The following is a 144,179-nucleotide window of genomic DNA, read 5'->3' as shown; positions in this document are numbered from 1 at the left end:
CTGTTGTAAGCATCTTGCCTGAAATATTTACTAAAGAATTAGTGTAGCACATTATGAGTCAAAAGTAGAAATTCAGAATTACCAAATGACTTGTTAAAAAATTAGACTAGTTTAGCTGGAGTCTGTTACTGCAGTTAATGTATTATATTTGTTTTAATACATAAAACTGTCATATAAAGAAGCAAAAATATATTTGTATGGGTAATCTAAAAGTTTGACATTCTTTGATGAAATTTTCAGAAATTTTATTCTGCTAAATAAAAAATCCAGACCTTTCCAAACCACCTATATGTTAAGATCGCGGCGATCGTGCAGGCGGGAAGCGGCGAGGGACGAGGCCAGCAAGCAGGATTGCAGGAAACGAGGGTTTATTCGGGGAAACAGGGCAGACAGCGAAGCACAGAACATCAATGACGGACACCCAACTAAGGAAGACGTGGACTAATATACATGAAACAAGCCGAAATAACGGAACAGGTGATCACCATAGGGAATTAACACGAGGTAACGAGGGGGGCGTGGCACACAGGAGGAGCGAACGAGCAGGTCATGACACTATAGAATATGGTCTTGACACAGACATTTTTAGAGAAATGGCTCCTCAGAAATTATGATTTTTAATGTCACTTCATGGTGCATATGCCTACTATACGTGTGTTGCTTCACAAGCAGAAAAATATATACTTTAAGTTTGTATGCATATACATGACAAGGCAATACTAATATAAAGCATTTACATTAAGTGAATAATGTTGCTTAGCTGCAACTATACTAATGAAATATTAAAAAATGATGTATGATGGGTTGGTGCCCCATCCAGGGTTGTTCCCCGTCTTGGCCTGTAGCCTCTGGGACAGGCTCCCAACCCCCTGTGTAGGACAGATGAGTACAGAAAATGGATGGATGAAAAATTTTAAAATTATATAGGGCATTATTCTTGACAGTTATTCCTGACATCCACTCATACATTATTGCTTATGTAAGTATGTATACTGCGACCTTTCTGCCTCTTCTTTATTCACATTTTATATTGCCACACAAACAGGTTGGTATTTTTCACATTCAGCCCAGTGCAAATGCAGAAATAAGTGCAGAAAGTGGTGGCCACTTCACACCTGTATGGTATGATCAACTTTTGTCTCCTCTTCAAGGCCGGAGGAGTTCTGCACTCAGAGAAGCCCTTCTGCTCCACCACTGAGCTGTTATTTTAGCACTCTGGCCTTCCAATTACCTGTAATGTGTCTGCTCATTCTTCTCTGACCTTCCTCATTAGCAAGGTGTTCTCAGCAACTAAACTGCCAGTGACTGGATGTTTTTTTGTTTTGCGCGCCGCCCCCCGTAAATCGAGACCCTGTAGCATGTGGACGCCCCAGGAGGACGCCCGTTTCTGAGATGCCCGAGCCTCTCATACCATGTTTAAAATCACTTAGATCGTTTATCTTTGCCACTCGCTAGGCCGCTGCAAAGGCAAAAGACACCAGAAGTATTTCCTGATTCTTGGAAGCACAAGTCAAGGTACACCTTAAACAGAACGGCCATATATTGCGTTTGACATATTTTAAGCAAACCCTATCAGGTTTTTAATTCAGTTGTTTATTGATATGAAAGTATAAAATGAACCACTTTTTAAATGTAAATCCATCTGCAATAAAAAGCATTAAAATATATAATGCAAAACAGTAAACACCATAAAACAGACTGCTGTCCATTCTTCTAATGTGACACTGATACACAACCTCTTGTTGGTTAGAAAAATCAAACATATTTTCATTTTGGCAGATGTGTATCCTTTTCCACATATATTATTTGAATAATCTCCTAAGTATTTCCTGGCTTGAACACCATAGGCAAACTCTTATATGCAGTAGGCAAGTTGGAAAATTAGTTTCCATTATGTGGGTGTTTAAAAGAAGATGATCTTTCTGACATATGATTCTTCATGGACCCCAAGACCCCATGCTGGATAAGCAGTTGGAACATGGTTGGATAGATGGATTTGTAATAGATGGGAAATGATCACTGTTTAAGGGTTTTCAATTGTAGTTTTTGGAGACTATATTTTGTTGTAGGTTTTGTTTTCAGAAATCAGAGGTGTTTTTTCCCGATGACAATAACCAGCTCGTGGTTCCAGGGGGCCAGCGGAATATTCCAGGATTCTTAGGGAGCAAGGCAGGGGTACAGCCTGTACAGGTTGCCCATCCATCAGAAGTCTCATATATGCACTACAGGGAATTTTGAGGCACCAATCAGTTTAACTGCATGTCTTTGGACTGTGGGGGGAAACTGGAATAACTGGAGGAAACCGAAAGGGAGAACATGCAGACTCCTCACACACAGACACACGCACACACACACACACACACACACAGACACACAGGTTTGCAGTTATATCTTTGTGGGGACTCTCCATTCATTTATATGAGGAAAACTCTAATCACAACATGTCAAGCGTAACCTCTACCCAGCCCTAACCTTAACCATGAGTAACCAAACAAAATACGAGACCTTTTTCAATCCCTGTCACAGAGTTTTATAAAATTGAGTTTGCCCTTGTGGGGACCAGTAAATGGTCCCCACAGCATCAAAAAAATGCATATTGTGGGAATGCATGATCCTCACAATGTCATGTAAACATAACCCACACACAGGCCAGATTCGAACTCCCACCCTTACATGTGCAAAGCAACAACACGATCCACTGAGCCACCCGAACTGCATGTGGAATGCTTACATTTTTGGGAGCAGTGGATTCCCATGCATACTTAAGTCCATTCCTGTGCTGGGGGACATTGTGCCAGCCAGTGCTGATGAGGCACCCCCTCTACAGAACCTCCATATGGCTGAAGGATGCATTCAGCGTATATCTGGTGCCTTTCATGGGTGTAGATTTGGGTGGAGGTTAAAGACTTCCCTTCTGAAGTTCAGTTAAAGTGCTGTGTACATTTCTAAAGCAAATAACAAAAAATACTGTATTAGTATTGGGGTGTTTCTCTGCCAAGAGTGCTGTGATCTTCAGGCACCCCACCACTGTATAAGTGCTTATGGAAAGGAGACAGTTTGGGTGAATTTCTCTGTATAACATGAAAAGCAATGCAAAAGTGCTCATTTCTGGAATATAAAGCAGTACAGAATTAGATATTTAATACAATTTTATGATAAAAATGAATGATATTTAGTTAGCAAAATTTAAATGTAATGACCATAAATTTGATCAGATGTATTTTTAACACATGCTGTTCTTTTCGGAACCTCTGCTATTTTTACATCATGATAATGGCGGAGGGTCAGTCATCTTTCCAGCAGCCCTGGAGCAGTTTTGGGGTTAAGGGCCTTGCTGAAGGGCCTGAGAGTGATACGATTACTCTGCTGGCCACAGGAGTCATTCCGGACATGGGTACTGACTGCTAACCCACAGAACCACACGCTGCCCGCTTTGAAATACAGCAAGATTTATTCTCTGTTGATTTTAGAAATCAAAATAATGGCTACAGCTAAATAATTCTTAACCTACAATATAGCCATACAGTGGCATGGACATGCAAGATGGGTGAAACTTCATCTGCACTTCTGTCATTCTGTGCTTCGATGGGCTGTAGGTTGCAAACTTCATTTTTCCTGCTGTGAAAAAAAAAGAGAAAACAAGGAAAATCCACCAGGCATTACTGTCGAACAGTCTGACAGTCAGATAATGTGTTTCTGTTTTACTGTTATTCATTTAATGCATTCCACATGTGACTCATGCAACATTGAACTTAGTCTGACTAAATAAATCAGTGCACTGTTACACAGTGTTAGTGTGCTGCCCATTAGGGGCAGAGCGAATGGCAAACAGCCCCCAGCAACTTGCTCATCTGCTGGCTGCAGACAGACACACCTGCTCTGACACAGATCTAAGGGGGGGCTACATGGTTTTAGTGAAAAGGAATGTTTCAGCTGGCTTTCATGCACTCAAAGAAGGTTTGTTACTCCTCAGTACATGTGATTTATTTATCCTTTATGAAGTGTTTCTTCCCATTCTTGACATGAAATGTGGACACAAACAGCCTTGAGCTCATGAAATAGACGAGCCAGTCATTGTTCACTAACACCAGCCAGTTGATAAATTATTTGATTCACTTCTATAGCTTTAAAACAGCTGCTAATATGGAGGGGAGCCCTAGGCAAGGTACACAAGGACAGAGCAAAAGCAAGTGGGCCAAGAAGCTCATAGCCTTGGCCCACATTCTCTGCGGCATCTTACTCTCGCCGCATGCAGGTAAGGCTGCTGTGATTTGATTAGTACTCTGACCTCAGGGTTGTTCTTTTGTGTGCATGAGTAGTTTTCATGTTCTCCCCGTGTCCAAGTAATTAATTCAGTAACTTTTACATGTTATTGTTTGAAGTTTAGCCTAGTTAGCCTAAGAACTGAGGATATGCCCGCAGGGGATATGCCACTTTCAATCCGAAGAAATACAGGACGGCACCCTCCCTCCTGGGTCCCCCACAGTAAAATTTACTTGGTGGGAGGGTGGGGCGGGACAAATTGCGTCCTGTATTGGTTCAAAACAGGACACAGCATTTTATTTCTCAAAACAGAACAATGCTGCAAAATGTGGGATGAGTGGCAACTCTATATGCCAGTTAGAAATGGGGTATAATCTCTCACGTGTACCATAGTGAATGTACCGAAGCAAATCAAATCAAAAAAAGGTGAACAACTTTTTAGGGGAAATGAAAAAGGGCAGGGTCAGCCATCGATTTTACTTGGCTTTCTAAACCTGGCTTCAGCTATTCGGAAACATATTTGGAAATTATAGGAATGGACAGCAGAAGTCAGTAAAAGTATAGATTTTGAGATAAGATTCCAAATTACAAAAACTGATTCAATCCTGGTCTCTTCAGACCGCTTGTTTAGCATAGCATTTTCTTTGGCGCCTGGGTACAAACCGCTGTGTAACAGTACTCATGGGCTCTCTGCACTGTGACGGGATTTGGATCCAGAGCAAAGGACGGAAAAGAATCCGCAACGATAAGGTTGGCGGCTGTCCTGCGAATCGGTGTGCCAATCAAAAGCAGCAGACGTTTCCCAAGTATAACGACAATTCCCAAAAGGCATCTGAGTCGGAAAGAGTGACGGGAAGTGCTGGGGCAACCTCACCTCCAGGAGGAGCTCCGGTGCAAGGCTTGCTGTGCCGGGGACGGTCTTCATCCACTGGCCTGACTGGCTGCACATATGAGGCGCCAGCCTCTGCTCTCAGATATCTGCTGCAATTCTTCCCTGACTGACACTTGGAGGCCAATCGGAGTCCAGGGACGGTTGTTAGTTGCCTGTGTAAAGAGGCACGGAAAAGTGAGGGAAATCACAAACCTTCCCTGCAAGGAGAAGTAGGTCTGGAGCAAGGTGGCCATCAAGCCACATTACAACCTTCCTAGATTTATGGTCCATTAATAGGAAATGATACCGTGAGGTGGCATGGTCAGTCTGCTTTTCAATTCATGAGCTCTTTAACAAGGTCTCCCAGGTGCTGCAAATCAGCTGGAATTATTAGACTATAGGTGTTGAGTTATTAATGGAGAGTAATAATAGGCTCACACAATGGGACTAGCAGGGGAGCTGTGGAATGACGTTGAAAATAACCAGCACACAATGCTCACCTTCCCCTACCACCAGTCACAAAGCACTCATATCGGACACGTTTTGACCCTGTGGAGAACGATCATGGTGATTCACCTTCAAGTGCATGGAGATGAGTTGCAGCGCACAGGACCTAAGAATGAGCGCAGCAAAATCTGACAGCAGATGACAGAATTCTAGAATGTGTTCTGCATATATTGGTATAACATAAATAAATCCTTTGAATTACAGTATATATAAATATTTATGTTTGTTGCAGTAGAATTTCACGAGAACTTTCCACACAAAACTGAATCCCCCCCACTTTTACCTTTAAAAAAAGGATCTTCCTGTTGTGTTTTGTGGTACTTAAGTATGAAAACACTGGATCTAGTTGTTTAGAATACTTTGCTTTCTCTAACTGATAGAACAGTTTTTCCCCCAGTATTCTGACTTTAAATTACTTTTTAATGACCATCAGCCATTTGCTGAGCATTCTCATTTTGAATGCAGACTTTGCAAAAAAACTGCAGGAAAAAAAGTGAGAGCAACTATAGAAGCTATATATAGAGTTTCTATAGGGATTAGGTATGGGGCATCGATGGTGGAAACATCTTTAGGACCCAATGGGTGCATCACACACAGCTGTTAGAGCAAAGTGGTTAATCCCCACTGGTAAAAGTGGTATAGACAGAACATTCTGATTACAGTCAGGGGTCTTTAAACAGGTACAGATAAACTGGTTTCTGCTACATTTATTTGATTGCTTATGGATGTTATAAAAACAAAAAAATATATATATTTTAATTAATTCTATCAGGCAGTGCTATATCATATAAATCCTTTGCCTTTACTGAAGATCTTTAATGTTCAGGGAGAGTAAATATAAATAAAATATCAATTTATTTAGAAAATACATTTTCTCACTCTATAAAGCCAAACAGACAGGAAAAGATGAGGGAACAGCTTGCACTACTCACACGCAGCTATTACAGATTGTAAGAAAGGTGCAAGCATTTTGGTCAAGAAGACTAGGCATGTGATTGATACTGTGTAATATTTTTAACAATAAAACAACAGGCTGCTGAACATCACAGATTCAGTCATTCATCTTTATGAAAATGTCTATGGTGAGGACAGAGAACAGATGAACATGATATGGGCACTTGACAGTGATCAACAGGTTCATGGATTGATGGACACGAGGTTGGGGCAGGGAATCAAATAAACAGTGGCAGTGATGGGTCTTACAACTCGCTCCAACACTGGCGTCCCAATTACTGAAAATATAGACATTTGCTGAGAACTTGGAACAAGTCGAACAAACCGCTACATGTGATCCTGAATCTTAGGCTGCCTCCCTGGAGATGCCTGGTGAACACCCCCCCCCCCCCCCCAGACTTCTTAACAAGTGGGTTCAGATATGGATCTATAGGGGCATTAGTCCTGGTAGCCTTCAGCCTTTCATGACATTCTGCATGGCACAATATCTACAAATCTTCTTCTTCCAACTGAGCTGTCTGATCTGTGCAGCTGGGGCCTGCAGTTGAATCCGAGGCTCTGAACTCCCTTGGGTGTCTCTGTATCATAGGATTAATCCTTCAGTAATGGGTCATTGGCACGTCATTGCTTCTGTCCCCTTGAAGACTATCAGGAATGGATCCCGCATTATTCCAGCACTGCAGTCACACTAATCTATAGAGTGTGTGATGTGAACAGGAATATCAATAGAATGACATTGCATCCTTCACTGTAATTCTAGAAGGCTATGTCTGTCTGGTTCTGGGGTTACTCAATATCTTCTCCATCACTATAATTTTGCCTCTTTTAGATATTGACAGGTTACTTTGATACACAACAAAGACAGGAATACTACTGAGACTCAACAGAGACAGGAATACTTCAGAGACTCAACAAAGACAGGAATACTTGACATCTAAAAACATATTTTAGGTTGACTATTGATTGCCCATGGTGGATTTTTAAATAAATGTGTAATACCGATGTTAATGGAGTGAAGCTGTTGAGGATGACATACTAGTGAGCTCCATCTAATTGTATTTCAAGCAAGGTTTAGAAAGTCATTGCATTGTTATCTTCTCATGTGGGACACGTGTTACAGGGAAGGGCAGATGCTGTTTACAGAACCTACAGAACAACACCATGTCCTGACAGTTTACTTATAGTATAAAGTGTATTATAGTTATGAAACCAGCACAAAGTTTGCATGTTGATAAATTCTGTCAGTAATTCTTATTCCGCGGTTTTTAACTGCACTCACTGGGAGAATGAAAAGCCAGCTCAGCTCTGCTGAAGGCTGTGTGTGTCACAGATGGGATCCTCACAGGGAAGGCATATGCGGATAGCCGCCTGTGTTTGTGGACATCTTGCCAGCCGCCTCCCCCCCCCACCCCCCACCCCGAAAGCCTGCTAATTAATGGACCCATTACCTTTCAATCTAACTTTGTTCCCCCACTTGGAGCGGCTGAAAGAGACTTGCCTGCCTGAAGAATTCGGCCCCCTGGACGTGTCGCGCTGCTTCGCTGGTGCTGTAGAATTGATATTGCTGTTAGCAGGGCTACAAACAAAGGGGGGTTGGATGTTCGGGGGGGGGGGGCACTGGAGATGGTTCATATTTAATGTGTCCTCCTGGTCCCTGGCTGGCCCAGGAAGGCACTGAGAGGCCATTATCTCTCCATGCCTAATGCCTGCGTGGTGTCTGGCCATGCTGATGAGATGCAAGCCGATATGTAAGCTAGACACTGGGGAAATTACACTGCACTAATGACTCCTGCGGACAAGGTGCCCAGGACGATGCCTGTGTGTTTTTTGCAACTTATTTTTCATCCTGATGATACTTTGGGCCCTTTTCTTTCATTAGATAGACAAAGCCATTTTATTTTGGATTGTTTGTTCTCTTCAGTTTATCATTTTGTAACCTTTTAAATTTGGTCACTTAGCTACAGGGTGGTGCTGATTTAATCAATGCCTGTTCACCTCGAACTTGCATGTGGGCATATATGGGATACAAGCTGAAAAATAAAAACAGACCTGTATTTTAGAGGTAAGTTGGCATAATAGGGAGGATGGATTAACAAAGAAAAAATGAAAAAATAAATCCACAACCTGCACTAAATGTACGTAACAGTAAGCCTGCAGATCTTTCAGGTCAGACAGTCATTTTCTTTGATGCTAAAAATCCTTCCCCCATGTGATCTAGTTCTCCATTTACTAAACAGACATTTGATCGGAAGGTTGTTTCAGTTTATATGCTTAAATATATATAATATATATTTAAATCTCCCTGTAGAATTACTCAATGAGTTATTAAAATGCATATACATACATCTAACAATGCTTGAGATGGACATTAGAATTTCTAAAAACATATTAACAAGAATATTACTCAATCATGCATAGTGAATTTGACTGTGAACAATATAATACCTTAATTACTCTTATGTAATTATATAATCACACTAAATGTTTCGTGTTGATCACCACTTCTCTACTGCCGTGAATGGCAATGTCTTAAAAGCACATAATAAACCAAAAACCTGAATTAAACAAACAGATGTCACATGCAATGACACGGACACCCTCCACAAGGAGATGGGGCTCGATGGTGTTGCGATCTTGACTGTTTAAGGATATGCTTGGGTGGTCACACCTCCATACAGTATCTCATTGAATCTAATTTGAATTTTAATGCAATCCTGAATCTAACCTCCTCTAATCCAACATTTTTAATTAAACAAAAGGATCCTTTCAGAAACTCAGAGTGAAAGGCCTAATGAACGAGGTGACTCATTTTCATCAGACTGAAGTATGATTTATCGGTGATATTTCTCACATGGGTTTGTAACGAGAGAGACTGGCTGTGTTATCGGGGTCTGCTTTTGAATGTGACTTGGTAAACAACTTCAGAGTGATAAATATCGCTGAACCTGGCTCTCCAGGATGGAGTGTGGGATGTCTGAATATTTGTCTCGAAGGACACATCAGGTTATGCATAGGTGCTGAATAATAGCTTTGCCCTTGTGAAGATTTCTGCTTGCCTGCAGGAACTTATTTCCTTCTAGCTCCTCTATGTCAACCTAAACCAGCAATAAATGAAGTAGATCTGAATTAACAGTTGATTCTTAGACTTCCATTAATTGACTGATAGCTGCTTCTAGTGCAGGGTGATGGCAAGCCTGGAGACTATTTCAAGGTGTACAGGACACAGGGTAGGGAATGTCCTGGATGGGATAACACTGTCAGTACAGGACACAGGGTAGGGAATGTCCTGGATGGGATAACACTGGGATTACAGGACACAGGGTTGGGAATGTCCTGGATGGGATAACACTGGGATTACAGGACACAGGGTAGGGAATGTCCTGGATGGGATAACATTGGAATTACAAGACACAGGGTAGGGAATGTCCCGGATTGGATAACACTGCGAGTACAGGACACAGGGTAGGGAATGTCCTGGATGGGATAACACTGTGAGTACAGGACACAGGGTAGGGAATGTCCTGGATGGGATAACATTGGGATTACAGGACACAGGGTAGGGAATGTCCCGGATGGGATAACACTGGGATTACAGGACACAGGGTAGGGAATGTCCCGGATGGGATAACACTGGGATTACAGGACACAGGGTTGGGAATGTCCCGGATGGGATAACACTGGGATTACAGGACACAGGGTAGGGAATGTCCCAGATGGGATAACACTGGGATTACAGGACACAGGGTTGGGAATGTCCCGGATGGGATAACACTGGGATTACAGGACACAGGGTAGGGAATGTCCCGGATGGGATAACACTGGGATTGCAGGAGACAGGGTAGGGAATGTCCCGGATGGGATAACACTGGGATTACAGGACACAGGGTAGTGAATGTCCCGGATGAGATAACACTGCGAGTACAGGACACAGGGTAGGGAATGTCCCGGATGGGATAACACTGGGATTACAGGACACAGGGTAGGGAATGTCCCGGATGGGATAACACTGGGATTACAGGACACAGGGTAGGGAATGTCCCGGATGGGATAACACTGGGATTACAGGACACAGGGTAGGGAATGTCCCGGATGGGATAACACTGGGATTACAGGACACAGGGTAGGTAATGTCCCGGATGGGATAACACTGGGATTACAGGACACAGGGTTGGGAATGTCCCGGATGGGATAACACTGTGAGTACAGGACACAGGGTAGGGAATGTCCTGGATGGGATAACACTGGGATTACATGACACAGGGTAGGGAATGTCCCGGATGGGATAACACTGGGATTACAGGACACAGGGTTGGGAATGTCCCGGATGGGATAACACTGGGATTACAGGACACAGGGTAGGGAATGTCCCGGATGGGATAACACTGGGATTACAGGACACAGGGTAGGGAATGTCCCGGATGGGATAACACTGCGAGTACAGGACACAGGGTAGGGAATGTCCCGGATGGGATAACACTGTGAGTACAGGACACAGGGTAGGGAATGTCCCGGATGGGATAGCACTGGGATTACAGGACACAGGGTAGGGAATGTCCCGGATGGGATAACACTGGGATTACAGGACACAGGGTAGGGAATGTCCCGGATGGGATAACACTGCGAGTACAGGACACAGTGTAGGGAATGTCCCGGATGGGATAACACTGGGATTACAGGACACAGGGTAGGGAATGTCCCGGATGGGATAACACTGGGATTACAGGACACAGGGTTGGGAATGTCCCGGATGGGATAACACTGCGAGTACAGGACACAGGGTAGGGAATGTCCTGGATGGGATAACACTGGGATTACAGGACACACACTGCGCAACAGTTCAGAGATGCTAAAGGACCTTTGAACAATTGATGGAATGATGGTGCAATCTGAGGGAAAGATCCACACACATAGAATGAGGGAAGGACTGATATCTGCTACCTTGAGATTAGAAGATCATCACACTATCCATCATGCAAGAGCAGGAAAAAGCCAGCTGGGATTCCAGTGGAGTTTATGATCTTTCACTGAAACGTCAGGTACCGACAGAAAAAAAAATGCTTCCAAATTTTCTTTATCAATGACATAAAAAAATACATAGATGGTTTAATATGAATCTATTATTTAAATAAATTAGCATTTCCTCTCTTAGATTAGTGCAGAGCAAAGGCCCTCGTCTGGTATCTTAATTTGTAGCATCTGGTAAAAAAAAATAAACATTTCCACATTTTCCCTTTTACAGCAGAGCTCCAAAATGCTTCGTAGCAAAAAAAAAATGTTTGTGTTTTGGAAGACATGTTTATGTCGTTATTGGAGGGTGGGGGCCGGAGCAAATTGCAGAGCTGCCTTCGAATTTTTCCTTTTGAATAAACCAATTCTGTATAAATTCCATAGGAGCTACTATATAAATTCCATTACATCTTTAAAAACAGGAAAGGGGGGTACAGTGGGAGTTGAGAAGGTGACTCACTAGCGCGTTTCGTCGCTAACGCGGCATGTGTGCCACCAGCCTTGGCATCAGCAGGCACGGCACATCGGACCCCCGCAGACTCGCACAGCGGCACATGTGGCAGTGCCATCTCCATCCAGGACTATCATCACAGAAGGTTCATGTTTGGGCCAAGATGTTCTTGGGGAAATGATCTGCATACACCTGCCTGTTTGGGCTCTGTGAGCAGCCTATCCCCTGCTTGCCTGTCTTCCTTGCCGTCTCAATCCTAATAAATCTATACTTGACTATCTGCTGCCCAGGGGGGCTTTCGGGAAGGGTTTGTACCCACAGCCTCCTCTAGAGGGCGACACACAGAGTTTCAGCATTCCACTCCCAATATCGAAGCACACTGTTTGCCAAGAAACTAGTGGAACATTGAACAGAACACACAAATAGCTGAAAAATAAAAGAGCCTAATTTTTTCAGCTCTTCAAAACTAAACAAATCTGAAAAGTAGATAAATAGTCTCAGTGCCGTACTCCAACTGGAAATAATGCTAAATTATTTAGGTGTTTACCAAATGGGTACACATGGTTAGAAATTAAATTACTTTGTGCACACTGTCAAAATAGCCCTTAAGCCAAGAAAAATACGAAGCATGTAATCCTGTTTTTGTAAATACAACTACATTTTGTATGTAAATGAAACTACAGACAGAATGATGGCAACATTAGCCTTGATTCTAACCGTAAAAAGAGAGGATCTGATATCCGCTATCCACAGATACATCAGAAGTTCTCTTCTGTCAGTTGAAAAAATGGGTAGAACCAAGTAGGGCAGCCTGTCACCTCCAGAGAGATGAGGGCGTGTGGAATGGTGCCTCAGAACTTATGTCTCATGCATCTTTAACAGGTGTAGGGCGGTTTGTTTGAGGACCTGAACGAGGCATTATCATACGCACAGGTGCATCAATCAGGCCTGGTTACATAACGTGATCTTCATGCAGAACTGAGCCTAGCCATCTGAGTGAAGCAACTGTCTTCCCTTTGTCAGCGTTAAGGCTCGCAATCTGCACGTCAGCGGGATGTTCATTTGGGACGGCAGTAGGTGAGGTGTGTGCGTGTGTGTGTGCGACATGTGTGTGCGTGCGAGTGGGTTTACCTATCCTTATAGGGACATAATGTCCCCATAGCGTGATAATTATCCGTTTTTTTCCCTTATGGGGATCAGGAAACCTATTTTATAAAAATCAGTAACTGCTATGAAAAAACTAAAAATGCAAAAACTCTTGTATTTTGTTAGGTTACTTATGGTTATGGTTAGGGCAGGGTAGGGGTTAAGGTTGTCATAGTTAGCGTTAGCATTTTTCCCATTGAAATGAATGAGCGGTCCCCATAAGGATATGTTTACCATATGTGTGTGTGCGTGTGTGTGTCTGTGTGTGTGTGTGTGCAGGGAGCGGTTGCTGTTCAGTGTGTTGGCGACTCGGCAGACAAACACAATGCAAATAGGATTTTACACCATGTTGTCAGTCGGGGATGAGGGCTCCAAGCTGGCGAGGGTGCAGTGAGAACCGGAGGCTCACAATAACAGACAGTGTTTAGCCTATAAAGACCGTCACAGCATATTCAGCCAAGAGCCGACTGCTGGGTTCATGGAGTTGCTCTGAACTTGCCGAAGGGGATGAAGTTTTCAGTGCAATTCATTACTTTACATTGTAAATGAACTAAACAAGTCCATTCTATCATAAATCTATTCATCACAAATTTTACGACTGTGAAACTGCACAAAATCCACTGTGCAAATATTATGACATGGTTATGTGGGAGAATGCCTGTTTGTTGTAAGTTATTCACAGTGATGACTATGGGTCAACAATTTGCATAATCATCTTTCTGGGATGGCAGTGCCTGTGCCATGGAAACATTCAAGTGGCCAAGTGGATGGATCACATGTTTGCTCCAAGACTTTGGACCCAGAAGGACGCCGGCGGAGAGTATTTAACATACTGCGAAATATAACGATGTGGGTGAATTAGGCTGAGAGGGGGGTGTTCGTGTGACGGATCTATGAGGGCGGCTTCAGCATGCTTAAGTAACACATTCTTGCAGCCAGTTTCATCATAACACGGCTGATCTCCCCCAGACAAGACCTTGTACTTGGTTTACCATGCGTCAGTCTGGCCCGCGCCGCAGGGTCTCTGCCGTGTGGCTAGCCGTCGCCTCGGCCCTGGGATGGCTTTTCCGGGCTAGCCAGGAATTCCTTCGCCCGCCAGTGTGTCATTTTCAAGCTGCTAAACCCAAGCACAGGTTTCCCAGGATTTAATTATCAGCAGCCTAAGGAGAGTCTCACAATTCACAATTCATGTAAATTACCTTTGGGTTTTTATTAACCACATGGGATATTTTGGAAATTTTGCTGTGTTTAAGCTTGAAATAAAATATGGAAATTCTGCCCAAAAATGAAGTGCACTGTATGATGTTATTAGTGGATTCTATTAGATGTACCTGTATATGAGAACTACTTCTTTTTCCTGAAAAAAAGCAAAAAAGTATAATGTAGATAGACCATTTATAGCAATCTGTCATTTGGAAGAACATTTGAGCCTTGCCATTAGCTATTTTTTAATACCAACCCCTCTATTGTTCTTAGAAACATAGTAAATCACTGACTAAGGCAGTATTTTCCTCTGCCAGCCTCGCTGACTAGCGTGACGTCCCCGCTTTTTGGCTGGGATCAGTCCTCAGCACTTGTCAATGAACTTGTGAACTTTGTAAAGTAACTGATGAAAATATCACTGATGGCAGATTCACCATGAACGACAAGCCTTAAGGGTCTGGTGAGGCTGTGCCATCTGCAGCTTAACTAATGCAGAACTCCAGACCAAAGACCACCGAAGTCCCAGTGTGCATATGGAGCAACTTAAACTTAAAGACTTCAGTGTGTTGTCAAAGATGGGAGATCTTTTTTAATGGGATATAACTTTATAAATGCCAACTTTCAATTTAGTATAAAGGAACTTTGCATATATGAATATATGAATCATATATGCGTATTTGCATGTATGGATGTATTAATTAAAAAAATACTTTTAAAAATCTAATGCTCATTTTAGATAATTTTCCACATTATCTTCATGTGCTGTTTGATAATAAAATGTACTCAATAAGTCCATCCATCCATCCATCCATCCATTTCCTGTAACCGCTTGTCCTATTCAGGGTCGTAGGGGGTCTGGAGCCCATCCCAGAGGCTTTGGGCGCAAGGCAGAGAACAACCCAGCATACCTTAATAAGTACAATTATATATTTAGACTGATGAATTTTCCTCCGAATAATGCATCATCAGTAAGCATCTCTACTGAGTATGAATACTTCAGGGAATGTTTAGAAATGATATACTGGGATGTAGACCAGTTGAAATCTTTAAATTCACTCCATGAGGATCTACACAATTAAGACCTTTGTTGAGAGCTCTTAATGCAGACTTTTCAGGAGGGGGGAGTGTGTGAATATGCTCTGGTCCGCTGAATTGCGATGCAGGACCACAGACACACGGCGAAGCGCTGACAGACTCACCTTCTCACTTTGTGGGCACTTCTGTGGGTTATTTCAATGTGTATGGCAGGAAATATTTGGCTATAATTAGGCATTAAATTAGGGTTAAACATCTGAATAGGAGCCGTCTAAATAAAATGGTCTTTGGCAATACCTCTGCGGTCTAAGATATGCGCTATTGAGAAGTAACGGAGCGGTTGAACATGGAATCTAAGTGCGGCCCGACCGGTGCTGAATTCACTCTCAGCGTAGCCAATCGGCTGTTGTTCAAGCAGGGAGACAAACCCAGATTCAAAGCAGCTGACTGGAAAGCTGTGAGGCTTACTGGAACCAGGGCATCGACAGCAAATTCTCCTCTGGGGCCTGCTGGAGAAGCCGTGTGTTACCGTGTTTCAGAGCAGTGCAGCAACCACGTCTTGTTTTCACGAGGAAGGTGGGAGATGTCTGCAGAAGAATGGCAGAGATGCAGTCACAGGCCCACCACTGGATATGTCCCAAATAACGTCTCGTTACAAAGAAGCTGCCAAACAGAGTCCCAGAATTTATGTAAATCCTCCTCCTACTTAAGGCGCTGGATCTGCACCGTTACAAATATGGAGAAAAACAGAGATGCTGCCCATTTGGGTGACTAAGCACGACGGCCAGCAGAGCCCAGGAAATACTCTCCAGGGACAGGAGCAGTTTTAATCTAAAAACAACACTGCTTTCCTGGGAGCACAAACAGGGCCCTCGAGATCCTCGCACCAGTTTGCTTGGGACAATTAGATATAGAATAGACGGGACTTGTGAAATGAGGAGAGATTAGATCATGCAGGATGGCGAGAGGCAAGCAGAGGACTGAGGAAGGGCTGTAATGAAGCGACTCATAAACAGGCTTCATTGTCATATAACTGACAGGCCGCTGGGGGACGTGCAGCCAGGTATTCGTGATAATGATCTGCTTGATGAAGGACCAGTTGCCACTTCTTCACCCGCATGCTGCGCCAGAAGCGGGCTCGCTTTAAATGAAATCGCACTTCCCTACTGTCATCGCCCGCTCGTCGAGCCTCTCTGCCAACCTCGATACCCGCAAACATTTCAGCCGGGAAGGTCCTCAACAATTCAGCAGGTGCCTCCTGTAGCTGATTAAATATCACGCGAGCATCCAGTCAACAATGGCTTAGTGACGGAAAATATTTCACCACCTTTGTCTTAAGCGATGACATTTGCGGAAAAACGATTTTCAGTAGAAAATGTGAAAAATGAACGCTTCTGAAATGAACTGAACAGGAGGCGTCCAATTTCAGTGTGAACATATCATTGCAGACATACAAAAGTTACTAATGAACTGACTGAATCTGCCACTTTCCTGACACTTTCCTGTCACTTTCCTGACACTTTCCTGACTCCTTCCCAGTTATTGTTTACAAATAAATTCCAACCATCCGTCTTCCATAAGTGCTTTTCCATAACAGGCTCATAATAAAGAATTATACCCAAGTTATATGTTTGTTTTTTATGTTCAAAATATTCTTACCTTAGTTTCCTCATGGTGGCGAAAAGAGAGAACATGAATTCCTTTCGGTCTGTGGCTTTGTGGTGGACCTGCTGAGCGAGGTCATCACAGGGCTGCGAGTCATGGCAGGAGGGAGGAAGAAGGAATGGCCTGTGTGCTTTAGGCATCGCAGCCTCCTGGGCACGGCACATAGCTCTCTCTGGGCTGATGGAGCAGCTTCTGGTGAAAAGGTAAAAGAAAGAATGTTGACCCAGTAGGGAGACTTAGCACTGGAGCTGCAAGGGTGTCCTACCTGCAGGCAGAGGCCCAGAGAGGAGAACAAGCCTGCAGTGTGCATGAGATGCAGTTTTATTTATGATAAGAAGCTTAGAAGTTCACCCGCTTGATTTTCTCCTTTTATGCATGTGTGCGTGTGGGAGAAAGAGACAGAGTGTCTATCATGATCCCCACATGGGGTCTGAGAAAGAAAGAGAGACCCCAGCACTAGTGGGCGAGACGTGTGCCATGGATAATTAATGGACATTGGCTGGGGCCTGGGTAACCTGCCGTAAAACATGCATTCTCATATGTCATACATGATACCTGAGAATGGGCCGACTTGGTGGTTATAAATGCTTATGTGTGTCAAAAGCCTTGTCTAGTATTTACGGCACTCTCAGCCAGAAGGATCCACAGGATGAGGAGGCTTTCAGGAAGGGTAGAGAGCAAGAAGGAGAATAACACTGAGGATAATAAAATATAATGATGCTGCTGTAGGTATTTCGGTCCAGAGCAGAGAGGCTGGGCAGGGGGTCGTGTGGAGAGCCAGGGGATCACTGCCTGGAACTTAAAATGTACATAACATTGAAGGCCTCGTAAGTTTTACTGAGCCACACCCCTGATGGAGAAGGGCCATCATGATACCATAAAGTCCAGCCCAAGATCTACACGGCTTATGTGCCCCCCTTAGAGCCCTTGGGTGTGGGAGAAGAGACTTCATGGTTTTTGCTGACTGGCAGGTTATGAAGACATAGGTTATAGGAGGAAATTCAGACAGACGTCTTTTGTAATCAAGTTACTTGCACACTTTATGCATAGAAGAAAAGGGGAAATTTGCCTGCATCAATATCATATTTATATCTATGTGAAGAGGCTTGCCATCGGTCTTTCGTTACAGCATACGCGTCTTCTTACAGCTTGGTCTCATGCCATGACCTGTATGGTTTTCCTTCCCTTTGAAAGGTACAGCTGTATAGACAGCTTAAGATCAGAAGACAGCACCTCTGACAATATCAGCTCAATAAGCTTCCCAGTCAGATACTTCACTTTTTTGCTTTGTGACCTTTCACAAACCACTAATTTAATGTTCTCCGTAGTTACACTGACCACAAAAAATGTTAACTCTTTCATATTGACAAAAGATATCTTTGGTTAAATCGAAAAGAAATATGGGTTTTTGTTCATTTATAAAAAAAATTTCTGGAACAGAGAGCAACAGCAGCAAGTTGCAATGTTTGTAAGTTAATTTTCTTTGAGTTAGAAATACTCTAAATATGCTTATTTCATTAATACAGATGCTCCTCTACTTACGATCTTTCAGACATATGAACGACGAGGACCGTAAGTCCAAATTGTGTTCATTGGACTCCCGTTTCCTGTCCACAACATCAACTTTTTTTTTCTGCGCGCCAATTCCGCCTAGTACGACTTCTGCCCGCTACTCCCGCCGCGCAGCAGCGTAGCGTGTGAACTCCCAGCATCCTAGTTCTTTGTATTTGCGTAAACCCTTAAAATGATGTTGAATAACGACTTACGAACATTTCAAGTTACGAACGGCCGTTCGAAACGTAGCTCATTCATAAGTAGCGGAGCATCTGTAATTTAAGAAACTCTTATTTTACTCATAATCTTCATGTGGTTCTTTGTGATTCGTAGGCACGTATAATATATGTCGTCTTTGTCATCATATCGGTATTTACTTTACAGTAAACAATAAATGCTGCTTCCTGTTGCAACAATAGTTTGGAAATTTTATTTTTGCTGAAGGTTGTAAATGAATAACAACAAACATTCAATGTGCATACAAAGCTGGTAAGCTCCTTAGATGGCAGACATTATAGGTAAACTATACTAGCACTAGTATAACTACTTTGCTGAATAGTAAAATTCTTACTGCAACTATTATTGTAGGGGAACTGAATGAAATAAATCTGTTTACCAAAGAAAATGAACAAGATATTTTATATCAGCTTTTCAATACTATTAAAGCTTTGCTGTTAGCCATCTGGTAATATTTTACAAAATTCTTTTTTGAGCATATGTGAAACTTTACTGGATTATTAGACAGGCCTTATAATTATGTATGATTTACATATTTTGGACTCACTCATAAGACTTTTGGCAATCTTTTGAAAGACATGTAATAATTTATATTGCATAATCATGGCCATATTGCTTGAATATAGTCTATTTTACTAAAGAAAGCTAATCTTTAAGGAACAGGGGTGTTCGATGGATACTTAATTAAGGGATTACCCACTTAATTTGGAAACCCACAGTGAGGGTAAAAATTCCAATATTGTATTGTGCTCTTATCACACTAGCAGTCTCCGCAGTATACTGCTCTGAGATTGTTATGAGAAGAGTTATTATATTGCAGGATGAGACTGCTTACAATATTAATTTTCCGGTGTTAAAAGAATAAGCCCTAGTAAATTGTGCTTCGCTGGGTTACTGAGGGCTAAGTGTCAATACAGATTTAATGACTTGTGAGACATCTCGCTTTCTTTTGGTAATAAATTTTAAAAGCTCTTTGGTCAATTCAAAAGAACAAACGGTCATCTGCCCCATCAATGGTCAAAGGCAAAAAGAGATAATATGCAGAATTTTTACTATGCGATTAGAACCACAGCAATCTCTGTATATCATTAACAGGCACATTGAACTCCGGGTCACTGGCTCATAACACTTTGACTGTGGAAAATACTTATCTCTCCTGACCACTGTTTTGTAGGTCATCGAGTGGAGCCAAATTTGCATGCTAAACATACTTAGGAGACACGCCCCCAACTGAGGGTTCAAGATCTGGCCAAAATTCCTCACCTTTCAATAAAATGAACCAGAAGCATCTGGTAGATTAAGCTGTCACTGTGAATCTAAATCTGTTCCTAGACTGTCATGTGGCCTTCTTTCGAGCACTTTTGTACTATTGAAGTATTCAGCAAAATGAGATGTAAATCCTCCAGTTCATTCGGAAATCTGTGCCACAGGTTGGAATTCTCGGACCAGGCCTAACCTGAAACAACTTAGTTCTAATATATGGGACAACCAAAGTAACAAAGTTGTTGGTACAAGGGCATTGTGGGGCTGTGGCAGGAAGGGAAATCAAGAAAGGCGCGCGGACAATGGGAGTCGTTTAAACAGGCTGCTAAAATGTCCAGAGATGCACACAAAAGAACCTATGATCCGAAAAGGGGGGGGGGGGGGGTGGCAATGATTTGAGATGGGAAGGAAACTGCTCCTATGGCTCCATTATACCACTGAAACAATTCCCACTAAGAGGCTGGATTTGCATCAGTAATAGAGTTCACGCTCTTGTTTGTGAGAGGCTTTCGTTTGGCCTGACCCTGAGCGGACACCCCTCTTTGCTGCAGTGTCCCACCTCGCCCCCAGGCCTGCCACAGCCCATAATGGCATCATGGGAAAATTCACCAACTTAAAAGAGCTTTTAGGAGCAAGTGAACTCGAGGAAGCCACAATTGTATTTAGAAGGGTATATTACTTAGGAGGATAATGGAACCGCTGCTGTTAATTACTGCTAACAAGGCTCTCAAGAAAGCACCGCGTAACACATAGGCTGGTGGGAAAAAAGCCCATAATGCGAGGACAGAATAGGGAACATGGTCCCCTGGATTCACAGCTGCCTATTTTTAATTTACTGTCAACTGTTTGTCAAACATGGTGTGTACAGGGACGCTTTGAGGTGACTGCCAATGAACACAAACACTTTGTGTTGGCAGGCTGCTCACTTAACCCTTCTAGGAAATGCAATGCGTGTTATAATCACAAGGCTTCATTGTCATTCTGCTCATTAGAAAAGTGAGAATTATCCCAATTATGAATATTGCTGGAATCTGACATGTTGCCATCTAGGCTTGCAATGCAGTCATATGCTCTTCTGGTCTTCTTCATGTCGCTGAAGAATGTCCTACGTTTTGTGCTGCAGAGACTAGCTAGAATGGCTGATCTGCGAACCATTTTTATGCGTATAATTTATGCATTCCTAATCTTTAGGTTTAAATGTTTTATGCATTCAGCTCTGGACTTGTTGGTGAACAGAACCACATGTCGATGGGGTTAGACATGCGCGCGGTTGTTTCATTGTTACATTTACAGGGACAAGTTTAACTGGAATTTCTAAAAGCACCGATTCGTCGAGAAAGGAAAGTAGGAAATGAAATTTGGCTTTATGGTGCAAGTTCAATAATGCGACGCAAGAGGACTCGGGTCAGACGTCTGGATCTGGACAGATTTACTAGGGCTGAGAAGAAACAGAAAAGATTAATTTATATATGTGGACATTAATGGGGGACAGGTGGAGTGGAACAGCCTCCTTGAGAGCCACACCTCCTGTTCTCACAGTGATACAATATATGACATAGTACTAGTAGTGCATTTGAAGCATGTATGAGTACTGCTTCATACTGTGACATTTTAGAACCATATTTATTGCATAGGGGAGTGAGCAAGCGATCCAGTTCAGTTGTGATTTATTTATGTAGGTAAATCACATACAGTGCCACATGAATGCATCAATGCACAGATATGACTGAGGAACTTTTCCTTTCACTTACACCCAACAAGCAGACGTGATGCTGTGGCGTATCTTTTAGTTTCTTTTTTAATAATCAGTTTCTATGCTCAGTAAAGAAGGTCACACTATATTGCTTATATTGGTTTCATGGATGCAGAATTTGGCCGTGGGAACATACGGTCTGCACGTGGGGGGAATTCGGCGTTACACATTTAGCTTTCATCACACTCATTATGGAGGTGTCAGGAGGTGACAGTGAAAATGAGCAGACACAGGGGGCTGGGGGGGGAGTGCAAACTTTGCCAACATTCAAACCAAGCTAAAAATGTGCAGTTAAAAACACAGAAAGATATATCTTCATTTCTGATAATGTCACCTCAGCTCACTTCAATCGCTGTGGTTTGTAGCTGTGTCTCTTTGTTCTCTTGAGAGCTGTACTTTTGCAGGACAGCTCCAGGTGCAGATTGTTTAGGGCGTTGGTGCTGTACAGGGCTTGTGTGATAGTCACATGTGTTGGTTTTCTTTGAGAAAATACTGGAAAGAAACACATCCTACATTATTTGATGAAATATATCATGATTATTGTTCATAAATTACGGTTAAAGGACACTGCAAGGGAATTGTTTTCTGGGGAAAGAAACTTTGTCTCCTACTTCTTCTGGGATAGTCTGTGAATCACCACAACCTTGATAATCAGCTATTTAAAATGGATGGACATGTGAGCATGTGCTGCACTAATAATGTGATAAATATCTGGTCACTGGACAGATGGCCCTGGCCACAGCACACAAGCACGTGGATGCCACCTGTCCTCTGGGACAGGAGTGAGAAAACTAGGCCCTCCTACAAGGAGAAAGAAGCATTTCCATCGACACAGGAGCTAGCACTGTAGCAGGAGCCCTGCAGGAGCACTTGCACCCCACATCCCTTTGGGAGGGGCCACTGACTCAAGGGCATGATCTATAGTAGCTGGCCCCAAGGCCCTGGTGGTGGGGTGTCTGGTAAAGAAAAAGACCAAGATGACCCAGGTTGCAGGGACACTATACCTGGGCATCGCTGGACTCTGGGGGCACTATCGCTCTTGCCTGCCCCAGTTGCTCCATCTGAGGACCGCTTTACCCATAGGCAATAGCGCCTCATATGCATGCACGAAGACATCCTCGAGGTACCCTGCACCACCATCTGACTGGCAGGTCCCAAAGAAATCTTGGAGCAGGGCGATGCCTGAACTTCTCATGCCCCCCCAGGGAGGAATGCCCAGGATTTGACTCCCTCTGGCTTGCCAATGCCATCAATGTAAGCAGGCATGAAGACAGAGAAAGGACCACCCTGTGCCTCAGACCCCACAGTCGGTGTTCCTGGGAGAGGGGGGACACAGAGGAAGCAGGCCAGGGTGGTCTGCAATAACCTACTCTATTTTGTGAATTCCAAACAGGAAGAGACGGTCATGGTACCAAGGTCTAAAATAGATACCAAAAGGCACCTTGAGCATATCCACACCCCGGGAGGCTATCTGTGGGAAAGGAACACGCCAGGACAGGGGACCCAAATATGTCCTGTTGCTGGTGTGGTGCATTAACTCAAAGCTACCCCACTGCAGAAACCCACCTTGAAAGCTACTGTCCAGCAGCTCTTCCTTCTAACCACCGAGGAACTTTATCACTAAAGACATTATAACCCACTCGGGAACCCCACTTTTCTCCAGGCATATGACTGACCTTTACCGTCTACTCTGGGTAACCCAACTGGGGCTTTATGGTCCCATATGTCCCTTTTGCACTAAAAGTGGATAGAGCTATTCCCCCGGGCTTCCAGTCATAGATGAGGTTCTGTGGCTACACAGGGTTTATGCTGCCAATTACCCAAACAATCCTAGGCATCTACTTGGAAGACTGTGTACCACAGGGTTTCTCAAACTGGTCATCTGGGACTCCCAGACAGTCCTCGTTTTCGTGGACTATCTGGCAGGGAACTGGGAGGGAGCAAACATGTGGACTGTCAGGGATCTCCGACGTCCGTGTTGAGAAACCCTGGTGTAGAACACCTCTGACAGCTCTGGAGGGTACTAGATGACCAGTCTCACCCCCAACCCTAAAATGTCACCTGGGGTTTCCCAAAGACTCATGCCTTAGCTTCCAGACAGGAAACAGATACCTGTTCCCAAGTCCCAAAACAAGAACGTGGCCAATATCTAGTTTGCCCCATGACCGACAATTAAGACACAACTGTGAGCCTTCCTGTTGTTGGTGGTTTGTTATAGACTTGGGTTGGGCAATCTTATCCAGAAAGGGCTATTCTGTATGTGGGTTTTCGCTGCAACTCCCTAATTAGATTCCTAATGAGAGGACTGATTGGCTGAAGAGTCCTCACACCTGGGTTTGAATAGCTGACCTAAAGGTTATCCCAAAAACTTGCATACACACTAGCCCTTTGCGGATTCGATTGCCCACCCCTGTGAAAGGCATTTTATTCCCAGATTTCTCACCCTTGCTCCCCCTCAGACCTCATGAAAAAGGGTGATCCTGACAAGATTTGATGGACTCCAGCAGCTGAGGGCACCTTTGAGCCAGTTCTTCACATCCTCAACTTTGACTGGTGATTTATTGTACAGACCAACGAGTCCTAAACTGGCCTTGGTGCTGTGGTGGATATCAATGAGAAGGAACACTGTCAGAGACTCAATATTCTACAATGGAAAAGGACTTCCTGACTATCAAATGGGCAATCAATCAGCCTGGGTGACCATCACCCATCCGGATAGCACTTCACTCTTATCATGGAGTGCTTGGACCAAATGATAGGTGGCCACCAACCTCGGTCAGCACCATGGACAGTAGCTACTGGTCAAAATTTCAGCATCTGTTTTGGACCAGCTGTCACCCATAGAAGTGCTGTTGGAGCTGCTCTCAAATCACCTGTCATTCATTGTCCTAAAAAAATAAGGATTATCAAATCTCAGGAAAAGATGTGTACATTTTCCGTGTAGAGCAGAACTTCTTTTGAAACTGACTGAAGGCTGGAACCACTTGTTTTTTACTCAAATGCCAGGTGAAAAAGAGGCTGCAATGTTGGCTGTTTAGTTCAAGAGGTACATTATGACTGACATCCTTTAACAAGATTAAAAATATATGATCTTGATAATGTCATGTCTTGTAATGTCTTTACAAAACCTTTTAGCTATTCCCGCCAAACTGTCGTATTTTGTTTCTTTTTGGAATTCTGGGATCATATGACGATTATAGTCCATTGTAAGTAATATTACACCTTGGACTACATTAATGTCTGTGTGCAAGATTCCAGGCTCCAGAATACGTGACTAGTTAAAAGTCAGGAGGATTGATTTTTGTAAAGTGTGCCAGTGGTATGAATGGTATGTGCTTTGATAAGTACAGCGTCAAAAGTGTAAAGATGCCTAGCATTAAAATGTATATATGACCAACAATTACCAGTTTTAGGATGTATTAACAAAAGTTGGTTTTACATAACTGAAGGTAGTTATATAGCCAAAAACCAAACAGTCAGATTCCTTGGCTTTGCAATTCAAGAAAACAAAATGACAGATTTTAATGTTTTTTCTTGTGTTTTATGTTTTATGATCGCCTGGAGAAAATCTGGCGTGCATGGAGTTTGGGTAAGCTGTTTGTAACTGCGCTGTAATAACATTTCACTTCACACTTTTCCTGTTCTGCTTACCTTCATGTACTAGAGAAATGTAGATTAATCCCTGAGCAGTTTGCAGACAGCTTCCTGGAGAGAGTCTCCCCGACACCGGTCACACCTCCGGTGAGTCTGCTCAACTTATGTTAATTGTTCCTAAGTGCTTATGCAGCAGACTTGGAATGAACGAGCACGGCCAAGGTTAAAGGGGTTCCTCCGCTTCCCGTAGCCCGGAGCAAACCGTGCAGGCCCACCGACTGTTGTTTTAAAAACTGGTTCCACTGGTGCGTTCGTAGGGAGCTGGTGCCTGGCAAATGAATGAGCGATTGGGCCTGTGTGACATGTGTTTCCCATTCAGCCTGATGTTTAGCCAGTCAATGTCCAGACTGACACGGAGGGGCAAGAAGGACTGTTTTCACTTTACGGCCAGGGCCTTGAAGCTCAGGAGAACATGTAGCTTTTGGATCACATAGTGTATTATTATTATATAAGTACTATTTGCTTTCTTAAGCGTGAATGAGAATGAGGTATTTCTCAGGAACTGAGGTGTCCCCGATAATTACACTTGTGGTCATGTAAACCTGCAGTCTTTCCCTAGATCAGTCCATGCACAGCGGGTTTCCTACAGACAACGGCTCGTTCAGCAAGATGTCAAGTGTCTCTCAGCCCTCCCTCTAGCTCCAATTAGGTGCAATCTGGCTGTATCCGTAGAGAAACGTACCAGCAAGCTCCACCCCCTGTTGCTGAGTCTGACAATAAACCTCTTGTTTTCAGGATGATTATGATCACAGTGCCACGTTCTTTGTAAGGAACCCAGAGATGATTTTAAATAGGGTCTCTATGCCGAGGACTGTTAACCAGGGCCCCCGAAATTCTGAAAATTTTCATAAAGGCATTCAAAACATTTACCACAGGATTTAAGCACCCATTTTGAATCTATCTCTGGGGGTGTGAGGGAACAGTGCAACCCACTGAGTCACCAAACCGCAGACTTCCTGACCATTATAGATTGGATTGAAGTTTGCCCTTACAAATCCTTTACTTCTAGTCGTTTAAGTTAGCACTAGCTAAAACTGTTTGTGAGATAATTTGCATCAATGACTGTGGTGAATATACCAAAGCAAAAAAATTTTAAAAATGAAAACTCTTGTTTTATTGAAGTTGGTATAATTGCACAGTGCCAGAATGCTATTAGACATTTTTAAAGTGAAACTGCTTCATTTCTAAACTTCAAAACTTTCATTTTCAATGCTGTAATCATGCTATAACATTTATAAGACAAATTGATTGCCAGAGAGCTCTTGAAGTACAGGCCCAGCACATATGAACTACAGAGGGCGGTGAGCCAGTGAAGTCTTTGTCTCAGCACAGTTTTGGATTTGTCATTAAATGATGTCACAGGCGAGGGTAGCTGTGCTCCACAGGCGCGTACATCGAACTTCACGCTCTGCTAACCACGGGCCCTGCTCGCCTCTGTGTCCTGTCTCCTTTGATTGGCAGAGGGCGAAATGCTGCTTCTGTGATGTAGTCTCCTATAATTCCTTAATTCTTTTAAAAAAAATCAACAGTCAAGATACATTTCACCAGGTGAAACTTTCAGGCTGATAAAAACATAATCATATACCTATAATTACACAAATTTTCACTCTAACCCTCACCCTCCCCTATATCTGACAACATTCCTTTTATAAGGTAACCCAAATATAGATAGGCATTCCTTCTCGTATTACTATGTTCTCACATGATTGCCTTTAACCTGGAAGATGACATTTGTTCCCAATCTGTAGTGCATCTGTATTGTTTTTTAATCACTTTATCCCGCATGCCCCTTTAAGTTTTACTGCAGTCATAATGAAACATTGTTTAGTAACACTTTATGATTAAATGCTTCATATGGACTAACACTCACTATGGGCATATACCAAATCCCAATTATGACAACCCGTACCCAGCCATAGCCTTAACCATAAGCAACCAAACAAAATATAATTTTTTGGCAGTCAAAAAATATCCTCACAGGGTAAAAAATTACAGGTTTCTATCACATTGTGGTGAAATCTGGTCCCCACAATGTAATAATTACAAAACACAACAGAAACAGAAGTGCAATGAAGTACCACACATACATGGACACACACACACACACACCACTATGATTCAGCAAGACTGCAATCTATGTTTTAATTCACTTAAAATTGATTATCTCTTCCATTAATGTGCATATTGTGATATATATCTGACTGACACGCGAGGCTTTATCCTCATTAGCTTGAAATGCAGGATCTCATCTGAAACACAAGCTCAGATTTAACATGATAGGGTCACATCCCCGGGCACTTTAAGGGGGGCTGAGCACAGAAGGCGGCCGTCTCCTGGTGGCCATTTGTGGAGTTAAAGACATAAGAGTTAAAATTCAAAAAAGAAACAGTAAAGTAAAATCTGACCTCACTTGTCACTTGTGACTCCTGTGTTTCTCCAGTTTCCCCGCATGTACGTGGGTTATGGCCACTGGTAACCATGGGTACCTTTGATTCCGGACACTCCAGATACTTATGTTTTTTTTCCAACCTCGTTTCATGATGCATAATTAGGACACTATATGTGATGCGGTGAGCTTAGGTTTATGCCACTGCTAACATTCATTAAAAAATACTTGATAAAAATTCCAGAACATCAAGTTAATAATGGCCGTCCTGTTCTTCTGCTAAACAAATTGTACCCCAGTTTTAGAGAAAAACTTTTGTAATTACTACCACTTCTAATAATAATTCATAAAGTAAGATTTTTTAATAAAGAGAGCTAAACAAAAAAATATCTTTTTTTATTGGCCTCGAGTCAGAGATGAAGATGTAGAACAATTACAGAACTATACTTTTGCACATTTGATTAAACAGCAGTGTGTTTTCTAAGAAATCTACCTGTATGTTCCATTATTTAATTGAAATTACCAGCTAAAAACAGCTTCTACATGACATAGCATACATTCAGGATGCTGCCAGTGACATTATGCAGCTGGTTCCATTATGTAAATGTCAGGCGTATTTTTAACTTATGTAAAAATCACATCTGTACTGTTTTCTTTTTCCCCCGTTTGCTGTTTCATCAAAAAAAAAAAAGCTAGAATATCAAAACTAATAAAAAAAAAAAAAAAATTAAATGACTAGTTTCATAATAAGATAATGCATTATTGCATGCATTTTTGGAAATAGAACATTACATTTTAAATCAGCTGCCTGCTTATTAGTAAAATATTATACTGAGAGCTTGTTAAAAATATGCTCTTTTAATGTTTGTCAAAATGCCGTTCCTTATAATACTATCACTTACAAATTATAAAAGTAAATTTAAATATCTTCAAAACTAAGGGAATTACGTTATTGTCAGACCAGGGTAGATGAATTACACAGTACAAGGAACTTTTTTGTGAAAGTAAGAGAGCAGTTTCAGATTCTTTGATAACATCAATTATTATTATTATTATTATATATTTGCTGGAACAGATTAATAGATATTTGCAGGTAAACTGGATGAGGAATTTACTATAAACTGCACAGAACAATGAAAGTAAAAGCAAAAAGGACAGCAGGATCAAATATGAGGAGAGGAGAGAAGCAAGTACAAAAAAAACTTTGCAATAGGCCTGTTACTGTCAGATTTGCTGGTCTTCAGCATGGGTTTTAGCATCATTTAGTTTCTGCAGCCGCGACTCGATGCGGTATGAGTGGGAAAGTCTCGCAGCGCGCAGCGAAAGCCGCACCTCGCGTGGATCCCTTAAGTGCAGCCCTGCCTCTGCAGCCCTCGCCATATTTACAGTGCCCTCACGTCTGACGCTATCACATACCAAGAGACACGGAGGCCCGCGACACTGGAAGCCCCCCGGGCCGCCACAGCTGTTACCTTGGCAACGATGCAGGTGCTACCCTGCTGGGGGGGGTGGGGGTCTGCACCCACCAATGCACAGCCACTCCCCTCTGAAATCAAAGGTGTGTTTGTCTCAGGTACAGCAGCAGACCTGGCCTCCAGCTTTAAAGCACAGAGCGTGGAAAATATATTTCATACATCTGGAAATCGCTGTTATCGCTGTTGTTATGAAGCCAGTTGACTTGAAGGGACTTTTTCATCAAATTCATTAAAGCCGGTAGTTGCTCTTACACTCCCACTGCGTGATGTTGTGGAGCCGATTGTTTGCATGGTGCGTTTGCCTTTCATGTACTTTATGTTTTCTGCCTCCTTATTAGCTTTATCAGGCACAAGTTACACACCGGGGGGGGGGACACTTCCACCTGTTTGGGACACAGTATATTACCATTACAGGCATAAACCATTTGTTATGGTTTTAAGATTTTTTTCATATATGCTGTATGAAAAGTTTTGCAAAAAATACAAACAAACCCCCCCCCCCCCAAAAAAACACAAATAAATAGCCTCTAAATTATGGGAGCTGGTTTGGGCAGCAGGCTGAGCCTCTCTTAATCAGACCCCCCAGGGAGAGGGGGCTCTGTCTGTCGCTTTGTGAACCTGCACTCATTATTACATGCTCATGTGAATAAGGAATAAATAAATATGTCTAAGGGCATGATTAGTGTTTAGCACAGAATAATGCAAAATCTCCTTTAGAGAGTAACCCATATTTCTGTGCAACAGTGAGGAAAAATTGTTATCTGCTGGCAGTGAAGTGTATAAGTGAACATTAGAAAACGAATTTTGGTCTAGCATGAATCTTTCTTAAGATTTTGAGTCTAATAGCAATGCATTTTTTATATGTTACCATGGAAATACAAAATTTTACGTAACTAAAAGGAAGTAAGAAGGGCAGTATTTGCCAGTTAAGGACATAAGTTTCATATTCAAGCTCCCAGGGGGAGTAGTGGTGTTATGGCAAGGTGCTTAACCTGAATTTGTCCACTGGAACATGCAGCTTTAAGGGCGGCTGGCGTTGGGTGGCCCTGTACAGCGCCGGGTTCAAGGTTCTTCTCCGATATAAATATCAGAGGTGACAGCGGGGCTTTCGGGCACGGCTGACCTTCATTAAAGGAGCTGCAGACCCGCTCTGTTTCACACGCGGCTAAATTAACTCCGGGGTCCCCCCCACCCCATCCCCAGTGCCCTCCCTGTTGTGCTTCTGTCCCGGCTGCCCCCGCAGGAGCCCATAGGATCCTCCTGGGTGCTTCGCTATCTCGGCCAGACGGGCTCTGGGGTCACGGAGGCTGTGATAACGCCAAAGACGCTCATCTGCAGGCTAGCGGCCGCCCACAGGTGCAGATCACGCCGGCGGGGGGAGCAGAGACATCTGTCGATGCTTATAATCCCGGCTTATTTACTCTGCTTCCCAGCTGGGCAGAAGCACTCAGTGATCAGATGTGTCTTCATTCTGGACCAAATGGCCTTTTCATTTATATTATATGAAAAAAAGAAAAAAAAACCTATTTGAAGTTTTTTTATGGTCTGCTGGAGTTTGTACAGATACAAAACCAAACCGTGTACAGATACAGGTCATGTGATGCGTGGGGGGTACCAGAATGAGTGTATGGGGGGGTGGGCGGCTTGGCGACAGCGTGAACATCGGACAGCTACTGGGATCTCGGAGGCTGGGAGCTGCTGTTTACCTCCCGAAGCCTTTACTTACTATCACAGCTTCTAATTAATCATGCCTGTTAATGTATTCCCCCTAATCCGAAACAAGATCATTGATATTAGCTTTGTACATTTATTATGAAACCTTTACGTCTACACAAGCATATCCATATAAACATATAAATGCCTCAAACAAGCCATCTGTCTCATTTCTGTGACCTTTACATCCTGTGGTTAAATTCTGAGGAAATCACAGTTGTCTGGAATGAACGCATTATGTATTTAATTTTATCTCTAGACGTTGCAGCCTTAAAATAAACGTTTCGTTTTAGTTTAGGAACTCATTAGAAACATGTTCTTTACTGGCACACAGATACTGGAAACAAACAATGCTGCTTTGCCAGGAATAAAAAGGACGAGAGAGAAAGAAAGGAAGCGAGGGAATCGATGTGGTGTTTTAGAGGGAAGGCGTTCGGGGAAAAAGGAAAGAAAAAAGACAAAGAGAGCAGGCAGGTAAAACTGAGGGCACTTTGAAACAACCTCCTTTCAGTTTGCATTTAGAGAATGCCACACCTCACTGTGCTATATATGGTAATGTGTGTGTGTGTGTGTATATGGAGAGAAAGTGTGTGTGTGTATATATATATACATATATATATATATGAGTGTGTGTGTATATGGAGAGAAAGTGTGTGTGTATATATATACATATATATATGTGTGTGTGTGTGTATATATGGAGAGAAAGTGTGTGTGTGTATATACAGTATATATATATATGTGTGTGTGTGTGTGTATAGAAAGAACGAGTCTGTCTGTGTGTGAACTTTATATACATATATACATATGAACACAGACACACACACACACACTCGTTGGTTTATACTGTGTTATAGGATAGCAGCTAATGGCAAATTGCTGTCTACATTTATTGTGCAATTTTGCCAATTGACAAATGCAAACGATTGTCACTACTGGCAAGGCAACACTCAAACGTCCAGGAGTGCCCTGCCAGTGCCCAGGCAGTGCCCACCTAGAATTCAGATAGGCGGACTCAGGCCATCTTTGTCCCGTGCAGACCGCTCGTCTCCCTTGGGCAGACTGTCCCACTGCGCTAGCACACAGCAGGGCTTAGATTACAGAAAGATCCTGGGATTCTCGTATCTTCTGTACATCGTGGTGCCTTTGGTCTGTTGAAGAGGTCCACAGTTTAGGGTAACCACACCAGATCGAATCTGACCGGCCGCTGCTTTTCCTTTAAGGGACCGTCCATTCTGTACACATATTGAGCTAATTGCAAAATTGATACCCTTATTGTTCGAGCGTTTTTCAGAACGACGTCAATCGTCCGGATTGGGAGGACAGGCTACACTCTCCCCGCCCTACAATTTCCCAGCACCGGTCGGTAATTTACCAAGCGATTGACCTCCTGCAGTTTGTTGAAGGAAAACACGCAGGCTAGCAAGCCGCTGACTGCAGATAATGACGCAGCTAATGACCCCCACTGGAAAGGCCTCCCCCCTCCTGCGGACGCACCCCCCCTTATTTCCTCCAACTGCAATTTACCACTTGACTGCTTCAATATGACTGACGGTTTCAATTAAATTAGTCTGCTCCTTAAGTGTGCTCCTAAAGATATAAACTCCTAATCTACTAACAATTGTTAAAACTTTTTTATTCAAATCTATTTATTTAGCTGCTGAAATAGAGGGTGCAAAAATGTATATCAAACATTATACAGTTCCAAAACAATTCACATTAAATATGACTAGCTAAAAAGAAGTTACAGTAAACCTATGGACCAGTTGATTTTACTGTAAAAAAGGATGAATAATGTGGAAAATAATCCATTCAATAATTCAATAACATTTACTTGAAAAGTTTGGAATAATTTCATACAAACTTGATATTAAGCACTGAGGTAAATAAACAGGTTTGAGCTGCATAAAAACAGGAGCGGGCTGTGTGATCTCTGCTGTTTGTGTGAAATCCAAGCAAATCAAATATAATGAACACAAATGAGGAACGAAACAGAAGTGCAACAAAGTACCACAGACACACACACACACAGTTTTGTAATTATATCTTTGTGGGGACTCTCCATTCATCTCTATGGGGAAAACTCTAATCCCAACATGACGACCTTAACCCGTACCCAGCCCTAACCTTAACCATAAGTAACCAAACAAAATATGAGACTTTTGGTGTTTTTAGTTTTTTGATTGTATTCACAGATCTTTGTGGGGACCTGAAAAATTATCTGCACAATGTAAAAAAAACAGGTTTTTATTACATTTTGGGGGACATTTGGTTGAAATAGATAGAAGAGAAATCTAATCCACACAGACACAGACACAGACACAGACACACACACACACACACAGTCGTGCATGGAAAACAGTTGTAGCTCAAAGCGTATGAACGGCTGGTTCTCTGTGAGCCTGTGGTATTAATCCCGGGATGTGGAGGTGCAGTTGTGCCGTGGTCCTGTTTAGCTTCTGGAGCATCGTAGAATAACCAGGATCAACCCCAGAAATGTAAGATTAGGAAAACCCGCAAAGGAAATAAAATTAAATGTCAGTTTGTTTTATTTAAAAATAAGTACCACACGTTTCCTCCTTTGTGAATCATTTCAAAATCAACTATAAATTAGTGAGCACTGAAATGTAATCCATCCCATAATTAGGCTTCACTGGAGGTAGCCTGTGCGGAGACACATGCCTCAGCATCTCAGCCCTGTGTGGCTGACTTTGACCGATGTCTGGCTTCATGTAATGCACATTTACAGTGTCCTGGCAGTGCTTGCAGCAGCTCACGGGCTGCGAGCTTTGGCTCGCTGCCACCCCCCTTACTGGGATTTAACTGGGCAGCATAGTTTGCTGCATACTGGGCTGGTGAAGCTCAAGGCGCCCTGAGTTTCTCACCTCACCCATTCCGGGCTGGATCACAGGAGCGAGGCTGTCCATCGCATCGCGTCCTCTCCAGTAGCCAGAGAATGGGGAGATCTTACTGTGAGCTCGCTGTGATCTGGAGGGTGTGGCATGCCGGTGAACAGAGGTGCTTCTCTTGTTTTCACTGGTTACCTGCTGCTCTGTTTCACCAGGGGGTGGGGAGGAATCACTCAACTCCTGCAGCTTCAAACATCTTCAGCAGCTGCTTCAGCATAGTAAATACACCCACTTACCCCAAATACATGATGCCAACATAAAGAGAAATACTGCATGCATGGCTGATAATTAAAAATTGGAGTAGATGTTGTATGTATTATTTGCCAAGCAATCGTGAAACTTTTTGCACTTCCCCTTTAAAATTTTACTAATTAAGGGGATGTGTGTTGTGCAGGCTAATCCCTGGGCTGAGACTTTAATTAGACCGTCTTCTTTTAGACGAGTGGAGTTACTGACCTAAACGAGGCACAGGAAGCAGTCACACTGTCTATTCTGCATTTCTGCTGTGGTGCTGGGGTGCGGCTTTTTGTTTGGTTGAACAGCAGTTTTAGACACAAAAAATATTGTTGTCAATTGCTTGGATAATATGCTTCAGTAATAATAATTTTTATCTAAGCAAAATTTACTAATAAATGCAAAATAAATATTCTATTTATTTCATGATACCATGGTATTTTATTATGATATGATTTTTAATATTTAAATGGTATCTAATTTTTTTTACTCCATATTGAAAATGAGGTAAATTAATGTAGTGCAGTAGCCAAAATGTAATAATTTTTCAGTATGTATACTGTACATGTGTATTCTGTTCAATATGGTGTGTGTATATGTGCATGTGTGCGCATACTGCATGTGTAGAATAAATGTTCTAAATTAGATGTACAAATGTACATTTATTATGAATGCCATAATTTCCCCCGGCATCAAAAAAAGTTAATCTAATCTAATCTAATCTAATCTAGAGCACAATAATTATTTAGGTGTAAATTCTGATAATCATTTCAAAAAAGTGCACCCTGATTGGGGAAATTTGTTACAATGAATCACATAATAAAAAAAAAGCCTTTTCTCTCCAGCTCTCTGACCATGGTCTTCTGAGGCAAGAGTGTAAGTCAAATGAAAGTGCTAGAACCATCTAGAGTCTTCCTCAGCTTTTCTCTTGTATATTTGGGCCGCTCAGGAGTACCCCTGGCTCCCCAGTGCTGTGATGAAAGGTCACTGAAGTCACAGGGTGATAAAGATAAAGGGGATCTTCTCCCAGTCAAAAGGCACGAGTCTGCAGTGGGCATAGAATGAGGAAATGTGGGGCCAGCAATGGATCTGTCGTCAGCTGTGGGATGCATTCACACACACACACACACACACACACACACGCACACACACACACACACACACACCTCTAAATGCCACTTTCCCAAGGTAAATGCATCTGATATGATTTTCCAAGATTTAATTTCTTTTTTTATTGTTGTTGCTGAAATGTATATTTGGCATCTTTGAAACTAACATATTTTTCAGGGTAATTTATCCTTTTAATTAAATACTAGTCAGATCTGGTCACCTTTTTATGACACTTTGAATCCAGCATACTATGACAAAATAAACAAAACTTTCTGAAACTTCCCGAAACCATAATGATCTATGGAACATATAGTAATTTTACTGAAACTCAGTTAAAGGCACATTTGCATTTAGTTGTGTAGCCTGGCTAACTGATGAGAGTAAGGATAGGGGAATGATTTTCCTGAGCTGAAAGCACCCTACCTATGGATTGCCATAACATTCAGAATGGGAAAAAATAAAAATAAAATAATAATTAAAAAAAATAATATATATATATATATATATATATATATATATATATATATATATATATATATATATATATATATATATATATATATGCGCACACACACACACACACACAATAAATATATACAAGGGTGCACATAACTGGCACGCAAGTACGCATTCACCTTTAAGAACGATACGTGCGACTATCGATTGTTTGTAAAACCGCAAAAGCGTACTTGTTTTTTGTGCGTTTGCGCTGCTATGGAAACAAAATATTATGCATTTTAATCTTTATATGCTAACTCGACTTCATTTGCGGTATACGGTTTAAAATGCAAGGTATTTCCTTGTCATAGCAGCGCAAATGCACATAAAATATAAGTACGGTTTTGCGCTTTTACAAGCAATCGATTGTCGCACGTATCGTTTTTAAAGGTGAATGCGTACTGTACTTGCGTACCAGTTATGGTCTGAAGCCTATGGGCGCAAGCTTGGGAACAACCCACGATGGAGCACTAAAGTCTCCGTTCATTTTTAAATAACTAACTAAAGGGTATCATATTTCATGATAACCTGTGTTTTCTACGCATAATTTTAAAAATAGTATTTCACAATAATAACATGATTTTCATTAGACAGTCATTATTATAAAGTATTATTTCACATAATGCAAATGTAATTACTAAAATAATTCAAAACTATATTCCACGATAAAGTTCAACAACTTCTCATATTGATGTATTTCTGAATGACAGTATTCCAGGACAAATTCAATTAATTATTAGAATACTTTCTTTTTCCATATATATATATATATATATACAGTAGTATGCAAAAGTTTGGACACCCCTCGATGAATAACATATTTTGGTCATTTTTGTTATGGAAAAGATGTAAACACAGTCTCTGTAGGAAATGGAAAAAATGCACAATATTTACACCAAACATTGATGCATAGTTACTTTTTATGTCATAAATTGAACAAAGATAAAAAATAAAAACATTACTGTGGCACTCTGCAAAAGTTTGGGCACCCTACATAATCAGTACTTAGTAACACCTCCTCTGGCAGATATCCCAGCTTGCAAATGCTTTTTATAGCCAGCTAAAAGTCTTTCACTTCTTGTACTTGGGATTTTCTCCCTTTCTTCCTTGCAAAAGGCTTCTAGTTCAGTAATATTCTTTGGTCGTCTTGCATGCACAGCTCTTTAAAGATCTACCCACAAATTTTCAATGATGTTTAAATCAGGGGACTGTGATGGCCATTCCAAACCCTTCAGCTTGTGTATCTTGAAGTAGTCCATGGTGGATTTCGAGGTATATTTAGGGTCATTGTCCTGTTGTAGAAGCCATCCTCTTTTCAGCTTCAGCTTTTTTACAGATGGTGTGATGTTTGCTTCCAGAATTTGCTGGTATTTAGTGGAATCCATTCTTCCCTCCACCCGTGCAATGTTTCCTGTGCCACTGGCTGCAACACAACCCCAAAGCATGATAGATCCACCCCCATGCTTAATAGTTAGCAAGGTGTTCTTTTCATGAAATGCTGCTCGTTTTTTTCTCCAAACATGCCTTTGCTGATTGTGGCCAAAGAGTTCTATTTTAACTTAATCAGTCCGCAGCACTTGTTTCCGAAATGCATCAGGCTTCTGTAGATGTTCTGTTGCATACTTCTGACGTTGGATTTTATGATGGGGACGCAGATAAGGTTCTCTTCTGCTGACTCTTTCATGAAGGTCTTGTGGAACGGTGCACCACCACTCCTGAGTCTGCTAAATGTTCCTGCAGTTCTTTTGAAGTCAAATGGAGGTTTTGATTTGTCTTTCTGACCAGCATATGAGCAGTTCTCTCCAAGAGTTGTCTTGGTCTTCCAGATCTCATCTTGACCTCCACAGTTTCCCTAAACTGCCATCTCTTAATTACACTTCTCACTGTGGAAACTGCAAGCTGACAATGCTTTGCTATCTTCTTGTAACCTTCTCCTCCATTGTGGGCATCAATAACTTTCATTTTCAGAGTCTTACACAGCTGCTTAGCGGAACCCATGGTTGTTGAGTGTCCACAAGTGTGTGCACAAGGTTTGAATAGTCAGTGTATTTGTAAAGCTTTGAAATTGGCACCAGCTGACATTTACTAATGACAGCTGTTGCCATGCATCAGATCTAATGAGCTGATTAAGGTCTGAAACCTTGTAAAAAGAATTTGAGACTTTGGAACTCTTAGGGTGCCCAAACTTTTGCAGAGTGCCATAATAATGTTTTTATTTTCTATCTTTGTTCAATTTATGACATAAAAAGTAACTATGCATCAATGTTTGGTGAAAATATTGTGCATTTCTCCCATTTCCTACAGAGACTGTGTTTACATCTTTTCCATAAAAAATTACCAAAATATGTTATTTATCGAGGGGTGCCCAAACTTTTGCATACTACTGTATATATATATATATGTATATATATATATATATATATATATATGTATATATATATATATATATATATATATATATATATAACAATCCTTCATAACAAATAATAACGTATTCATCTGCTCTCAGAAGTCTTAATTGTTTTTTTATAAGCTTGCCTGTAAGGCTGGTATGTCTTGCCTGTAAGGGAAACATCAATCGCTTGTTCTCGTACGATCTGGAACTCCTGGTCCTTGTAGACCTCCTTTTGTAGAGACCTCCCTGGCTTTCGAACTCCAGGCCCCCGAGGTTCTGGAACCAGCCTTAGCCATGTGGTACTGTAGCTGCGAAAGGGTCACTGAGTGAATTGGTGGAGTTCCTTGGCTGACCTCATGAAGGCAGACAGGAAACCCACTGAAACACTTGCACAATACATGCTCAGTCCTTTCTAGAGTACGGGAGGCTACCACACCTAGAGGGTTAGGCAAGCAGGTGGCCTGGACATTCCAAGGTTTATCCTCTATTTACTTCTGACTGTCTTTTGGTGTTTGCCATACTAAATTATGCATGTATATACATTAACTTTAAGTTTTGAGGATTAAGTGCCACATGACGATTAAGGGGATGGTTAGCAAACCCCATACACGCTGTTGTAACAGTTCTGATGAAAAATGATTCTCTTATGGATATATAACCTAGTTTATTTAGTTGTCTGCTGCCTCTTAACAAAGCATATACAGCACTGTGCAAAAGTTATTTATTTATAGCTATTTATCTAGGTAGTAAGTGTATTTTTAAAAAAATAAGGTTTAACATTAGAATATATAATCTTCCTGAGACCCAAGGAAAAAAGTGTCCTTCAATTATAGGTTATTTGTCTTTGGAGGAAATAAGACATCTTACAATTTAGATTTTTTCAAATTTATTTTTATTTTTAATTTCACAGCATGTCCTCCTTAGTGTACAACAGGAATAAATATGTTTCCTTACATCAGTGAAAAGATAGATGCAAAAACAACACGTCCACTACAATGGACATAAATGAATGGGTGAGGTCTCAGGAGGTTACACCAATAAACAGTAAAACAATAAAAAGGAACAACATCTTGTCGGATGGTTAGATGAAGACCACTTTGGTCCCCAAATCTATCATCACGGGCACCTCAGCCATTCCAAGTGTTACATTTCACCACCAGCTCACTTCATTAATTAACTCAATTGATCAATAAACTTCCTGAGATATTGATTGGAACAACAAGGCGAGCTCATGGTCAGCTTCAACAAATACCTGAGTATACTAGAGTATACTGATTGCTAACAGCAAATGTTCTGTTGACCTGAGGAAAGTTTTGAAAATGGTGAAGCTGGCACACTTTGACAAACACAAAATCATAGTTTTACACCAACATAAACATGATCTAAGCTTTATTTTGTATGGCAGCCTATGACTTTTGCAGAACACTGCATATATTTTACAGGTTTTGGAAACAATTAAGTACTATAAAGCATATAAATGCACGGTACAGCAATAACACTGCTGATGACAAATTATTTTCTTGTGGTTGTATAACTCTTTATTTTATCTTTTCTTGGAAATACTGCTTCTTAATAAAATATATAGGCTTACTTATATATTTGACTTAAAAATTTTGTCTTTGTTACTACCTGTTACTGCCTGGCAAATAACTGAAATTGTAAACTGTTTTTTTCTGAATTTGCAAAATATGCCCTGTAGGAACCGACACTCAGGCTCTGTTCTGAGACCAGTTTCTCCATAATCCCCCATTTACTGTTTATCTGGATCATAACGTTACAGCAGTGAATTATTGCTCTTGGCTCTCTGCGTAGAGAGGAAACAGTTAATCTAACACGGCAGGTTTCTGATTTCCTTATAATTTGTTTCCTGAATGGACTAACCTGTTCAATTTGAAATAAAAGCTCAAACGCCACGACCACCACGGTGCCACTACGGTTCAGAAAATCACCTTTTTTCACAAAATTCCGAATTTTTCTTTCCGCTCCAGCCTCTTAAACAAACCACAATTTGCTTAAGAGAAAAACCATACTGACTGAACAGAAAATGGAACTTTTCTACATATTTACCACCCCAGAATATATTACATTACACCTGAATTATTTCATGACTTTGTTTTCTTAGAAGAGATTCATGTCTTGCATATGAAAGTCCTTCTGCTTGGCTCATTCATAGGTTCAGTTGATCTGCTTGATAATACTGCATTTAAACAAGGGTCTCATTGCCGCAAAACTTAAAAAAGCAGACATAATTGGTAATAATCCTTTTCATTACAGTAATAACAGTGCTATCATGAAGAGGATCTTTTTCTGCATCACTTAAGACTGGTGGATTTGAAAGTCGGATCACGTGCATTCCTGTGGGTTCTGTTCCAGCGGTTTGCCAGTCGTTGAGTCAGTCAGAAGAAAGGAAAATCGGTGATTTATGAAGTGACAAGGGCTAATTTTCAATGTTTGGCCTTTTGGGCGGGTTTCTATATGTGAAGTAGACTGTAACAGTACCGGAGTAGCTTCAAGCAGCATCGGAGAGAGGCCTGTATTAGTGCTTTTGTGGCTGGAAAAGACCGCCCACCTATGAAGTTGGTACAGGATGGTTAAATGGCATTAAAAGGCACTGTGGCCCAATCAGAACAGGTGATGTAAGATAGAGGAATTAATCAGCACACATCTGGGTCACACAGGGTTACACAGACGGCGAACAGCTTCGCTGTGGAGCTTTACTGAGTTTCCCTTATTATGCTATCATACGATTTGTTTCCTTTTGTCTTGTAGTTGTAAAATGGCTGTGCTAGCATACAAAAGACAGATATTCTGAAACAATCTATAATAAATTTGACCTACCAGCTGTTTGTGAATGGAGCGGCCTGGTAAGGGAATGGTTTACACAGGAAATAATTTACATTTATGTTAGCAATTTTTCATAATCTGTATAAATTGTTAAAATCCACTGTGATCTCATGTTTGGCTAAGGATGAAGCTTATCTTATTTCCAGCTGCGCTCATGTCATTCCAAGAGGTGCTGTTCTATGTTTCAGGGGCATATTTAACTCGAGGTACAGAGAGGTGAATAGTAAGAATGCTATCCAATGAACGTTTGATTGTGAGAAAGTTTGGGACCCAGGAATACAAGATACAAGTCTAACGGACTTCATTAGGGATATTTTGTAAGAAGGGAATTTCTTTTTTCCTTAACACTGCTGACAAACACAATAAAATCTGAAAGTAAATTAAAATATTGGTATGGGGGAGAAGTTGACATAAGTCAATAAGTTCTTCAGCAAGGATAGATGGACACTAAGGAGGATAGTTGCTAAACTCCAGAGAGAGTCCTCCGAAATAACAATAAAAGACAGCGAGTCTCATGGGCACTGCTGGCACCCAAGGCAGATACAGAGAGAAGCATAACCTGGGGCAGGGAGCATGATACCCGGACACCTGAGCAAGAGACAGAACCAATGCGACCCGACGAGTTTTTCACCCCCTTTCTGACACAGATTTATATTTGGATAAAGCCAAAGGATGCCTTCAACCTTATGGGCAGGCACTAAGCACTTCTCCCTCAGGATGTTCCCATACTGCAAGGTGATAATTCCCCATAAAAACTACAAAATTAATTGAAGAGTAATTTCATGCACACCATGATGAAGTTAAAATCTGCCCATGGTCTACTGAGTTCCTCCAGCTAAATGTGGCATATTCTGGAGTTGCAGAATGTGAAGTTTATTTCTACCTCTTTCTTCCCTCTGAGAAATGGAGGTTTTTCTTCTTGGTCCAAAATCCCACTGCACACACTTCAGCACTTACATGAAACTGTTTCAAAAAGGACTGAAGCTGTTCTGAGATAAAAGATAGTGCCTTCTCCATAGGAGTTACACGAGAGTTGCATACACTATCAAGGATAGCTGTGTTACTTCACACCTCTATGGTTCAGGGTTCAAGTCTCACCTCTGTGCAGTTTGTGTGGATTTTGCAAGTGTTCTCTGTTTTACGTCGGTTTCAACCTGGTAGTTTTTTTTCCTCTGGAAAAACATGCAGTTACTTTAGCTGGCGTGCTCACAGTATATGAGGTAGCCTATATGAGTGTTTGCGTGTTTGCATGTCCATGACTAGTGATGGGCTGGTGCCCCATCCAGTGTGTACTGCAGGTTTCTGTCCTGTTCCTTTGAATATTACCCCCCTCTCCCAAGTGATTGGAAGACGGATGAATATATGTTTTGAGAAATGTCTCACAGAATCTTTAACTGACATTCATCCCAACATTCCATTGAATTTCAAGCATACTCATAAAAAAATGAAACTTTATAAAATAAGTCACAATAGAATATATATTTAAAAACAATTTCAATTTAAAAACATAGGGAAGAAGTTATGGATTTTGCTAAAATGAAATGACTAAATGCTAAATGAAAAATGTTTTATTTGTTTGGTCATTTTTAATCAATTGAAACATTTTGCAAGGTAAATTACTGTCTTTTTAAAATATAATTAAACAAAAAGAATAAATATACAATAAAAAGACGATATTACTTACTGCTGCATTCACTTTTTAATTACAATTTTCATACTTAAACTGTACGCTCAGTTATTGCTGATGTTTGCCTTCAGAAAACCTGTTCAGTTCCTACAAAGATACCAAATGTAATAAAAGGCTTCTGATGCCAGTAACTGATGTGAAATGATCCCAGAATGGATTAGGGTTTTCTGCATGGTTCCTTGTTTGATAAACAGATTTCTGTGTCATTCTTATGAGGAGCAAGACCCCCACCAGTAATGCAGCCCCTATGAAACTTTACCAGAACCAGTACCACTACTAAGTGCCAACTTTCATAACTCCACCGAAGGCTCACATGCTATTAAATATCTTCTGACTGCTGACTGCATAAAATCTTGTTAAAGCAAATTATATTTGCAAACAGTTTTGTATAGTTTTGAGGACACAATTTCTGTTATAATAAATTCAGTGATAGAATGGTTAATCTATGTTTCTTTAGTACTTACATACTTTAGTATATACTCATCTGAAGTCATATGTAATGCTGGAATGCTTGTGTCTAATCACTGTCCCTGTCACTGTCCCTGTCCCTGTCACTGTCCCTGTCACTGTCAGTATGATGGAAGGCAAATATACGCTGGAATAACTGAAATGTAGTCATGAGTAATTTTATCTCTCAAATTCTTTTCCTGCATCTAAAAGGAAATTACTTACACATGAAAGCTTCTTAATGGCAGAAGATAGCAGACATAAAACGCAAATTCACAATTTTAGTGTCTAAGATGTTTGTTTGTATATAATTTTCTCAATCTCATGTCTAATGAAAACTTAAAAATGGTTTAAAGGACTGTAAATGTTGCATTTTAAACATGGATATAACATTTCTTATTTTATAAATCTGAAATTGTGAATATATATAATTCCTCTAGTTCCAATGAATGTAGACAGTTTAGAGCAGGTGACAGTTACAGTGAGGCTGAATGGATCATTTTCCATGACACCTGTGTTGTACAGCTTATGGTTGACTGTGACAGGACAGAGAATGTTGACCTGCGAAAATGTCTGCAAAGTGTTTGACGATTCCAGCCTGTTTTGTGGGTGGAAACAGTGTCTGAAGGGGGACTGACGGCTGACGTGAGACAGCCCACACTCTGTGCGGGGGACTGGCAAAGCCTCACTTTGCACATGGCCCCGGGCACAGCCATCACTCAGTCTCAGTCTCAGTCTCAGTCTCCATTCAAGAAGCCCACCTTCTCTCCCTCCACAATTCTTCTCTTTCTGTTGCATTTAAAGGTGCAACTTCTGTAAAGGATAAATAAATATATAGGCTATTTTTTACTGAGTAAAAATGAGCTCTGGTTTCCTCTTTACCTGTTAGCTACCAGTTACCAAGTTCGTACAACAATTACCAATTCATTTTGGTAAACGAGATCCATCTGTAACATGGAACTATATGTATACTTATTATTGTTATTGTATTTTTAATTCACAATAGTGTAGTAAATACCACAAAGAGCAAGGAGCCATGAATTACCCTATGCTAAATTAAGCAGGACACCTTTAAAAAGAAAAACAACTAATAATATCAGCATTAATCATAGCCTTTCTGTAATGCAGTTACAAATTACAGAGCAAAGGACCAGGGGCTGAGGAGTCTTGCAGCTAAAAAGAATTAACCATCGTTCATAAAACTCTGCATCCCAATAGAAGTGGTTTGGAAATATACTATTAAATATACCGAACGACTGGGCAATATCACATGAGCATAAAGGAGAAGAAAGCATATGAAATATAAAAATAATAGCTGTGATTATATGAAAAATTTATATTGTAAATATAAATATTCAACATTCTAGAGCACTATCATTTTCCATTGAATTGCGATGTATTTCTGGTCTCTTCATATTATTGCCATACAAGCTTTCAACAATTCTCTACAGTTAAATTTCAGTTGTGTATTAAAATGAACAACATACACCCGTTGGTATTTTTAGGAATACACCTGTACTCATTACAAAGTCAGCTTAGCTTCATAATTTTAAATGTCTAACTTTATAACCTTTATAACTTTATCCTAATTACGCGAATAAATTCACTCTGTCGTTTTATTCCATTTTGAATTGCCATTACAATAAGTGATATGTCCGGTAAAAAAAAAATTATAAAAAAATTGGCCCTTACTTTATCTTTCCTGGAAGAATAACCTGACTCCCCTGTGAACCCGTGCGGCCCTGGCAGGTAGGACCCAGCGGAAAACAGGAGCGCTTCGCAAGAGCCATTCTGGGTGAAGGAGCGCTGAAGACAGAGAAAGCGAGCAGACTCCTCCTCATCTCCGGTGTCAAACTTGACATCAGCCTCTGAGCCCAGAATGGTAACTCGTGTCGCAGCCGGAGCCCTCACACCAGTGGCATGCTTTGTGGAGTTATGCGCCTCGCACTGCCCTCTGAACCGCGGCCATGGATTGCAGACTCGGCGTGCTTTTTCTCGCAATCTTCACATGTAGTTGCGGAGGACAGCTTAGCAGTTATCCATCTAATGAAGGTAAGTTGGCATTACAAATCAACGCAAGTGAGACGGGAATCGTGCTCCACTTCTCTGAGCCGGCTACCAATGTTGTCCGCTACACTTAGTTATAATTATATAGCTATTTAGATAATGAGGTCCCGAACGAGCTGCGTAAACCCATTATAAATGTTCAAAAGTGGGTTATTGGGATCACTAATCTGTGCTGCCCGGTACGGAGCGCTGGACGGCTTCATGTGAACTGGGGTCTGCGTAACGCATGGAAGGTTTTAAGGTTCCCCTCCGTAAAGCTTGCAAAACGTAAATGGTATAAACCCTTACCGTCGAAATCAGTATGAGGATATTAGTATATATGAGTGAAGAACCGTTTTAATACTTAGGCGTCCAATAAACCTCTACTTTAGACTGCAGTTGCATTATGCCTTACGTTGTGTTTTATCGTTGCCAGTTATTATGATGCCTGTTAATTATTTGCCGGTAGCGATTATATATTAGCCGCTTTAATAACCACCCAGGGTCTTCACCTTGAGTAACAACGATCTGTAAATTAACATATAACTTTTCCATCGTGATTTGAATCTACTCATTTTTATTTTGTTTTACTCGTAATATTGACAGAGAAAAGTATTGTAGTGTTTATGGGCTACTTTGTGTACAATTTATAATGTAGGCTAATATGTTTTATGGGTAGTTTTATAAGGTGTAATAATGTACGTTGGCCTACAGAAAATAATGTTTCCACATCTTCAAATTAATGTCAAGAATTACAACAGAATAAGTTCACCTTTAGACAAATAGAATGGCGTTAAAGTTAACTAGGCTATATTATCACCTTCAAATTAGTCTGTCACCCGGCCTATCTTGAATGTTGGGATGTATTAATAACGACTAGTTTGTGCAGTTTCATACAGATAAAACCCTGTTTTAACCCATGGGAAGCATGGGACGAACAGAGTAATTGTAGTGCCTTAAACTGAAGCTGCCAGTTTTATGACTGTTTTTGCAGTTTTATACAGATAAAACTCATTTCAAACTCCAGCAAGCGCGGGGCGAACTGAGTAATTGTAGCGCCTGAAAGCTGGCAGCTTTAGACGTTAATATTTCTTTTTTGTATTTATACGAAAAGCAGTTGGAAGCACGTATTTAGAATTACCATGGTAAAAAATAAGATCAGATTACTAAAAGTCGATATAAATTCGGAGTATACATATTTCAATATCTAGAGAGTCTTATTTATTATGTATTAGTCGTTACTGCAGACATGATATGTATATGACAAATTTCATGCACCACATATTGAATAGTAAATGCATTTGAAAATAAATCTCACGCTGTTCAAAGTGTAATTGGTTAATAAATATTTTAACCATCATGATAAATTAGTCATTTAAAATGAAATATATAAAGCACATCTGAAGGGAAAAATGCACATTTGGAGTATGATGGCTTTTGTCTCTTACCCTGTCGTCTCTTACCGTGTTTAAATCACAGATGGTAACACACGGTGGATGCGCACGAACTGCGTGTGTAGTAACTTGTAAAGCAAACTGAAATTAACTTGATTTGTATGGATAATACAAATACATTTAAGAGTTAATAAGTTTCGCTTAATTATATTGGCCTTATAATTTGTAGCTTTTTTAAAAATCAGTTTCTGTTTCATAACTGCTGGAACTGTAAACTACAATTCAGTGTAGGTACAGAGTTGGATCTAAGAACTATGGGAGTTGTCCTGTTGAGGGAGTACCCCTACCCTATGCCCTGTGCTGTCTGGTACACGGTCTAGGCCTCCCCTTGCAGCCTTCTCTAGGGTAAGCGTTTGGAAAGTGGGTGGATGGATGGGGCTGTAGGATGTTTATGTTTTAATGCCTGTTGGGGTCAGTTTTCTATTAATCTGCCAAGAAATGTGTTATAGCCTAATATTGAGTCGTTAACTTACTTCCCTGCGTTTTGTGAATGCTTTGCTCAGCGTAGTACTTTACGTTTAATTGAGTTTAATTGCGTTAATGCCACCAATGTATACGTAGTCTGACTTGAATGTGAGTGTATGTACAGCATTTTTAATTACCTGAACTTTTCTACGGCTTAAAAAATAGCTGGACTAACAAGTGTGTATAAAAAAGCCACAACCTGTCTGTCTTTTGTCTGAAAAAAAGAGAAAAATGACATATCAAATACAATATAGGCTACGTACAATAACTGCATATACTGTTTATGACAATAGCATTTTTTTTCCCCGCTGAACGTAATTCTTAGAAAAATGAACTAAAAATGAGTCGCTGTAATTCGTTTTGGTTTGAAGTTGCCGAAAACCATGTTATTTATTTTCCTGAACATTTCAACACCCGAAAGAAGTTACCGTTGACTGTTATTAGAAAATAAAGTATACAAATTGCATAATCATGAGTGTATTTCCACATCCTACACAATATGCACTTAATATAATGTACGACTCTTTAATAAGTTGAAGAGTGGAGTTTACACGGACTATTCATTTTAACGCTATTGGTATCATGTTAGCTACCAGATACAATCCATCCGTCTTCCATGCAGCTTATCCAGCACAGTGTCGTATATTACTCCAACGAACAGTATTTTTTATGGTATAACAACCTGGCAGCGGCTGTTCAACCGGCAAGGGTCAGTATTGAGCTACAGGTCCTCCCGAGAGCGTCAAAAGCCACCCCAGTACTCACAAAATAAATCTAAATTTAACAATAAAATAAAGTCGATGAAAGGAAACGAACGAGACAAAGCTAACACGCTCCACGACTTCCAGTCATACTACAACTAAAACAGCCATCGCGAATTAAAAATGCTTTATGTTAAATATTTGAAATGTAACCCTAGGCTTGATTTTGGCAGATGAAACTGCAGCATTTCATTTAATGAGCTTTCTCTTAGAGATGTAGTAACATGAACTTGAATTAAAATAAGTCCTTACTTTTGTCCTGTATGCCTTTGTCTTGAATGTGCTATCATAGATTTATACAGTAACTTGCTCTTAACACGTGTAGTTGTGATTTCTATATATTTTAGTTCATTTTGTAAGTGTAAATAAACTAATAGACAACTATTAATGCTTTTGATGGTTCTAATTGTTTCATCTTTTTCCCCAGATGAACAAATAAATGATTGTAACTTGAGTGGGATAGTTGAGTTTTGATGAAATGTTCTTCTGTCTACCACTTTCTGGATATTCTGGATATTCTGAATGTAGTGCTATGAATTTATCAATTTTTTCTGATTCAGTATTTTTCTATACATCACATGTTCCACTTATTAAATTTCAGGATTCAAGCAATATTATAATTTTGTTTTCAGCAACTTTATTGATATTTTACAACTTCTAATATTTTAGTTATTACTTATTGCTCACATTAATATTAAACACGTTTCTCATCTGAAATGTGTGGTAACACAGTATGCAGCCCTTTTTATCAAAAACACAAAAGGCTCATTTTTGGCTAAACTTTTATCCCTCATGCCAGCATTTAATTCCAACTTGCTGACTGTTACGTGTCTTGATTACGATAAAATATTCATTATGTGTTGGCCTGGTTGCTCACTACATCTTGTTAAAAAGGTCTTCTGAGCAGATGTAATGCTTCAAGGTTATTGCTGTTCAATTTGTTTGTTGACTACAGTCACTTATACGATTGTTGCCCTCTAAATATAATTTAGCTATAACCCATAGATTTATGATACTTGTTGGTATCTGGTTTATTTTCATTAACCTTTTCTATTTTTTAAATATTAGATGAAGGTTATATTAGTGAATGTGTGTTTTCCCTCATATTTCAATACAGCATGACTTAGGAAACTGTTGGTTCAGATGGGTTCTTGCACAAATAAATTGCTCCTAAAAACATTACTCTGCAGTTAGGAATGCTCTGCTCTCTGACATTCTACTGAATATAACTATAATCAAATAAACAAATAATCTAGCTATCATCTATGACTGTAACAAGCGGATCTTTCATTTCATGGGATGGTTTCTCATGGTGGGCAGCTCAGTGACTCAGTGTTGTTTTCTGACAGCCCAAGGGGTGCAGGTCCAAATCTAGCGTCCGAGTTCTGCTGGTTCTTGTGTGGGTGCTCTGGCTGCGTCCCGCAGTCTGAAAACATCGATGACTTTAAACTGCCCTTTGTAAAGCTCTAGCATCCATCCTCTGTGGTACCAGGATGAGCACAGCCCACGTTGCGTAAGTAGCGATTGACTGTGGATGGGGGTAGGGGTGTCTGAGGGGCACAGATACCCTGGCAGACCCAGTGGGCCCAGCTCTTCACAGGGGCAAGCTGACATTTTCTCAGAGGGCTCAGAATTTCTATCCATGCCCCTGTATGGGAGAATCTTTTAGCCTTCATTTGGTAGCAGTGAACATTAGCTCTATGGATTAGGCATCTAATTCTCCTCCTGTACAAAAATGCAGGATCCTACCCCAGAGAGTGAGTCAGTGTGCAAAACGCAGGCCTTCCCAGCACTACAGTCGCATAATGAAAGAGAAATGGCAACTGAAGACAATTAATTATCCTGGATTTAATTAGCTTACATTTTATTTTTCTGATTGCATTTTTGGATGTGATTTATATCCTTAATTAAGAGGTAACCACATAAAAGTTTTATAGTACTAAAACAGTTATAATTTGTGGGTCGTACAGTGATTTCCTGTCAAATGACTCTCCGCTGATTCTTCCAAATAGTATTGGTGCTTTTCTGCAGGAATCACTTACAGATTTATGCTTCCTCTCAAAGTGACCTGAATACGTTTAGCCAACCTATAATGTGCAATATAGTTACTATATAGTCTTGTTAACATAATAGTAATATTTCTCAATATAAGTAACAAATTATGTCAAAAGTTTTAACAAAGGTAAACATCTGGGAAATTGCCGCAATCAATAATCAGTTACAATTATATTAGGATGGCTTAAACTGAAATGGATGCAGACAGATTATCTGAAAGTAACATTTATCTAAAATGAAGACAGAGATCAGTATATTAAGAAGCTTAAAACATAGAGTGCTATTTGAGTCTGCACAAGGTGCTGTTTTTACTACATGCCTATTTACTATTTTATGTCTTTCTGTTGTGTATCCTGCCTTGTATTTAATATCTGTCTGTTATGCCCTAATTGTTAGTTGCTTGTTGTCATGGTGTCTCCCCACAGTAACAAGCTGTACCAGCAAAAGTATCCACCTACCTATGTTGGTTGTGTGGCAATAAACACTTATTCAGATTTTTTAATTTTTATTTTATTGAGTTTAAATTTAAAGTGCATTTCTTTTTTTGTCAGCCAAAATAAATAAAATATAAACATATGTGTTTGTGTGTCTGTGTGTGTGTGAGAGAGAGTGTGTGTTTGTGTGCATGAGAGAGAGAGAGAGAGAGAGAGAGAGAGATACTGTATTCTTACCTGACTGTCATGTGACTGCAAAGGCAGTGGGCCAAGACATTTCTGATAAGGGTAATCAAGACCCCCCCCCAGCTTTTTAGAAATAATATTGGAGAGGTAAATTTAAAAAGGGAAACAGTTTTTTCTTCTATACCATGAACATTTCTCTTTTTCTTTACTGCACACTTCACTGGTATTTCTTTAACACAATGCACAATGCTCTTTAAAACCCAAGAAACAGTGCAGATTTTGGGATACAGGTCTCAGTCTGCATTGTAAACCCCCTGTTTCTTGGAGTGGGGCTGATTACAGGCTATGGATATTTAAGAAACATTGCTGTCGGGTGAACATGATTGTTTCTTTAGTTTTTATGCCGGAGGTGTTTTTGTGGTGGTGCGCTCCACAGAATCAGCTCCGTGCTTGGAGGAAAGTGTTATGAGAGCCGGGGCACCTTTCTGGAGCCCTTCAAATGTGTTTACACGTGTTCGTCTTAAAAATAGCCTTGCTATGGTTGTTGATGTTGTAATATAAGGTGGACTGAAACATCTCAAGCATTTCAAAAGAGGCAAAGGACAAAACGGGACTCGGCTGAATCCCTCACAGCAGACCGGCAGAATCGCTATTTCATTTGAGGGAGATTGGATCTGTTCTAATTACATGATGTGGTTGTGACAACCCCCTGGATTCCAGTATTTACCACAGTCTGTGTCACATGTTTCAAATTTAATCGTGGTCTTAATCAAGCTTTTCTAAACACTGCAGTTAATTTAATGTTTACCATTCTTTGTATCGAGTAAATTTATATGAAACACTGCCAGATATTAGATCGTGACATTTTTGAAAGGTTTGAAATGGGATAAAATTGATGTCTGTGGTTATGGAGATTTTATGTAACCTTAATAAAAGAAAATTAGTGTTTTTAAGATGGTAACATAATATTACTGTCATAGAAAATAGATTTTATTTGAAACGGTAGGAAAAATATATATATATAATATATATAAAATATCAACTTCCAAAAACTATTAACATGTAAATTTTGACTAGCCTTCAATTATTATTATTATTACTATATAATAATAATAATGATAATAATAATAATAATAATGATAATAATAATAATAAGGATCCATATCTTTAAATTGTTTGAATTGTGTTAATTGTGTTGAATTGTGTTCGCATTAATTTCAATTTGGGGAATGTGTAAAAGTGATGTTGTTATAATAGTACTATACCTCTATATGTATGTCAAGAAAAACTAGAACTTCTCAAAATATTCAACTTTATTAACATTGATAAAAATATGTTTATCTCCTAGTGGTAACACTGACTTCTAATTTTTGTAATGTAGTCAATATTTTTCAGTAACTACAGACAGTTACAGTAACTGTGATTATTACCAGATGTGACTTCCACAACCAACAACCTCCATAATTATTTTTAAGTTGTTAAAGTTATTTTAAAGGCATCTGGCGACTACTATTTATGTCGTATTGCCTTGTATTATAAACTGCCTTTCATATTTTTTACGTTAGTTTAAAAAATGGTATAATTACTGCATTCTGAAAGGAAACACTTTTTATTTATGGTTTTAAGTTATTAAATCTCTTGTTTACTACTGCTGGCCCATAGTGTTACAAATGACTTCCACGTCCTCTTAGATTAGGGACACAGGGTTTCCTTATGGTGCCTGTTTGTTAATGGCTGTTAAAGTGGAAGCTCATTTGCCTAAAGAGCCGCGCGGGCGCCTGGCGATGGGGCGGGCGGGACCAGAGCGCGGTCAGCGAGGCTGTCGGGAGCAGATCTGTGTTTCTTTTGCTCGGTGACACACTGTGAATAATCTCCCTTCTCTCAAAGGTGTGTTTGTGAGATAAAATAAAACCAGCTGACAATGACATCTCTGCATTCTCCTCTTGCGGGGGATGAACTCAGCATAACCTCACTGTGATATTGCTGCCGCTTCCTCTGACAATGGCTGCGGTGCTTTAAGGAGAGCTCTGCGCTTCTGCTTCAGATGGGCTTCATTTCTGCTCACAGGAGTAGAATGACCGCTGTGTATAATTGTAAATATTGAATATATAACGTATGGTTGCAAAGCCGTTCCTATCACCCTGCTGTTTGTGTTGCTGCCTGCTGCCCCAATATGTGCTGGAATCACAAGTGTAATGTAACAGGAGCCTGTGGTATAGGGGTGATTTGCCAGTGGGACAGATGCTTCTGGAATTTTCTTTCATGCGCATCGATGGGCCTGTCTGTTAAGCATACCGTTACTGCCCAGTTAGGTTTATATTAAAAATCTGGGAGTCATGCAGAATGGGCAGTTCATAGAGCGAGGGCCTCAACGTCTTTGCTGCGGAGGAGTTAGTGCGTCGGCTGTGACCCCCCCCCCCAGCAGCTAGCTGGGTGTTTTATCCTGCCGATAGAGCCGTCACGTGTTCTGCTCTCAGATTCCCGTCTTCTGCTCTCAGATTCTGTTGGTGGGGGGGTAGGGGGGCAGGTGTAAACACCGCCTCACGCCAGTCGGAAATTTTAATTATAGCTAATCTTTAATTAATAGATTTTGCTCAAGAAAAAATATTTGTTGATCATTTACAGTTTAATCCTGAAAGCTAAATTAAAATCCTGAAATATAAAAAAGATATGTTAAAGGAATAGAGAGTCTAACTATGGAAGCAACGTGCTGTAATGTTGATAACGGCATATGCTAATTACAAACACTGAGATGTGTACAAGCCAAAGGGCTCGGGAAGCCAAATGAAGCAGACTGTCAGACAGACTGCGTTTGACAAAGTCGGCGTGTGTACTTGGGCAGGTGACAAAGTGAGCTATGTACCCTGGGCAGGTGACAAAGTGAGCTATGTACCCTGGGCAGGTGACAAAGTGAGCTCTATGTACCCCGGACAGGTGACAAAGTGAGCTATGTACCCCGGACAGGTGACAAAGTGAGCTATGTACCCCGGACAGGTGACAAAGTCAGCCATGTACCCCGGGCAGGTGACAAAGTGAACTATGTACCCTGGCCAGGTGACAAAGTGAGCTATGTACCCTGGGCAGGTGACAAAGTGAGCTATGTACCCCGGACAGGTGACAAAATCAGCCATGTACCCCGGGCAGGTGACAAAGTGAGCTATGTACCCCGGGCAGGTGACAAAGTGAGCTATGTACCCTGGCCAGGTGACAAAGTGAGCTATGTACCCCGGGCAGGTGACAAAGTGAGCTATGTACCCCGGGCAGGTGACAAAGGGAGCTATGTACCCTGGCCAGGTGGACGTGAAGCGGAAACTTAGAACCCTGTCAAAGTACATATTGCTACATCCTGTAGCAAATAAACATCTCACTGCACTGAGCACAAGCAGGACATCCAGATAAGGTCTTTGTTTAATATATAATTCATATGGTGATGAAACTCACAAAAGAGCCATTGGAACTGATTAGTCCAGCTCTAAAATCAGAGATGAATCAATACCAGAAATGCAGAAACATAATGTGCTTCCATGCAACACCGGTTGCTCTATAAGGAATGGAAATTAGATTGGCCTGCAGTTACTGGGTCTGCAGTTACTGGGCCTGCAGTTACTGGCTCAAAGTTCAGATGCGATCCGTGTTCTGCAGTGAAGTAGAAGCGTTAATAGTGCATTCTGACTGCTCTGTCCTGTTGTTTCCAAACATTAAGTGGATATTCCATCAGATGTATCCATTTCTGAACCAGCTGTCAGTAGCTAAATAAGCCTAAATAGCTATAAGTGGCTCGCACTATGACCAAATTAGCATAGGCCTGTGTTCTTGCATAATTCCTTATTAGAATTTATTTCCTGTTTTACAAACAGAAAGAAGAGGCACTTTGTTTATGCATGGTTGCTTAATCGGACAGAATACAGTATGTACAGGAACCAACGGCTCCGATTTATTCAGACTTGTTTTTTTTTCTTCCACAGTTAACCTGCTAGATTCAAAAGCGAGTCAAGGGGAACTTGGATGGATTTCCTACCCGTCTCATGGGGTGAGTGTATCGCAGAGCTGCCAAGTGACCCCCCCTTCTGGGGGGTGCGCGCTCGCTCAGCCTCGCGGGCATCTCTGCGCCGGCCCGACTTCCTCGAAGTCTCCGCCTCTGTGGCAGCATCACATCTTCTGGCCTCGCGCTCGACGCGTCAATGTAATAAAATCACAAATAACTGGGACAATAACAGGAGAAAATAACGTAAAAAATGTAAAAAGAAAATAAATAAAATATTAATGATTTATTATCATTATCCATCATGGAAAATCCCCAAACACATTTTCATTAATTTCCCATTTCCCATAGAGATGTAACGTAATGGTTTAATGAATGGAAGTGTTTATTTTACCGGAAACGTTTTTCCTGCACTTACCCTAGCTCTAAATCATTATTACATTTTATGAAGTGTTAAAATTACCCATTGGCACTTGCTTATGGTAACACACCAATTTGTTCTGGGTTACCTTTACTGAGTTTATAGTTCTAGGACGTATAAACAAAATCTCCAGTTATTTTAATTATTTACTTTGTTATTAAAGGGAATATATACTATATAAATTATTTTAATATAGTGCTATTATGCTATTATGCTTCCATCCATCCGTCCATCCATCCATCTTCCAAGCACTTCTGATTTGGTTCGGGGGGGCGCCTGGAGCCTATCTCAGTAGCATAGGTCACACAGCAGGAGTACAGCCAGAACAGGGAGCCTATATATTACTGGGGCCTGTATGCATGCTGCATGAGACACCACTTACCCTAACTATCTTTCTGTGGATTGTGTGCGAAAACCGGAGCCCCTGGAGGAAACCCAAGCCGCACTGGGAGATCATGCAGACCCGCACATAAGAGCGGAGGCGGGACTGAAACCCCCACTGCTGGAGGTGACAGTGATACCCACCGAGTCCTCATACCACCTTTAGGCTATTTCAGCATTATGGGTATATAACTTAATACTGTATATACCTAAAGCCTGTATACAAATTACGGTATCTTAAGCAGAGCGAAAATGGTCCCCCTGAATCTGTCAATGAAAGTAAAACAAATCATTAATCCTGACCCTGTTAAACTCTTCTGTTCTTTGTCAAGGTGGGTGGGGGCAAGACATCAAACCCTCCTGAGATAAATTACTAATAATCACTTGTGACCGCCCCCCCCCCCCGCGGTCCGGTAAGCGTTCTACCCTGCCATCCCAGCCGCGTTAGCCAGGCTGGCCCTGCACGTGAGGACTAATCGCACCGGTCGAAGCGAGTGAAGCGCTGGAGGCTGCCTGCACGGTCCTGTCGAATGCGCTGCCATAACCGCTGGAAATATGAATGTACCCTGTGCAGACAGAGTCTTAAAGCACACAGCGCTGTGTATTGCAGCCTCTCCGAACGTCAGTGGGGCTCAGCCTGGGATTCATTATCCCCCCCGCCCCCCCCCCCCCCGTACTCCCCGCCCCCGTCATAGTCACACTGAGCTCCGTTCGGTCCCTGAATACGCACCATGAAGCTCGCACATAGGCGCACACGCCCCCCTGTCCCAGCAGGCAGCCCGTGCTCGTTCCCATTTCCAGGGAGCGGCCCAAAGAGCTGGAGATTATGAGATAATTGGAACGTGACGATTGGGATTTGGGCTCCGCCCTGCGTGAGTGGTGCGAACTCGACGGATGCTAGCGCCTCCATACTTGCCTTGAAGGTCTAACAGCGGCCATTGTGTACCGGCACAATATGGCACTAAGTTTGGGCACTCAGGAAAATGAAGGAAATGTTGATTATGAAATATATGTATAAATGAAGTGGAAGAGTGCGTGAGTCGATTAGCCTTTAGCTAAATTAACAGTGAAGACAGCAATGCCTGACCTCATTTGACCCCCCCTTGGAAATGGTTTTACTTTACTGCCCAAGTATCTTTTTTCATCCATCTTGTTTTTGACAGTAATGCAATTTGCCCAGCTTGAATGGACCATCTGACGCACCTTCCAACTTCCCGCTTTCATTACAGTTAGATACTTCTTTAGATTTCCTTGAAATGGATGGAATTCATTCATCCATCCTTCTGTATTAACAGAAGATAATGTAACTTTAGTATTTTGTTGGTAACAAAACTCTCTTGGGTCTCCAGAGGCATGGATAAAAAGCAGTTACAGTGGATTAAAATTAACTTATTTTTATTTATCTACCGAAACAGCTTTGGACAATCAGCTCAACTCTCGTCACGGTTCTGAAAGCTCTCTCTTTCTCTCCCTCTATCCCTCTCTCTCTCTCTCTCCCTCTCTCTCTCCCTCTTTCTCTCTCCTTCATTCCCCCTCAACAAGAGCTGTGTATGCAAACCCATACATGGGAACCAAACCCACAGACATGTTACAGGATACATCAAACACTAACATATTACAAGCACTTTCTGTATGAACAGTCATGACTTTCAGCCACCGTCTAAAAGAAACTTCTAACCACTTATCCTGGTCTGGGTCACATAGTTTATATGAAGATAATGGAACATGTTTAAAATATATTAAGCATTTCAAATCTAACCCTTTTTTCCATTTCATTGTAAATTTGAAATACTGACCAACATCTTCTCCCAGAAAACAGCGTCCCGTCTCAAATCCATTGCCATTTTTTAATCCTGAGAGAGCCGTTACAAGGAAATCTCAGATTTTGTTTTTGCAGATGGAATAAGACAGTGAACCAGCATACTGGATTCTGGAAGAAGCAACTCTGAAAAATGTCCCACGATTCGGTGTGCAGGTCTAAGTTGGAGAGGAGTGTCTGTTCTATAAAAGCATTAAGTTAGCGAAAACCAATCCAGCTCCAAAGGAAAGGCCATTATAAACAAGGATTATTGCTTGGGAATGATAGATGATAGATAAGAATGTGTGGTTCTGATTTTGTCATTGTAGAGCATAACTTTTCACTTTGACCACAATCCTACTGTCTCAGCTCCACATGCGATTCAGTGCCTTCCTTTGCAGCATGACTGTATCTGGCCTTGATATTCAGCCCAGCTCCATTCAGATTCCCCCAGACAAATAAATTCCTGCTATGTTTTACCAGTGCATCACCCCCTGCACACACACACGTTTTAATCATCCCATCAGGTGACAACAAATTCATCCTAGCAGTTACCGGATTGGATTTCAGTGCAGAGAATGCTTATGAACACTAAACACATTGTTCGACTTTCATTTACGTAATGCAGCCTCAGGATGTTATTAATATAACTTATTTTTCTGTAATATGACTCTGAGAGAGATTATTCTTACATTGCATATATCTCTAAAGCGCAGTCATTTCTTGTGATTGTCTACTTTCACCAAAGGGCTTCTTTCTGAAAGTGTTTACTTGTTGGCCTGGTTTCTCGTTAAGTGTACATGAGGAGACAGCAGCGCTTGCCAAAATGCTCATTTCAGTGTTTGCATGCGTGCAACTTTCCATTGGCTTGGGAAATTACGGCTGTAAAATGATACAGGAGTCACCATTGTGCTGATATTCACCAAATCACATTATCGGCCCTATTGTAATCTCCCAAATGCCAAAGCACACTTTTTTTTTTAATTCACTAATTCTGACCTTACACCAAAGGGTAGCATTGTCACAGACGGAGAAAATAATCTCTCATTGATTATGCCCTATTAGTAATTTATTTATTTAATCTATGTATCGTGCACTTAAATATCTAGATTCAGTGATTGTTGCTGTGCTACATTGTATATTTAATTGAATTAAATCTTAAATGTCAGCATTGTGTATCGGTGTCGTATTCTACAAAATAACGCAGCTGGTGTCTCTCTATGCCTGTACCTCTTCACCATTTTATTTTTTTGGTCAATATTTTAATTCTTCCAGTGACGGAGCCTGGAAATGGGATGCTACATTATAAAAAAATCAAGGTCATAGAATGAATATCTGTAGCAGCGCATGAGCATTTTCCCTTTAAATGGGGTTTAATGTCTCTTTGTCGCACGACTGCAAGCCATAACCAGTTCTAGGATAGCACCAGTCTATGCTTAGTGTCAAAACCAAATTTTTCTGACATGTATTTATTTATTTAATGTTAATATTTTCAAAACAGTTTCCATATGTAATTGGGGCAAACAAATAAAAAAAAGTACAGGAATATGCAAGTGACATTGTGAGACTTGGTCTTCCTCCAAGTGGTTTTCTGTTCATTCTTATGGGAAAATTAGAATCACTTTTCAGCAAAATTGCTTTTCGCCCCAACTGCTGGGTCCTATCCAAGGGTGGAAAATAGTGACCCACTTTATTCGAAAATACAAAGGGGGGGAAAAAAACACGCACATTGAACCATGGAGCCTTAGATGTGGAAAGGAGCTTTCTGCTGGAAATGTCACCCCCCGCTGCTGGAGATGTTGATGGTAACACTGGTCCGGGGACCTTAAAGAGACCCTCCTTTGTCTCCATGACCACATCATTTCCATCGGCGGTGTGACATACAACATACGACATGCTGCAGGAGAGGCTCTGGTCTGTCGTCTGGCCCATGCAGCGCTGTGTTATCCCAGGCAGTCTCTTTGCGTGTGAAGGGGAGTTTAGGCATGGGGAATGTGATGTCGATCAGGGGAGACTCGGAAGGCTTCTCCATTTCGCTGGCTCTGTGTGGTGCTTCTGAGAAATCCACCGCTACATCTCACTCGGGAGATCCTCAATAGCATTGAAAAATCACTCAGAAATTATGCTGTGTGAGAAGTGCTGGAAAGCGTGATGGATGTGCAGGAAATTCAGGTTCACCACAGTCTGCTTACGGAAAGTATTAATAACAAAGGAATCATTTTAAAAATATGTAGTCTGTTAGACCGGCTGCTCTAGTTACTAACCTCAGCTAATTCTGCTTCTCCTTTTTATCTATAAACACACAATGATGGATTATTAAGAATAATTACATTTCGTGATGATCATCTGAATCAGGTGCCATGGTTGTTTCTGGTTGTTATTGCAAACTGCTGACATTTTTTATGGAACAGAGATAGAAGAATCTTGCCAGTTCAGAAAGAGGCCTCTTCGCTGGGTGTTTAATTATCCTGAAATTACATCCAAACAAGCAGATCTGTATATATGTCGACATGGCACATTGAATAGGGAGAGACTGAGATCCCTTCACCGCTTTTATATGCTGCAGGAATTCCGGAGGCTGGAGTCCAGAGCTGTTCACTGAGAAACAGGAGTGCAGCTGTTTACATCATCGAGTTTTTGGGGCATATTTATAACCCAAAATCTCTCTGATGACATTGACTGCAGAGTCACTGCTGCCTCATATGGATCAATCTTCTAACTATGTAACCTTATGTGTGGCAAAGCTGCTGATTAGTGCATTTTCAAAAGATTCGCAGTGAAGGTTACACAAAATTATAATAAAAAAAGCAATATCTCTAAAAAATGTAACAAGATTGAGTGTTTCCTGGATGACTGCAGCTAAAATGTCTTAATTTTTGCATGTCATGCTTTTGGAAAATCACTGTGTATTAAAAAAATATCTCTTTTCTTGAAATGAAATCAAAGCTTGTTACATTTCCCAAAAACCCTGCATTTTATGGATCAGCAGGATCATATTGTACTCTGTAAATAATGATCTGATTCATCAATACTCAGTAATATTTGGTACTTTGGTGTCTATACAATGCATTGTCACATCCTGCAAATGACTGGATGAATAAATGTTTCTCTTTTTGGTCCCAGTGGGAAGAGATCAGTGGGGTTGATGAGCATTACACGCCCATCCACACCTTCCAGGTGTGCAACATCATGGAGTATAACCAGAACAACTGGCTGAGGACAACATGGATCCCACGAAACTCAGCCCAGAAAATCTATGTGGAGCTCAAGTTCACCTTGAGGGACTGTAACAGCATCCCCCTGGTCCTGGGCACCTGTAAGGAGACCTTCAACCTCTACTACCTGGAGATAGATGAGGATCAGGGGGCCAAGTTCAGGGAGCACCAGTTTTCCAAAATTGACACCATCGCGGCTGACGAGAGCTTCACGCAAACGGACCTGGGCGACCGCATCCTCAAGCTCAACACGGAGGTGCGGGAGGTGGGACCCATCACCAGGAAGGGCTTCTACCTGGCCTTCCAGGACCTGGGGGCCTGTGTGGCCTTGGTGTCAGTGCGAGTATACTTCAAAAAATGCCCCACAATGATTAGGAACCTGGCTGTCTTCCCCGACACGGTACCCACAGACTCCCAGTCGCTGGTGGAGGTGCAAGGGTCCTGTGTGAATAACTCCAAGGAGGAGGAGACTCCCAAGATGTACTGCAGCACCGAGGGGGAGTGGCTGGTGCCGATTGGGCAGTGCCTGTGCGATATCGGCTATGAGGAGCGCACTTTCTCCTGCCAAGGTAGAGTCTCCTCGTTTGTCTCTCCTTGTCTCCATTTCTGTTTCTTTGTAGTGCAACAGCAGGGCTGTCGAACGATTCCCTGTAAACTGCTATAAACACATGCTGCCTTTAAAGAATAAGCACACCTTGCCATTATATATATATACTGTGTATATTTATATATATATATACAGTATATTTATACACACACACACACACACAGAGTTATTTTTTCAGTATTCTGGAACATATCTGTTAAGGTATAAATAGCATAATAGCATAAAGTTGATGATCAGCTGCTGGAGGGTTTGGTGAATCTCCTGCTTGAAATTTCGTGCCCTGTTAGCAGAGAGGTGGGTGTTGTGTGGTTACTGACTGTTAGAAAGTTCTAGACCGATGCCTTTCAGCAGCTGCTGCAGCTCGGGAAGCTGATGGGCTGGGCGGTAAGAGTAATGAACCTGGGGTATTTATCCACAGCGGAAAAAATGCAGTGGGCATCGCTGAATTGACCATTTTTACCATGTTAATGCGACCAAAACATTTGGGATTTCACACTGTGACTCTTTACTGGGTATGCTGTTTTAGAACATGGAGGACTGTTTTTTTTTCTCTTTATGATATGATATGATATGATCAAAGTCTGAGCTGGCATGATGTCATGGTGATGCAAACATTGTTGGAATGGAACAATGTGTCTCTGGCTTACAAGCATGTTAATTTGTTTGTGAATGACGTTAAGGAAATCTCAGAGGCCAGATCCCTCCTTTACCTCCGTACCACGCTAAGAGCTGTCTCACTGAGTTTTGTCAGAAGTGGCTCCTGATTCCTGCTTTGGGAATCGAAACCATCACAGCCTGGGCTGGTCTCTGTTTCTCTCTCTTTCAGACATGGCGCTCTGGTTATTTTGAGCACCTTTTAGGGGCTCTACCTCACACATGGTCCTTCTGGTTATTTCGTTTTGCTGGATTTACAGAGATGTCAGAGACAGAATTGTGCCGCCAGCAGGGATTTGCATGATTGCTCTGAACTGAAATATTTGAACCAACCTGGAAGACAGATGATAATTTTAAGTGAAGAATAACGGCCTCATTATATGTATGAAGCATGTGTAAACTTGATATGATATTTATGTGATTTTTTTTCCTTGTATTGGAGCTTTTATTGAAATAGACCTACATATCGAAGATACACTGAACTGGGTGCATGACTAAGTATTTGGGATGCTGCAGACGTGCTCGGTCTGGGATGAGTTACACATGGAGGCCTCCATCCACTCAACCTGTTTCTCTTCGTGGTGTCCAGATGGTGGGTTCAACAACCTGCTTGACATCTGGGTGCGGTCTCTCCGTCGGACTCGTAGCTGAAGACGAGCGTGTGGCAGGCGGCAACCTTATTACTGCTCACGGTCCTGCAGGGCGGGAATGTCACACTCCAGACCGTAAACTTATTCGAGTGGTTTGAGAAAGCTATAGCGTTAAGATAAACTTTGCATTTCCCGACCTTCATCACCAGCCCAACACCCAGGCAACTAAGTGGGAATTCTCCCGATTAGCCACTCGGGCACTGCTGCCCAAGACAGTAACCAAACCAAACTTCAGACTGAAATATTATTTGCGTGCATCTCTGCACCCAGATAATGAAGATATTAGAAGGCAGGGAGCCGCACGGGAGGCTCCGGACGCCACAGTGAGACGGCTGTGACTGATCGGCTCTGGTTATTGAGAGAGACGTTCTGCGGCAGACGGTTCCTCGTCACTGTGAATCCGCATCGTGCTCCTCCGCTCGGCACACAGGGTTCAGCAGCCATGGAAAGGTGGAACGAGTCCAGGCTTAGCACTGCACCGGAGAAATGCTGCATTATTTGCCGGCTCTTTGGTGAAAGGTTTGAGCTGTGCTGCTTGTTGTTTTTTTATGTTTCCGCTCACATGCACGCTTGTGTGCCGTGACTGAGAGGCTCCTGCGATGGACCTTCAGCTGTGTCGTGACAGGTGTCTGTGGCTGTGCAGGAAAGATAACTGTATAACTCTAAGCTTACATTTTATATTTCACTTAAAATGTATTGTCTGTGTACTACAAGAAAAATCTCCTACTTCTTCATTATCAGCCTGGTCCAGCAGCAGGCAGTGTATGTACTGTCTGCATTGTCCTTCTTAGCTTGAATATGACCAGGACGCTACAGTATTTCCAATCTGGGCAGTCCGTTTTGTTTTTGTTAAGTGTAAAATGCTAAGTGTTTCCAATTGCAGTGTTTTTCAAGCTGGACGTTGGATTTTTTTTTTTTATCCTGTAAGTTTATCTGTTTTAGGTCCTCTGCTCTCCTAAAATAATTGCATATAAAATCTGCAGAATGAATCCCCACACAGAGCAGGTACCTTCACAGGCTGATTACAGTGGGGTTCATGCCGTTACAGCCTTATAGCAGAGTGCAGTCGCTGCCACATAGAGACGCAGAGTCGATAGCGGTTTGACGGGCCGCCCTCTCCGCTTCACATGCATCACTGGCGTAAAAGGTGGGGATCCTCGCACCTCTCATCGTTCCACAGAGCCGACGGCGAAGCCAGCCGCCGTCGACAGTCCCGCGCAGCCGCCCCGGCTCTGTGTTTTCATCTCTGAGAACATTATGACTGTAATGGATTCCTGTAAAGGGGTGAAAATCCAATTTGTTGAAGATTGGATTGATTTCAAAAGGCATGACGTTGCTTCGGTGGAGTAAAACAGCTTTACCTTTGTAAATTGGTATTATCAATGGGAAAAAAGACGACGTCATACAGCAATAATCCTCGCCGAACAATCGCTTCTTCATTCCCCGTCAGCTGGGTGAGGTATATCTGGTGAAGTAAAACTTTCATTACCAGGGAGGTCTCAGCTGTCAGCCTATATGTATCAAACTGCAGACCAGGCATTAGCACTATTGTGAAGAAAGTGACATTTTTATCCATATTATTTGGATTTATTGACACACTTAATGCCATGTTCCTGATCCCTGGATTATACCTTTTTAAATCATTAGATTATATTACATCTTATCATAACCAAGTACAGCAATCCATTCCGAAAATCCCGTACTGAGGGCTTATGGGGCGAAAAAAAAACACTCATGTGAGGTTTTTGCCTCTTTTTTTGCGATGCTGTGTGCCTGTGGTTCCTTCCTTTGGAACCTCATGTCTTTGAGCAAACATTGGCCTAACGGTTCTGGTTGACACAAGCCCAGAGCAAATCCCTGCGTGCTGAGATTCCATCAGGAGGACCTCGGTACGCTAATTCTCAGCCATATGTGCATATGCGGCCTTAAATCCTTTCATTTTCTAATTCAGATTTCCGAGAATAGAATCTGAACGTGCATTCTCCTGAATTTACAGCTGGTAATTATCACAGGTCATTAGGACAATCCTTTTCATCTCATTGGAGGTTTCGTTGAGCTTTTGGTCCAGATATATTTGCTTGTAATGATTCTGGACATCAGGGTTGCCAGTGACCTCTGCTATCCTAAGTATCCTCCAGTCAGTATGCTGTGTGTATGCCATGCTGGAAATACACATGGAGTATTTTACTGAATGCTTTCAGCATTAAATGAGCTTATTGTTCTCAGATTTGAAGGGATGATTTGAGGAATTACATTTTTGTGCCTTCATACATAATACATCTCTAGTTACTAATATGTCTGCACCCAGGGTTATCAGGAAGGGCTGATGGTTTTTCGAAAGACGTTTCTTCTTTTATCTGACATGTTCTGCGTCGGCTTTTACCCGTCTCTGTCACGGCCCCGGCTCTGTGGAGCAGATCGCTCGTCGCGCTGCTGGACCAGGCCGCACTATCTGAGTCGAGGCTTGTGTGCTCCGGTGCTTACAAGGCAACACGTCCTTCACGTTCCTCGCAACCACCTTAAAGTGCCCTGCATTCTGTCCCCTGTCCACAAACAGGCGCTCGGCGCTAGGGGCCATAACTCGCACCTTTTCTCATGTGGCATCTTCAGCCAAAGGCATCGTCCGCATACATTGAAAAGTTCAATATGCTGTCCCAAGTTTGGTTTTCGAAGAGAGATTCCATTTCTGGTGGAGATTCAGAAGGTCCTGTAGTGGAAATGGAAGAATGAAGTAAATCTGCTTTTTTCTTAGGGACATAATACAAAAGGAATATTGCATTTCAGGTTCATATTCAATCGCACAGATCCTCCACCTTGAGTCTTTTTACACTAAAGCACAAAGTTGCCAATATGGCTGATAATACCATAATTTCATGTCAGTAATAATGTTTCGGCAAGAATTCCCTCTATACTGTTTTAGAGCCAACTGTACTCGTGCACAGAAGTCTGTCATTCTCTTTAAAGTCAAGGATATAGTTTTGTTTGCGTGGGTCCACTGCTTAGCAGTTTAACCAGATTAGATTAATTATGAATGAAATAGCCTTTTGAGAGGATACCTGAAGTCACTTGACATTTTGCAGATGTGCTTGAGTAATTGAGTATCTGAAAGAGTATTGCACACCTAGTGTTCCCTGAGTCAGAGACTTCTCTATGGAAGCTTGACTAACGCAGTGCCCTTGATATCTACGCCTTTGGAAATAATAAGCTACTGCTTTGTCAGTTGCGTGGCTTGATTTGCATTTACAGCATGCTCAGTGCAGTTGAAGCATAAGTGATTGCAATTGACTCAGAGATCGGTGATATTATTCCTAGATTCTGATTAGGGCTTGATGTTGGTTCTGCAGGTCTCCTGCTGGCCCTGCTACACTGTCGTGTGCTTTTTGAGCTCGACAGATCTTCCCTCACAGGGGACCAGTGCATTGGCTGACATTTAGCCTCAATCAAGAACAACACTGAACTTTCAGGAGCTTGCTCTGCTAACACAGTGAAGAAGCTTTAGTTTTGGGGTCTGCCTGGATCATATTCTTCCGTTAAGGCTGGCTTGGTGTTGACTGATGTCCAGGGGGATTAAGTCAAGTTGGACTCAAGCTCACGTCTGACTCTGATTTTCAGACGTACATGTCAGCTGTGTTCTTCAGTGGGTTTCTTAAACCAGTGGTTCTCAGTCTGGTCTTTGGGGACGGTCCACATTTTTATTTCCTCCCAGCTCCCTGCCACACAATCCACATCTTTGCTCCCTCCCAGCTTGTATCTCTCTCCCAGAGGGAGCAAAAACGTGGACTGCTGGGGGTCCTTGAGAACTGAGTTGAGAAACACTGTCTTAAACTACAAGAATTCAGCATTTATGCCCGTTACTTTTGAATCAAGTCCTTAGTGGAACTTATGATAACTCAGGTGACTCTTAGAACCTGGTTTCTCCATCAGCCTCTCGTTTTCTGAGAGCTTTATGTGGTTTCATTCTGAATATCTGACCAAGGCACTTTCCAGTATGTGATGCTGTATGGTTCCCTTGACATGTTAGAAAACAATGTTTGAATTGCATGTTTACCTTATATATTTCCAGAGCAGAATAGCAACTTTGACACAACATTTAGCCTTTTATATATATTTCATATATAGTACTGTGCAAAAGTATTAGTGTAAGAAAATGATCTATTTACAATTTACATGTTGGTGTAAAGTGTGCTAGCTTAGCCGTTTCAAAACCTCTACTAAACTTACTCCATCTATGAATTTTTGACCACTAGCACACCTTATTTGGCTAATAAATTCCTCATTGAATTTATTAATTAAGTGAGCTAGTGGAGAAATTCAATAAATATATGGAACAGCTGGGGAGCCCCTGAGGAGAGGAAGTGTTCTGATAGTCAGCCCAAGGTACCAGAAATAATAATAATAATAATAATAATAATAATAATAAATCCTGCTTTTTTATTGCATTACTGTTAATTTGCCTACGTTCTACTGATAAATTGTTTCTTGTTCTGAACAGATATATAATTACTGCCGTGATAAATAGCTTTAAACATTTCTTTGCACCATGCTGTATCATATATTTTCAGGATACAAACATACACTGTCTGTTACACTGCGCTCTTGGTGTTAGTGGCTGTTCTGGTGAATGTTGCTGTAGTCTCGCAGTCTCAGTACCTTGTGGACATTCCTCGTGGATGGTTTCCTCCTCTCTCTTCCATCTTCCCTATTCCAGACCATCAGTGACTAGTCATGCACTGGTAAAGAAATTACTGGCCGATACTGATTATTTAGAAAACTGACACCGCTACCAATACCGATTGCTTGGGAGGTCCTGCTTAAGTGAGATTAAAGGGATACTCTACCCAAATGAATTAAAAAATAAATTAATAACATTCCTCATTCATTTTCCAAACCACTCATCCTTCTGGGTCGTGGGGGGTCCAGAGCCTATTCTGGAAGCTATGGGCATGGGCGGGGAACCACCCAGGATGGGGGGCCAGCCCGTCACAGGGCACACTCACACACCATTCACACCTATGGGCAATTTGAGTAACTCCAATTAACCTCAGCATGTCTTTGGACTGTGGGGGGAAACCAGAGTACCCAGAGGAAACCTCACGACAACATGGGGAAAACATGCAAATTCCACACACATGGAACTCAGGCAGAGACTTCAACCCGCATCCCAGACGTGTGAGGCAACAGAACTAACCACTGCACCACCATTCTACCCATTCCGCAAATATGAAAGAGTATATACAGTGGTACCTCAGAACTCAAACTTAATCCATTCAGAACTCCGGATTGAATCCTATTATTAATATTATTATTAATATTAAAATAATTAATAAGAAATCTTTATTTTAAAATGTATTTTATTGTATAATAATAATTACTGTTACTGTCTATCATTGTCTAAATGTATTTTTACTGTCTAAATATATGTATTCAGTTAGTGTAAACATGCAGGATGCTATCACAGCGAATGCCAGGCTGAGACTGAAGCGTTACCCTTTGATTCCGCTGAGAGACGTGCCACGACTCATTTCCCCGCGCGTACAAGTTATCTTAGGTCGGCGTACACGGTTTGACAGATTCAGATCGAGTAGTAGGTCATTTTTTTCCGAAGTGGTTGGTTCGACTTTTAAGAAATTCGAGATTTAATGAGTTCGAGAACTGAGGTACCACTGTATATTTTTTTTTACTAAGAGAACACCAACAGTGAACAAGATCCTATGTATGTATCTTATATGCAGCTCTGGAAAAAATTGAGACCACTCTGATTGATCCTAGTTCTGCTGGCAGAAGGCTACACTGAGCAGCAGGCTGCTTCCAGGTCCAAAGTTTGTAAAACAGCAGTACACAAGAACAAGGTGAAACACGAGACACTGGGAACAACCAGAAACCAGCCATGTAGAGGGCAGAAGCGACATTGTAATGCCAGAAGTGACCGTTAACTTTTTTGACAGTTTCTCATGATTCGGAGGATGACTCCAAGTGACCTTTAATGAGAATGGGAAACATTAAGTGGCGTGAAGTGCACTGCTAGGACAGTTAGGACTGCTACGACTCCTAGAAGCCCTTAAAGACCCATAAAGCAAGGAAGAAGCCCTTCATCGATGAGAAGCAGGGAAGAGCCAGGCTGAAGTTTGCAAAAAAACTGTGAAATGAGTGAAACAAAATATTGCTGTGGTCTCTTAATTTTTTCCAGAGGTGTATTTATTACATTTATAACAAAAAAGGGATGATCATCAAGTGTGATAAACGGAAGAGACTGAAATTTTCTTTTGCAATCAAACTCTTGCATTACTGATGGACTGTGGTTATTCGCCAGTACTGCATCCTTCTATACTGGAACGGATTCGTTTTTCAGAAACCCTTCATACTCTTCACTGCCTCGGTTTAAGGTGAGTAATCAAATTAGTTTTGTTTAAATATTTATTAGTAGATCCTCCTCATGAAATTTTACTCACCTTATGTTTGCAAAAAACACGTTGTTTTCACTAATGCAAATTATTCCACACAGCAGACTTTTTTCTAACTGTTTATGACGTGGGTGTACAAAGCAATATGGGTCACCATTTCAAAGGGAATTACAGTATCGGGGGTAATTATAACCTCATTTTTAACCATCGGCCGGTACCGATAGTTGGCCGATACAATCCATACATCTCTATCACTGACCCTATCAGTCCTCGTAATGTTTGTCTGTGTGAGACTGGCTGCCCATATCAGTTTATGCATTTCCAGCACTACGTTTCCTGTACCCCTGATTCAACTGGCAGCTTATTACTGCTTGTTTTCAGAAACTCAGGATGCAAATGGTGTATAAAGCCAGAAGGGAAGATAATAATAATCCCTGCAAATATCGCAAATGGAAGATAACGATGATTTAATATAAGACTTCTTTTAAAACATCTTTCACAGCCAAAGTTACGCCTAAAAAGGTCTAACCAAATATGATGCTGTTGATGGTTGTTTCATGAATACAGACAGTTATATTTTCTGCACCTGCCCACTGTGCCCCTGATGCTCCACAGCAAACATCTGGGGAAATCTGTGTTAATCCCATCATCCCACACTTTATAAAAGAAATACAATTACATTGCAGCAACCCGAAAAACAAAGATTCATTTGCTGCACATAACTACGTATTAAAACTATAGGGGAAAGCAATAGAATGGCAGCTTTATTAAAGTTGCCACCCTAAAGCACTGTCCCATTAATTAATCAGAAGGCAAAATACCACACACAAAACATGTGACTTTCAAAGAGCATTTTCCAGTCTAGGAATCACCGAAGTCTGTACATTGTATCATATCATGCTTGTTAGTAGCCCTTTCCATGGAAAACAGCCTTATCTTTATCCTAATCCACTCTTTAAGTTGATTTTCATTGGGAGGTTGGATTGATTGGTGGTCCACATGGCATATTGCGTATTCTGCTTTCCTTTCTGGGATTGGATTGAGTCCTACTCCTCTGTTGACTTAAGCGTATTCTTTTTGACAGGCAATGTGTCAGCTGGTTTTATGTCCATGGATGGACTGAACTGTATTCCTTATTTTGCATTCTGTGGGCTGGTTTTTGGCCTGTGATGTGACACGAACTAGTACCTCATAACACACTGCGTCAGCTGGCGTTTGGCCCGTGATGCGATGCAACCCCGTTTCTTATGATACACTGTGTCAACTGGTTTTTGGCCCATCATTGGATGTGACCCTGACCCTCATGACACACCGTGTTACCTGGTTATTGGTCCATGATGGGATGTGACCCTGACCCTCATGACACATTGTGGCAGCTGTTTTTTGTCTCTTGATGGGATGCGACCCTGTTCCTCATGATGCACTGTGTCGGCTAGATTTTGGCCTTTGGTTGGACGTGACCCTGTCCCTCATGACACAACTTGTCAGTTGCTTTTTTGGCCCATGATGGAACACGGCCCTGTTACTCATGATACACTCTGTCAGCTGGATTTTGGCCCATGGTTGGACGCAACCCTGTTCCTCTTGAAATACTGCGTCAGCTGAATTTCACTCCCTGCTTGGATGAGGGGTGGGAAAGAAGCAGGGAGGTGGGCTTTTTCCACTTCAGACAAGGCCACCACAGACCTAGGAATGTTCCCCACTTGGTTCCAGATGCAGACAGCTGAGGGGCTGTTTATTTGAGATGGGCACCCTGTGGGGGGGGGGGCTCCATGCTCTGTGTGGGGGGGTGTGATGATGATCGATGAGAGTGGCACCAGCCTGACAGCAGGGCAAGACCTTTCTGACTGCCATTCCTCCCAAGCTCACTGGGGCTTCATCTCAGGGGATGGGGGGGGGGGAGGAATATACGAGCTGCTCGCCTTATCTTTCAAAGATGGTTCCCCCCCCTTTTTTTTTGACCGATATGTCATTACTTAACTAGACAGTCATTAATTTGACCAGCAGACTCATTCACCATTGCCATATGTGGACTGATACTAGTTCTTCAGCTAATACTAAGTAGCGCACTTAGTATTTGGTAATTGTCAATTTGCTGACACGTTTTATGCTTGACACTCTTCACATCAGCAAGATTCCCACTAATGGAAAACACAAACTAGCTGGCCCACTGGCTCAGTATGTGGGTCAATAGGAACTGGCATTTGAGTCGAAACCAGTCACCTCTCCCCCGACCCCTCGCAGCGAGCTGTGCGCAGCTAGTCAACGTCTGCTTAACCTTGTGAATCTGAAGTTTGCGGTGGGCCCTTGTTTGTCTTTTTAACGTTAATCAATGGAGCAGGCGGCAAGCCCTTAACATCCCAGCTGGGACCGTCTGAGTGCCTGACTGGGAGGCTCTGTGGAAACAGCCGGATCGTTACTGTAAACCTGAGAAAGGGGGAAGGATTTATTGCCTGCCGCTGCAAAACCTTCCCATCTTCATTTAACGGCTCATAGCCGAGCAAATATTCTTTTAGTGATGTCGGGCAGACAGCCTGCATCCTGCGTTAACAGTGTCAGTCACCGAAATAGTTAATAGGGAAAAAATGTACTGGATTCTTTCTGGTTTTATGTCTTTCCTTCAGGGAATATAGGAGTACAAAACCTTCCACTTTGAGTAAGAAGAGCTCAAGCTGCCATATGTTACGTTGCTGCTGTTTGTTTTTAATCATGGTAAATTAGTTCCGGTGCAGCGTGATGCCGTCTCACAGGGGCAAAGATACTCCTTGCTGACAGCTCCGTGCTCAGCAGGGGATGCAGAACATACATGGGAAAAGCACTGGAGTTGTCAATGACTCATGTAAGCATCGAGAGAGGGAGATCTCTGGGCGATTCTTCTACATTTTGTTTGTATAACAAGGGAGTTGCTCCAGCCAGCCAGGATTCGGAGAAGTAGTGATTCCATTCTGGTCACGGTTCAGCTTAACTCAAAAACAGTGTTGGTTAATTTCAAATGATTCAGCTTGATTGGATTCAACATGCAGCAATTTGATTCGGTAATTATCTCAAAAGGCAATTTTTGTAAATCATACTTGTACCTGAAACAATACTGAATTTTTCCAGAACCTCTAGGTAAAGATTGTGATGTTCCAGGCAAAATGGTTTAATGTCAAACATGGGAAACAATCTGTGTAACAGAAGGCATAATTTAATTGGAATCTGTTTCCTCATCTTTGACGAGGTACAGGCATTAGATCGTTATACAACAGATATTACAAATGTTGCACTAAAAGAGTTCCACACCAGGTATCGAGTGAATAATTACGGCATTATCTTGCTGTTGACTATGGTTTTTACTCACTATCCATATGGCTTAAAGCTACTGAAAAAACATATTTATGAGTGTAAACAAATATACGGGGAATTTGGTTAAATGCCGCTTTGCCCTTAATCTCATCTCTGTGATTATATTCTATATGTACGACCAGGCAGTTAGCAAGTGGATGTGAATTTTAAAATACCAAAAAGGGATGTGGTAATAATAGGCTCTGTAGAAATCTATAACTAGAACCATAAAAAGGACAGGAAGCATTTCAATTAATGCAAATCATTCTCACATGAACTGTGAAAGTAAATTATGAACTCTTGTAAAACAGATAATGATGCAGAACTACTTGTCATTTCATATTTTATTAGGGAAAAGGACTGTTGAAGCATCACTTTCATACAATATAAAAATGAATAGTGCATCTGAAAATAGGTGCAAACTGTGGCAACATTCAGCACTATACACAGATGCACATAGCTGTAATATGGAATATGGGGATGATGCCAGACAACAAAGATGTCTCTCAGGCAAGGACAAACCTCTTTGTCTGGGACGCTGTCAAATGCCCTCTGTGTAGGAGAAGGCAGGACAGAAGGAGGCTTCGGAGCAAACCCAGTCGGTGACAAGTGAAAAATGTCATTGACCAGCTGAATTCCGGGGAGGGGAATCTGTTCTGTTTAGCTGGAAAAACAAGACGGGTCACAGACCACAAGTCATTAACTTTTAAAGGAGTGTGGATCTGCTATGTGAGCCCATGCATCATCTTAGAGAGAGCCAAATTTCTGCACCTCCGGCTTATTAAAACCTTTCCATGGTCCAGCGCTGCTGATCTCCCCCCCCCCCCCCAACCTTCCAGGAGTGACTTCACCTTGAATGCCAAGCGCTGTGCCGAACAGCTCAGCTTATTAGGGCGTGAAGAATGGTTACTCTGCGAGCGATGTTACAGCACTCACGGGACAATGGAAACGTACAGTGCATCCGGAAAGGTCCCCGCTTCTGCCGCCAGCCCCTTCTGGAGGGAGGTGCCCCGACGTTACCTCTTAGAGTATCTTTGTGTTTTAATGTTCAGCTTACACCTGACGGTAGCCTCAGTCTGAAGAGGGGCATGGACTCTGCACAGAAGCCTACCAGGCATTCTGTTTATCCATTAATTAAAGAAGGGACCTTTAAACATTTAGAAGTGAGGAGAGACCCCCTCCCCTAACACGGAGAGTCCAGACTGTTCCACATAATTTAGAAGAACTTTCTCAAACACTTTAATAACCCTATTAAAATATTAAAATGCAGTAGATGCTATGACTCAGGTAGGCAAAGTATGCTGCGTTTTATTGGTTAATATTAATCTGGTCTCTGATTATTCTTGACCATGGCTTTGTTGAATTTCAGTTTAGCAGGTGTGCATTAATGACACATTAAATGGAAAAGCACTGTGTCAAATTCAAGGTACAATATCAGTGTATTATAATGGTGTTGTAATTTCAGCATGAAGGACACAATTCTGAATAAATATGAGTGATGTTATTACAGGAAAGGGTTTCGGTTCTCATAATTTCTGATATTTTCACTTGTGTCTTAAGGGTGACAAAGTGTGCGTTCGTTGGTATATACTGAGCTAAGCTTACCTTAGCAGAAAAAGTGAAATTCCTCCTTTCCTGTGTTTTTGCAGCTGAAGTCATTCTGACTTTATGGCAGATTGAGTGATTTGTCAGGGGCTGCACTAATGACATCACAATAAAACATGGAGACAGTTTGGGGGATATTCCCTCTCCGAGGTTCTTTATATGAGCAGGTCCTGCCACCTTTGCCTATGATAAATAGGAGACTGTATAACTAATGGGAAGTCATGTGCTCTCCTGCTATGATCCCATTAATAGATTTATGTAATAGATTTATATTCACTATTTTCGCATTTGCTTTCTCTTTAGCAGTGATTTTAACAATATTATTTCAAATATAAAGTGACCTATAAATTAAGCACCTAAACCCTTTTTATGTTTATCCGTGACATGTCATATTTTTCATGTAGCTATTCACCAAGTATGGATCTCAGACTATGTGTTTGACTGGCTCTGTTGGTATTGCTTCCTGACATTACCACTGGTGTGTTACTGAGTGCCTGATATTAATTCTGTTAATGGTTACTGAGAATACAATTATTACTATGATCATACTATAAACACATCAGAGGGGAGTGGTACAGCAAAATCCGTTTCACTTTGTATCTGTAAGGAAATAACTTGAAGTTACTGTGTAGTTAATGACAAGTGGTGATGCAAGAACATGTTATTAAACCTGAAAAGAGGTGTTAATTACATCTTTATACATTAATACATGGCTTCCAATACATGTTATGATTAGGTTTCTCATGTGGTTAATTACATGCAAATCATGTAGCCACAATCGAGGTGGTAGCTACATTATGTCACCTTTTGTCCTTGTTATGCAATGATTTGAATGTATCCATAACAGCAAAATGACAAATACAGCACTTTTTCTGTCAATGCCATTGTGTGAGGAAAGGTTCAATTAAAGAGCGCTTGTTTCCTGCAATCTAATGTTCATGATGCACCGTCTCCTTCCGCTTCTGTCGCCATTTGGGGGTAGCAGAATCATACCTGGAGGGGTGTTTGATTGAAAGACGCGTCACTCCTAGTAAGTAGCGGTAACCCTCAGGTGTTCATGTTCAGACATCCGTTTTGTTCGATGGTTAAATGCATTTTATTCTGTGTTGAGGCATTTGACAGATCAATGGCAATCACTCAAATAGAAAATCTTCAGAAAATGGGCGTCCTCTTTAGAATTATGTGAAAATGATTATTGCCTAGCAAGATGATTGTAATTAATCAAAACAATTGAAAGTATAGGACAGCCTCGCCACATAAAAGGGGGGGCATTGTACTGAAAACAATTAAAGTAAATTATCTCATGATGGTGGACGATAACACTCATCTATTGTTCAACTTCCAAACTTGTCGGTAGCTGCAGTACTCAGGCTAGCGTAAGTGGTTGAGGTCACAAGGTCAAGTGGCAGCTGGTAAAATAAGACTTCGTGCAGATGTGGTTTGTATTTATGTGTTTCCCTGTACGGGAATGTTCTGGAAGCTGGACTGCAGAGCGACGGTGGGCATTTGGACACCTATGCAGACAGTAAGTGGCAGGGTGACATTTCTCAGCCCTGTGGCGTTTTCGCAATACACGATGCCTTCATGTCCATCCGGACCCACATTGTGTTCAGAGAGTCCCAGATCTGCAGTGTCTCTCTCTGCTGGGAAAATAGGTCACAGCCTGCACTCTGCTCTGGCCGCCGTTTTGTGTGCGCTGCTGCATGGCGCACTCTGTGTCCTTGGCATCACTCTTAGGGGCAGGTGGGAGATTCGGCAAGAACGTGTAAAATGTGTGAAATATCAGCGGAAGTCGGCTTCCGATTTTTGCTGTGACTCTCGCTGATACACCACAGAAAGTAAGTTTCCCTGTGTTAAACCTACTTGTGTAGTAGAACAATAGACATAATTTATAACTGATGTATGTAATTGGCTATTTCAGAGGCAAATATAGAATTAATGAAATTTATTCTAAATACAACTTAATTTCCCACATCGTTAGCAAATCTGAAAACAACTCAAGATCTGATTTCACAGTTAATCCAAGGTTTGCCTTCTACTATCAATGGCTGAATGCCTCCGTATGGTGTAGAATTTATGTTCAGCTTTCAGCCGCGAATAATCATGCACTGGAATTAATTCATGCTATCAATGTATGAGCTAAACGCAGGATTTAAGTGTGACTTTCCCGGAGCCTGGAAGCCCTGACATCTGGGGAAGAATTCCCCATGTACGTTTGGGGCTGTTGAGGCTCTGTGCCTGCCTGGTCCTTATATTATTGTTTTGAGGTAAATGTGTGACGTGACATTACCTGGTAATGGGGAAATTAGGCAGGAAGTGTGTTTTGTAATTAAGGGGAGAGCAGCTGTCTGGGTAATGTTTAAGGCCAGATGTAGTGAACTTACAGCACATACGTGATGGTTCAAGAAAGAAAAATACAGCACTTTTAGCATGTAATTAGCCCTGAAATTGCCAAACTTATTGTTTGGTTGGTAGATGACTTTATGTCGATGCTGGCTTGTTAAGATAACTGACTTTTTTTATACAGAACGTGAAGGTGCTGAGCGACATTGAGAGGGCCTGTCCTGATGTACATGTCACAGAGCTTACTTACACATCTCTGTTTGTGTGTGTGTGTACGTGCTTTGACACGCTGGGTTATGGTGTCCACTCAGCATGAAGGTGACGGACAGGCTGTCTGTGCCTCTGTGATAGCAGAACAGACGGGGGGGGGGCTGACTCCAGTGCTTTGGGGGGGGGGGGGGGTGAAGAGAAGGAAGGGACACTGATTGCCTGGGTTCCACTGGGAGCATTGCTTTTCCCAGTTAACCATGTCATGATCCTCTCCTTCCCATACACGTTAGGACATGCATTCAGATTCATTCATCAGCCGGAGTAACTGTAAGCCATAATTGAGAGAATGGGACCAGCCCGGGATGTGGAAACCTCCCCACCGAATGCTAATGAAACGGCAGCGCTGCTTATGAAATAATCTGCTCGCATTTCCCCGTTCCCTGCAGCCGCATCATTTGTTGCACTGTATTGCAGCAAACTGAACCTGCGCAGACCAGCATGCTCCTGGTGAAAATCGCCCACATTCTATCATTGGCTCTCCCATTGTGGCAAATTTATGACCAACTACAGTTTTTCAATTTAAATAAGTTCATACAGTGATACATTCAGCCAATATTAATTAGATCTATTAATGGTGCCTGTTTATACAGATTAGGAAAGGTTTAGGTGGATTTGAACTAGATCACAGATTCCTGCTTAGGAACAAACGTCTAACCATCATTCTACACAATTCTGTGTGTGATCGAAGTCATTGGTTCAGATCCCGGGGGGACAGAGTGATTTCATCACTGGGCCCTTAAACAAGGCCTTATCCCCACTGCTTTTGAACGAAAAAGGTATGTTGCTTTGCCCACAAGCATCTGCTAAAATAAATAAAATGTAAACGAATGCCCAGCATTGCGAGTAGCTGAGGTCCCGTAACGGAGACATGGAAGCTGTATGGGGAGTGAGCAGAAGTGAGGGCTGGTGGGGTTAGGGGAGGAGCAGTGCATAATCAGTGGGAGCGCAGGACAGGGAAGCCATGCGGAACAGGCCTGAGGAGGAGAGGAGGTGAGGCATCCATCTGGGGGGGTGGCGAGCTGTCGCCTGCCCTTTCCGCTCAGTTATTGTCCCACTGACTGGAGTAACAACTGTGATAATTGTCATGAGCCGCGTTTCAAGGCTGGGTTAGCAGAGTGTGTGAAAAGTCAGGCTTCACCACCCCCCGGCTTAGAGAAGCACACACGTCTGCACCTTTGGCATTCACAGTCTGCTCCGGAAGATTTAGAGGGCCGTGGTCGGCGTTGGTCACAGCGGGGCTCGTATAAACAAAGGAACTTTATTACCCCACAATTACATCTCAGAATGGGGAAATGCAGAGTCAAGCAAACCTCTAAAGCCCTCTAAAGTAAAAGAAAAAAATACACTCTTATGCCTCCATGTCCCATACTCCTATCCCACCAAAACTCCTCCCCTTCTGACCCTCAATAAGGCAATAACAAGCTAATTAATCCAATTAAGGACAGCAGGGCATTGTTAATGGAGGTATCTGCGGGCACGGAGGCTGCCAGTCACTTCCAAGGGAACAGGAGACGTAGCCGATGAGTTCAGCCCTTCTCCACTGCTCTGCCTCTTGTCGGCTCACAAAAAAGAGCTGGAAGCAGCAGGGAAGATCCCAAAATTACAAACCTCTTCTGTTTTTAAACCCTGCCTTGCCTTCACCCTGAGCACGGTTTTGACTTGCTTTTGGGACTTTGGGGAAATCGTAAAACATTCTTGGGTCACGACAGCCTGCAGCGATTTTGAGGCCATGCAGATTCATGCAGTTTAATGGCAGATTAGGCACAAATCTCTTATAATACACTTTAGCAAAGTTCAGCAAGAATTTGTCCAGTGGAACTGAAATTATTCAGAGTATGAAAGTGTAATGGCTGTGAATTCCCTTGGTTTTAAGGTTCTTTATTAAAGCCTGATTAAAATGCAGAGCTGGAAGAGCCTAGAGATCTTTGCTTATTCTAAAGTGGATAAAGTTCAAGTCAAGTCAAGTGGGCTTCTTTGACAAACCATCCATATACAGGTCTACGGTGGTATGAAATAATATTCCCCTAGGATCACAGTGCAACGTACAAGCAGCAGATCTTGTTCAGGTGGGGTAGGGTGCAGGTGTAGAGGAAAGAATATGCCATCTTCAGTGGGACGGTTCGGACTATAGGCGAAGTGGAGAGTGCAGTGTGAGGCTGGGAGTGCAGTGTGAGGCTGAGAGTGCAGTGTGAGGCTGAGAGTGCAGTTTTCATGCACCCCATGACCAGCCTGTCAAAGCACTTCATCATGACTGGCTTGAGTGCAACTTGGCGATAGTCATTGAGGCAGGAGCTCATTGAGGAGACGAAGGAGTTTAAATGCATTTCTGACCCAGCAGTGTCCCGGGGAAGATATAATAAAAGGAGGCAAAGGTAAAAGTGTTATTTTTTCAGTGGTACTCTCTTGTTTGACCTGTTGCGATGTTTTCCTCCTCACTCTTGTCCTACAGACACGGAGGCTGCTGGTTGGACGGGGTGCCTCTCTGCTGAGAATCACCTTCACGTAGCCTTGTGAGGTGCCCCCAAGGTGGCCTGTAAACACATATGCACTGGAGAACGTGCCACAGGCAAACCAACCCCAGCTAGTATAGTTACCAACACACTTGTACACTTGGCGGGCTATCAAAGGCGTAGAGGAACTCACACACACATGTATGTATGTGGACGGAATGATTGATACGTAGAAGACTTTATGAATGATGAGAATCTTCTGGGTTAATGGGAATACACTCTGTGGAAAAAAAAGTAAATCCGTCTGCTGGATTCCGTGTTATCATCTTTGTCCACGGATACACATGTGGCCAACCAGAACTGAGCCCGTTCCCACATGCTGATACAATGAGAGATAGTCCTTTGTTCATAGACGGATGGACGTTCATGTCCACAGCTGTGTGAAAAGCGTGGTTATCATGCCTGAACACCATACGGAGGCTACGTCCTCTACAATACCCTGAGGCGTGGCTCTCGGATCAGGATTGTTTTATTACCGGTCTTCACCCGCGTTCTTTTGAGAAAATAATACGTCCGTTATCGGTCATGCCCGCGGCTGACAGTCGGCATGCTTTAAAGCAGCCAGCATAATCCCTGGACCCTTGGCCGACCCCCGCTTCCTTTGTCAGCGTGATAGATTTATCAGCCACCGAGGAATCCGTGTGGTCCACCAGCCTCCCTAGAAATGGATCGGGCCCTACCGGCAGAGAATGGGGGGACTGTAAACCTGCCACAATGGGGGATTAGGTGGTGGCCAAATCTGCTGTCATTGTGTTCCCTCGGTGTAAAACCAGAGCGATTCACACAATGGCACCGGGGAGGAGCAGAAGCCTGAGAAAACGGGAAGAGGGACTCACATTCCGCCTGGCATTGAAAATTATGCTAATACACTTTCTTCTTTCGCAGCTGTTCTTACCTTTTCCTTTTTCAGCTATATTATGTGGGCATTGCAGGGGCTTTTTGAGATATTTCCATGGAGTTTGAGCAAAACGTCGCCCCGAGGAAACGGCTCAGTCAGTTTCCGACACTGGAGCGGGAGGCAAAAATGAAACCGGATCCTCCAAAGCGGCCAAGCCCAGCTGTCCTCCGCAGGGCCTCGGTCCGATTGCTGGACCACCGAGCGCCCCGGGAAGGTATTAGGTGCCCATTCCTGCCAGCAGGGACTCCGGCTGCCGTAACCCGTTTACCGGTCAGGCCCCCCTGCTTGCACACAGTGTGTGGCCCCCAGCGGTGGTGTCAGCCTGTGCCTGTGCCCGCAATGCACCAGACAATAGACGATAGTAACAATTAAAAGCAACCAGCATGGATACCTATTGAATGAACCTTTCTGTTGGACAGCTGCCACACCTTAAACAGCTTAGAAGACTCAAAGGTCTTAAAGCCTCCCACCAACAAGCCCCTCAAGCAAAGCTTCACCTGAGGCCACTTGCAGATCCTTTTGTATGAAGTTTTACCCGGGAAGCACCAATTAAGCAACTCTGCACTTCTTCCAATTGGCCTTTGAAAGTTTGAATAAATTCATTTCCATTCCGTCTTGATTCACAATGAAAGACTAATACATTTGCTAGAGGGGGTGTGTGGTAGCCTTTTGGTGAACTCAGAGTGAGGTTTCCTGCATTGTGGCCTGCAGGATTTATCCATGAAGTCACCTTTGTTACTGCATCTTTTCAATGAGAGATGCCTCAGTGCAGCAACATAACCACCCACACTGGCTGCAGAATCTAAGGGAGGGGCCTTTTCCTGTCTGAAAACAGGGAAGTCTCCTTCTGCCTAAGGGATCTCTTTGAGTGACATTGTGTCACCTCGCCTGCATCACAGGACTGTTTTTTGCATACCATGTAGATGGTAATAAATGAGGCTGGAGACTCTTAATTTTCATTTTCTTAGACATCAACAATTCTACATCATAGCTACAAAAGTTCTTCATTTAGAAATGGTCACGGTACAATTTGTAATAAATAATCTATATTTCCTTTCTAACAAAGCTTCAGTGGGCTGTCATTGTAACATTATTAGCCCCACATTGACAGAGTAAGTGTAAATATTGCTAAAGAAAATCTTTAATTTTTGTTTACACTGCATAAAGTCCTTTGTAAACATCTAAAGGAATAGAATAAATGTGTGTAACTGAGGCACAATATTCTGAGTAGCCAGCACACTGATTAGTGTCGATTTCTTCTCTTATGGATTGATTTTTGTGCTTGTAAGTATGCAGCAGAAATCGAGTGGATTTCGCTGACTTCAGTGAGGTCCTACGGGTTTGGATCCGCACTTCAAAAATTGCTCTGCAGCTCTCCAAAGACTAATTAAACTATCTGATTCAGGACTGATTTAAATACCAAAGCACCCAGTGCAAGGCCAGGGAGAGACAGTAGAGCACAGTAACTGCATTGTGTAAACGAAGGCGGAAGTATGGGAGGACAGGTCTGGAGATCTGTACAAGCCCACAAGTTAACAGTTCCCAGTGAGCCTTTCATCTAGTTTTACTTGTTGTGTCGGAAGAGAAAAACAGGAGTGCTGTTGACCTCCTAAGCTGGGCGGGTGAAAGGCTCATGCTAGCTGAAGAACACTAGCATGTGCTTTTGTTCATTCATTTTTTTCTAATCCAGTTTATGGATAAAAACTTAATGATAGATAGGGCTGGGCGATATGGCTAAATATTTTATCATGTGTTTTTTCATATCAGTCGAAATCAGTATTATTACAAAGCAATAAACATAATTAATTCTTTACTTTAAGGCTCAACTTAGGATTCCCCTTAAACAGACTCAAAACATGAACATTGGTGCAAGGCTTTGGCAGTTTCCAGTGTACAGCACCAGTCTGCTGCGTGTCAGACTTTAAACTGACAAAGTACTGCCTAGGCTTGACTGGTATTATGGTAATACCCTACACCATGGTACTTTTGAATTTAATCATACCCCCCCACCAGTTTGGCAAATATTATTGTAAAATTCTGCAATAGGTTTTCTTTTTAAAATACTGCCAAAATAAAGTATACCACAGTGTAATGTCTGTACATTATGATGGTATAGAAGATTAGATACCTTCCAAGCCTAGTATCACCACTCCACTGAAGTCTTTTTGCCTTGTTTATCCACATTAGAAAGATGCTGTAGTAACTGAGATGTTGTTTTCTTAACCACCAAAGTTTCCTCGTTCATCTTTTCTGTGATATTACCAAAGCAGTAGCATGCTCCGCTAACTCAGTCAACCTTGCTGTGCGTTTGTTAGGTTATGGGTTCTTGAAAGAGTACGACATGATTGGTTGGAATTGCATTTATTTCTGTGATGTGATAGGCTATACTATCAAGCAATGTTCCATATCAACAGCCATACATCCATTTTCTGAAGCTGCTTATCCTGTTCAGGGACAGAGGGGGTCCAGAGCCTATCCCAGAGACTAAGGACACAAGCCAGGATGGGGGGGCAGCCCATCGCAGGGCACATTCACACAGCATTCACCCACACATGCACACCTACAAGCAATTTGGCAATTAAAATTAGCCTCAGCATGTTTTTTGGACCGTGGGGGGAAACCAGAGCACCCGAAGGAAACCCCACGATGACACGGGGAGAACAATAAAACGCCTCACACATGGAACCCAGGCGGAGACTCAAACCTGGGTCCCAGATATGTAAGTGCTAACCACTGCACCACTGTGCCACCCCTTCATATCAACAGTTTCTCCAAGTCGATATATTGTTTGTATCACCCAATCCTAGTGATGGACATCACTATGAAAAGAAGTGATCCTTATAAAGGAGAATGAGGGACTGCTGGATAAATCAGTGCCAGTGGGTGCCATTCTGGCTCTTTGTACTGGCCAGGCCCTCTGCTTGACTGCATTGTTGATGATGGCGCGGCCGTTGAGCGTACAAGTGGCGCCAGTCGTTTACAGGTTGATGGACAATTAGGTGCCCTCCTTCTGCACCTGGTATGGATGAGCACCCACAGAAATGAGAGGCTTTCATAAGTCACTTATCTGCTCTCAATAATGCCGCAAACTCTTAAGTGCTTTTGGCCTCTGGAGACTTGGAGTGTCTTGGAGTGCGTGTAGTAAATGAGTCTGTTTGTGTGCCCGGCCAATACGCGTGTTTGAATGACAAATTGTGTAAGTGGCTTAGCTTGGCTATTTGTTTGATTAGTTGAATACTAACTGTTCTGTGATACTGAAAATATTTCTTTAGCTCTCATGTAGCTTCAAAGCCCTATAACTCTGGGAAGTGAATCTTTCTCATAACAGCTTCTCAGCCCAAATGGTTCATCTGTTTCAAATAAAGATCTCATGCTGAAGTAAAAAAAAAAAAAAAAGCTGCTGACACTTGATAGACTTTATCACCTCATTGAAATTCATGCTGCATATTCTCCGGAAAAATACCATTTAAAGATCAATATCTTTCCAGAGTCCCTACATTTCACCTGGTTTTCATTGTAACTCTTTTCCAGTCAAATCTTCCACATTTGTTTCACAGGTCAAAATGTAGGTGACAGTTTTGCATGTGAAACAGATATAAGTGCATCCTTGCTCGCACTGTTTTTTACATTGTGAATATGAACAATGATATTTTTTTAGATTCTAATAATATACAAAATAAATAATGGGAATATTACAATTTTGTGTTTCTTTCATTAATGTAAGGTGTGATATTCAGGTGTGACTGACTCCCAGGCATTTCTGCCCCGGCAATGGGTTGATTAAACTCAGATATTTAAATATTTTGTAAATAATCATGAATAATTTCAGTCAGCTGTGTGACATTGCTGATCTGGGTCACTTTTTACCATTGGAATGAAATCTTCAGAAAATATCTTCCAGTGGCACATTATGTAACAATCAAAAGAAATTACTTAAGATTGTACAAAAATATCCTGATATCTCTCAGTAAACTATCAGGGTCTGTAGTTCCACTAATCACACTCAGAGCCATAATGTTAAACCGGAGAATGTTTAAGACAGCAGTGATTCTTCTCGGAAGTGGTTATTCTGCAAAAATCCCTCCAAGAGCAAAACTTAAAATTGACCTGCAGGAGTCTGCAGGCCCCTGAAAATGATGGAAAATATTGGTATTCACGACGTCACCATCAGAAAGACAGTCCGAGAAATCGGGATGCATGACAGGGTTGTGAAATGAAAACCACTGTTTATTAAGAAGAATATAAATGTGTATCGAAAAGTTGCTAAAAAAAAAAACTCTCAGGATAATTATCAGGAATTTCTTGAAAAATAGACGAGTCAAAAGTTAACTTTGGACATCATGGGGCCTTGTTATTTCCGACAAAAATTGAAAAACAGAATTAACCAGTGGTCAAGCATGAAGGAATGCTCTGCACCAGAGAATTCCCCAGGAAAATGTCAGGTAATCTGTCCATCAGCTGAAGCTGAGGTGCAGCAGGGTCACACAACAAGACAATGCCTTTTGGAAGCCTGACTCAGAATGGCTGAAAAACGGCAATTAGTTGAAGAACACGTTTTTGGATTGACATAATCCTGACCTAATTACTATTGATTTTCAAGTTAAGCAAAACTTGGAATGAGAAGTTTGTATTCATACATCAATGTATTTCACTTAGATGAAGAGGTTCTGTATGGAGGAATAACCAAAACGTTCAGGGCACTGTGAGACACACGTACTGCTCTACAAGTACCATTCAAGTACTGCTCAGCAAGCATTTCTCAAGTACTGTACTTTCTTCTTAAGGTTGCTTATCCAGAGTGTGGGTGATAACTTTTTTTACATTGGAGAATTTACATTTGGAGTGTTTTTGGATCCTTCTTGCTAAACGAAATACATAAGCACCAACATTTTAGTTCATTTGGGTCCCTTCTTGGTTGAGGACTGAATGGCATCGAGTGTCAAAATATATAACTATGCTTTTCAGGGTAGTGTTATAAATATCCTATAGAATTTGATTCAGTGTGACCATTTAGATTCTGGCAGCTTTAGGGATCATTTAAGGATAAAAGACTAAAGTTTAAGTGTCCTTCATCCAATGAGAAGGTTTACTTTTCTACTTGAATTCTCCAATTAAAGTTCTTAAAACACCACAAAATTATGCCTTTGAAATGGAAAATTCAGTGTTTAGCAGGCGCAGTGTATTTCTGGAACATTATAGGGAATGAAGACAAAACAGATAAATGGGACATAAGTTTGACTGGTGTAATTGGATTTGTGTTTTTTTTTTTTTTTTTTTTTTTTTTTTTAAATCAGGCTCCATTCCCTGATCGTTTTCTGCTGTATACTAAAGCAAGCTTTATTATTATTATTCTTATCAGGACTGTATTGTGAAATATATATATAAAGTTAAAAAATAACTACTGTGCAAGTGTCTTCTGAGCAAGTTAATAAAACAATATATTTTATTGTGTATTTTCTATTTTCTATTAATATTTTGTATTTATTGTTCAATAAGATATTGAAACAATTAAATGATTAGCGTTGTTGTTTAATACATTGCATTTTGAGAGAAACAGCATTTTTTTAAGGTAGATTTTGCACTTGTTTCAGACATATGCTGTAAGCTGGCCCTTGATCAGGCTACACACCCCCACTGAGTGAACCACCCGATTGGGTTACACAGGCAATTAGGCTGAATGAAGGTATTGGCTGTATCAGTCTGTGAGTGTGGGAGATGGTGCAGTAAATTTATCCACCCTTGTGCTACTTGGTGTTGTGACATACTCTGATATCGATTGACAAAGGATTGTTGTTCTGCACTAAGATTGACGCAGGCTGAGTTTACACAACGATGCTCAGTTTCAGAAGTCACTTGCGCACAGTGGATTAGGTATTTTGTGAAAGGTTTCTTGTCCAGAGTGGCGCTGTTGACTGTCACCCATCTGAGGCTTGAAGTTGAAAGCAGACTGATTAACATCTTTATGATACTGACATTGTGGCAACGTGAAACGAGTGGTATAAGGCTTGGGCTGGTCCTCACAGCCTGGTCTCAGAGAGTCAGCCTTGATGTCTCCATCCACACCTCAATAACAGCCTTTCAGCATTTCACACTTAGTCCATGCAGTCGCAGGCACAGGTACAGATAGTGGATTTGATAGTGATAGTTAAAATGTAGAATAATAAATATGGAAGATCATGTATATGTTTGTGATCTGGGACAGGAAGGACTTACACTGGAATCCCAGTAAGCTGTGTGATTTTTTTCATCCTGGTCAGCTGATGGTTGGCCTGGCAAGGAAATGGTGCATTAGATTTGATTTGCTATGGTCCCCACTTCTAAGAGTAGCTTGTGTTTGTACGGCTATGAAAACCCCTGCAGAGCGGAAGTTCATTTCAACCTGATTCCTCTTATTTTGCACAGAGACTAGAATATTCTCCTTGGGTTTATGGCTTTGCTGGATAATCAGTGTAAGTAAGTCTTTCCTAATATGGGCAGTAAAACCGATGTCACACTTACAGATCTGCCAAAGCCTGTTTGTTGTGTTGCTAGATCGTCTTTTGATTGTGAGTGCTGGTTACCTGTTTCTGAATAATTTAGGAAATTCTGATTTCTGTTTTTGCTTCATCAGGTTTCGACTGAGGTGCTTGCTCACTTAGCTATTTTTATTTGCTGGTCTGAATTCAGCTCAGCTGTCTTAAGACAGACTTTGGGTTTTCTAATCATATCAGTGGAACACATATTGCCCTCCTGTTTGATGTAGCCTTTTACTTTGCTGCCTGGTTAGTAGCTAGCTTTGATGTAGCTAGAATGCCAGGTTCTGGTGTAGCTCTCCTAGATACTAGTGCTTCTTCGTTAAGCTCTTCGTTAAGCTCTCCTTCTTCACGTCTTTCTTGCAGCTTGCAGGCCGGGGTTCTACAAGTCTTCCTCTGGCAACATGAAGTGCTCCAAGTGTCCCCCCAACAGTCACACATACCTGGAGGGGTCCATCTACTGCATGTGTGACAGGAACTACTTCCGCTCTGAAGACGACCCCGCCTCGATGGCTTGTTCCCGTAGGTGTCCTTCATGTCACCTCTAAAACATCTCCATGGAGAAATCACACACTGAATACAGCTAATTCTTCTCTATTATAGAAGTCATGATAAATAATTTGCTATATAATGTAAATATTCCTTGCTGTTTCAATTTCCTTATGACATTAACTAATAGTGCTAGTACTGTGGTACCTCAGTTCTCGAACTCATTAGAACTCGAATTTCTTAAAAGTCAAACCAACCAGTTTGAAAATTTTTTTAACTAGAACTCGATCTGAATCTCAGAAGTCAAACCGTGAACGCCGAACTAAGATAATTTGTATGGACGAGGAAATGAGTCACGCGGCACGTCTCTCAGCAAAAACAAAGGGTAACGCTTCAGCCTCACATTCGCTGTGATAGCATCGTGCATGTTTACACTAGCTGAATACATATATTTAGACAGTAAAAATGCATTTAGACAATTATATAATATTACATTACATTATATAATAAAATACATTTAAAAATAAAGATTTCTTATTAATTAATTATTTTAATATTAATAATAAACCATTAATACATTTAATTATAATAATATTGTCGTGCCGGAGACAAAGGCGCAGACGTCAGAGTATCGGGGAATACGGGGTTTAATTACAGGTAAGGCAGGCAAAACGCAGACGGACAATACAATGACCGGACTGGGGAAACAAACTGAAACGTGGACGAAATGCAGACGACTAATGACAACAACCAGAAACAACTGATCACATGGGGATTCCTCACGGGGATTCCACACGGGGATTCCACACGGGGTTAACGAGGGGGCGTGGCACACGGACGATCGGGGCAGGACACAATGTTTTTTTTTACTTTACACATTGTTTGAATACATTTATTTTCTTACTTTATAAATTACTGTTTTGATAAATGTGCTTAGATGTGTTTAGTACAGTATATGCTCTTCTTGTTTTATCCGGTTCCTTTTTTGTTTAAATGCTAAAAAAAAACACATTTAGATGTAATTTTTCGGGGCCGGGAACCACTTAATTGGTTTTCCATTGTTTCTTATGGGGAAAATTCGAAACTTAAACTTTTTAGGATTCGATCCGCAGTTCTGAACGGATTAAATTCGAGTTCTGAGGTACCACTGTATAATCAATTCATTTGAAATCCTTTAGTGGTATTTTTAATGTTTAATAGTGCTGAACAACAAAAATAATGGTGTTTGTTAAACTTCTAACTCCCAAAAAAAATCCCATTTAATTTCTTATGCAGACCCTGCAATATATGTAACCACAATGAGGAAAGTTGCAGTGCAAATGGGGCCAACTGAATTGTTTTTATTTTGAACTGTATTATTATTGTTCCGACTTACCTACAAATTCCACTTAAAGACTATGGGAATGGATCTCGTTCGTAACCTGGGGACTGCCTGTATTATGGTCTGTTTACAGAGTTTTTGAGCTTCGCCCAGAGATCGTTTATAACTTTAATAGACTATTTTTGCAGAAAATACATGTGGCAGGCAGATTCCAGAGCAAATTTTCAAACAGTCAAAGGCATACTGTTTATAAATTATGCTCTGGCTATTAGCAGTGATTTAGTGAATGAAACTGAAAACCATGATGAATCTGAGGCCAAATTACATGTGTACAAGACACACAGTATGGACTTCTAAAAGGGCCATGAAGATCAGCACCTATTTCCACTGTACAGTGGATTACAAACGCATTGTGCTGAATCTAACAACTGCTTCTGCAATCAGAAATAGCATCTTAATTAAAAGAAAGTCATCAGCTCGCAAAGTAACTTCATCATAATGCTTTTCAATAGCTGGCGTGCTAATAGATCTGACTAAATACATCCTCGAAGGAATCGGGCTAATTGCTGCATCTGCTGGATGTAGAGTAAGAAGCAGCTGCTCGTCTGAATATGAATCGGAAATGCCGCTTGAGGTCCTGGGGCAGAAGGTGCGAGTCTTATCTTGACGGCATTTCGCAGGATGGGCTGGTGGCCCGCTAGCTCTTAAAGATGAAACGCACCCGGAGCGTCTCAGATAGGCTGTTTAATTGGGAGGTGTTAAGAGAACGTCAGTCACGGACACAGAGAAAGAGTTCAGAACAAGACAAGGTCATATGGAGGTCGTGCAGTGTGTCTGTATTCAGAGCATCTCAAAATATATAAAACAAACCAATTAAGAGCGGCCCAGCAGGCCCATCTCCTAATGCGACAGAGCCGGCACGGATCAGAGACGCACTTCTGGCTCACCTATAAATAAAGGTCCGTGCCCGTCTGTTTGCATTAAGTGTCCATGGCGTAGATGGGTGCATATGGATTTCTTCTGTGGTTTCATTTTTCAGGCATTTTTCTCTTATTGTTTCCAGATTCTTGTAGAATGGTCTGGATGTCTGGCAGAACCATGACTAGGGCAGTTCAAGTGAGCATTTATTAATGAAATATGATATTAAATTACTAAGGGTTGATTGGTCCTGTGGGACAAGATATTTTAAAGTATGTCTAAACCCCTTTATGTTTGCAATGCAAAATATAAGTGTTACCTTTTAAGGATACGATATATGATATGTTATAGGATAGGATATTTTTCATCCTAGTCTGAAGCTGGCACAGCAAGGCCAAAAGTATGTCACACGAATTTGCCTTCCTGTGCAGCTGAAAAATGTGATTTGTTAGGCTTAAAGCAGTTTTGTGAGGAATGTTTATCAGTGTGAAATGAGTCCTTGTAACCCATTTTTCGCTCTTAAGTCTATAATTTTTTCCCCATTTGTCCTTTTCTCAGAGTTTAGATGTCATCTCTCCCCTTTTCACTGTTTTTATTCTCTCTTTATTTTCTCGGTCAGCTTTGTTTCATTCACAATGCTGGTATGAACATGGCAAAAATGTGCCAGCAAGCAAATTTATGGATCTCTTTGGAATGTAGTAATCTTCCACACTGAGACTCACAGAACCCCTGTAACCATCTTGTAACACTATTTGTGTTAAAGCTGTACTTATTTAACATCTCACTCAAATGCCCTTCTTTTAACAATTTAATATTAAATTATTTTAAGTAATTGCTCATAAGAGATATTAATAAGCAGCATGTAGATTAATCCGTTAGATATTTTAGTTGTAATACAACTATATCAGTGAAATTGCGGTGCTGCTGCAGCATTTAATTAATCATTTGTCAATTGTTAAAGTAATTAGATATACATCAACTGAGATAGGCAATCAGGTATAATCTCCATCCTCCAAGAGTTGTGTATTTAGACTTTGTTTGTGGCTTAGAATCGCTGTAGATCACATGGTTCTGAAAAGGATTTTCATTGGCAGTCCATGAAGAATCAGTGTCAAATACCATTAAGCAGATGTACAGAGGGATGAATCTGGGTCCTGGTTTCTCACCGTAATGGTTATAGCCCACTTCCTGACAGCTGTGTGACTGGGCGCTGCTCTGCAGTGGATTGTGGGGGATATGTAAATCTAAATGAAATGGGCTGAGACGTTGTTTTTTATGTTGTACTTGTCTACACCAAATTACCTTCTTAAACAACGGTGAGCCTGTGCTTTTTCTGGTCCTGTGCATGATTGTAACAGTGGCATTTCATTCTGGAAACATTAAAAAGGTATTTTAATTGTAAAAACATTCCATTTTCTGACGTCAAACCTGATCTGAGGATTGTGGGAAATTGGTGTCCTGTGCTGCTTTCTGAGATTTCACTCAGTTTTCAGAGACAGCTGCCTCAAGGGTGTACACTGTAATTTCTTCTCACGTTGCAGTTTCATTGCACCCACTTGGTTAACTCGTTGCTTTCTCATTGTTGTACTTCAAGACCGACATTTTTACCTTACTGCCGTTAAGTGATAATTCTACATTCCCAAGAACAGAAGATACACAAAAGATGTGGGGGGATAACAGTGTCTGTACAGAGCTTATACTTTGTACCAAAGCAGATGTGGACTCTTTTATTACACTCACAGGCAGCTTATTGTGTCTGAGAGGCGAAAGAACATCCCTACAGGTGATTTGTCGGATAAATTTGATATCATCTCTTCTTGGTCTGTGGAGGGAACGGGAAATGGTTTAAGAAATGTTGGAATTAAGCCCTGAGTCAAGTTCTAAAGCAAAAGCCACCATTTGTATCTGTCAAACACCGGTCTTTACAGCTTCAGATCAAAGCACAGAGCAGTCCTACAAGCTCCAGTTCAGGGGGACATGTTTTCCCTTGTCAATTCTTAACACTGACTAATTGCTGTGGCACATGATGGCTTTTCTGGCTCAAATCACAGCTATTGTAGAAGGACAGAGGTCAGGCTTTTATTTTATAGGGAGACGTTTTGTTTTTAATGTGTGTTCTTAGTGATAATTTGCCCAAAAAAAAAAATCATGTGTATTTTTGCACTGGCTTTTCTAGCTGGATCTGGTGTCTTTATTTAGGTTAATTCTGTCTTTTTTAGCCTTTACTTTCTGGTCCCGTGGGTGTAGCATGTGAAGACCCTCGTAGGGGAAACGCGGACTCACCAAGTCATGTCATGACCCAGTTTTTGATAAACGTCTGCTGTGTCTGCAGGGCCGCCCTCGGCTCCCCGGAATGTCATCTCCATTATCAATGAGACCTCGGTTATCCTGGACTGGAGCTGGCCCACGGACACCGGAGGGAGGAAGGACGTGACCTTCAACGTGGTCTGCAAACGGTGTGGGCGGGGCCAGCAGCAGTGCGAACCCTGCAGGGGGGCCGTCCGCTTCCTGCCACGCCCCACGGGCCTCAGTAACACCACGGTCACCGTGGCCGACCTGCTGGCCCATACCAACTACACCTTTGAGATTGAGGCCCTCAATGGTGTTTCCGCGCTGGCGCCCACCCAGCGGCAATACGCAGCAGTCACAATAACAACAAACCAAGCTGGTGAGCCCCTCCCTCTTTTAGAGCAGCAGAGTCACTGGCCATCTCAGGCCGTGTCCAATATAACGTCACTGTGTTTCATTATTATTAAGCTGTTCAGCAGATCCCTGGATTGAATATAGTGTTTATCGTTAAAAATGTGCTTTAACACTTGTATAGCTAGATATTTAATGACAGGCTTTGTCATTGCCTGACGTTAAAAATGCAGCTGAGAAATGCTTTCATCCTCCCATTTAGGACAGTGCGAGGTTATGGTACGGTAAATCGTAAAGACCCAAATAATGACAGGTGTGGTTGACCCCCCTGTAAGCATACAAACATACACCGAGAAAAATAAAACGGCAGATATGTGCAGCTGAATTGGTTCAAGAAGCAGTGCTTTATTTTCAAAAGTATAGATGTTGGTTTCTTTCCTATTTTACTGCAGTTTTTTACCCCTGATATTTTCCTGTTACTCACAACAGCCAGATCTCTTCTGTATTCTGGTACAGAGACCTACCGTATTGGGGTGTAGGTCGCAGCTCTCTGGGTTACAGTTAAGGACCTGACATTTCAGGCTCAGAAACATCTGCTCCCAATTTGGATTGGGTTTCCTCCATGGCTGAGTGTCTCTTTTTGTTCTTCGATGGGGGCTATGTACTGTCAGTTCCCTTCTGTCTTTTAAGCATGATGGGTGAAGGGCCTGGAAGGTGATTTAGTGCAGGGACTTCAAAGCGGTCTAAAAGGCACAGGTTATGGGTGTCACAGAGAGTGAGCATAGGAAGCGATCACATACACAAGATTAATAGGTTGCCATCCTTCCTGCGCAGGAAACAATTGACTTTGCTTTTAAAAAATCCTCCTTCTCATTCCATATGTGTGAACGAAAATTACTCTTCTCAAAGCTTTTTATCTGAAGTGCACCTAAGATACACCTAAATTGTCGTGGTTACGGTTGGGTTTAGGGTTGAGGGCTGAATCTCAGTTATATCTGGATAACTTGACTTTGCATTGTTGTATTTATCCTCCAGTCCACCATGTGTTTTAGTTTTCCGTCCATTTCCAGATGTTTCTAGAGCCTACTATATAAACCCTGACGTCTGTAAGGACAGGCTTCCTGTGGCTGTGGGCCATTTGTGTGAATTCAACCTGGTGAACTGTATGCCGCGAACCTGCTATACCTTTCACTCCTTGTGTTAACATGCCTTTAAATTCCCAGACGTGCAGGCCGTAAATACACCTTTAACACTGTTCAGGCGACTCCTGATTTCCAGCCTGTTCTGTATGGCACAAGGGACTCTGGCATTAAGGCTATGGCTGTGGGAAAGAAGCCTCGTGATTGGTCGAAGGGGTTCCTTGGGAACCCGCGGAGGGTTCTATCATTGTTCATGCGTGTCCCAGCATGCACCTCATTAGTGTAGTGCACAAACATGCAAAACAGAGGAAAAATGTAGACATTGTTTTATTGCAGCTGCAATGGGCATTACTAGAGAATGCGAATCCCTGGAGACTGAGTCTGTGTGGTGATGCTTCTTCAGGCCAGGACCTATAGCTTAGCTGTCTGTGCAGAGCCGTGGGGTACGAGCAGATGGAAGTGTGAAACCGCAGCAAGCTGCCTCCAGCGTGCAGCTGTGATGCTCGTCTGAACTGCATTTGGCTGAAGGACAGCTACATCATCAGCTGTGGGGAAGTGGGCTTGCAACCAGACCCACAAACAAAGCGAGCATGACCGTGTGGGGGGTGTGTGGCCGTCACAGGAGGGAAAGTCAGGTGACTGCGCTTTTTTGTGCTGATTAGTTCCATGTGTCCCTAATTCCCAAAAAGATTTATTTATTGGTCTGTTGTGTTTTGTTTTACCCGGTAACCCTGACTACGGGTTAGACTCTTGTACCTGGCATCAGTGCCTGACTTACTCATTTTCTTTTGGCTTCTTGTATTCTCTCCATCTTTAGTTTGGTATATGCAGCATGCTTGAGCAGTATGCATCCTGTTCCCGATGCGTTCTGCAGTAAACAAAGCTTTTTTGTTTGTATCATGTGGTTCTGTTCTCGGTTCCAACTGGACCCCACAGGCCCCCGACACCCCCACCGCATGCCACGGCAAAGTACAGCTTAACTCTCACCTCGCAGACGTGTTCTGACTTTTACTGGACGTTTCCGGAAGCAGCGGGTCGCGCATGCTTACCGAAGGAGATTCCATTCCGTTCTGATGAAGTTTCCATGGGGGGGCAGCTGTAGCCTGGGATGGAACGTCAGGCCGTAAATGATCTCTCGCCCTGTGTGACTGACGGACCCTTTATTACACAGAGCTCTGTGGCTAGAGAGCATGTGGGCAGAACCTGGTATAGAGAACTAAACAGACGTTTGCCAGTGTTTGTCCTTGGCATGCTGCGAGACGTGCTGAGGGGTAAGCAAGACGGACATGGCCTCTGCTGCCGAAGCCGTGCAGAGGAGATGAGAAACTGGAGGAGGCCATGTTCCTGTTGGAGTAGACCTGCATGCTGAGCTATGGCAACTTCAGCTGTGGCAGTGTATGCATTTATGGTCGGTTTCTGTCCAGATGTGTGTGTGCATCTATATACTGCCATACTCAACGAATCCATCTCCAACACATGGATCCCAAGGCGATGTGGAATATATAAAGTAAATCTGCAATGTGCTGAGATGATTAACTTCCTCCATGAATTACGGGGATGATCTGGTGGCTTTAGGAGTAATTCTTCAGGGCACTGTCTCGCCTTTATCCTTGAGTTCAGCGTCTCTGTCAAACATGGCTGTGTGCCGCCGTCTTGAAGATTGGCTCAGACTTAGGAGTATCGGCAAAATGTCGGTAAATTAACATCTGCTTTCAATTCTGGCAGCAAAAACTATAGATTCCTTCAGGGCCGCACACATTCATCCTAGCTGTACTCTGTTTTTATGGATACAATAGATATAATGTCTTTTAAGAAATTAGTTTGCTATACAAGACCTTGCAGATCATAGCTGATATTATTCAAAATAATTGCTTAAAACTTCAATGTTGGCTCCTTGTCAGATGAGAGAGGACGATGGCAGGAAACAGCCTTTGTCCTTCTGGATGTCTTCTAATGAAATGTGCAGAAAGGAAAAACAGACTTGTACAGTATAATCATACATGTCAAAGAACAACAGAGTTTTTTCCTGTGGGATAATAAAATTGAAACTGTGGGCCAGTTAGATGCCTTCATTTCCCCAGTGCAGCCACACAGTAACAGGACTGTAGGCAGAAAAAAAAAATAATAATAACAATAATAAATTAGACAATGAAAAAATACGGAAGGGAAGCAGAGTGCCTTGTGCCTGACTGGGACAGCAGACTGGGACCTTGTGAGGTCGTAGAGCAAACCAACATCTGGCCTCACAAATCCAAGTCACCCTTTATTCACTTGTAATTAATTACGTGACATTGTTGTCACGGTGACACCTGTGCACTTGGCTATTCGACTATATTTTACCCGGGTGGTGCCAATTACTGTAACTGCTCTGCCCCAGGATACAATTGTTGGGGCAGCTCCGAGGATGTGAAAGAGCAAGGTTCAGATCCAGTGGAATGGAGTTACACACTCTGCATAGTGCGGATTTCACAGGGGGCCTGAGTAGTGATGTTTCTCCATTGCTCTGTCCTTCTTTGTCCTTTGAGAGAAAGGCAGAGAGCTTTTTCTCAAAGGGCTGAAGAGACAGTATACAACAGCCCCATGCAGACACATGGTTTATGATGATTCTCTGTAATACGTTCTGCATGCTATGATGTTCTGCGTGACCAGCACTGCCGCCCCTAGCCCTCTGGAGAGTAAGCCCCTCCCTCTCTGCCCCTTTATGTCCGCAGCACCTTCTCCTGTCACAGTCGTCCGGAAGAACAAGACATCTCAAAGGAGCATTTCCCTGTCCTGGCTGGAGCCAGAGAGACCCAATGGGATCATCCTTGACTATGAAGTCAAGTACTATGAGAAGGTAAGTTCAAAGATGTCACTCAAGTTACTTCTACAATAAATTGTGTGTATGAAAATAGATCATCATAGATAAGCATCAGCATTATGTATTTACATGTGATCCTATCCAATTTTTCTATCAACTTTAAAAATCTTTTCCGTAAGAGAGTATATACCTACTATAAGTACAATATGTAACTGGAACAAGGAGTAAGTTGTGCTGGTTACCTTATGTTGTCTCCAGATATTCATATTTAGGTGGTTTTATATAAATTGTCATATCATATTCCCTCCTAGGGTTTAGTGTTAACATTACTGGGTACCCGGGAGTCCACTGACAGCTGTTTTTTTATATTATTAGACATAGACATAGACACAGACATCTGATTTAATGAGTTGAAAGTTTATTATGTGCAGTAAACGTGTTGCTGAGGTCTGAGTGTGAGAATTAGCATTTTTCTGCAATGTCGTCTTTCCTATCTCAGCAGCCTAACCGATGTCTTACGGTTTGATGCTGAATTCAAATCCTGTAACATTATTGCTCACTTTACTGGCAAAAATGAAAGCTGGCAATGTGTGTTGCCACCTTCCTGTCTGCCCAGAGGACCTTTATTTAATCTCTTTGTGGGCAATCAGTTGAGTGCCCACGCTGTGGGATATGCCATGGGTCGCTGGTAATCCCCTTAACATTCCTCATTATTTACAAGCAACAGGGCTTTAAGTTTTGGCCTCAGGTGCAACGGCGAGTCGGTGAATGTGACCCGATAATCCCTGGCTGATTAAAGGCCATTTTACTGTAAAGCCGGAATTTGCAATGGGCTCGTAAATGTTTCTGACATCATGGGCACAAAATGGCTTTTCTTTGAGGCAAATTGAACTGTATGATGATGAATCTTTCATCTGTGAGAATCACTCGTTTAAGTGTTTAGCATGACTCAGTGTCTCAACTGATTTTTAGCTAAGTGAAAGGTAGAGAAATAAAACAGTACTTCTGTCTATGGCTAAAGTCAAGATCACAGGAGTTTTACTTACACAAAAATGTTCTGAGGGCAGAACGAAAAATGATTGGTTCAGAAAAATAAGGAATGAGATCGCAGAGGAGGTGGGTCTAAGCATCTAGAGGGGGTGGGACCAACCAATCAGATGTCGTGCTTCCACCTCTTTTAGTCACTTATTCGATAATATAATTGGTTATCTCTCTGAAACAATCATTTTTTGCTCTGCCCTCAACATATTTGTGTAAGTAAAACTCTCACAAGCTAAAACAGGCTTGAAACAGCAGCCTTCCGATCATATGTCACACACCACCCTCCGCTTGATGGCTGGAAAAGAAAAAAGAACAGAAAACAAGGGACCAATGTGCTGATATCATACAACAAAGACTGTGATTGGTTAAAGAAGTGAAAGGCAAGCCCCTCCCTTGTTGACCCAGTGACACATTGAACTTGGGAACATCAGGGTGTCCATTGCCTGTTATATCACCCTGCTGGGCTATAGCAGCCGATGGGGGAAAATGAGCGCCAAACTTTCTAATGGGGTTTAGGCTGCTGCATCAGCTGCTTATAGAAACTAAGAATCTCCCTGTAATCAAAGTCACAGTAGCAGCCACCAATCAAAACCTCATTCGGTACAATACTATCCATCAAAGGTTACTATATATAATAAATTTACGAAGATATTATACTGTAAGTACTGCTCTGGAAAAAACATTCAAAGGTACGAAGAGCCACGGTGATAGTTGTTGCACATAAGCAGCTTAGTCCCATGCAAGGTATAAAACTCTTTTAATTTTTTTTTTTCCAAAAAAGAAATGTACCTGACATGAGGACATGGAAAAGTAAGGAAAGCAGTCAGCTGTGCTGCTCGACAGAGCCGTAACCTTCCTCTCACAGTATTTGTGTTTGGCTGCTGTACATTTTTCTCTCGTTCACTGGTTCTGGTTTAAACAGAACAGAAGGTCGAACAGATCTGGGAAACCCACTCTAATGTACAAACAATACAGTGGTAGGTGCTGTGCTTGTAAGCAGCCTTGTTGGGTCATTCGGAAGCTATTTCAAAACAGGCTACAGTTAAAGATGAGAAACTGATCTGGGGACAGATTAAGCAGGAACCATTACAGCCACCAACCTCATATTAAAGTCCAAGAAACACGGACAGATAATAACTCCAAACGCTTATGGCTTGTTTGTTTTTTTCTGGTTTTCTCGTGAAAATAAAATCTTAAAAATTTTCAGCACTGATTTCAGAAACAAAATGAAAACTTAAACACTCCAACTTTCTGTTCAGCTGGAGTGTTGCTCAGTGTGCCTGATAGGCTGTGCTGTTTATAGCGGCTGTTTTGAGTGTCACACAAGTAAACGTAAATTTATGAACAATTGAACAGCATGCATCTGGGCTCCTCTGCATGATAATTGTGTTTGTTGGGACTTTCTGCAGTTCTGCAGGCACTACGATTTCCACATGCTGTCCAAACATGCACATAGATCAACTTGTGTCTCTCAGTTATCCACAGTGTGTTTGTCTGCGTGTGTTTGTGCGTTTGTGTGTGAGAGAGAGAGTGTGTATAATTTTTCCAAAATGTGATAAAAACCTGTTATTTTGACATTGTGGGGACCATTTTTTCGGTCCCCACAAGGGGAAACTCAATTTTATAGAAATCTGTGACTGCAATCAAAAAGGTAAAAATGCCAAAGGTCTTGTATTTTTTTTTTGGTTACTTAAGCGGTTAAGGTTGTCATTGTTGGGATTAGGGTTATGCTCATAGAAATGAATGGAGAGTCTCTATAAAGTGTGAAGTGTGTGTGTGTGTGTGTGTGTGTGTGTGTGTGCATCGTGTGTATGTGAGAGAGCGTGCTCGCTCCTCCATTCTGTCTGGTGCCTTATCCCCTATACTTTTGAATGGACTCCATCCTAACTGTGAACCTGTACTGAAAATGTGGCAATGGGAGATGTAAGCAATACCACTTAGGCTATAAAAGGCCTTTTTTTGTTCTGTTTTGAAATAATTTTCTTCTACAATTGTAATAAGAAGATAAAACTATAGACTTTAATTAGTTTAGACTTTGTTTTACATTAATTTTAAAGTTAGTTTGTGTTTCAATTTATTTTTTAATTCTGTCTGGTATAAAATAATAAATAATAAAAAAAGATTCATTAACTAAAGATTATATATGCTTTCTATCTGACGTGGAAATGATGTGAAATGCCTGATATCCAGAAATGAATTTTGCTCCAAACACGAAATATAATAGGCTGTTGGCTTTTTTTCTGGCTTGATTTCAAAAGTCATTTTACAAATATGATTTCCTTTGAGTTATTTGAACGTAATGCGCAACCGTGGTAGTTCTGGTCATCAGGCCTGACGCAAAGTTCAGGAGTTCAATGAAGTGCAAATGTATTTGTCTCCGTGCCTGAAATGAAGATGCTGAACCGGATCCAGAAGCCTCTTATACACGCGGGGCTGTTGTCACATACGAGCACAGTAGAGGGGAGACCCGACAAAAGGCCTTTGTTTCCCGTGACTCCTATATTACTGTAAGTCAGGCAGCCACTCATTTTTCCTCAGCAGCTTTAGCCTTTTAGGAGAACATCTGGAAGCAATGGCTTTGAGCGTAAGGCCTGCCTGTGAATCCTGTGCTTTTTCACAGTTAGAGAGGTCCGGGAGGGTTCCAGAAGCATTAGAGATGCCGTGGAAAATATAAAGGTGGCAATTTATCAAGCGAATGCTGAAGAAACATCCAGTGCTGGGGTGGCACCCGATCATAAACGCATGTCTGCGAAGGGGGAGCCTCAGCCTGTGGGGAGGGGGGCTCTGGGTCCAGCATCTACACTCAGGTTTTAATGTGCCCCCCAACTCCGCCCCCCCATCCCCCCACCGTTCCCCAAATCTTGCGTTTTAAAGCAGGAGCAAGAGACGAGCTACACCATCCTGAGGGCCAAAGGCACCAACGTGACTCTGACGGGCCTGAAAGCGGACACCACGTACGCGGTGCAGATACGGGCTCGCACCGCCGCCGGCTACGGCAGCAGCAGTAAGAAGTTCGAGTTCGAAACCACCCCGGAATGTAAGTCCCTCTCCTTCACACTTATACAGTGTCTCCTACTAGGTAAATCTTCTACAGATTGCCATGATGTGAAGGGCTGTGCATGTATTACAATCTGACTGTAACCATTATCTTACGGATTCTAGCTAAGCTGTTGTCTCCGTCGTTAACGTGTTCAACATTAACAGCAGTTAGATGATGGATTCCTGCTGTTCTCCCATGTACCACTCTTGGCTCTGACAGCCCCGATGGACATGTGGAAATATAATGGCCGAGATGTTGCAGCTTGATGTCGTAAAGACTTTAGAGGCTGACGACCGAAGCAAAAATACATGCTGGAGTTTATTGGGGCACTCCCCAGGCACGAGGGCCCCCGGGTGACACAAGGAAAGTGGAGCGCATGGAGCAGAGCGGCCCCCGTTTGCCCTCCCCCCCCCCCCCCCTCGGCGCCCCCCGGCCGGCTTGGCCTGACGCCTCTCTCGCTGCCCTCTCCCTCACAGCCTTCTCCATCACCAGTGAGAACAGCCAGCTGATCCTCATCGCCATCTGCTCTGCTGTGGTCATCATCTTCCTGACGGTGGTTGGCTACATCCTTGTTAGCCGGTTAGTGGCCTCATGCGCTCTCACACGACACTGACCCCCCCTAGGTGTTCTTAACTATCACAGTTAACTATTAGATTTACTATTATATTTGTCTGTGCTTACAAGATGGACCCAATGAGTAACTTCTGAAGCAAAGAGCTGATCTTCGCAGGTTGGAGTCTGTATCCAAAGGATATTTTGAGGCTAATAAGTTATGTTCTGGTTTGTAGTGTATCATTCTGCGTAATTCATAATTAACACTGTCTTGGCAGGTTTTGTGGGCACAGAAGATCAAAGCATTCTGACGAGAAGAGGATGAACTACGGAAACGGTCACTGTAAGCGCCACTGTTTGTGTGTTCTGTTGGTCCGTGTGGCTCTACTTTGCCTTATTATTTGAGTATATATGTATGCTGGGATCCAGGCATCCATGCTGTTCCTCTATCTCAAATAAACAAACTATATATAGAAAACCCAGAATTGGTAACAGATTTATGTTGCAAGAAATGCCCTAATCATCACAGTTACAGTATGTATGTTTATGTACTAATGTTCTTCCTTAAAATTGTAAAGCCTCATCAATTGGCTAGTTAGATGGGCATGAAAAAATTCTCCCTTGTACACAGATACATTTTAGTACCCTAAGCCATGGTGTCTGGGAATTACTGTAGTTGACTCGATCTGTATGGTTTGTTTTCAGTGATACATTTAATGATCGTTCGTGTTCTGGTGTAGGTGTGACTATGTGTGATTTGTCATGTGTTACATTTCAGTGAGGCTTCCAGGCGTAAGAACCTATGTGGACCCGCACACTTACGAGGACCCCAGTCAGGCCGTCCATGAATTTGCCAAAGAACTGGACGCCTCTTGCATTGCCATCGACAAGGTGGTTGGTGCAGGTAGAAGACTTCATATACTGCCCTACACATACACCCCCCCCCCCCCCCCACACACACACACACACAGACACACACAAAGACTTTCCACGATCCCTGATGTTTTAAGCAAGAGCCACAGGAACACATTGTTCTGACAGAGACTCGAGTAAGTAATGCACAGAATAAAACAAAGAGCTATAACTCTTCTCTGAGCAGTTGCTTTAAACCTGTCATACATCACTTATTAGTAATTATTACCCACAAATCAGAATTTCCTGTCAGGTGTGTCTGCTCTTCAGGCCCCTGGCAGCTCTGAGTAGTTCAGTTCCTGGTGAATATAATAAGGCCGATATGCATTAATACACTTGGCAAAATTAAACTCACCTTGCAGCGTGTACGGCTGTGGCCCTGGAAACGCGGGGCTCCTATTCACGTAACAGCCTCTTAAAAATCCTCAAGAATGACAGGCTTATTCTTTACGTGTCATCAGCAAAACCACCCAGATCATTTCAGAAATCCGCTTATGAACTCTGTTCTTCAGAATTATATGATTCCAGAAACTTACCAACTTGCCGTAGGCCTAATTATAAAGCTGTAAACAACAACGACAGTAACAATAAAACAACAGCAATATTAATAATAATATTAATAATAAAATAGCAGAAGAGGTAATTTTGGCAAATTGGGGCTCTTACAGTAATAAAAATGTCCCTGTGTGTTTTAGCATCTTGTTGACTGAGATCAAGGTTATGTGATCAAACACAAGGAACTGTAGCATCGCAAGAACATACATTGTCGCTGCTGTTTGCAGTTTCTTTATTAAGGTTTTTCAGACATTAGTAGCGCTGGTCCCAAAAAAACACTGTAAATGGTTACGCATGCGTCCTTGAAGCTGGACGCGATTCTGCCCGCGACGTGGCTGCTATGACATCATATCCAATATTTTTTTTCCTTATTTGAAATCGGTGCCATTGCTCATTCCGCTGAAGTGCTCGCCCGTGAAAAGGCTGCATGACCTAAAATACTGCAGGGATTGCTCTTTCTGAACCAGAGTATAATAACTGGCAGGATCACTTTCCCTGTATTTGCATGAGAAAACGACACAAGAGAAATAACCTCATGCCTAATATGTCAGGGTTTTATAATCAATGTCAATTCTGTAGGCATCCAGAATGCGTAAATCATGTGGTCGATGTTCTAATTCCTCACACACAGCGCTGTAATCTCTTTAATGCATCTGCTGAGAAAACTTTTATGCTTTTGATGTCGCTGAAAATGAAGAGCATTGTTTACATAATGGGGCGTGTTCCTCTGTTGCCTTGCAGCCAGAGTGGGGTAGCTCCCTCCGTTTTTGCCTTCTTAAAAGCCCCTGGTCTCCTTCTGCAGGTGAATTCGGTGAGGTGTGCTGCGGGCGCCTAAAGCTGCCCTCTAAGAAGGAGATCTGCGTGGCCATCAAGACGCTGAAGGCGGGCTACACGGAGGAGCAGAGGCGGGACTTCCTGAGCGAGGCCAGCATCATGGGCCAGTTTGACCACCCCAATATCATCCGGCTGGAGGGTGTGGTCACTCGCAGTAAGTGCCCTTCCTGGCTCTGCACTCTTTTCTTTTAAATGCCCCCTATCTGAGATTTTATCCGGCAGTCTTGCCTAAAAGTAATTTTTCACTTTACTGCAAACAGTGTTTGCAATAGACATATTCCCATTTGTGAATGATTCAGCATGGAGATGGAGGAGATCATACTTTTACCAGTAAGTCAGCGCGCCCCTCCGGTGCTCCTCTTTCGTTTGGGCCTGGTTTCCATTAGCTGCCAGCAGTTATTTTCCTGTTGTTTGCTCAGTGCCAGATCTATATGAAAATCACATTTATTAGGTTTAAAAGTTCCAGTGATTTAGTACTGGGTATTAGCAGACAAAATAAATAAATATCATTAAGTTGGCTGATATCTATATTTTTTATTTATATATATATATATATAATCTGCTTTTTATTAAGACATGTTAGCCTTTATACAAGAGACACAGCTTCTTTGTCTTCCACTGACAGTTTCACCGACATATTAATATTTATTTTGGTTGTGTGTACATGCCTGTGTGTTTTAAGTGTGTCTCTTATTGAACTTTACCTCAACCCTGCCCTGCTCCAAGATAGTTAAATGGCAGTCTCTGTTTAGCTTTCCCCGTGTAAAATATGCAGGTGCACATATACTCTTCCCTTTCAGCAATTTACAGCTACCGCCTATTTCAAATGAATATATACAGAAAAGAATCTTAACAAGTTAAGACAGCTGAAATTGCTATTAATTCTGGCTTACGTTTGTAGCGGTGCATGCGATCTTAAGAAATCAGCAGAAGTAATCCTGGAACCTGTTGGGAATATTAAGTCTACGTGCTGCTTCACAATAAAATATCCTAGAACAGTGAGTTTTGATGGTTGTTTAACTACTCTTTTCTATGTGCATTTAATTTAATAGTGCTTTACTGAAGCAGTGCTTTTATCTCGACCAGTAGTCGCAAAACTGCATTAGTGTGATCTATGGATAGGACATATGATTGTGCTTTAACAAGTTTAATTTGCTTCTTTGTAATTGTGTATTTATAGTTTATTTACATTTTGTAAAGTATTCAATGTTTTGCAAAATGTGTGTAGTTATTGATTTATTTATTGTTGAGTGAAGGGAAATAAATTGATTTTTTTTTTTTATCAAATAAAACATACACCATTGCATTACTAAAGTTTGAACGCTGAACAAATAAACATGAAGCATAATTATTTGTAACGGCAGCTCGGTTGTCCTCCCAGGATACGGTTTGGGAGGTTGGGGGGGTGGGGGCCGCGCTGACCCGCGCTGCGCGCGCGTGATGAAAAGCAGCCCCAGTTGCCGTGGGGGTTTCCGTGCGACTCGCGTGGCCTGCACTTTGCGTTGCACATGGACTGAGCCCGAGATAATTCTGAATAATCCTCCGATTTTTCACACTTCATTTACTCTGCTGCTTTTGGCCAGAGCTTTGCCCAAACATCTCTGCTTTGCGGGGCACCTCCGGCTACGCTAGAGCTGATTATGGGCTTGGGTTTGGGATCAAAGGGTTAAGGCAGTGAGGGGTTCGTGAGTTTACTGTTATTGCTGAACCTGTTAAGGTAGTCTACTGATGTGCAGGGGCAGATTCATCAAGGCTTTCGGAGAGGGGGGGTATTATTCCAACCCAGATGATCTTGTGGCATTTAAGGCAACCACAAAAGCGACCAGGGCCATAAACCTTGTCAGGACAACAGAAAATAGAACCTTTGGGCCTGATTTAACTTATGGACAGTTTCTCTGAGCTCAGTTAGGCCATTGTGACAGTGCATGCCTGGAATTTCTTGAACCTCTGCGGCTCCATACACATCCTCTTCTTAAAAAGGGCGGAACCTTTTCTCCAACACTTCTTTGTTACGAGCGCTGAGCTGCTTCTGCTGCAATGTTGCAGGCGAAGCGTAGCTCCAGCTTGGCAGCCTTTTCCTGGGCGTGTCCCAGAAGCGCTGAGCAGGCAGGGGTCCCGCCAGCGAGCAGCCTGTGAAAAATGCCGCTCTTAAACTTAGTGTCTTTTATAACACCCATAGGTAGGTATCCGGATAGGACTCCATAAATCCAGCACAAGTAAAACACTCGTCATTTTAAATGGACTCATTTATATACAAACAGACAGTTACTGTGCTGTAACAATATAGGACTTTTATTCAGCTATTTTAAAGTTTATTACTCTTAATATCATAAAAATGATATATATACTCTAAAACGCATTGTGTTTTTTAGCTACTATGCTTTTCAGCTAAAAGAATGAGATGTAAAATATGACCCTGGTCTAATTATAATTCTTTCTCCTGTAATTTCTCACCTCTGTCCAGTTTGTAGCAACAGCTTGTGTTTTACTGTAACACAGGTCATGCATTCATCCTTTGTCTGTTATTTTGTATAGATTAAAATTGTTGTTTAATAGCTACCAACACAGCAGTAAAGTGCCGTCATTAACAACAATGACATGAGAAATACTTAACCTAAACAATACTGAAATAATTTATATAGAGATGTTGTGGCTGAAATTTTAAGCAGATAATGTTCATGTCTGTTAATTGTCTGTCAACTTATGCCTATATGAACAAGTAGCACAGAAATGTAGTATGTATACACAATGAAAGGTGAAAACAAAAACAAAACAGTTCCTCTATCATTTAGCTTTGTAACAACTAAAGTTCATAACCATGAGCCGTTGTCTTCTGATATCATCATGACCTTTGCGGAGAACCTCTGTTCACATAAGTAAATGATTGATTTTCATTGTGCTTAATACTGGCAGCAGAAGCCATGTGTCCAAAAGGAGTGGGATCATTTCCTAAACCATTAACTTTTCTGAAAGGTATGCTGTCATCGTTTTTAAATCTTTTTAATTAGTTGTGGAATTGTCCATTACGTCCCAGTGACTTGAGCTTCTGGGACATTTAAATAAGGAGGTGTATAAGAGCAATAATATGTACATTGTCAAATTGTAAAATCTTCTTTATGTGTGCCGTGCCAGGTAAACCAGTAGTGATAGTGACCGAGTACATGGAGAATGGATCACTGGACAGCTTCCTCCGGGTGAGTACGTCTCTGCGGTAGTTTGTGGAGATCGCTTCGTGCGAAATGAGAACGCCCCACTCTCGGGCGTGCGCGCTAACTGAGCCAACGGTACGACGTCGCCTCCTCTGTTTCGAGATCACAGGAGTTGTGTTGCTAATGTTAGCCAAGAGAGCTAGCTTTCTCTTTGTTCCTCTTTTGATTTCTTTAATTGTGTTTTTTTCCTCATTGTGAAACATCAGAAGAATAAATTCCCAGAAATCTCCGGCAGAGTTGCCTTGTGTCACAATGCTTGTGATAAGCGCATCCTTTGGTTTTCGAATGTAACCGGATACGGGTTATTGCTGGAACCGCTCTGGGCCTTAGAGCCCTCGCCGTCCTCCCATTGCCCCCAGTCCTGGAGGAGCTTAACCCTTTATAGCCCAAACTGCCGCATCTGGCACTGACCACGCCACCCTGGGACAGATCAGGGAATTCCCTCCCTCAGCTTCCTGATCACGGCACAGGAGGGCTGCGTCTGTAACCTTTGCTATGTGGCACTTTCACTCTGGTTGAAAAGCACAGCTAAGTACAGCTGCAAAGAAATAAAATCAAGCGGTCAGGAAAGGCCTGTCCAGCAGTGGGCCAGCCAACAGCATGTGTTCCACAGGAAGGGGGGGGGGAACTCAGGCTTGATCCCAGGTGTGCTGTGTGAGGGGGGGTGCAGAGAGTGCATACCAGGTCACTTTTTTATTGGGTGGGCCAGGCACACCAGTGTCTCTCCCTCCCGTTCCACCGCTCCAATGTGAGCCTTATTGTCTCATGGCCCCCTCTAGTGCTGGGGGTGGATTCCAGTGAACAGCAACCCCCCCGAAGCATGTTACACTCCTCAGTGAAGCCCCCACAGAGTGCAAAAATGCAGGGTGTCATCCCAGGAATTATTGTGAAATGTAAAAGTGCACAACGGAATATGAGAAGTCAAGAATATCTGTGTATTCATCAGACATTTCTACATTCTCTGCTCTGCTCTTTGTGCTGTCTTTTGCCTGTAGACATTCTTTGTTGTCAGGATTCAGACCCAGTGCACGTTTCGGTTCATTAGATATTACAAATAACTGAAAAAGCAGGAGCTGCTTATGATTTAAAAAGCAAGTACTCATTGATGCAAGCAGACTTGATGGTGGCTTGACAGTGCTTTTAAAAAGATGGATTTTGAGGCTTGTCATTGCAGATACATTTTTATTTATATTTATTTTATGCTGAAGAATAAGCATTATATTAATAAACATCAGAAATATCATATTACAACTCAGGGGAGAGACCATATATATCCCCCTTTCAGCAGCCACTCAGTATCTGCATTTTTTGGTATTTTATTAACTTTCAAAGTAAAATTAAAACCATCATCTACATACTGAAAGTATTGGCTGTGCATACTTTATCTAAATTGCATTATTTATGTTTTTTATCATTATTATTGGTTTGTGAGGCAGCTTTTTGTATAGCGCTTCAGGCTTTCTAACAGCGCTATAATTGCTGAAGGAGTTTAGATTGTGGTTCCTGCTCACAGGGGCAAAATAAACACCATTCAAGGGGTCTGAACCTAGAGCTTTTTAATCATAAAACCTGGAAACAGCCCAGTTCCAATGGCAGCATACAGATGACACACAGATCTCCACAGTTTTTATATCAGACTAAGAATGGATTGCATATGAAACCATTGCTGTTATATAAAGGGAGGTGCTATAGTTTAGTGCAGATCTGGTTGCAGAGAAGAGGACGGTTAAGTCTGCATTGCTGGTTAATGTCTTCTAGTCTCTCTTCTCCTGATTGCCAGTTCCATCTCAGTCTTACACACTTTTGTGGATCAGTAATGAAAGTATTTAGAACACTGCAAGTGCCCTTGTTTATTTGCCTTGGTATCGTTAGTAATATATATAAATACAAAGGTTACACCAGACAACAGTGTTTCCTTGAATTGGTCACTTACAGCTGTGTTACAGTACTCTGCGTTTTTTTTTTCTTTTTTCTTTGAGCAAGGTCCTTAAACCTAGCTGCTCTTGGTGCTGCCTGACCTTGCTCTCTCATGAAAACTGTTCATGCGTGCCGCTTTTAGCATCTGATAAATAAATGCAAGTAAATGTGAATAATGTGTGATGATCTTTAAGTTGATTAATGTGTATGGGTCTGTCGCTATGTCTGTTCAGTGACGCCCCTGTTAATGAACGTTTCCACTGCAGAAGCACGACGCCCAGTTCACAGTGATCCAGCTGGTGGGCATGCTGCGCGGCATCGCCTCGGGCATGAAGTACCTCTCCGACATGGGCTACGTCCACCGGGACCTGGCCGCCCGCAACATCCTGGTCAACAGCAACCTGGTGTGCAAGGTGTCCGACTTCGGGCTGTCGCGGGTGCTGGAGGACGACCCGGAGGCCGCCTACACCACCAGGGTGAGCAGGACAGAGCAGATCTTCACCTCCACAGACGGCACCCACATGCTTCTGCGAAAGCCACACGTAAACCATGTAACTGAACCCACGGAATGCTCTGCTTTGTCGTAAATGAGGCGTTTCTTTGTTTATGAGCAAATTCAAATGAGCAAATCCTTTGATATTCTCTTTAGCGTTTGATTGCTGAGGACTTCAATCAGTCAACATTGTTTCTTGAAAAATGAGTGCTAATTTCAGCCTTTGCACTTACCTATTACCGTGCAATGTGAACTAAACTTTGTAATACACACACTCTTTGTTAGTCCTTGCTTCATTTGAGCAACATTTAGCTTTTTCTGAAAACAATTCAAATAATAAAAAAAACATAATAAATCTATAATGAGAATTTAATCTAACATGAATTATATTTGCTACATTTTATACCTTAATATCAAGTCAACTGCAGTGCCTCCTTCACCAACGACATTTTTACGAAGTGGGGGTCAGAACCACCTCCTCCTACCCCCCCAGTACCATTAGCGCTGAGGGAGCGCAGGCGGTGCGGATGTCGATTCCTACGTTAACGATCAGTGATCCCGCTGCTTGCAGAGAACGGGCTGCTTGCCTAAGCTCACGTGGGAAGGGCAGGACACCAGCAGGTTTATTTTTTTGAGGGCCTGTATATTCAGAGCGAGGGAGCCAGCAGTTTGACTTGGCTGGGGAGCCGGTTAGCTTTGGCTGCTGGCCTCTCCCTGTTAGTATGACGACTGGGAGCTGAGTAACTCCAGCAGCCTTGCAGAGCTCTCCTCCGAGCAGAGTAAATACAGCTTTTCCAGTGGGAAAGTATGGCGAGCAGGTCCAGCCCTGAGCATGTCTTCCAGAGCCAATCTCGTTTGTTCTTTATTGCTTATTAATGTTTCTGCCATTGCATTTTTCTGTATAACGGTGCATTTGTTGCGTAAGTCTAAATATTTGTTCTCTGGCATTCCCCATTAAATGTTCTGCGTTCTCATTTCTGGGATCACTCCTACCTTGGAATTGTGGGTAGTTAGCTGGATGGCTTCAGGACGTAGCAAGTTTTATATAAGCAGTCAGAGATGTGGTCAGATTCATAGCAGCAGATGACCTGTAGTCACCAGACGTGTTTATAATAGACTCCCTTCATGCTGTACAGTTTTGACATATGTAGGTACGTTTTATACTTCAGTGTATTAAAAGCATATTCTTTTCCGGACAATTACAATACATTTGGAATTGAAACATTTTTAATTATTCACAATAATCTGGCTGCTAGCAAAAAATGAGTCTCCCTTTAAATGATGTGATGAATGATATTAAAATATATAGTTGTGAAACAGCTTTAGCTCATTTTTGTATAACCCTCGCGTGCCGAAATCATGGTCTGTTGAGCGATCTTTTGTCTTTTGAGATGACATTCTAGAGCCATTGTAAACAAAATGAGCATCGGTATTACTTTCAAGGCCCTTAGGGGGCAGTGTCAGGTGTCTTATTTGGCTGGAAAAATCATTAAGTACGTACCCCTGGCAGTGCAAGATTTTTGACAGTCTGAGAAAAAAGTTAAAGGGAAAAGTAGCTGATGGGATATCGCTGATGTCACTCCGCAGGGTGGCAAAATCCCAATCCGGTGGACAGCGCCAGAAGCTATCACGTATCGGAAGTTCACGTCGGCTAGCGATGTGTGGAGCTACGGCATCGTACTGTGGGAAGTGATGTCGTATGGGGAGAGGCCCTACTGGGAGATGTCCAATCAGGACGTGAGTACATCGCTGTTAACGAGGGTTTCTGCACGACACGCAAGTCAATCTCCAGTCTCATGCAAAGCCAAAGTGAAATGAAAGGATGAACAAATACAATCCGAACATTTTTTAAGTATTACTTAAAAATGTAAAGGGGGTCGACTGAAAATTTAGACCTCGTCTTCTGCCTGTGCTGACTAGGCCATCTGTGACTTTCAGCAGTTTTTTTTGCAACATCTGCATTATGACGTATTTCGTCTTAGAGTTTATAGCAGTTTATTTAGTCTGAGGTAGTCAGTCATTGATAAGGCAACGTTGAAAGGCAAAATGAAGAACATGATATTTATTATGTCATTAGTTAATCATTTCAAGTTCTTTTAAACAAAAGAAGAAATTGAATGTTTGGCTCCCAACCAAATCTGCTCTTAGGCTGTTATGTAGGGGAGCCTATTCCATTATAACTGATTTACAATGTTTTATGCCCCTTGGTGTATAGTGAGGGCAGTATAAATTAATAAGATGAGAATAAGAAAGATTAAGAATAACATTGAATACGATGCCAATAGGCGCTAGCTGAAGGTAACCCATGTCGCTGACCTGACCGCCGGTCACTTGGTGCTCAGGTGATCAAGGCAGTGGAAGAAGGTTTCCGCCTGCCGCCCCCCATGGACTGCCCTGCGGCTCTCTACCAGCTCATGCTAGACTCCTGGCAGAAGGACCGCAACAACCGGCCCAAGTTCACCGAGATCGTCAGCTACCTAGACAAGCTCATCCGCAACCCCGGCAGCCTGAAAGTCATAGCTAACACCACCTCGAGGTACGCGGTCGCCCGCTCGCCCTGGACAGGGACACATTCCGCACTCTCTGCCTCCTACGGCGTCGCTTAGCCCACAACCACCTGCTCAACTCAGGGGGGACGAGCCCTGGATCGCTTTGTTCCCACATCGTAGCGTCACACATTGTGCAATAGCGTCCAACAAGGAGAGGAAATGGTTTCTGGTCCACTGAGACTGATCTGTCCCTTGTTACTATATGGCAACACTTTCTCCTCTTAAACAGCTGGCCTCCTTTAATTGGGTTTGACTACCACAGTGACCTATATACGAGTTTATAACTTAATGCCTTTTTCCCATTGGCAAACAAAAAGACGTTTACATTGACAGTTACTGGCTTTCTCAGAATTACCTTTCAAACATGAAGAATAAATTTAAAACATATCTGACGCTATCAAAGTGTTTTACTGCAGCTATTTATCCGTTTGGCTCATATCAGTTTTATATGCTGTACTGTTCTAAACGAAAGACTTTGTGTGTAGTTGAGCGTGTAGCATAGACGTCTGTATTTATTCATGTTCCAATAACTATTGATGAAAAGAAACAAAATGGTTATTATGTGCACTGGAGGGGAAGGGAAACAGTCATTAATCAGCTCGCATGCCAGATTTATGAACGAGTGAGTCTCCTTCGGGGAGAGGAATATAATTGTATCTAGCATGTGTTTATTATAAGATTGCAAATTGTATTAATTGTAGTAATAGTATCTTACCCAGCTACCCAGCTTGATAACCGATAGATATGAAAAACTATTAAACACTTTACTTGACGGGGCACAAATTAAATAGTATTATGCTATTACTTATGTATTAAGTAACCATAAACTAAGTCTTAGTTTCAGACTAATCTCATGTTAATTCATCATTAATGAATTGTAATGCATGTTGTGTCTCAAGCAGTTACAATATTTGTTACTATATCTGTTAATTCTGTAATCCTTTGTGAACTACTGGCAGAACTACTGAAGGAACGAGTCATGAATAACGCAAATCAAATACTGACCTTATGTTTGTTCATTATTACTGAATAGTGACATCTTTTTTCAAGTAGCGACTGTATCTGTTCATGATTTGTTCATGATTTGTGTCTGAGTTATTACTAAGTATTTCTGACCCTTTCAAGTAAAGTGTTACCTAGTAGGACGATTATTTGCCTAATAGCAGGTTAATTGGGGAAGTTCTAAAAGGTCAAAATTATAATTGGTTAAAATAGATGAATCACAAATGCTCATTAATTTTTATGCTTGGTTTATTAGAAGTTTTTCTTTGCTGTATTTCCTGCAGCCAGAACAAGTGATGGCAAAATGAAAAAATAATAATAATATTGATGTGCTCCGTATGACATATCTGTAGATGATTCATTTAAACTTTTGCTCAGTGTGAAGATTATTAAAATGTCAAAAAGACACCACCTAAACAGGTTTTGTTCTGTTATGGAATTTAATTCCAGGGTCTAAGTTTTTACTTCAGAAGATTTTATTTCAAGGATTCTGCTTATTGTGCAATATATGGAATATTATACACAGCTCTGCATATTCGTATTTTCCCCTTGTCTGGTTTTCTGCATATTTGCATATCTGACACTGAATGTTAGCAGATCTTCAGTCACGACCTGAATTATATAAAAGCGAATGAGAGCTCCCTGATTACTGCTTGTGGCTCAGAGGGTTTGGATCATGTGTCTCTGATCAGAAAGTCCAACGTTCAAATTCTTGCATTGTTAGAGTGATTTGTCTGTTGTGCCCTTGAGCAAGGCCCTTAATCACAAATAGTTCAGGGACTATCTGACCCTAGCTTCTGAAAAATGTATTTAACATTAGAACATATGCAAATTAACAGTAACGATAAAAAGTAAACCAGAATTTCTTCTGTTCTCCAAAAAATCTCTCCTCAGTGGCACCCCAGCCATTCTTTGGATTTGTTGCATACCACCACCAGCTCTCTTACTCAGTTAAATAACTCAATGAGGTATTGATCTGCCAATAAAGGTGGTGTAGTGGTTGAGTGAAATAATTCATGGGGGTATTGGACAGTTGCTGCAAATACTGGGGTGATTTTAGGAGCGGCTTTGAAATGGTTAAGCTGACAGACTTTGACAGATGTAGTTTTATTGCAACATCATAGCTTTACACCAACGTTAAAACGTTAAAGCATCATTTATTCCAGGGCTGCCCAACCCTGCTCCTGGAGAGCTGCCACCCTGCAGAGCTTAAGTACAGGCCTAATTTAACACACCTGATACAGATAATCAGGCAGTTCAGTATCACCTCAGTATTAGAGTCAGCTATGTTGAAGTTAAGCTGGTTCTCATACTGAGGTAAAACTACATACACACACACACACACACACACACACATATATATATATATATATATATATATATATACACACACACATACAGTACTGTGCAAAAGTCTTTGGCATTCAAAGAAAAAGTAGCTTAAATGATCTTAACTTTGGTATAAGACTATGATGTATAAATTTCATATAATTTCCAATATTTATTTGTTAATACAGTTATGGAACAGCTGATGCTCCAGAATGTAAAAACAATATCCTCAAATGTTTTACCTCCTTTCTCATCAGTTGCTGAAACCTGGAACTTTCTGTATGTATTGATCAGTCACATAACATAGGGGAACCTCAGGCACCTTCCCCTGTGATGGTTCTCCACCTAGGATTCGATGCAGTAAAATCATGCCAAAGCACTATGGCCACCACACATGACCACAGGTTTGAGGTTTTGACCTTGTGATGGCTAAGTTGCAGTTTTGCCTCATTTATCTGCAGAAGATTGTTTCACAAATCCTCAGGATTTTACTGGTACTTTTTAGCAAACTTGACGGGAGCATTTATGTTCTTACTAAGAAGTCATTTTCAGTTGTGTCGTATCCCGTTTCTGGGTGTTGCCTTTGTGGAGTCACATACACCCATCATGGAGACAGAGGCCTGCCGAATTTTGTATGGATTTTTTGTGACTTCCTGGACAGTTTTAGATCATGAGATATTTCAGCCTGAAGGCTCTGATGGTGCTTTGGTGGAGCGCCAGTGACTTTGAAACTGGAAGGCTTTGTACATACTTCCAGACTGATAGGCATCAACAACTTTTTTGTTTTTTTCCCAGAGTTCTTCAGGAATGTTTTTTGATTGGTGCATGATGTGCCTTATCTGAGTGCTGACAACTTCATACTGCCCATAAGGGCTGAGGTTAGTCAGATTTATATCGGAGGGGGCTGCTCCAAATCAGGCCTGGTTATTCACCAAAGCATTTAACCAACTGAGTTATCCATTTCTATGTTATCTTCCGCTAGCCTAATACTACTCCAGGTTCCCCAGATGCACTTAATGTTGCACTTTCTGCTGATTGAGTATTATGACTTATTAGGTTTGTACTATGTTTGAAAGCAGTGCATAGCTCTAGCTCCCATGCTATTCACTGGAAGCTCTGCCTCACTGCGCTCTGCCTCGCTGACTCCTTGACAGCCATATGGTTGTAATGTGTTATTTGCCTCATTTTTACGTCACCTTGGACAAAACCAACTGCTGAATGAAATCAATGTAACTGTATTTGGGATGAGGGGGATTAACAATAACTTTACCCCTGAATATTACGTGTTTATCAGGCCTTGCACTCAATTTTGGGACCTTGCCAAGGATGGGCTTACAAGGCCGAATTTTATTTATATTTTTTTCCACAACGACCACCAAGTCATGCAGCATCTGGGCTAAGTCCTGGACATCCTTTGACCTAATATACCAGATCCGAGCAAATATGAACATTTCAAAAATATGTTTAAAAAAATATTGAAAATCAGGCAGGGGGTAAATACCCAGCTGGGTTAATCAAATGTATTGCGTTTGCTTTTTCCTGTTGTGAAGAGCTGTTGAAAACATCTCCCTAGTGTGAACAGCAACAGCAAGGGTATTGGGAAATGGCGAAGCAGAAATCCGGCTCTGTGGCGTATGACTGTTGTAAAATCACATTTTTTATGAAAAGACACCCAGCAGTATCAGTCAACAGATTGCTTTCTTGAGATTTAACATTTCCGCTGGGTGGTGCATTTTCTCCATAATGACGCTTCCAGCGTGATGGAAGAAGCAACACGTGTTTCTGTGATGTGGGTGGGCCTTAGGGCTGGGGGAGGAGCTTGCCATGGTTGGTAACAAATAACTTAGTTACTCAGTCACTATTCAAGTACAAATTATGGGCTAATGTAGTTGCTGTATGAAACACATGAAACATCATGATTGATTAATGATGAATGAACATGGGACCAGTATGTAACTAACACTTAGTTACTGGTCAATTAAGGCATTAAGTAAGCATGTAACTGCTACATGATTTGACCCAGGTTGCTTTACTTGAGGGGACATGAAAAATGTAGTAATTCACACTCACTTAATCATCAATTAACCAGTAACTGAGTGTTAGTTAAGTACTGATTCGATATTCATTCATCAGGAATCAATCATGACAGTTCATGTATTTCACGAGGAAACCCATAATTGGTTCATGATTTATTCTTGAGTAGTAAATGAGTTAAGAAATTTGTGCCCCCTCAAGTGAAGTCTTACCATTATTAACTAAATAGTTAACTGCTAGCTAATAGTGTCTGAATGGAATACATGAACTGTCACGAATGATTAATGATGAACAACCATGGGATCAGTATGTATCTAACACTGAGTTACTGGCTAATTAATGCATTAAGTAAGTGTGTGGTACTACATTGTTCATGTCCCCTCAAGTAAAGTGTGACCAAAGTGCTACCCCTTGATTTGTAAATCAGGTTTATTTCATGTCAAGCACTGAGAGAGGACTCTATGGCTGCATGCTATGTGATCCAGCATCCTCCCAACTAATGCCCCCCCACCCCCCCTCAGGCCTCCCAACCTCCTGTTGGACCGTACCAGCGCTGATGTCACGACCTTCCACACCATGGGCGGTTGGCTGGAGGGTGTGCGGAAGGTGCCTTGCCACGATGCCTTCAGCGGGGTCAGCTACAGCTCCTGTGACACCATGGCCAAGACCTCCGCCCAGTAAGAAGCCCCCTTCTGCAGTATAGCTTAGCACTGTTTCACGATCCGAAAGCTTATTCGCTCCAAACCAGAGCAGTAAGTACCTAAAACATACTAGTCTGAGATGTGTTCGATACCCCTTTATTTAGGTCGATACAGCAAAATGCAGTCATCCAGGACTGGCCCAGATTGTCGACACTCTATAATGAAGATTTCTGTAATAGTAACACTGAGTATCTCCTTACCATGAATATAGTTTCACTGGTACTGATTAATTAAGGTTAATTGCTTAAACAAATTTGGATGAATCTTACCAAAACATTAGTTAGTTAGTTCAAAATATGACCTTCATATCTTTCATAATGGTTTGCTTTTGGGCCTTTTAGCTTGTTTCATTTGAATTTGTTTTGTTATTCAGCAAATGCTCATTTTACCTCCCAAGTTTGCTAGTTGCTTGCTCCATCCTGTTTATCCTTGTGTTCAGTAGTTTCAGGAGTCCAGTTTTCCCAGCCTGTTAAAGCACAAAAGCTCTTTGAATCAAGTAGAAAAATAAATGACTTGCATATGTTTATGTGGGCCTAATATTGTGGAAAGCCTTTAGCAGTAATTAGAAGAGGTCAAATGAGACACAAATAAGCAAGGGACAGTTTCCCAGAGACTGTTTTCCAAACTGCAGACATCCATGATCTCTTCTACCACCATGAAAAATGAAATCGGCGTCCATCAAGTTTGTTTTTTGTTTTTTTCTTCTTTTTTTTTTATGTGGGAGTTCTGTTTTGATTTAAAACAGTAATGACTGCACTTAACTATGTCTACTTCTGTTCCTAGTCCAGCAACAATATAAAAAAGAAGGACTTAAATAAAGCTGCAGTATTGACAGAGTCAGCTGCCTGCACACCGGCTGGCAAATTGAATCCAGCAGCTCCTGTACTTAAGGAACTCGACCGATTCCTGCAAGCTTCAAATAATAACCCCCGAAATCCCCTTTTATCCCGTTGATCGGGGCTTTTGAGTTACACTGAGCCGTGGCTTGCTGGAGGATAACTCACAGCACCGCTCTCTGGGGACCCGACATTCTGCTTAATTGATTTTGACAATTTACTGTGAATGATTTGACGATTCAGAGCCTTGTTCCTGGGGCACCAACTGGACTAAATGTGGCAAGACCTTAACACAGAAGCCATTAACATTTATTGCAATTGTTTTTCTTTTTGTTCATATAGGTAAATAACTTAAAGCCAGAAGCAGTAATTGTTCTCTCTCTGACCTATGAACCTGTTCACCCTAAAGGACCGTTATACTGTAATGTGCTAAGTGACTCGTGTGTTCAGCCAGCTGACATAAAAGTTAATCTTAACAGTTAAAATCTTATTATAAAATAGACAACAATTTAAGCTATTCTAAATACTGTTTCTAGTTACAAATTGCATTAAAACTATGAACAATATGTTGCATAATTGCCTGTGTTTGGAACTCATTGAATAAACCAGATTCATCTGGCTAACCAGCAATATGCTTCTTTTGGATCAAATCATTTTCATCTTCATACAGTATACTGCTCTAGTGTGTATTACTTTTGTGTGCAGTTAAACGTAAAAACAGTTGACACTGGAGTATCGACACATAATAAAGTAGGCAATTTAGTAACTCACATGAACTATTATTGACTAGCGATCAGCATTTTGCTGAAACAGCATGGCTTAGTGGAGGAAGTAGGGGAATAATCGCTCTTCTCAGTAGACACCCATTGTCCATTATCTAGATGCTTGACCATCGCCAAGCATCCTCATGCCTCTTAGTGTAAGCTATGATTCAGCCAGCACAGTAAACAGAGAGTATGGAAGGCCGGGGCCATGTCGCTGTCAATCTAAAGGTTTACTTTGTCCGTAGAATCTGCCTGAGCGATGTAAGGCCCGCAGCGTCATGCCCTGAATGGGAGCCGTCCATGGGAGTTACCACCCTCTAACTCCAACAGGCCCGACGGTGGGTTCTAGACCACGGCTCACTGTGCCCGTGAGCTCCGAGCGCCAGAGCCAAAGTCACACCAAGCGCACAGGAGGGCTGTGCTTCTACTAACATAGGTCTGCTTACACTAATGTGCTGTGTTAATGTCTCTGACCAGGGAAGGCTGAGCCCCACTGGGCAGCCTCAGTGTCGTACTGTAGCCTTTGCATAACATACTAACTCCGTCCAGATCATTTCTCAATTTCCTAGACATCACCTGACATTTAAAGATTTCTGTGGAACATTCAGTGTCTCTTATTTTAATGGTTTTCATATTTGTGCATGCAGTTAATGCATCTATAGGGTAAGTTTGTGAAGAAATGTAACAGCTGTAAGTTTATAAATGCGTTTACTGCATGAAACTAATTTGATGAGTGTCCTGGTCACATGGACCTCAGTTTATGTAGTACTGTTCCACTCACCAGCACTGAAGTGGTTTAACAGCTGTTGGAGATCAGTGTATGTAAAACGTGATGGCATTTCTCCAGGGTGCAATACATATACAGCAATAATCTACAGTGACGTTAAGGTGCTATTAATTATTTCATTGGATGTCCTCATATTCCCACCACGTTCAGGGATTCAAAGGTTTAAACAATTCTCGTGTAGAATAATTAAACCCTATTATGTTTCTGAAATGGGAGATTGTACTGAAAATAAACAAATAAATCAAAAATGAAGTAGCGTGACAGAAATATGACCACTGCAGTATGGGTTAGCAAGAATGATAACATTTCTTTTTCCTTCCATTTAATTTAACTTTTTTTCATTAAACATTTGTTTTGCATTTAAAACAACAAAATGACATCATGGAACAAGCTTGCTTCAGGAATTTGGGGAACACAATAGATTGTTGGGTAACATCTACATGCACCCTGTTATGAACTTTTACTAGTATGGGAGTACATTTAAAACACCAGATATTTAATAACAGTGCAGTAACATTTAACCGTTTGGCTAATTAAAGCTGTATTTTGCAATGATGCTCAGAATGACTGCTGCTCTCCTGAACCTACTTTAAAAAGGTTTGAGTTTATCTAACAAAAATGTTTGTTATAATTACAAAAAACATTTTAGTAAGAGTTGTAGCTGTTTTTCCTTTTCCTGTGACACTTGATATGAGAGGATATTTTAGCGCTGAGGTGTGGAGGTGTGGAGGTGCAGTGGTGCGTGGGACGCGTGTTCTCTATCATAGGATGACACCTCTCTGTTTCACAGGGACTTCTGCGAAGTTGGTATGACGATCACAGAAGCTCAGATGAGTGGCATCAAAACCCTCGAAGCTCACGGCAAGAACGGCCCCAGTTCCCGCGTCAATCTGTGAAAGGAAAGAAGGTGAAGCGTCGGAGTCAAAGGCCGAAAACGAATGATAAACGCTATGATATTTATGCAGATGGCGGCTTCGTAGGATACTGTCCCACCACCCAGGGCTTAGGGAAGAGTGACGCCCCTCCCCCCAGTTCCCTAACCCCGCCCCCAGACATTCCGGTCACTTGTGTGATGTATTAACAGAAAGAGAGACGGTTCTCCATGGCATCAGTTAATGTGTTGCTGGGGGAGGAGGCATGTTAATGATAAACAATTGTGACCAGTAAGCATGAGAAGATATCAGCTAACAGGAAACGGCAAACGCTACATGACTGTATCCAGTTATGTCCAAGTGCTTAACACCAAAGCTTTTAATGGACGACAAGGGAGTGTTTAACACCTTTTGAAATGCAGAGTTAAAAAAAGAAAAACAGCTCCCTTTGGTGGAAACAGCACCTGGACTCTGAGATAAATTAACTTCAACTAGCAGGTTGGGCCTCTTGCCTCCTTCCCTGGAGACTGTGATACCAGATCGACCTCCATTTCTCTACTGCTCCGTATGGTCGTTTTAGGCCATACAGTCCTGGAATGAACTGAAAACAAGGCTTTATAGAACCTGAATAATGAACCTGAAGCTCAAGTTAAAGGAAGAGGCACGTGTGGTTTCTGGCAAAAGGAAAAATTGCATTTTTAGAAGGATGACAATAGACTTTTCTGGCAACTTGCTGATTTGTGTAAATATGTGACTGACTGAGTAGCGTTAGCCCACAAGTCCTCAGTGTCCACATTCAGGGATGTGTGTGGCGGGCAATCGGGTGCACTTATCAAAGATATATTGTTTAGACAATGCAGCATTTTGTTCAGGGATTTAATTATCACAGGTTTCTGTTTCCATGGCATAAACAATTCTTTTAAATAAAAGACCATGTACACTTTTTTTTCTACACCTAATTGAGCAACTGCATCTTATCCACATGTTTATACCCATGTTTTCTAAGTATAGTACACCTGGTCCACAGTCATACATGTTTGAGGAACTCCAGAGACGATCATATTTCATGCCTCGTAAAAGCAATTGAAGTTCTGTTTATTGGTTTTGGACATGACTTTAGTTTCCATTTAGCATGAATGATTCAATAAACATTGCAATGTTTACTTTTGGTTGTAATTCATCAGGACTGCCACTCTGATTGCTCAGATCAGTGGATCGAGTTCATGAAAGAGCACTTCTGTGATTATCGAGGGATGTTTATGTGAAGCGCAGAAACAAGCAAGCGAATGTGGCTTTTTACTTTGGAGCACCGAGTCGTCAAGGTGAAATACGTCTGTTCGATCAACGCTCAGGAAGCTGGCTTTAAGCCTGACGCCCCTCATCTGCAAATGGAAACCCAGCTGGAGCCCCAGAATCAGACCCGGGGATGCATTTGACCATCTCGTCTGGGGAGGGGGGGTGGGTGGTGGTGGGGGGGGCTCGAGATGGTCCGAAAAGTCATACAGCAGCTGGTTGTGACTGCTGTAGTGTTCCGGAAAACGCCTTTTCCCAAATACCAGTATCGCTGCCTGTTCTCACAACAGCTCATTTGTTTCTGTGCTGGCCAAACCATGTCTTGTTTTATAAAATGAAATATAAGAAAAAATAATAAAATTCTTATTTAAAGCCGAAAACTATCCGACTTGTCACTAATCACAGAAATTATAATATGAACACAGACCGTTCTGTTTGGTCTCCTCGTTCAGATTCTCATTATTAACGATGTTAATGTGTTTTTTTTGCCTGGTTATCAGGACCTGCTTCGACTAAAACACATTAAAGTCTAAAATACTGCTTAGCTTCAATATAAATTCTGTGTTTGGCTCACGGGGATGTAACAGACCTTAAAACAACTGCCGTTTACACTGAAAGCGGCCGTGTTGACAGCAGTAGGTGACAGTGTTTAAGCTTTGTTCCCCCCATATGGGAAGGCGCCTCAGGATTCACGTTCTCTGTCCCGAGTGGAGACAGCGGGAGGGAGAGGGGGAGGGAGAGGGGGAGGGAGTCGGCGCGGCGAGGGGGGAGCTGAGTCAGCTTGGCCATCAGAGAGCATAATGGCACAGAAAGCCACGCTCTGGAGACGCCTCGCAGTTTCTCTCTTAGCAGCTTTTGATTTGTGAAGTCGCCACTGGAAACAATTATTCAATAATAAAAAAAAACAAACATAATCGATTTTGGCTCGTTCTCCTTGTCCCAACACTACAGTGCATTCCTCTTTAAATGCATTTAGCAGACTCTTTCATGCAATGTGATGTATACTTTTTTTGTTTTTGAGAAAGCCAGTCCCTGGAGCAATTGGGGTTAAGGGCTGTGCTCAGAGGTCCAATGGTGAAATCACTCTGCCGACCACATGGATTTGAACCGGCAACCATTCTGATCGCAGGCGCAGAGCTAAGCCACTCAGCGCCCCCATTCAACATACAACTGTCAGTCAGTTATTTGACTTAAAACAGCCCAGACAATATTATCTCCCTCTGTATAGTGTTTTTGTTTGTCTGAATCACAAGTTGAAAAGCAGTAAGAATTAGCATATTATTTATAGTTATCAAATTGAAAACATTTGTGCCATAAAACATGCTGATGCATATGTAACCATAACAGAAACTTCTTGTATATAATTAATATGCATGTTTATCAGAAGAAGCAGGCATAGCAGCTAACGCCACCGCCGCAGTATTTTCTTCTTATTTAGTGTGGTCTTTGTGTGGCTTTGGGTGTGCAAATGTAGATAGCTTTTCTACTAATGTCAAATTATTTATAGTAGAACATATATTTTTTATAATAAACATAATGCAAAAATTTTTTTCTCCGAGAATGAATGCTCAGAAACTTTGGTTGGTTTTTTTTTTTGTTTCTGTTATGAATTTCTGTTGAAAATCAGAATTTGCTTGCACAATACAATATGGTTGATTGTAGCAGTGAAAGAATGTCAGCTTCTGTGAGCTTTTGTATTAAAACTGCACTATACGGTATTTTGCGTAACTGACTTATTTTCTATTACAACATTGATATATTTAAGACACCTTCTGCTTTATCTGTGTTTCATTTATCTTGGGTCAGGTATATGGTAAGATGAAAAGTCTGTCTTTGCTCTGAAACGACGTACTGTTGGTGTACTGTGGAAAGGGCCGCTGAAACTTGTGGACTGAGCTCTAAGTGACAGGCAGACATCTTTCGTGTGCACCCCCCCCCCCCCTCCCCACCACCCCGTGGGAATCCCTCTAAGGCTCAGGCCGGGAGACATTCATTATGTCTCCACTTCCATGCTTAATCACTCTGTGAAGGAGACACACTCATGCTGGTTTGAAAGCCACCGGTGGCCAGAAGATGTAACTGAGGAGCTGCAGTCTCATATTCCTCGTGTCAGACATGGTTTTTACTTCGTTGGATCAAGGAGCGACTGCTGTCAATAGGAAATATTTTAGCTGACCAGAGACCCTGCTGCCTATTTTCTATCCCGACATGAATTTGTAGCAGATTTATTTGAGTGGTTTTGTTTCTGCTGCAGAAATGTGCGGCATGCAGCACAGCCAGATGTGGCAGATCCGTGTTTAGAAATGGCCCCTGTACGCTACCTGAATACTCAGGGAAGGCCAGACGAGCAGGACAGGCCTATGAAAGGATATGTACAGAGTGTAAAGCGACAGAACGGGAGCCCTGGCACATGCTGAAGTTTCCCACGGCTTGTCGGCCATAACGTGCGGCCTGGCTGCTCAGTACCTCCTAATGCCATGCCGGAGGTGTGCTGTGAAGGCCCCATGCAGAAGCAACAGGCTGCCCAGTACCTCCTAATGCCATGGCGGAGGTGTGCTGTGAAGGCCCCATGCAGAAGCAACAGGCTGCCCTGTACCTCCTATTGCCATGGCGGAGGTGTGCTGTGAAGGCCCCATGCAGAAGCAACAGGCTGCCCTGTACCTCCTAATGCCATGGCGGAGGTGTGCTGTGAAGGCCCCATGCAGAAGCAACAGGCTGCCCTGTACCTCCTATTGCCATGGCGGAGGTGTGCTGTGAAGGCCCCATGCAGAAGCAACAGGCTGCCCTGTACCTCCTAATGCCAATGCGGAGGTGTGCTGTGAAGGCCCCATGCAGAAGCAACAGGCTGCCCTGTACTGTACCTCCTATTGCCATGGCGGAGGTGTGCTGTGAAGGCCCCATGCAGAAGCAACAGGCTGCCCTGTACTGTACCTCCTATTGCCATGGCGGAGGTGTGCTGTGAAGGCCCCATGCAGAAGCAACAGGCTGCCCTGTACCTCCTAATGCCATGGCGGAGGTGTGCTGTGAAGGCCCCATGCAGAAGCAACAGGCTGCCCTCTACAGTACCTCCTATTGCCATGGCGGAGGTGTGCTGTGAAGGCCCCATGCAGAAGCAACAGGCTACCCTGTACCTCCTAATGCTATGGCGGAGGTGTGCTGTGAAGGCCCCATGCAGAAGCAACAGGCTGCCCTTTACTGTACCTCCTATTGCCATGGCGGAGGTGTGCTGTGAAGGCCCCATGCAGAAGCAACAGGCTGCCCTGTACCTCCTAATGCCATGGCGGAGGTGTGCTGTGAAGGCCCCATGCAGAAGCAACAGGCTGCCCTGTACCTCCTAATGCCATGGCGGAGGTGTGCTGTGAAGGCCCCATGCAGAAGCAACAGGCTGCCCTGTACTGTACCTCCTAATGCTATGGCGGAGGTGTGCTGTGAAGGCCCCATGCAGAAGCAACAGGCTGCCCTGTACCTCCTAATGCCATGGCGGAGGTGTGCTGTGAAGGCCCCATGCAGAAGCAACAGGCTGCCCTGTACCTCCTATTGCCATGGCGGAGGTGTGCTGTGAAGGCCCCATGCAGAAGCAACAGGCTGCCCTGTAACTCCTATTGCCATGGCGGAGGTGTGCTGTGAAGGCCCCATGCAGAAGCAACAGGCTGCCCTTTACCTCCTAATGCTATGGCGGAGGTGTGCTGTGAAGGCCCCATGCAGAAGCAACAGGCTGCCCTGTACCTCCTATTGCCATGGCGGAGGTGTGCTGTGAAGGCCCCATGCAGAAGCAACAGGCTGCTCAGTACCTCCTATTGCCATGGCGGAGGTGTGCTGTGAAGGCCCCATGCAGAAGCAACAGGCTGCCCTGTACCTCCTAATGCCATGGCGGAGGTGTGCTGTGAAGGCCCCATGCAGAAGCAACAGGCTGCCCTGTACCTCCTAATGCCATGGCGGAGGTGTGCTGTGAAGGCCCCATGCAGAAGCAACAGGCTGCCCTGTACCTCCTATTGCCATGGCGGAGGTGTGCTGTGAAGGCCCCATGCAGAAGCAACAGGCTGCCCTGTACCTCCTATTGCCATGGCGGAGGTGTGCTGTGAAGGCCCCATGCAGAAGCAACAGGCTGCCCTGTACCTCCTATTGCCATGGCGGAGGTGTGCTGTGAAGGCCCCATGCAGAAGCAACAGGCTGCCCTGTACCTCCTAATGCTATGGCGGAGGTGTGCTGTGAAGGCCCCATGCAGAAGCAACAGGCTGCCCTGATCTGTACCTCCTATTTCCATGGCGGAGGTGTGCTGTGAAGGCCCCATGCAGAAGCAACAGGCTGCCCTGTACCTCCTAATGCCATGGCGGAGGTGTGCTGTGAAGGCCCCATGCAGAAGCAACAGGCTGCCCTGTACCTCCGAATGCCATGGCGGAGGTGTGCTGTGAAGGCCCCATGCAGAAGCAACAGGCTACCCTGTACCTCCTATTGCCATGGCGGAGGTGTGCTGTGAAGGCCCCATGCAGAAGCAACATAAACCCAGAGGAATGCGGTGCAAGCTAATAAAGCTGGGACTTTAACGGCACTGTTTGTCATTTTTAAGGTGTGCCATCATTCTCTGTCTTCCAGGGTGATCAAAGCTCGATAGAAAGGTTCCCCTGAGGAGGGGCGGGGGGGGAGAATGGGAGGTGGACACAGCAACCACAATTCATTCCGCAGGAAGGGACAAATATTTCAAAAGTCCCCCTGTCTTTGTAATATTCTGGTTGCTGAGTGTCAGCCTTCTCTCTGATGTTTTCTGAAGTTGTGTGGCCGGTGTGCGACTTGTTGGGTCAATATTGTTTTATCAAGTTCTCCTCAATGTAGCCCAAATTCATGAGAGCAAAAGGTTTGAAGAACCATGCCATAAATAAATGACACCATACCCTAAATGACAGACACAGACTTGGTTAAATGAAGTGCCCCGTAGCGCAGACCTGGACATCACTTTACGGTGCTGTATATCTCCAGAAGCTGTGGAGAAGCCGTGAAGATGCCACCTCCAGACCCAGACTTGAGTTTTTATAAGATAAAATAAGTGATTTTTTTTCATTTTTCCGCCACTGCCTTCTTTTGCAGAGCAAAGTATTAGTATGAGGAAACACAAGCGAAATCCTGTTTTGGCTTATGGACACAGCTGTTGAAAATGTTTCTTTTCGAAGGACAATGGTCCGTCGCAGAGAGATGTAATTTCACTGCAGTAGTGTAGGTGGTGAAGCTTTAACTTGGCCGAGTCAGTGCTGAGTGGAATCCTACAGAGAATTTATGGAAAGTGAAGCAAAAACTGCTCTCGTAAGACATCTTCAAGCAAACAGATCTTGAATAAATCCGTCAAGAAGAAGGGGCTAATGTTGCATTAAGCTGGCGTGCAAAGCTGGGAGATACTTCATTCTCTGGGAAAGGCTGGAAGTAATGCGCCAAACAACACTGATATCAGTGTGGAAATTCTCACGAAAGGATTCTTCTCCCTACATTTCAATAAATCTAAAAAACTAATTTACACTTCTTTGTAATCCTTTTCATTGATTCACAACCTTCAGCTTATAAATGGGTGATATGATTTTGGAAAATAGAAATAGCATTTGTAAGCCTGTATCACATTACAGGTGAAAATTGAACAAAGCGTACTGTGTCATGACAAACCTTCCAGAGAGACGATGAAAAAATCCTACATAATTTCCCTATTAAATGCACACCTGCGCTATTTACTTCACTTGTATGTCACTTTGGACAAAAGCATCTGACAAATAAATAATTGTAAAACGTCAATAGCTGGGAATATTCTGTTTTTGATGAATAATTTTGTTAAAGTGCATTAGGTATTAAATTACACTAATACGTATTCCCAAGGAGAGACGATTAAGTGATTGAATAACATTGAGGACCGCTTGTGTTACATGACTGGCGGGGGGCATTAGGACATCCACATGACTGTCACGGTGTCACGGTTCCCTCACATGCGGGCTGGGACCTGCCCCCCCCCCCCCAGCCCAGAGGCTCTTTCACGCTCACATCCCTTTCCCATGGAATCCCTTTGCCTTGACTCACTCATCAATCATTCTCAGGATCTACGATGCTGGGGGTCAATGTGACTCACTAAACACAAGTCTCACAACAAATATCCACTTCAGCGTATGTGCGGAGGAAAGAAGCAGCTGTCAGTGACGGTCAGCAGTCTTCAGCTTCCCTGCTTTATCTCGCCTCCGGGGTGCAAATGTTCTGGTCACAATAGCTGTCTTGCTAGGTTACATATGTGTGAAACCTGTTTGACAGGATCAATTAGCAATATTTTACCAAAACTTACATGAAACCATTAACATGGGGAATAAATCCAGTTTGTGACGTGGTGGTTAGTGTCCTAAACTTCAACGGTGTGTAATGAGCGTTATCAGGATAAACCATGGATCTTTCCAGAACATTGCCCCTGTTGATTAGAAGGCTCTCCCTCGTGCTTCATGACAATGCAGGCTTTTTTACACCCCCCCCCCCCCACCACCACCCTCTTAGTCAGGTTACATTTACAATGATGGATGGTCCGGAAGAACAGCTTCAAGTGGAAGACCCAAGACCGCAGCGACTGTTCTGAAACAATCTGTCGTGCCAGAGGAACAATCGAGCATCCAGAGCTGGTGTCGGCCTGCATTCCACGCTTCCACTCCCCCCCCCCCCCGCTCTGCTAGACTCATTTACAAGGGGATTGTTTGAGTTTGTGGTACTGCATGGACTCATTAGTGAGAAACCCTATGCGAAATCACAACAGTACTTCATGCTGATGGTATTTAAACGTGGCAGATATTGCGCTGGCACAAGAACTGTTTACCTTCAGAGTTTGCATTATTTTTATTTTTTTTTTTGCTCTGAGTGGCCACTTCTGAAACAGCTGTCCAAGTGCTCAACCTCCGCTTTCACACAAGAGGTCCGTTTTAGATAAAAGACAAGTGAAAGCCTGTCACGTGATGTAAGGGCTCTGAGAAGCGGCTCTGTGGGCAGCGTCCGTGCCGTCGGATGGTTGTGGAATTACATTTGCACCCCCTGGGCTTCAGGGAGCGCGTTCCCAAAACCACCCCGTCTCTCATCCAGGGCTCTGCCCCCATTAACAACTGGGTTTTTAAAAGGTACAATTTATATTGTGTTGTCCCAGATCTAAAACATATGGGCGAGTCTGTGCCGAAGATTTACTTATGCCTGTGATGTCCCCTTGTTTGCCTTCCACCCCATTGCTGCGGAGGAGATGCTTGTGGGAAAAGTGCACTGTTTCCTCAGCTGACTGTTGTTGTGATGATTTGTGGGAGACACCCTGACGATGCTGCCATGTCTGCAGCGTGTGTCCCGATTGGCAGCCCAGTCCTTTGCCGATCTAAGCCCCAGTGGCTAAAAATGGAAACCAGATCACAAGGAGAACGCTCGGCAGCTGGTCGGGCTTTCAACAGGAAATTAGGCTCCAGCTAATTAATCAGAGCCACGTTGCGTATTTATTAAATGAGTCGCAGGTTTGACAGTAACGGCGTATTTTTACCTTGTCACTTAACAGGGGAGTCCCAGTCTGGCTCACGCGGCAGGGAGAGATCAGACAATGTGACTGCAGACCTATGAGGCCGTGTCCTGTTTTAGTGGCAGGAGCTTCAGTGCCCTAGAAACATCTGGAGGTCAGGGGTAAGAAGCTGATGGGGCTCCCCAGGATCTACACCGGAAAGCAGACAAAGACCCCACAGAAATGGCTGTGGGCGGCATGCTGGGAAGGGAGGCCGCCAAACAGGCGTAAAGGGGGCAGGAGGAACCTACCATAACTCACACGCTAAACAACACGGACCACGGGGTGCCGAGGGACTCCAGACAAAGCCATCCCAGAATCCTCAGCGCTTGGTCACATGGGCCAATTCGGCGCGCTCAGCTTTACACATGTTTTAAGTTGTTCCAAATCCAAATGTTCTAATACTCAAAGAGCTGGTAGCTCAACAGCCTCCCTCCCTTCCCTCTCGAGTTGTTGAGACGTCCTGTCTTCCCTCAGCATTATTTCGCCTATGAAACGCAGCCCACCCAAAGCACAGCTGCTCTTTCAGATTTACTTCCTTTTCAGCCAGCTAACAAGAAGCAATTATAAAAGGTACGCGTCAAAAACAGCTGGCAGCTCTGCATATCCCTTCCGTACTCTTGGTGTTTGGAGAAGCTCCTAAATCTTAAAAGCTGACTTCTTTTCGGGGGACAGCAGTCCATGACTGAAAGCAAACCAATAAACTTTGCGGGTAACTTCATAAAACGCTGCCACACACTAGCGGTGAGGGGACTCGCTGTTCCGGGGTCTGCAAACGGACCCACTAGGCTCCTCACACACACGACGAAGTGCCGTCAGATTTCAGACTCGTCAGAAGGAGGTCCACTCTTAAGCGAAAGTCCCCAAAGTGAGGAAGAGCAGAATATAGAACAACGTTTCCCCTCCAGGCTTCACTGGTCATCCACACCAAGGCAAAGACATTCATCTCACCGTTTGCTTTGCCTGACATCCCCAGTGGCCAACATTTGGATTCTGGCAAGAGTCCCCAGATAAATGATGCTGATTGTCAAAGACTTTTAGCAGCTGTCAGATCATTGCTCATTTCAGAGGAACAGCGTGTTCCATACAGGGCTTTTAACACACTGGCTTTGCCTCTCAGTTTCTGTGGACTGTATTTGCAGAATGAATTTATCAGGTTGCCGTTAGAGCATAACGGAGGAGCTTAACGTTCCAGCATGCCTCTTTCCCCAGTTTTATGAATCACTTTTATCTCTCTACTCTGCAGCTGAGTTACAGTCTAAAGAATTTGTAAACATTAAGGCATTATTAAAATTCTGACGCAATTGCCTTGGCATGTCAGAAGAATGATTTTTCTTCTTTATCAATCTAATTGTCTTGTGAACTTTAAAGCATTGCAGTGCAGAGGTCCTCTGTCAGACAGGCAGAAAAATGCTGTATAAATACCAGCTTGAGGTTTTACTGGGGAATTTGGAACATCGGTCCAGTTGTATTCCTGCTAATATTTCACCTCTAGTCTTCCTTTTGCTATGGGAAGAAGGTTCTTTTTGAAACTCCATGTTACTCCTTCAAGGGGCTCTTGACTGAATCATTCTGCCTCTGTTTGTCCTCCACTTCCTCACCTGCACTGTCCAACACTGCTGTACACAGACTGATGTGCTGTTGTCTCTGTAGTAAAAAGTGCTCATTTTTCTTCTGACCTGCTGTCACTGCTGCTACTGGAAACACTCCCTGAAAAACTATCGTCCCCTGGTTCCCGCCACCCTCAGTGCTGGTGTGGGTGTAGGACTTGTGCGGCGGCTGTATCTGTTTGGCAGGTTATTGTGGTGTTCGACATACTGCGTTGGAAATGTTTTTCTCAACAGTGGAACTCATGCTATTTGGTGTCGATTTACTGTATCTTCCATCCAGGATCAAGTGCTGCACAAAATACATCTCTGTCCTTACTTAAGAAACTTGGCATCTTCGGAAAGTACGCAGAGACCATCTGTAAACGCTCCAGCGCTTAAAAATCTTTTTTTCGTTTAAGTGAAAATGGAAAAACTCGGTGTTGAGCTGCATTCGTGTTTTTTGTTGTTTTGTTGCACCTTTTTTATTTTTGCATATTGTGCATTATTTTTCTAATGCCCTGCAATGTAACTGATAAATTCTGAACACCTAAATAAGACATTTTCTGAAATCCACCATGAGAAATATTATGCCAAGTGGTCCTCTGTGCCTGTGTGTCAGTCCTGGGGGGGGGCTGGTGGCATGTGGCTGATGTGCCGGCTGCGCGGGGCTCCCGTTCGCAGCCCTCCGGCGGGGGCTCTCTCGCCGACAGCTGGCAGACTCCTGACAGCACACAGATGAGAGGGGAATGGGCGGCTGGCGTGAGCGATCCCGCTCGGGGGTGTCAGAGCTGCCTAACAGCGCAGACTCTGCATAATCAGGGACCCGCTGCCGCTGCTGGGACCCTCGGCTGTTAATTCATTAGACACAGCAGTTGGGGGGGGGGGGGGGGGGCACAGAGTAACGGGGAAGCATGCGCGCTAGAACATTCTTCAGGGTCTGTCACGCAAGACACCATCAATCGCACCCCACACACACAAACACACACACACACACACAGCCGTCTCTCAGGAATTCAATATGCAATGACAACACTGAGCGTATTTCCTCTCCCTGTGATGTATATTTAGGTGGCTTAGTGCATTCATCAGAAAGTTTAGCTAGGCAGGCGTCCCCGTCGCCCCCACTTACCGTCACACCAAAGGCCGCTGAGGAGTATCATTTCAAAGGGATTTTTAAAACTGATTCCAGGAACAAACAGTCTTTTCTGAAAAAATACCTCAGCAATATTAACATAGTAGTGTTTCAATAAACCAGTACTAGTAATGAGTACACAAGTACTTCCCCACTTACCGTCACACCAAAGGGCGGCAAGAAGTATCGTTTGGAAAGGATTGGTAAAACTGATTCTAGTAAGAAACAGTCTTTTCTGAAATACATCAGTAATATAAAAATAGTAGTGTTTCAATAAACCAGTACCGGTACAAGTACACAAGTACTTGGCAAATTTATAATCATGTTGTTGAGCAATGTCCAAGACTTTCATACTTTTTTCTTTTATTATCCCCAGCTATATTTAAGGACTGTATATGTCAGTTCTAATGATGGTGTTCTCAAAATGAACCAGTATTTCTTACATTGTAATACAACATGCATGTATCTGACCCAACTTGTTACTGGAAACGTGACAGCAGTATTACTGTAATTTAATCTCAGACGGTAGCTTCTTCATTAGTCTTACTACTAAAAGGTATTAACTAACTGATAGGAGCTTATTAGTCTGTTTTGCTTGTGCATAAATGCCCCGTCAGCCCAGCCCTTCTGCACTGCCTGTATACCCTTTCAGGGAAGGAATCTTCCATTTGTGCCATTTGAGATGCGTAATGTGACCCCCGTGGGACCTGGCGTCGCGTTTCAAACACTGTCCCAGCGAGAGCTGCTCCAGTGCAGCCGTGCTGCTGCAGCCCATTACCACCTTGCCGTCTGTGACTCACAGCACCGACTTTATTCCACAGCCACACGCCATCCCCCAGCGCATGCAGCGGAGCCGCGTTAGTGACGGGAAAGGCTCACGTAAACATCGTTTGTCATTGCGGTCTCTCTTCCGCCTAATCTAAAACAAGCGGAGTGACTTTATAACAGCCCAGAATCATGGGGGATTCTCTTGATGTGTCGGTCTGGAAATCCTCCCCCCCCGCGCTTTCGGCTGCTCTTTTGGGTGCTTTTCCAGAGAACTACATGAATTGCATTAAATTACTGATTTCTGCCCACAGGCATCTTTCAAGTAGTGTGGAATGTGAGTGGAAGCTGTTTCAGAAACACTGAGATGCTGTCATCTGTATATAATGAATAAAACTGTACAAATGACTTCATATTTAGTAGTTATTGACCACTAGAGGTAGACATGGCAAATTCTCAATTTTTTCAACGCCATTACAATGGTACCATGTAAAAAATTGGGAACAATTTATGACAATGTTTTAAATATTAATACAATCATAATATCAATTGTTAATATTTTATGTCATTGCTCTATATTGTATAGGTTATCTAGTCATAAATGTCCTTTGTTGTTTTCAGAAGATATGTTCATAATTTAATCAGCTCTCAAACATGCAGCTGTCTTTATAAATAAACAAGAGCCGAATAAATGAGCTCACAGGTGCACAAATGCATTAATATCAATGTCCTTTCATAGCTCCCATCCTCTTCCCTCAAGCCTCAGATCTTCACAGTAATCAGAGAGGAGGAGTCTAAGTGGAGTTTCGGGAACGGCTCACCGCAGCCAGAGTTTCCCAGAGTCGGTGCATCTATCTGCAGGAAGCCGCTGTGCTTCTGAGTCTCAGCATGGCCAGGGGACATCCAAGGAGCCCCAATCTCCGCAAGAACCAGGGTCCCAGATGCGGACATATCCCCAGGCTCCATGACACAAATGAGTTTAATTGAGTAAAAGTCAAGCGTCCGCAGCAGTGCGACTCAGATCGCCCTAGCCGGCTGAGACCGGGGTAAACAGCAAAGAGGACAGCATGGGAAGGGGTCATCCCACCCCACACTGCCACCCCCCACAAGAAGGGTTCCCAGTGCCCAGGCTCCATTTGCGTTGATGGATTCCTAAATCGATTCAGGATGACACCAAGATACAGATCATTAGCAGCATGGCATTCGTCGGCCATCCAGCGCTGCCTCTGTTTCTCGCGGCTAAGCACTGATGTGGAGCGATCAGAGCAGTGTAAACAGCATGTAATGGGCTTGCATGCTAGCAGCCGAACACAAGACCGGGCAATTTGGTAAATGACTTCCATTAGCAGACACCCTTGATCCTGCCTTCCTGTGCTTAATTTGCTGCCACACAGGACTCCGGGGTGGTAATCACACGGCTTTTGGTCAGGAATGGCCAGAGCCCGGTGAATTACAGGGCAGGAAGCTCGGAGTGGGCGGAGTCTAGTCAAGTTTCGGGAAGTCCTGGTGTGACGTACATTGGCGCATTTTTTGGCGGATGTTTCCAAAGCAGAGACAGATGCCTGACATCTCAGGCCACATTCATCAGGTGACAAGGAGAGGGGACAATTGATTGGTGGTGGACTCTGAATATCCTCCTCATTTCACACTAAATCTTCCTTTATTTACATGGCAGTGCTACCCAGTGTTCTATAACAGACATTTATCCCCATTGAGGGTTAATTAACTTTGAAAAACAATTCTATCTGGTATGAAAGGATATAGAAAACCAGTAATGATCAGAACTCTTCCCTCACCACTGTGTTGTACTGCACCTATGGGTGATATAAGCATTTGTGAGGCTGGAAAATGAAGCACAGGCAGACTCTTCAGAGGACAAACACTTTGGGCCCTATTTTAACGAATTAAAGCCCACGGTCTGAAGAACACAGCACAAGGTGTTTTAAGGGGTGTGGCCAACTCGCTTTTGTTAGTTTAACGGCAGAAAAATAGTTACAGTACCAGGCGCATGGTCCAAAAGGGTTGTATTAAGTTTCGTAATTTGTCATGGGTGTGTTTGATGCGTAACATGGTATAAACCAATCAGACTGTCATCCTACATTCTCTTTAAGAGTCAGGTGCATGTGCAACTTGGCTGTTTGCGATTATAATGCCGTATTTGCCAGGTAGTGGAGAAGAACGCTTCTCAGCAGAGGAAACGAATCTGCCCATTCGTGAGTGAAAGCATGCAAGTAGACCATCTATGGCAACATCAGGATTCCACCATAGCTCTGTGAATTTCATAATTAATAATAACAATGACTGCAGTCCCCCTGCATCCGAGAGAGATACATTCCAGGACATACCACAGATAGCTGAAACCGTGGGTAATAGCAAACCGTCTGTGGACCCCATACATAATGTGATTTTCATGTACATCCATATGGTATACAGTACATTGTACAGGGTGGGCCATTTATATGGATACACCTTAATAAAATGGGAATGGTTGGTGATATTAACTTCATCAATCCATTCTTCATCAATGGAAACCTCAAGGCCACTGGATATGCGAAATTGCTACATGATGATGTGTTTCCCTCTGTCTTTCCCTGTGTGAAGAGTGGGAGAAGAGGGTTGCATTGACAATCCAACACAATGGGCAGCACATTGAACACATTTTATAAGTGGTCAGAAACTTGTAAATAACTCATGAAAGAATAAAGTCACGTTAAAACCAAGCACACCATTGTTTTTCTTGTGACATTCCCAATAAGTTTCATGTGTCACATGACCCTCTTCCTATTGAAAAAACAAAAGTTGGATCCAAAATGGCCGACTTCAAAATGGCCACCATGGTCACCACCCATCTTGAAAAGTTTTCCCCCTCACATATACTAATGTGCCACAAACAGGAAGTTAATATCACCAACCATTCCCATTTTATTAAGGTGTATCCATATAAATGGCCCACCCAGTACATTATCACACTGCACTGTACTCTTTCGAATGAAAGGGATTCTGACGTTTTAGCCTAATTCTCAAAAGACGATATAACAATGAAAAAATATCATGTATCAAGGAATGATGGGGAAATGAAAATCATGCTTTTTATACCCCACAAAGGATGAAGGACAATGGAAAAACACAGGCTGCTATTACACATTTTACAATGAAAAATACTGAATCATATACCTGTTGTCACGTTTAGCGGCAGGAGTAGGACGACCTGAATGCAGGCTGTGGTTCAGCAAACCCCTCGCAGGGGTGTTTATTAAAGGGAACAGGCAGGATAGCACACGTTGAAAGGGAACAATGACTGGACTAGGATCACGGGACTGAAATACGCGAATATACATGGCTAACAGGAAGCAAACATGAGGCAGCTGTGGAAGGTTCACAAGAGAGCAGAGATGATAGGAAGGACTAACAAGCCAGGGGCGTGGCTAGTTTGGAGCCACACCTGAAGAGAAACACAGGGATCAGGCCGATGGAGCGGGCTGGACTTGATACCTGTACATAACCTGTAATGGGAAAAAATTATTTGTGATTTATTGCCGATTGTGGGTACTCTCCAGCTTACAGCTCGTACTCACTTGGTAAGCAGTTTAAAACTTATGAACCGTCTCTGGAGTTCCTAAACGTTTTTTTTTTACTGCAACTGCAGACATGGGGGTCCCACTATAATAATTAGCCAACTTCAGTCATCATTACTGCGATTAACTAATTATGATGAATATAATGACTAACCATTACGTCATATATTTCTTTAAAAAAAATTGATTTGTGATTTTTCACATTGCACATTTTTTTATTTTTTATCTTTCACGTTTGTGCACTGCTACGCGTCCCAGTGTGTGTGACAAGCAGTGAAAGGCATCTGTACATGTACCAAAGTAGTCACATGTTACATCTCGATAACGTGCCCTTAAAATTACAGTGAAATACCAAGCCACTGATTTGAGAAAAGGTTTTTGTTGGTCAGTAGCGCTTTCTGCTGCATTTAGGTAGCAATATGGCAACAACGCACCTGACTCCGCCTCTTTTTAAGATTGACACGCCCACAGATGACTGCAGGTACATTTGCTATGGCGCAGGATGGGGAAATGACAGCTGCGTCTGGCTGATACTAGCAAAGACATTTGTGTCATGCCTGGTGCCGCTTTGCATGGGGTGTAAAATGAATTGCAGCATATTTCTGCCGCTGTAATAATAACGATGCCCTTTTAGCAAAAACAGGCTTAGCTTAAGGACGTGCCCTGAATAGGCTCCTCTTGAAAAACCAATGTTTTGAGGATAACCCTTAAAGGATCGTGTGCGTGTGTGTGTGTGTGTGTGCATGCATGTGTGCGCGTGTGTGTATTTTTATTTTCTTTTCTCTTTCCAAAGTTGTAAATATAGCTCATTCAGGAAGTAGCTTTGAGATGCAGAACCAAAAAAATCTTCCAGAGCAAAGTTCAGCCATCCCATAAAAATCAAATGGCATTCGGAGGCAGACATAGTTACATAGCTGCCCGCGTCAAATAATATTACCAGCCTGCTTATGTTTGGCTTACAAGTCCTGCCCTTTAAAGACCTGAGTTCAGGTGAAGCATCCAGGGTTCTTGAGAAGAAAAAAACACAGAAAACAATGATCACCCATTAAACCAACCACTGTAACCCCAGCTAGGGCATTTTTGCATTTTAGTACCATCCTTACCCAATGATAAATATGATAAACACTTCCACCCCCAGCACACTGAGTCAAAAAAAGAAAAGCAGTTTTCGCAGCCTGTAATCAGATCCAGCTTTTCTGCTTATACGCGAGTGTTAAGTGTGGGCTGAGCTGGTAATGGATCTCCATCATATTTAGGTCACCTGGGGAGAGCTGCAGTTCAATAAGCGTTAACTCTGTATTTTCAAATGAGAGAAATAATTGGTCTCAAATCAGATTAGCATGGTGGAAAGGCGCACAGAAAAAAGCTGAAAATGCATTTAAATACTTGACCTTTGATAAGCAGGTTATTTTAAAAAGGAAAATTATATTTTTAACCAATATACAGTATAAATTGTGCTTTTTTACAGAAAGACTTCAGTGGGCAATCTGCAGGTTGATACTGAGGGGTAATGTGGGAAATGGACTGAAGGAATATATTTAATAAACCCAAAAAAATTGTATTAGACAGAGACACATCTTGTGAGAAATGGTGTTCCTCACCCATTGAATGAACTGGCACATTCTGCATATCAGCATCTCTGGTGCCCCAGTTAAATAACAGTAAATATGTAAAATAGGCAGCCAAGCAGTTAAATAACCTCCAAATGCATAAAAAGCGAAATATGACCAGTATTACAATAATCCCGTGCTTTATCCAACACCTCTTTTCAGTTTACATCTCAATAGATGCATTGAATATAACACATGAGAACATTGAAAGTGAAAAGAGTGAAATGACATTACAAAGGACCTTCAACACTATCCAGCCCCCACAGAATGTAAAAGATCTTCTAAAACTAGAAGGTACAGCTTCAAAATCGCTTAGAAGCTGAAGAATAAGGACATAACACTAAAAATGTTTCAAAACAATGACATACAGGTGGAATCACAAAGATCAACCACTGAAGGTGTACATGCACAACAGGATAGGGTAGTGGCTCAGTAGACAGCACTGTTGCTTATCCTAGTTGTGGGCTGGTGTCCCACCTTCTCTCTCTGTGTGTGTTTTGTACACGTTCTCATGGTGTCATGGCCAGTGCACTGGTTTCTTCCTGCAGTCCAAAAGCAGTTAGGTGAACTGACTTCTATAAATTGTATGTGCTCTGCAACAGACTGGCATCCCCTCCAGGGTATACCCCTGCCTTATGCCCTGTGACAGACTGGCATCCCCTCCAGGGTATACCCCTGCCTTATGCCCTGTGACGGACTGGCATCCCCTCCAGGGTATACCCCTGCCTTATGCCCTGTGACGGACTGGCATCCCCTCCAGGGTATACCCCTGCCTTATGCCCTGTGACGGACTGGCATCCCCTCCAGGGTATACCCCTGCCTTATGCCCTGTGACGGACTGGCATCCCCTCCAGGGTATACCCCTGCCTTATGCCCTGTGACGGACTGGCATCCCCTCCAGGGTATACCCCTGCCTTATGCCCTGTGCTGCCTTGGAGAGGTTCCAGAACCCCCAAGACACTATTCAGAATAAGCAGTTGTGAGATGGATGGATTTACATAAATTTCAAATTAAACGATTTTATGTAAACACTATAGTAAAGCAATTTCATGCCCCTAAATGACCACCTATTCACACTTTCACCTCAGGAAGTTCTGTATAATGCTGGACAGTAGCTTTGGTTATATCCCTTCAAACAACAAACTGTATTTAAAGAGGTGCCAGCATCATAAATAAGGGGATATCTGAAAAGGAAAAGGACACAGGCACTCTGGGGGCGTAATTCTTCCCAGCCCTTCTCAAATGAGGGTCTGGTTTGCGTATTAAAAAATGTCAGCTGACCAATTACCAGAAGACTAACAATGAAGCACCAAATCAAAAAGGTGGTTTGGCTTTCCAAGCCGTGTTTATCCCCAAATCGAGCCTTTGGGGGTCGGAGCAATAAAAAGAAGTGATGGATGGATGGATGAATGGATGGCTGGATGGATGGACGAGCCAACAAAAACAGGCCTGGTCTCATGGGAGTTGGAGGAGATCCGTCCCTGGAATTCCTTTGCTGTGTCATCATATCTTCCAAAAAAGTGCTGAGCCTAATTGATTATGGAATAGTATCATAGAAACACATCATAAACATTTACATTTTGCATGCAACGAATACTGTGAAGCAAAAACAATCTTTCCGACAATACTTAGTTGCCTATCAAGAAAAGGTACAACAATGGAATACAATGATGAAACATCACACTTCTAGAAAGCAATATAGGCAATTTGCTGATGATGATCCTGGGTGGAAAAAGATTCAAAAAAGCTAAAATGATTTACCTTTACTACTTCAATGTTATAAGATTTTTTTCTAAATACATGTAATGATTTTTTTGGGCCCTGTGAGCCTGATCAGGATGAACAGTTAGAATATGGATTGATGGATCAATCAATCGATACTTTGCATTAATTCATCAGTATTAATCTGAAATGTTGCTCATTAAATAAGACAGCCTTTGTATATGTAAGTCTTATATCTTCATGATAGCTGTTGTGATCAAACAGTTGTGCAAAGTAGTTATGCTTGTGTATGTAAATAGTTTGGTACATCATTAAAGCACTAAAAAACCCACCCCCCCAAACGCATTTCTGGAAAATATATGCATGTTGAAGAGAAATGGAAATAATTAAGCAGAGACTGGCGGTGTAGGCTGAGCGTGTCCAATAGGCTCAGCTGAGTAGCTCGTCTCCATGGCATCTCAGATTGACATCTCTCATCTGTGGGCTGAGCGAAAAGTTTTCTGACACTGGATTCGTTATTCGGGTGAAAAGTGATTCTCTGTGCAGCATGAGTCCTCCTGGTAACCCTGTTTCACTGGACAGGAAGTCATTATTTTTATAGTGAGAATTCAAGAAATTAAAATGTACACATGAATGAAAAACTTGATTTAGAAACTGAAATGAAAAATGCGACCTTTTCTAGGTGTTTATACAGATATCGATAAAAATGTTATTATTTTCATTACATTGTCTATCAGCCTGCCCACAATACAGGGAAGTTTAGAAAAAAAACTCCATTTATTCCAATTTACGCATGAAGTCATTCAGAACCTTTAGGAATCCTTTGAAGGCACTGATATTAACAGCCACTACAGTCTGACACACTAGAGTTCCTTTGACCAAATGAAAAAGGAGAAAAGCTGTCAAAAAAATTATCTTTAAATCAATGGGGAATGAGAGTGGAAATATTGCATTGGACCATCCGAGAGCAGAGATGCATTCCATGTGGATTAGATGTTTTCGGACGAGCATGTCATACTGCGAGTGGAGAGTCTGTGCTGCTTTTTACATTTTTTATGAAATTTTGGGCAGGCATCTGCATGTGTTTTCTTTTCAGGAATTGCACAACAGAGAATTAAATGTTCACAGAGATGGATGGCAAAACTCAGAATTAAGGGCATAGTGCTATTCCCCACGGCCCCCCAAAGACGCCATTTTCTCCCTTTCAGGCTGGGACATGATATTCCTCAATCGATTAACACCTCAGCAGGTGAGGCAATATGTGTGTGTGTGTGTGTGTGTGTGAGTGTTGGGGGGTTATGTATATATTATGTTGTGGAGAGCAAATGTCCCCACAATGTAATAAAAACCTGCTATTCTGACATTATAGGGACAATTTTTTCAGTTCCCACAAGGGAAAACTCAATTTAATAAAAATCTGTGACCACAGTCAAAAGTCTTGTATTTTGTTTGGTTAAGGTTTGGGCTGGGTAGGAATTAAGGTTGTCATTGTTGGGGTTATGCCCATAGAAATGAATGGATGTCCCCACAAAGATATAGATACAAACTTGTGTGTGTCTGTGTGAATGTGTGTCTGTATGTGTGAGAGTCTGTTCATTTTCACTTATGTCTGTGACATGATATCTCCGAACTTATAAATAGCATTTAGCAGAGAATCTGAGGAATCATTTAGCAAATCCAGAAATGAGCTTCACCCAGTTGTTCCTTTTATCTACTTCACCCAGATGATCCTTTCTGCACATCTATTAGACATCAGTAGGCATCCTATCCTGCCTCCAGGTTGGATGCCACTTCTGGGGGGTCTCGCATCCTGAAAGAATGAGCAGTTCAATGACTGATCACCTGCTTCCCTGCTCATAGTGACATTTACATGGTGTTCTGGAGTTTCATAGCGCCCAATTCACGTGGCCAACTGGCGGGCGATTCGACAGCCCCGCTGACTGGCTGCAGATTCCACACAGAATGCCCCATAGTTTACTTTCACCCTGAGTGAGCGGGGACTGCTAGAGTCCAGATGTCCTCTGATAGGGTGTGAAGGAGACGGTTAAGAGGCAGCATTGGACAGAGGCAGGATGATGAAGGCTGGTCGTGTCCCAGACACCTCTAAGGATCAACCCATTACCCATGTTTTAGCGTAGCACTACAGTTTACATATTCCTGTAATTTACTAACACTGACTCAAACTTTTCAAATAAATGGGATCTCAATGGTACCATATTCATTATAACACAATAATCACTGGTTATATTTATATATATATATATATATATATATATATATAGTGGGCAAAACAGGGGATGTGGCCTTAAATAAAATAAGTAAAGACAGATGCTGTTAGATTAAGGGGTCAGAATAATGTATTAATGACATTTTATTTAAAAAGAGCGGCAGGGACTATCTGATGAGAGATTTATTAATATTCCAAAATAATCAGGAATTAGAGTGCGATAAAGACTACAAACAAATACATTCCCAGTATAAAATTGCCTTGCATAGTGGCAACAGACAAGCCAAGGGATGGATCATTTTGATGAATTTGTTTCATTATGAGGAGTATATTCTGGTGAAAACTGAATTGTTTGGGGGAATCTGAATGCATGATGAAAGTGCATTGCTGCAAAGAATAGAGGCCTCTCCGTTAGAGCAGAGTGACTGCGACGTGCCGGGTGGCTGGCCTCTTCATAAGCTTCTGGGCTCCATAGGGAGTGAGACTACTGCACACTTTTTAATCTTTTTTAAAGCTGTTAATATTGACAACTCAAAAGCACAGATATCTCTGTTTCCCAACACAATAGGTGTTGGAAATAAATAGTAAAGACAGAGAACGTTTCATTACTACTGTGATAACCCTTAAAACTAATCAAATTTAATAAAACACTTGTGGATGTTTATTCTGCATGTGATTACACACAACTAGAGACTAGAAAACAGAGTGGCTCATATTTATTTTGAGGTATATAAATTTCACATTGTGTGAGAGGCTCTACTTTTAATTCTCTGTCGCACTTTACCCTATCGGAGGTATTACATTTTAATTTTTAATCTAAATGAATTGAAAAAGAAGAATTCTGTTATTGTTATTGGTCACTGGATCCTTTAAAAAGCAAAAAGCTTGTGAGTACTGCGGTTTCCTGGGGGTATTAAGTGATTAATGGCAGCCACACTGATACACCTCATAGAATCTGTTAAAACAAGGTCTTCTTGAGTTGCAAGCCCTTTTCTGGGCTGTAAATGACATCCGTTTCATGACAAGTACCTACATCTCTGTACTTTACCCCATGTTGTTCATTCTCAGATGCGGGACCCAAATGTGCAGTAATTTTCTGGCTGCTTGTCTTGATCGCGTGGGGCTTGAGGTTGAACCCTGTACAAGGCAGGGGTGCACCCTAGACGGAATGCCAGTCCACCGTAGGGTACACGCCTACACTCACAAATTGCAGGCAAATTAAGGATGCCAGTTAGCCAAAGTGTTTTTGGACTGTGGGAGGAACCCGGAGTGCTCACAGGAATCCTGTGCCGTTAACGACAGCAGGGATGGAAGTCAAACCCGCCGCTCTGGAGGTATGACTGCTATCCAATCATCACCCTGCTGTCCTGATATTATTTCATATTTTATATATTTCTGTTTCAGGAAATTGGCTGATACAAATTTGAGGGAATCTGTTAAATGCTAAATGTTAAGTTTTTGTCCTGTTCCTGTTTTCTGTTCAAGTCTTGTTTTTGCTATTACATTTGGATAATTGTAATTTGATCACTGCCTCCTTCATGCAAACTGTCAGAATGATTGTTATCTCACGCCTTAAATGACGAGCAGGTGTAAATGGATACACGGGCTCACCTTTGAAAAGGCTGGCTGTAAAGCCAAGGAAGATCCAGGAGTGAAATGCAATTATCAGTCACACATTCCTTGACATGTATGGAAGGAGACACAATCTGGTTTTTATTCATGATTAGAGGAGCCTAAACCCTATTGTTAATTACACTTCTCAGAGAACACCAACAGCCAAAGGCAAGGGGAGATGATTTTTACCATTGTTCCATAGAGCTATATTATTGAAAAATGATGTGAATTCCTCTCCATATTGTAAAAAAGAGAAGCATTTAACTTCCACTTTTTATGCAGAGGAGAATGCTTATGCTGCCGCCCTGCATAAATGACCCCGATTCTGAGAGGCAGACCCCAGTAAGTGACATGGGCATTCCCAGATGTGTTCCTGCAATATGACAATGGAAAATGGCTGATGAAAGAGCCTTCCTAATTGAATGGTACCCAATCACTCTTTTCAATATGACTTAACAAAGATAGACAGTTTTTTGTTTAATTAATCACACTCAAGAGATTCCCCTGAGGACTGAAAATAAAATATATGGTGCATTGTTGGTTGATTTGAATTTTCCACAACACTGTGGAGTGTGGTTGGGTCTTTCTGATCTCCTCGCTTGTGGTGCTCACACTCTATACCTTCAGCCATACAGGTAGGTGATTATTTAAGGTAGTGTTTTCCAACCCAGTCCTCAGGGACCCAATGACAGTCCAGGTTTTTCTCCCTCCCAGCTGTTTGGGGGTCCCCAAGGGCCCGAGAGGGAAGCAGTGATTTAAGGTACTGTAACAGTGCGGCGGCCGTAATGCCCCAGCATTCCATGGATGGATCATAGTGCTGTGCGGTTCTCCTCTGGATTTCTTTGCCATGACGCACAGCTCACAGATTTACAGCAAATTCATTTATGGGCTGGATAATTCTTACAACAAATCTGAGTGAATCTGAGTCACCTTATCCCTCTTTGCCTTGATTTGAAGCTGGCAGTTCTTTATGCATGACTGGAAATGTGGTTTTGAATCTTCCGTGAAAAAACAAGGTCTCTTCAGGACTGCAAGAAGTGGACCAAACAGAAAAGTATAGGCTCATTGACCTTCCACTCTACATCCTCTTCCTGCTCTGAACATTCTAGAACATTCTGAACATTCTAGAAGTTCCTATAAAATCCATACTTGAAGCTCAGCTAATTCCTCATATGACCTGCATGATATTTGCACGTGTGAATTAAAATTTCTAAGCCCTGGTTTCACCAGAGGAGCTTGATGACCTGTCTCAGGCTCCCACGTCTCCCTTCATCTCTCAGAATCTCACTGAATATTTCATACATGTGTATGAAAGTATAGGTCAACAACAACACAGCAAACAGCACAACGGGTGAAAATAAACTTGAATAAAAAGCTCACTATCAAAAAAAAAAATATGCATGCAGAATGTTTCATATTCTGCTAAAAACAGTGAACTGAATATAAATGAGCTAGTTGTGGATAATTAAGAAACAAAAATAGTTTTAAATGATAAAATAGACTTACTCTAGCTGATATAGATATCATTGTCAACAAGTTATGAATACAGGAAAAAAATTAATGACATGTGTGATTCTATTATTAGGAAGTGTCACTATTAGATCTCTTCAGCTGGTAGCCTAATGTGGGCCAGCCAAAGTCTTGTTCTAATGAGCTGAGGTCATCTTAGCTTTTAACTCCCACTGTGTAACGTTGGTACTGGTCACCACCTTTATGTTACTCTGTGAGGCTGGGTTGGAGCCCACTTGTTTGCATTTCTCCACAGGGAAAACATAGATCCACAGGCAGTTGAGTTATTTGAAAAATTAATAAAGCTACAATCATTATCATGGCTCCTCTTAATAGATATATTACCTTGAGTAGAACGTTCGCATGAACAAAAACGTGACCTTGACATATATATGATATGCATGCGATACCTTGAGATTAATTGCACTTTAATTGCATCAGGAAAGTGACTTGAGGCCATAATTACATATTTTCATTTCATGACAAAGAATACATAATTCAAAAATAGCAGTAAATGCACATGCTATTAGCCGGAGAAAAAGTCCCAGGAAATTAATGTCATTAAATCCCAGAAGAAGACGAAGAAGGAAAAAAAGTACATTTTTAAAGACAAGTAGAGAAGATGGTCTTCAGATAACCTTG

General features: G+C 42.2%; 1 protein-coding gene across 4 annotated transcripts; it reads left to right on the top strand.

Moving 5' to 3' along the window:
* The first annotated feature begins 45,095 nt into the window (after positions 1–45,095).
* LOC111852079 (ephrin type-A receptor 3-like) lies at positions 45,096–121,978 on the top strand. 4 transcript variants are annotated; one of them, XM_023827607.2, is made up of 19 exons: positions 45,096–45,313; positions 54,628–54,692; positions 60,368–61,028; positions 86,600–86,755; positions 91,294–91,629; positions 95,452–95,576; positions 99,456–99,618; positions 100,098–100,200; positions 100,452–100,516; positions 100,952–101,077; positions 102,443–102,628; positions 105,388–105,447; positions 105,607–105,668; positions 107,867–108,076; positions 109,681–109,830; positions 110,436–110,629; positions 115,529–115,684; positions 117,554–117,646; positions 118,886–121,978. In XM_023827607.2, the coding sequence occupies exons 1-18, from the start codon at positions 45,229–45,231 to the stop codon at positions 117,627–117,629; spliced, it is 2,979 nt and encodes a 992-aa protein (XP_023683375.1). In that variant the 5' UTR covers positions 45,096–45,228; the 3' UTR covers positions 117,630–117,646; positions 118,886–121,978. The 4 variants fall into 4 exon arrangements, with proteins under 4 accessions (XP_023683375.1, XP_023683374.1, XP_023683373.1 ...); XM_023827606.2 differs by lacking the exon at positions 117,554–117,646 and having other exon boundaries at positions 105,391–105,447; XM_023827605.2 differs by lacking the exon at positions 117,554–117,646.
* The last annotated feature ends 22,201 nt before the right edge of the window (positions 121,979–144,179 follow it).

This window comes from Paramormyrops kingsleyae, chromosome 16, assembly GCF_048594095.1.
Source record: "Paramormyrops kingsleyae isolate MSU_618 chromosome 16, PKINGS_0.4, whole genome shotgun sequence".
NCBI lineage: Eukaryota > Metazoa > Chordata > Actinopteri > Osteoglossiformes > Mormyridae > Paramormyrops > Paramormyrops kingsleyae.
The sequence above is the reverse complement of the archived record's forward strand: the minus strand, read 5'-3'. Positions and strand labels throughout refer to the sequence as shown.

Bases quoted from the DNA above. Each gene is read 5' to 3' on its own strand.
- LOC111852079 (XM_023827605.2), top strand. From the start codon at position 45,229: ATGGATTGCAGACTCGGCGTGCTTTTTCTCGCAATCTTCACATGTAGT. The intron at 61,029-86,599 runs GTAGAGTCTCCT...TCTTTCTTGCAG, and splicing joins GCGCACTTTCTCCTGCCAAG to CTTGCAGGCCGGGGTTCTAC. The intron at 105,448-105,606 runs GTATGCTGTCAT...GTGCCGTGCCAG, and splicing joins ACCATTAACTTTTCTGAAAG to GTAAACCAGTAGTGATAGTG.